Consider the following 140105-nt stretch of genomic DNA (forward strand, 5'->3'; position numbering starts at 1 on the left):
TGTCTTCACTTGCAGAACATCAAGTGCTTTCATCTGCTCCCACTGATATCACTGAATGATATATTTTTGTGTTCCCAATGCCTTTTCTGGTGCTTTTTTCATAGAAGTTAACTGAAGAAATGTCTCATCTTTTAAAAAAAACAATTCAGTGCAAGTAAATAAAGTGAGAAAAGGAAAAAAAGTAGGGATAAATAAGATGGAGCCAGGGATAGGACAGGATTAGAACTTACCCACTGTACACTCCTGTATACTCACAAAAGATAGCTCATAGTTCTGCTTTGAGAAACCTCAGCAGCCAATTCAAGAAGAAAACAAGATCAGTTACATGAGCGAACTATTATAATGGCTTAGGAGAAATCCAGCTATTCTTAGTATCAAGAGGGAAGAGAAATTTATAGTCATAAGGGTCGCAGAGTCGGACACGACTGAAGCAACTTAGTACTCAAGCACGCCTCCACCCTATATAAGATGCTTTAAAACAATATACCTCTGACCCTCTTTCCACGTTTTGCTTTGAGTGCTCCCGGTTTGCTAACTTTTTAGTATGTACACAATAAACTTTCACTAATTACTACTTCAGCGATTCAATGGTTTCACGTCTTTGTTTGTTTGTTTTTTTGGCCGAAACTTTTGACGATTCTAAATATAAAAAGTGAAACCATAAAAATACATTGCACAAACCGCAGTGTCAATTTAAGCCTCTCCAGCTATAGATCTCTTTGACGATAGTAGGAATTTTTTGCATTTTTTCATTCATAAGGTAGACCACGGCACGAGCAAGCCATTCTCAAAATCCCATCTCTGATTTGAGTGAAAATTCACAACGTACTATATAAAAATAAAACTCCTGAGAGTATCGAAGGATTTGCTGTTGTTCAGTCGCTTAAGTCGTATCCGGTTCTTTGCGACCCCATGGACTGCAAGTCAGGTTTCCTTGTCCTTCACATCTCCTGGAGTTTGCTCAAACTCACGTCCGTTGAGTCCGTGATGCCATCCAACCATCTCGTCCTCTGTCGTCCCCTTCTCCTGCCTTCGGGAGGATATATGCCTTCTAATTCAGAGTGGAGTCCGTGAGCCTCATTCACTTCGTGACTTGTAAGACAAAGACTCTTGTCCTGTCTGTCGAGTAACTTCGCAAATGGATACAAAATGAGACTAAAGATGGGACCCCTCTTGGCTAGAGAAGCCCTGAAAACACCGCTCAGGAATTTCTCAAGAACGCGGACCTTCCGCCTTCTCTCCGCAGCCAGGAGGCTAGTCTCCCGACACACTCAGGCCTCCCCTGGGGCCTCTGAAGAAACGCCTCCCAGCTTTCCCGCACCGTGAGACTGAGGCTGCGAAGAGAGCCCCTGCCTTATTGGCTAGAGGGCGTGGCCCGCGCGGTGCTTCCTGGGAATTGTAGTCCCCGGAGCCGCGGGGGCTCGGGTCTGACGTTGGGTGTTTCCGCCGGCTGAGCTGACCGCTGCTGTAAGGAGGTGGGTGTGTCTGGAGACGGGGTGAGGGGAGTGGCGAGTGGATTCGGGTCCATTAAAGAGAAGTGAAGGTTGCCGGTTCGCACAAAGGTACGGACCTACTTCGAACCGCGGCGAAGAGCGCCGGGGGTGAGGGAGCGCAAGTTCCAGTCAGACACTAGCAACTGTGGCCAAGCAAGGGCTTTGGACACCTAAGTCCCGGCCTCTGCCCCTATTCCAAGGAAAGGGGCGGACTCGGACTGCTTAAACGGCTGTGGCGTTGAGTAGGGGCAGAGAGTGGCTATTTGCCACCCGGCTCTAGCGTTGAAGTATCTGCGTCTGGGTGGGCGGGGAACGGCCGGGTTGCTGGAGGTGGGACTGGGATCCATCTCCCAACCGATTGGCCCACAGCCCTTCCGGGGGCGGGTCTTAGGGCGGAGCCTGGGGCGGGCACTTTCCTCCTGTGGCGAGGCAAGGACCTCCGGGATTCCTAGAGAGGACTCGGAAGTGCTCTCGTGGGGGGCGGGGGTGGGATTTCTGGCTCTACCCCGCTGGTCAGGAACGCTTGGACATGCTTACTTCCGGCGAGGAAGTGTTGCGAAGTGTCGGCTTCGGCTTTTCTCTCCGTCTGTAAGAAGAAACCCGTCTTTCCCCACCCTTGGCTGCGGGCGCTTGGTCTTCCAGGAGAGCTCCCAGGGACGGGGGCCTTAAGCAAAAAGAATGGCCTTTGTGTCCAGTTGAGGGTCCTGTCCCTAACCTTGACCAGGCTGGTTTCCGTGGCTCGGGGGTCAGGGGCGATGTTGCGCAATCCAGGTGCAAAATCTGTACCTAAAACCCTGGTTCTCTTCGGGACCCATGAAATCTCCCGTTGGTCAATCAAGCTCTTATGGCTTGAGGGACGAGACCAACTTTGACCACTGTAACGTTTTTGACATCTGTTCCGACTTAAGTTTGGCTTGTGGTAGAGAGAAGGAGCGGCTGCGTCTGGACTAGTTAGTAAGTCGTCTTACTATTTATATGAATTATAACGTTCTTCACCACTAAAATTGTGTTTGATGAAGCCATAGGTCAGATTTTTATTGCTCTCCTGTACACTTTTTAAATATTAGAAATATTCTGTGTTGATCATTTTGTGGGTGGAGTGATGGCTGTTTTGTAGTACACGTTGTGGTCAGTTACTCTGCTGCATGGTCATCTTTAGGATAGATGACCTCTTTGTCATCTCTTTGATAATAACGATTTCCAATATATCAGTAGGTTGCATAGTAATGAAAGTGTCCTTCAGAAGATCTCAGAGAGCAGAGAAACGGATTCGATTACTGTAACCCAGTTTACCTGGAGCGAGATCCCGCTGAGTTGGAATGATAATGACAGGATCTGGGGAAGTTATAGACCTAGACCCTCCCTCGGAGATTTCACCAGAGCAAGAAGACCTTCTGATAGTGAAGGTGGAAGAAGAAGATTGCACCTGGATGCAGGAGTACAGTCCGCCGGTGTTCGAGACTTTTTATCAGCGCTTCAAGCACTTCCAGTACCACGAGGCGTCAGGCCCCCGGGAGGCCCTCAGCCAGCTCCGGGTGCTCTGCTGTGAGTGGCTGCGGCCGGAGCTACACACCAAGGAGCAGATCCTGGAGCTACTGGTGCTGGAGCAGTTCCTGACCATCCTGCCTGAAGAGTTCCAGACCTGGGTGAGAGAGCATCACCCGGAAAGCGGAGAGGAGGCTGTGGCCGTGGTAGAAAATATACAAAGAGAACTAGAGGAACGTCAGCAACAGGTGAGTGAAAGAGGAGGCCTTAGACCAATGAGGAAGGAGAGGAAGAGAGTTCAGGAGCAGCTGAGCAGGGGTGAGGTCTTGAGCGCCCTGGTGCTTCATTCATATTCTTTTGTTCTCCTGGGATTAGGTCCACTGTGGAGATTTCCTGCCACTCCAGCAAAGAGAAGCAGTATCCATGTGTTAATCTGGAGAAGAGAGTCTGCGATTTTGTTTGTTTTAAATTACCCTGTTTGTTTTTTGAGTGACATGATACAAAATTCAAAAAGTGCATAAGGTTGTAATGAAAAGTAAGTGCCCCTCCCACCCCTAACTCCCCAGCTGCCTGAGTTCTCACCAGAAGCAACCATTGTCCCATGATACTTGTCTGTCCTTACAGAGGTACACTGTATTCTGTATATTGTTAGCGTCTACGTGTATGCTGTTTTAAAAAAAAAACACAAATGTTTTTTACATCACCTTGTACTTCTGCCTCTTGCTTTTTTTTCTCTTTAAAATGTATTTCCTGCTCTTTAAAAACTTTTTTGTTTGACTGTGTTGGGTCTTCACTGGAGCACACGGGATCTTTTAGTTGTGCATGGAGTCTCTAGTTGTGTGATGTGGCCTCCAGATAGTGTGGGCTTAAGTAGTTGTGCCCGGTCTTAGTTGCTCCTTGGCATGTGGGATCTTAGTTCCCGGACAAGGGATTGAACCCATGTCCCTTGCATTGCATGACAGATTCTTTAACCACTGGACCACCAGGGAAGTCCAGCTTTTTTTCTTATAGTGTATCCTGGCTTGTTCTATGTCAGTGCATAGAGTGCTGCCTCACTCTTTGAAACTGCATTGTGTTCCATTGTATGGATGTACAATAATTTAAGGCTATTTAAGTTGTTCCTTTAGACTGTCTCTGAATCTTTAACAAACTTTGCTACCACGAATATCCTTTCCATCCATCATTAGTTGTAGAATCAAAACTGAGAAGTCCGTTGTTGACTCAGAGGCCATACGCATCTGTAGTCTGGATAGTTGTTGACAGATTGCCCTCTGTGGAGGTTATACCAATTTATATCCCCAGCAGCCGTGTATCAGAGAAGTTTTTTGCTCAAAGCCTGGTATCACAGTGTTATCCAGCTTTGAGATTGTTGCCAATCTGAAAGACGCAGTATTCCATTTGCAAGTTTACCATGCATTTTTTTCTTACTATGAGTGAGCTTGATCGCTGTACATATTTTAAAAGGCTGTGCATATACCCTTTTTTGTGAACTCTCTGTTTATATTCACCTATTAGAAAAAGCAAGCACTGGATCTGCCATCTGAGTTGCAAGAGTTATTTCCTCCTTTTGTTGTTTGTCATTGCTTATGGAGATTTTTTTGCTTTGCTGGTTTTTCTTTTTCCTTTTTATGCAGTCAGTTTAAATCTTTTAATTTATGATTTCTGGATTTTGTACCATAGTTAGAAAGGCTGTCTCTGCTACAGTATTATAAGAAACCTTTCTCATTGTTTCTTCTCCATTGTGTGTTATTGTTTTTGTTTGACCCTTTGACATGATTGATCTTTCTGGAATTCATTTTGCAGTGGTGTGTTTGCGGTGTTTATAGCTCGGTTTTTTTTCCCAGATGTCTGTCAAGTTGTCCCAGCAAGCAATCCCTTTTTTTCCTTGATTGATTAAAATGTCATCTTTATTAAATACCAAATTTTTCCATGTATTTGGGTCCATTTCTGTTCTTTTTATTCTATTTTATTGTCTTACTGTCTGTTCACATATCAGTATTTTAATTATTTGAGCTCTGCAAAGTGTTTTGGTATTCAATAGGTCTGCCCTTCTCCCTTCCAAATTTTTTTTCCCAATGTTTTCTTTTTTCCATGTGAACTTTAGAATACTTACCTTCTACCACCCCAAAAATCCTATTGATATTTTTGTTGGGATGGCCTGAAATCAATTGTTCATTTAAGGGAAGATCTGTATCTTTACGTTGTTCTTCTTCTCTTCCTTTGTCATTTCTTACCCTTTCTTACTCATTTATCACCTGACTTTCTACTTCCCGCCTGTTGGTAGGCCCACATTCTCTGAAACATTAATTTTTCTTTTTTGATAGCAAAGAAACAAAAATTATGGGATCCTAGGTCTATGAGTTTGAAGCTAGAGAAGCTGCCTCATTCTTCATAGCCATTGCCCTTCATTGTACAGGACCAGCCTCTTTCTTCTTCTCTTCTGGGTCAGGGTGTTTCAGAACCTTCAGGTGTCAGTGTTCCAGAGCATCCTCAGGTTCTTCAGATCGTGGGCTGGCTCACCCCACGAGGCAAGGGGGCAGCAAAGGGGGCTACAGTAGACCCTCTGCCAGACCCTGCAGCTGAGCTGAATGTCTGTCTTGCAAACAGGAGTGTTTGAATCTTTTTATTGCTTCTGTTAGGACAGGAAGTAAAGATTCTTGGTGCCATTTGGTTATTCCTTTGGTGCCTGAAATGGTAAAGAGTCTGCCTGCAATGCAGGAAACCTGGGTTCAGTCCCTGGGTTGGGAAGATCCCCTGGAGAAGGGAATGGCTACCCACTCCAGTATTCTTGCCTGGAGAATACCATGGACAGAGGATCCTGGTAGGCTACAGTCCATGGGGTCTTTAAGAGTCAGACAAGACTGAGTAAGTAACACTAACTCAAGACTGAGTTAGTAACACTAACATTGACTTGCGGACAAACTTTACCCTACTCTTTTATAGTAATAAATATTCAAAATCCTAGTTTAAAGCAAAAAGCATTTTTATTTATTTTAAAAATACTTATTTGGCTGTGCTGGGTCTTAGCTGCGGCATATGATATCTTTAACTGTGGCATGTGGGGTCTAGTTCCCTGACCCGGGCTCAAACCCGGGCCCTGCATGCTGGGAGTGCAGAATCGTAGCCTCTGGACCACCAGCGAAGTCCCCCAAGAGCGTTTTTAAATGGAGGATTTACAGCAGGTATTACACATCGACCTCTGTCATTGCGACATGCACCCCATCTGTGAAAGGAACACTCAGATCATTTCTGGGTGGGAATCAGGGATTTGAGGCCCAGAGGTGCAGGTTTTCCTAAGAGCCTGCTCAGCTCACTGTGTTTGCCTTTGTCCCTTCCTGCCCTTTGTATCCCTGACATTGCTCCTCATCTTTATCTCCAGGTAGTTCTTGTCTCTGGCAAGCCTTTTCCCAGGCTGTATCCTCTGTCCCTCCTCCTGGGTTTCTCTGTCTGCTTTTCAGGGGACCTCTGGGGCTGCTTCGCTTCTCTGGTCCCCAGGTACCCTTTGACCTACTTGGCATTTTCTTCACTTGCCTGAGCAGGTCCGAAAGGAGACACACACTTCCATGCAGAGTCATATTTGCCACAACTGTGTTGCAGCCGTCTCTTTTTTTTTTTCCCTTTCTTTTTTTTTTAAACTCTGCTTGTCCTCTCTGTCTTGGAGCAGCCTTTTTTTTTTTTTTTTCTGGCTTTGCAGCATGTAGGATTTTAGTTCCCTGACCAGGGGGCGAACCCTCACCCCTGCATCGGAAGTGCAGAATCTTAACCTCTGGACCCCCAGGGAAGTCCCTAGCCACCTCTTAATGTAATTCCTGTGCTGTGTTTTGTCAGGACCAGGAGGGTTAAAATTGAAAGTGCTTTTGAAACATAAGGGAAGGTGAGAGGCGAGGAGAGCAATTCTATCTCAAAACAGGATCTGATTACCTGCTTCGATGCCATTGAGCTAGTACTTTCCAGAAGAGACAGATTGTAGAGAGACTGGCTATGGATATCCTAAGGTTGTGTAAGAGCAGAAAGATACACACCAGTCATGCACTAGCCCCAGTCTTGGCATTTGTCTGTCCCACTTGAACCTGGTCTTCTGGGTCTCTGAGTGTGATTGTTGAGTCCTGTATTGATCTTTCCAAGCTCATTTCTCTTTTTTTTCCCACTTGACTAAACTTGGCCAACTCTGGCTTTCTGCCTGACGGTCTTTGAGTATGTCACTCTGTCTGCCTGGGTCACTCCTCACTTTTCTCCTGGCTGACTCCTTTCATCCTCCAAGTGTTGCCTTCAGTGACCCCTCCTCAGAAAAGCCTTCGTTGGCTACCCAGTCTGACATAGGTCTCATCTGTTCTGCCTCACGGCCTCACATTCTTCTCCTTTCTGACATGTAACACAGCTTATAATTGTGTATTTATTTGTGTGTCAGTGTATTTAATGGAAGTTGTCTTCAACTAGACATAGGCCATGTTTATTCAGCCACTGTGTAATTAGTCCCAGATGGTTGTAGACACACAGGTAATACTTGGGCAAGGAGTGAATGAAAGAAGAACGTGAACTTGCTGGGCTCTTTCTTCAGTTCAGTTCACTTTAGTCGCTTAGTTGTGTGCGACTCTTTGCGACCCCCTGGACTACAGCACGCCAGCCCTCCCTGTCTATCACCAACTCTCGGAGTTTACTCAGACTCACATCCGTTGAGTCAGTGATGCCATCCAACCATCTCATCCTCTGTCATCCCCTTCTCCTCCCGCCTTCAGTCTTTCCTAGCATCAGGGTCTTTTCAAATGAATCAGTTCTTCACATCAGGTGGCCAAAGTATTGGAGTTTCAGCTTCAACATTAGCCCTTCCAGTGAATATTCAGGACTGATTTCCTTTAGGATGGACTGGTTGGATCTCCTTGCAGTCCAAGGGACTCTCAAGAGTCTGCTCCAACACCACAGTTCAAAAGCATCGATTCTTAGGCACTCAGCTTTCTTTATATGTATGGATATAGTTATATCCATACATGACTACTGGAAAAATAGCCTTCACTAGACAGACCTTTGTTGGCAAAGTAATGTCTCTGCTTTTGAATATGCTGTCTAAGTTGGTCATAACTTTTCTTCCAAGGAGTAAGTGTCTTTTAATTTCATGGCTACAGTCACCATCTGCAGTGATTTTGGAAACCAAGAAAATAAAGTCTGTCACTGTTTCCACTGTTTCCCCATCTATATCTCATGAAGTGATGGGACCAGATGCCCTGATCTTCGTTTTCTGAATGTTGAGCTTTAAGCCAACTTTTTCACTCTCCTCTTTCACTTTCATCAAGAGGCTCTTTAGTTCTTCGCTTTCTGCCATAAGGGTGATGTCATCTGTATATCTGACTCTTAGCCCTTCCTGTAACATGCTGATTAATGTGGTTGTGATTGGCAGATTGTGGCGTGTCCTGAAGGGCTTCCTCCAAAGAGCGTGCCACCTGGAGCCGGGCCCGAGTCCTTCAGTCACCAGCTTCTGCCTGTGGATCCCCAGGCCGAACATGAGCCACAGGAGCCTCGTCTTCTGGAGGAAGACGGTTAGAATCTGGGCTTCCGTGGGATGGGTGTGGGCATCCCGGCTGTGTGGGTAAGCTGTTTTGTAGCGAGAGACCTAGGTCTGGGCAGCCTCTCCGCAGTTAGCATCATCTGGAGGTTGGGAAGGGTGGGGGCGGGGAATCGAGTCCTTGGTCAGCTTGGAGGCCGGCTAGGAGCTGTACTAATATCCAGGGCCATGTGAAACCTATATTGCGGCTGAAGACAAGTCTAAGTACAGGTACTGTTAAAAGATCTAGAAGTCTTTTATGAAAGTATCATTGTGGTTTTGCAATGGTTTTCCAGCTCTCCCTCATTCATTTTGTTGTCCTAAGGCTCATGTTGACAAAGCCCTCCGGTTCCTAACTGCACTTCTGGCTGTTTGGCCGTTCATGTGAAAACTGATTTTAAGCTGTGTTTCACAAGGACCTTTAGAGCATCTGACCTCTCTTTCTCTCCTTCAATCCCTCTCACCCTCACCTCATTGTTACTAACCTCTATGAGACACGTCAAGGAGGAAAAGTGCATACCTAGTATCTCATTTATGAGGATATATGTCCACAAGTCTGTCATCTCTAATCAGAATCTCTTGATATGGGATATAGTTTCTTTCTTTTTTTATTTGGCCAAGCCCTGTTGCCTATGGGATCCTTGTACTCCAACCAGGGATCGAACCCATGTTCCCTGCATTGGAAACACAGAGTTTTAACCACTGGACCATCAAGGAAGTCCCTGGATATATTTTAGAATTTAGAATTTTTAAGATTTAGTAAGATGATCTGATTTATGTACCATCCGGATTGGAGGTGGGACCCCATATTGGTTGTGTTGTTTAGTTGCTAAGTCATGTCCAACTCTTTTGTGTTGCTTCTCTTTTCTGCCCTATTGGCCAGACCCAGCCAGTTTGCTTATTCCAACAGAAAATACTGGATTGGGTGGTTGGTTTGACATTCTGGGGCAGGCTGCACCCTCATGCCTTTGATAGCACTGAGGGCTAGTTTTCTGTCCCTGGGACTCATTTGAGCTTGAGAGGGCCAAGGTCATTTTCTTAAAAGCTAGAAACAGTGGGTTTCACAGGAACTTCAAAAAATATTAGTGGACTTATTTAGGATGTAGTTATTCTAATTATTCCAGTTATATTGGAAAGTAGTCTATATTCATAATTACTGCTTCAGTATAGACTATGTTTATCCCTTTCTTTCACGTCTCATTTTGACTCTAGCCACACTGCTGGGTTCAGATCCAACTCTGTTTCTGGCTTTCATCCCTAACCATTGTCTCCTCTTTTTGAGTCTTTGCTCATCTTCCTAGTCCTTGGACACAAGTAGGCTCCATATGCATATGTTAATACATCTCTAGGACCTGGGACACCACAGGAAGGTCTGAGTCAACAGGTGAAAGGTTGATAGCAGGTGGATCTGTCCAGGTCAGGGTGCACGAGGCAGGTCCGGATGCACCATGAATCTCAGACAAAGGAGCAGCAGAGGTGACCGCAGAGGGTCAGATGGTCACCAGGATCTAGAAACCAGACCCTCCAGGCGTTGCATGTGTGGGTCACTGTACTGGGAAGGCACCTCTATCCCACCTCGGTCCATCCCACCCCTCCTTCCAGAGTCACTTCCTGCTGAAAGGCTTTCCTGCTGCTCCCACCTCCTGCTGTCCACTCGGCAGATGCCCCCACTCTGTTCCTGCTGGAACTTGGGTGAACCTTGAGGATAATGCTCTCTGCCCTGTGCTGGCAGTAAGGCTTCCAGTCAGCCCTGCCCATCAGACAGTGAGGTTTCAAAAGGCAAGATTTACTTTATCTGCCTGTTCTCATAACACACAGAGTAGACTTACTTGTAGACCAACTAGGACGCAAACTAGTCGGCTGTCTATAAACCAACCACAGTCATGTTTTGAAGGGAGTGTGGACTAAGGCCTTGCTGATGATCCAAGTGTGGTCCCAAGAGCGGCAGTGCCAGCATCACCTTCTGGCTAGTTAGAAATGCACAATATGGGGAACACCCTGTTACCCTTGAGGCAGAATCTGCCCTGTGCCAAGACCCCCAGGTGATGTGTTTGCACCTTAAAGCTCAAGAAGCCCTGGGCTCTTGGCGGTGCTTCAGCTTCATGGCAGATGTGGGCCTGTGGAGATTCTTCGAGGTGACGAGGTCTGACCTTGGCAGGGCAGAGAGCATCCTTTCTAGGGGAATGGTCCCATCCCCAGTCAGCAGCAGGACTATCTACACTCTATCCAGAGTGTAGAACGTCTTGACGGCCAAGCAGAAGAATGTGGCCTCAGTGCCACAGGGCACCATGGTGGTTTCTTGAGAAAAAGCAGAACATCATGGCAGTCGGAACTGGGCAGAGATTCTCACAGACTCCTCTTTTTCTCCCCTCTCAGTGCTTCCTGCTCTCCAAGTTTCCTCCCTTCCCCTGAAGGACAGCCAGGAGCTGACAGCCTCTCTCCTCTCCACTGGGTCCCAGGTGAGCCGGCGTCCCTGTGCCTATGTCAAGGGACCATGTCGGTTCTTGGGCATGTAGCTGCCTTAAGCCTGACTGTATCAGGGTTCTATCTCTTTAACCAGAGACGGGGCTCGTCTGGGTTTGTGGTCACTGTGTTTTCCTGTTCTGCTCCCCCCACCCTCCGTGAAGCACAGTCCCTCCCCTCTGAGCCTAGGGAATAGAGATTTATGGTGATCTCGTGTTTCAGAAGTTGGTGAAAATTGAAGATGTGGCTGACGTGGCTGTGTCCTTCATCCTGGAAGAATGGGGACATTTGGACCAGTCTCAGAAGTCCCTCTATAGGAATGACCGGAAGGAGAATTACGGGAGTATGACTTCCATGGGTAAGAATGATTTCGTTTGTGTGGTGTAGGACATCTTCATTTTGTTATCCATAAAGAGTATTTCTAGCATGTCCAGTAAAAGCATGCCTGTTATATTTATTTATTTAAATTTTATTTTATATCGGATATAGTTGGTTAACAGTGTCGTGTTAGTTTCAGGTGTACAGCACAGTGGTGGTTATACACGTACGCATGTAATTGCTATGACTTTGGTTATTTTGTTTTTCTGTGAGAGTAAATCAGCTTTATCCGTCTCTCTCTCTCTTTTTTTTTCTTATTCAGCTTATTCTGATTAATTCCATCATAGTAAGAGTATGATTGGAGTAGGAAATGGCAACCCACTCCAGTATTCTTGTCTGGAAGATTCCATGGACAGAGGAGCCTGGCGGGCTACAGTCCATGGAGTTGTAAAGAATTGGACATGACGGAGCATGCCAGGAGAACAATGGAGAACTGATAGTGCTTTGGGGATAGTATTTGCAATTGGGCAAATATTATGTTTAGCTTAAAACTACAAAATCAGATCTTAATAGATTTGTAGTAGTGATCATTCTCTGTTCCTTGACAAATTGAGTCCTTGTTAACTGAGTAATTCACATTTGAGGAGCATCTCAGACTTTGCTGAATAACCGTTTGGTGAAGTAGTTATTAGAATTTTTCAGTAGCATTCTTCTTTTTCTTGCCCCTCATGTATGGTTGGCTAGTTCACTCCATTGGGCTTCCCTGATGGCTCAGACGGTACAGAATCTGCCTGCAGTGCCAGAGACCTGGGTTCAATCCCTGGGTTGGGAAGATGCCCTGGAGGAGGGTGTGGCAACCCACTCCAGTATTCTTGCCTGGAGAATCCCCGTGGACAGAGGAGCCTGGCGGGCTACAGTCCACAGGGTCGCAAAGAGTTGGACATGACTGAGCAACTAAGCACAGCACAGCACATGCGTGGATGGCTCACTCACTCATTGCTATTCTCAGATCACTCCTACCTGTGTTACATTCGCCTTGGCATCTGCATTTCACATGTCTTATTCCTTCTTGAATTTTGTGCCCCAGGTGAGATTTTCAACCTATTTCTAAGTTAATGATCTTGGAAACTAATATTTGGCTGTGCTGCCTGGAGCAATTATAGAATACCTCAGCACTATGGTAAATATTTTGAAGCTTATGGCTTGTAGCCTCTTTTGAATGAATTCTTTTGGAAGAGTACTGTCAGGCACGCTGGTGGACTTTAGATGGAATCCATCCACTATAAGCCCAAATTTCTTTTGAAAAGCATTATCCCAGTTTACATTGTCTGAGGGTTTAGTGCACTCACAGGCTTTTATTTAAAAAGGAACATTTCCTACTGCTCTTTCAGATTTTCTATTTCCTTTATTACTATTGATACATATTTGTATTTTCTTTGAGTTATTTGCACATGCCCTCTGCTTACTTGTCTATTGGGATCTTAGTGGTAGTCTCAAGGAATTGGTTATGTAGTATAAATATTATATTCAATGCAAATTTCTTTCGTTCCCTACTTATAAAATTAATTTCTTGGTCTAATTTGAGTCAGTATTGTTTTATCTTTTTCAATCACTTTATAGGTATTTAATGGGTTTCAGAGTTGCAGAACTTGGCACACTTCTTCTGCATATTATTTTCCAAGCTGTTTTGAATTCCTTTTTTTTTTTAGTTAGTTAATTCATTCATTGTTTGGCTGTGCTGGGTCTTCATTGCCTCGTAGGCTTTTCTCTAGTTGCTGCTCTCCAGTTGTGGTGTGTGGGCTTCTCACTGCAGTAGCTTCTCTCATTGCAGAGCACGGGCTCGAGGGCACAGGCTCGAGGGCACAGGCTCAGTAGCCTGTGGGATGTGGGATCTTCCTGGACCAGGATCAAACATTTTGATATAGCTGTTGAGAAGAATGAGTAGGAAACTAGCCAACCTTAGAAACACAGGATGCCAGACAGGGTGCCAGGAAGGTTTTATATAATGTTTGAAAACAATTTTTCTCTTTACAAAAAATCTTTTTAGAAAGTTCTCAATGGGCTATGATCTATCTCTCTAGCCTTTAAAGAAACATTCCTATTTTTGTTAACCACTGAAAGTTTATCTTTGCAGACTCTATTAAATTCCCATGTTTTGAGTGAAATACGTGTTGCTGATCCAGTTACACAGGGAATGGACTGCAGCCTTTTAAGTGTCTCTTTCATCAACGACCACCTAATGGTGACCTAGCTCTCAACAATCGTAAGGCCTCTCCGGGTGTAGAAAGAATGCTTTTTTCCCTTGAGACTGATTCACACCAAACTGAGATTCTTTGGGGACTGAAAAAGCTAGAGAGATCCTTTTTCTTCTCCAGGCTGTGAATGAATAGGAAGGGGAAGGTGAGGACTGGGTTAGCAACATCACCCAGCATCAGATTTTACTGAGAATAGTTAACACAGCACAGGTGTTCACAAACAGCTACTGGACGGAAGTCCTGTACCAAGAGGAAGTCATTGTCTGACTGCTTTTCCAATCTCATCCCATTGATCCATTCCTGCTGGCTCTGTCTTCCCTTTCCTACCTCAGTTTCCAACTTCATTGATCCCCATCCCATGTCTGTATTGTGAAGTCATTTTGCAGATGGCTTTACAAAGTTGTGCCTTGCTTGCACTTGTTGGTTTCATGTAGTTTTCTTCTATTCCTGAATGCAGGGAGTAAGCTAACGTTTTCATTTTCCCTCTGTCATCTCAGATTATGAGTCCAGAAACGACAACGTGGAACTCACAGTAAAGCAGATTTCTGATGAAGCTGAGTCATCCTGGATGACTTCAGGAGGCCCTGAGAGAATTATTCCCCCGAGTCAAGAGTTTGGAGAAGTTAGCGACCTTCACAGCATGGTAGAAAGGTGGCAGGTCCACCCGCCAGTGGGGAGATCAAGGCAGACCCCTCCCCAGAAGAGAGAGCTCAGGGCTATCACCGACGTGACCCGGAAGCCACCCACCAGCGGCGAGAGGGGGCACAGGTGTAATGACTGCGGGAAGTTCTTCCTGCAGGCCTCCAACTTCATCCAGCACCGGCGAATCCACACGGGTGAGAAGCCCTTCAAGTGTGGCGAGTGTGGGAAGAGCTACAACCAGCGAGTGCACCTCACCCAGCACCAGCGTGTCCACACTGGCGAGAAGCCCTACACGTGCCAGGTGTGCGGCAAGGCCTTCCGCGTCAGCTCCCACCTGGTCCAGCATCACAGCGTGCACAGCGGTGAGCGGCCCTACAGCTGCCCTGAGTGCGGGAAGAGCTTCGGGCGCCACTCGCACCTGATCGAGCACCTCAAGCGCCACTTCAGAGAGAAATCCCAAAGATGTAGGTGTGAGCAGTTGGTCTTCAGAGCGTAAACAATGCAGGAATTGTTTTATCAGCTTAGAACCATCGGACAGACGGTGTGGGGATGGTGGCAGCTGTAGTAGGCAGGGACGGAGAGTTACCCTCTGTTTTATTATCACTTGTACTGTATGGTTTTTTTTTTTAAATATTTATTTGGCTGCTCTGGGTCTTAGTTGTGCGTTTGAACTCTCAGTCTCAGCATGGGGGGTTTAGTTCCATGGCCAGGGACTGAATCTGGCCCCCTGCATTGGGAGTGCAGAGTCTTAGCCACTGGACCACCAGGGAACTCCCGACAACATTTCTTCTGGCTCATTTCTCTTTTTTCCTGGCTCCTAATTGGATATTCTTCCAACTCCATGTCCCCCTCATATACCTTTGCTTCCCATTCTTCAGGTCTTCGTCAGTTCTCACCATCTAGTTGTGTATCTTTGTTCTGTCTCATTCTCTCTCCATGACTCATATTGGGGTGAGGATCCCTTCCACATTTCCTACCGCCTCTCCTATGTCAGAATTCCTTTCTCTCCTCTCTGTGTAATAACGTGTTTGGCTTTTCCCTATGACTATCTGTCCTCAGTCTTTCTCATCACCCTCCAAAGTAAGCTCTCTATCTTGTTCACTGAACAGACACCAACACACACACATGCTCCCCTCCTCCTATTACATTACTCCTCCATTACTTCTATTACATCATAGTTTCATTTGATTATCCTCCTTATCCTTTTCTTCTGTAAAAGGACCGATAACATTTTCATTTCCTCTTGACTTTTGCAGGTGGCAATAGAAGAAGTAAGAATACAAAACTGAATGTTAAGAAGAAAATTTCAGAGTTTTCAGAAGCGGACATGGAACCCACAGGTAGACTCCAAAGAAATGTGTCTCCAGTTCAAGATTTTGGAGAAGGCCACGAGCACCAGGGCAAGTTGGAGAGAAAGCAGGGAATGCCCATGAAAGAGATACTAGGACAGCCCTCTTCAAAGAGGATGAATTTCAGCGAAGTCACCTATGCCCACAAAAAGCCCTCCACCGGAGAGAGACCCCATAAATGTAACGAATGCGGGAAGAGCTTTATTCAGAGCGCACATCTTATCCAGCATCAGCGAATACACACTGGGGAGAAACCATTTAGGTGCGACGAGTGTGGGAAAAGCTACAATCAACGTGTGCACCTGACTCAGCATCAGCGGGTCCACACTGGGGAGAAGCCCTACACCTGCCCCTTGTGTGGGAAAGCCTTTAGAGTGAGGTCCCACCTGGTTCAACATCAGAGTGTGCACAGCGGGGAGAGGCCCTTCAAGTGTAATGAGTGTGGGAAAGGCTTTGGGAGACGTTCACACCTTGCTGGGCATCTGAGGCTCCACTCAAGAGAGAAGTCCCACCAGTGTCATGAATGCGGAGAAGTCTTTTTTCAGTACGTTAGCCTCATTGAACATCAGGTGCTCCACATGGGCCAGAAAAATGAACAGAATGGTGTTTGCGAGGAAGCATACAGCTGGAACTTAACAGTGATCGAAGATAAGAAGATTGAGTTGCAAGAGCAGCCTTATAAGTGTGACGTGTGTGGCAAAGCCTTTCATTATAGTTCAGACCTCATTCAGCATTACAGAACTCATACCGCAGAGAAAACCTATAAATGTGATCTGTGTGGAGAAAGCATTGGCCAGTGTCCCCACATCAAACAACATCCTAAAAGCTATTCCAGCCTGAAAGCCCATCAGTGTAATGAATGTGGCAGAGGCTTTGCTCTGCAGTCACATCTCAATCAACATCAGAGGATCCACACTGGTGAGAAACCCTTTCAGTGTAAAGAATGCGGCATGAGTTTCAGTTGGAGTTGTAGCCTCTTTAAACATCTGAGAAGTCACGAGAGGACAGATCCCATAAAGACCTGAAGTGTCTAGAGGTTCCTATCATAGAACAGCTCTTACACAATTTTAGAGACGCCTTTCTGAAGAGTAACCCTATTCCTATAACTAATGTAGTCACAACCTCAAGCATCTTCTTCAGCGTAGCCATCAAACGTACCACATATGTTGAGATCCTTCAGTTAGAACTTAGGACACTGGAGCATCCACAGCAAGTACAGATCTGCTTTCCCACTGGGAAATGCTTTCATTTACATCTTCATGTGCGAGAGTCTAGATGAAAGAGAACGATACAGTGGGTGGGGGGAAGCCTTCAGAAGGCACTCATTCTTCACGTGAATCTAAGAACATTGACACTGGGAGAAGCCTCATGAACTCAGAAATAAACTTCATTTGTAGTTTCTGCATTGACAGCTAATCTATTCAGGGAAGAGCACACTGAAAGAGAGAAATTTCAGCATGATCTTGGTGTTGGTATCTCAGCAACGAACCTTAGCGGTAATGCCAGCCACTGGAATGCTCCAGGTGTCATTCCCATCTTGAGTATTTTAAAACCTTTGGAAATAAATTGATTTTTAAAGTATTTATATCTGGGCAAAAACGAGGTTCAGAGGCTGGATGGTATGTGTTCTTACTGCCTTATTCAGTCAACAAATTCTCCATGAAACACACTCTACCTTTTTGTTTTGTCTTTGATTCTCCTGGCACCACAGTTAGCTAGTAGAAGAGAAGTTATGTTTGTAAATTCAAGAGAAACTGTTGGTCTGTCACGTCTTAGGGAGAGGGGAATGGGACCTTTGGGTAATAGAGCTGACAGGCCAGGCTGTGGACTGGTTTTTACTCTGTTACCAAACAAATGAGGGTGGCTTTATCCACAGAAGGAGTTGGACCAAATCGAATTGAGAATTGAGTTGTGGTCCAAGCAGTATGTGTGCCAACTCCCAGTTGCCCTGAGATGGATCTCCCCCATAAGATAGTGGATAAAGAATGAGTTTCAACTTGGGTTGCCACTAGATTTGAAAGTAAACATTCATAGAAGCAGGGAGGTCCTGGTCTGGTGTGCCCTGCCTTTCGGAAAGCTCTCAGAAGGAGTGGTGGGGAAAAGATGATGACATGGAAGAGGGTTAACCAGAACATGTTTGCTAGAGAGATGGTGAGAGGCTTTGGGGCACCGCTGAAGTCCTGCTTCTGCTGATGGCCTGAATTACAATAAACACCTAATGAATACCTGTTCATTGTGTGTGTGTGCACTCGTGCCCAGGCCAGGTCCCCTTTACCAGGCTGCCATACCTGTCTCCCAGCTGCTCTTGAGTTTTGGCCGCCAGGTGCTCACAGCTCGCCCGGTTCTCTGGAGGCTCAGGTGAAGAGAGCTGCCCCACCTAGGAGTCAGCTGCCCGCCCCTCCCAGCCAATGACTGGCTGATACAGGGTTCAGTTCAGTTGAGTTCAGTCGCTCAGTCGTGTCTGACTCTTTGCGACCCCATGAATCACAGCACTCCAGGCCTCCCTGTCCATCACCAACTCCCGGAGTTCACCCAGACTCACGTCCATCGAGTCAGTGATGCCATCCAGCCATCTCATCCTCTGTCGTCCCCTTCTCCTCCTGCCCCCAATCCCTCCCAGCATCAGAGTCTTTTCCAATGAGTCAACTCTTCGCATCAGGTGGCCAAAGGACTGGAGTTTCAGTTTTAGCATCATTTCTTCCAAAGAAATCCCAGGGCTGATCTCCTTCAGAATGGACTGGTTGGATCTCCTTGCAGTCCAAGGGGACTCTCAAGAGTCTTCTCCAACACCACAGTTCAAAAGCATCAATTCTTCGGCGCTCAGCCTTCTTCACAGTCCAACTCTCACATCCATACATGACCACAGGAAAAACCATAGCCTTGACTAGACGGACCTTTGTTGGCAAAGTAATGTCTCTGCTTTTGAATATGCAATCTAGGTTGGTCATAACGTTCCTTCCAAGGAGTAAGCGTCTTTTAATTTCATGGCTGCAGTCACTAACTGCAGTGATTTTGGAGCCCAGAAAAATAAAGTCTGACACTGTTTCCACTGTTTGCCCATCTATTTCCCATGAAGTGATGGGACCAGATGCCATGATCTTCGTTTTCTGAATGTTCAGCTTTAAGCCAACTTGTTCACTCTCCACTTTGACTTTCATCAAGAGGCTTTTGAGTTCCTCTTCACTTTCTGCCATAAGAGTGGTGTCATCTGCATATCTGAGGTTATTGATATTTCTCCTGGCAATCCTGATTCCAGCTTGTGTTTCTTCCAGTCCAGCGTTTCTCATGATGTACTCTGCATAGAAGTTAAATAAGCAGGGTGACAATATACAGCCTTGATGTACTCCTTTTCCTATTTGGAACCAGTCTGTTGTTCCATGTCCAGTTCTAACTGTTGCTTCCTGACCTGCATACAGATTTCTCAAGAGATAGATCAGGTGGTCTGGTATTCCCATCTCTTTCAGAATTGTCCACAGTTGATTATGATCCACACAGTCAAAGGCTTTGGCATCATCAATAAAGCAGAAATAGATGTTTTTCTGGAACTCTCTTGCTTTTTCCATGATCCAGCGGATGTTGGCAATTTGACCTCTGGTTCCTCTGCCTTTTCTAAAACCAGCTTGAACATCACAAAGCTCACGGTTCACATATGGCTGAAGACTGGCTTGGAGAATTTTGAGCATTACTTTACTAGCGTGTGAGATGAGTGCAATTGTGCAGTAGTTTGAGCATTCTTTGGCATTGCCTTTCTTGGGGATTGGAATGAAAACTGACCTTTTCCAGTCCTGTGGCCACTGCTGAGTTTTCCAAATTTGCTGGCATATTGAGTGCAGTATTTTCACAGCATCATCTTTCAGGATTTGAAATAGCTCAACTGGAATTCCATCATCTCCACTAGCTTTGTTCATAGTGATGCTTTCTAAGGCCCACTTGACTTCACATTCCAGGATGTCTGGCTCTAGGTGAGTGATCACACCATCGTGATTATCTGGGTCGTGAAGATCTTTGTTGTACAGTTCTTCTGTGTATTCTTGCCACCTCTTCTTAATATCTTCTGCTTCTGTTAGGTCCATACCATTTCTGTCCTTTATCGAGCCCATCTTTGCATGAAATGTTCCCTTGGTATCTCTAATCTTCTTGAAGAGATCTCTAGTCTTTCCCATTCTGTTGTTTTCCTCTATTTCTTTGCAATGATTGCTTAAGAAAGCTTTCTTATCTCTTGCTATTCTTTGGAACTCTGCATTCAGATGCTTATATCTTTCCTTTTCTCCTTTGCTTTTCTCTTCTCTTCTTTTCACAGCTATTTGTAAGGCCTCCCCAGACAGCCATTTTGCTTTTTTGCATTTCTTTTCCATGGGGATCGTCTTGATCCCTGTCTCCTGTACAATGTCACAAACCTCATTTCATAGTTCATCAGGTACTCTATCTATCAGATCTAGGCCCATAAATCTATTTCTCACTTCCACTGTGTAATCATAAGGGATTTGATTTAGGTCATATGTGAATGGTCTAGTGGTTTCCCCTACTTTCTTCAATTTAAGTCTGAATTTGGTAATAAGGAGTTCATGATCTGAGCCAGTCAGCTCCTGGTCTTGTTTTTGTTGACTGTATAGAGCTTCTCCATCTTTGGCTGCAAAGAACATAATCAATCTGATTTTGGTGTTGACCATCTGGTGTCCATCTGATGTCCATGTGTAGAGTCTTCTCTAGTGTTGCTGGAAGAGGGTGTTTGCTATGACCAGTGCGTCCTCTTGGCAAAACTCTATTAGTATTTGCCCTGCTTCATTCCGTATTCCAAGGCTAAATTTGACTGTTACTCCAGGTGTTTCTTGACTTCCTACTTTTGCATTCCAGTCCCCTGTAATGAAAAGGACATCTTTTTTGGGTGTTAGTTCTAAAAGGTCTTGTAGGTCTTCATAGAACCGTTCAACTTCAGCTTCTTCAGCGCTACTGGTTGGGGCATAGACTTGGATTACTGTGATATTGAATGGTTTGCCTTGGAAATGAACAGAGATCATTCTGTCATTTTTGAGATTGCATCCAAGTACTGCATTTCGGACTCTTTTGTTGATCATGATGGCTACTCCATTTCTTCTGAGGGATTCCTGCCCGCAGTAGTAGATATAATGGTCATCTGAGTTAAATTCATCCATTCCAGTCCATTTGAGTTCCCTGATTTCGCTGATTCCTAGAATGTTGACATTCACTCTTGCCATCTCTTGTTTGACCACTTCTAATTTGCCTTGATTCATGGACCTGACATTCCAGGTTCCTATGCAATATTGCTCTTTACAGCATCGGACCTTGCTTCTATCACCAGTCACACCCACAGCTGGGTATTGTGTTTGCTTTGGCTCCATCCCTTCATTCTTTCTGGAGTTATTTCTCCACTGATCTCCAGAAGCATATTGGGCACCTACTGACCTGGGGAGTTCCTCTTTCAGTATCCTATCATTTTGCCTTTTCATACTGTTCATGGGGTTCTCAAGGCAAGAATACTGAAGTTGTTTGCCATTCCCTTCTCCAGTGGACCACATTCTGTCAGATCTCTCCACCATTACCTGTCCATCTTGGGTTGTCCCACAGGCATGGCTTGGTTTCATTGAGTTAGACAAGGCTGTGGTCCTAGTGTGATTGCTGCTGCTAAGTCGCTTCAGTCGTGTCCGACTCTGTGCAACCCCAGAGATGGCAGCCCACCAGGCTCCCCCGTCCCTGGGATTCTCCAGGCAAGAACACTGGAGTGGGTTGCCATTTCCTTCTCCAATGCATGAAAGTGAAAAGTGAAAGTGAAGTCACTCAGTCGTGTCTGACTCTTAGTGACCCCATGGACTGCAGCCTACCAGGCTCCTCCGTCCATGGGATTTTCCAGGTGAGAGGACTGGAGTGGGGTGCCATTGCCTGATTAGATTGACTAGTTCCCTGTGATTATGGTTTCAGTGTGTCTGTCCTCTGATGCCCTCTTGCAACACCTACCGTTTTACTTGGGTTTCTCTTACCTTGGGCGTGGGGTATCTCTTGATGGCTGCTCCAGCAAAGTGCAGCCGCTGCTCCTTACCTTGGATGAGGGGTATCTCCTCACCGCTTCCCTTCCTGACCTTCAACGTGGGATAGCTCCTCTAGGCCCTCCTGCACCCACGCAGCCACTGCTCCTTGGACGTGGGGTTGGTCCTCCTGGTTGTCGCCCCTGACCTTGGACGAGGGACAGCTCCTCTCGGCTGCTGCCCCTGACCTCGGATGCGGGCGGCTGCGACCAGCGCACTTAAGTGCGGCCGAGAGGAGCTACCCCACATCTGAGGTCAGGGGCAGAAGCCGGGAGATACAGGGTTACAAAGGCTGATTCACTTGCCTCCGGGTGGGAAGCAGGTGCAGTATGCTCCAGACCCACCCTTTGTGGATCGGGCAGAGGCAAGACTTTGGTTGTCAGACTCCATCCATTTTTTTGTCCTCTGTGCTCCCATCCCCTCCTCCCCTTCCTGTCCTCAACAAATCACGTGGGTCTGAATGCTTGTCTCAGGCTCTGCTTTAGGCAACCTGATCTGAGATGTATGGTGCCATGAATTGTCCTGAAAGAATGGACTGGCCACTCACCATGAGGCAACAAGGACCCATCACCAATGGTGGGCGGAACACTAGTAGTCCCAGGCATGTGGTGGCCATTCAGTTGGGAGACACTCACTTTGGTGAACTGGGATGGAATACAGATAAGAAGGGATACACCAATTTGGGTAAGTTTTGAGGAACAAAATGAAAATGTGGAATTGAGTGGCTCTGGCTGAAAGCCACTGATTGCTTAAAGAGAGAAAATGACACTCGGGGCAAATATCCACCAACTTAATGTAATGTATGAGTGTCAGAGGGCCTCCTTGGAAGCATTTAAGGAGACTTGTCACCTACAAACGATCACACAGCTAAAGGTGATTAAGACTTAAAGGTGATTTAAGACAATTGAGAATGACAACTTCAGTAAAGCCTGGTGTTAATGTCCACCGTGCTTTAAACATCATGCTAAGTGCTTTATGTGGATCACCTCATTTAATCCTCACATTATGCAATGGTTTCACTTAATAGCACCCTCATTTTACAGTTGAGAAAAACTTGACATTCAGAGCAGTTAATTCATTTGCCCAAAGTCACACAGCCAACAAGTGGCAGAGTGAGTATTTGAACCACGGTCACTTTGCCTCCAAAAGCTAAGCTCTTAAGCACCAAACTATACTGTCTTAGATGATTAAACATTACGAAGTGATGAAACTTCTTGTCAGTTTATGTGAAAAAGATTTTGATCCAAATGGTAAAAACATTAATAGAATCTTGTAAAGGATTTGATGGGACTGTCAAACTCAACCTCCCACTCAATGGAGGAATCACCATTCAGTTGTAGACATGTGCATGCAGCAAGTGCTTAATAACTGTGTTGAACTGGAGAGAACACTTCCTGGCAGCTTCTTTTCTACATGAAACCCTTCCACCGATGGGTTCATTGCATCCCGAGGCAGCCTCTTCCCTTTAAAAACACCTCTGATTGCCAGAAACCCCTTAGTGAGCTGAAAACTGTGCCAACCTGGAGTCTTACATCTCTTAGTTGCAGAAAAAACTTAAAAAAGAGTTTTATGACCTGAACATTTGTTAAGTTTTTTTTGCTGCTACTCAATCATCACATCCATCATCATCTTACCTTGCAAACCTCCAAAAGTGAAGGGAAACAGACCACTGGGGTCATATATTTTGTCTGGTCAGTTTGACGCAAGTTAGAGCAATCTGGATCAGGACAGTAGAACCTGCATCCATTTACAGCAGTAAATTGGTGCATGGAGCACACAGGTTGAATTCTACAGAAATGTTTGCCACAGTACTGGGGCAGGGAGGAAGACTGTGATTGATTCAGTCAAAGGTTTTTTGTTTTCTTTCCCACAAAAGTATCAGAGCCATCTGAGTGTGACCAGGTCCAGGTCACCAGCTTGCGGTCCTTTCCCTGCAGAAAGAGCCGTTAGAAACAGGTACCATGTGCTATTAATAGTTCTCAAAACTTATGAGCTGCACCTTCCGCCCCATCAATTCCTCAGTTCTTTCTCAGTAGTGAGGACCTGCTTCTAGGTATTTCTTAGACTGAGGAAGAGGTTTAAATTCCCTCAATTTATAGAGGAACCACGGAGACCGAAAGACCTCCTAGATTCCTAGAGAACGCCTATGGGGGTAGAGCTCCCGGTAGTTGGGGGGCGGGATCGTGACGCGCTTCCGGTCATCTTTCTGGAACCAGTTCTGTTTGTCCTACAGGCGTGTGGCGTCTGCTGCCCTTCGGTTCCCTGAGGAGCTGTGTGGTTAGTACCCCCGGCAGGTTGTGTTTCTCTTCCACTTTTCCCTCCCCAATTTCCAGCCCAACTTACTGATTTGACTTACCCTGAATTTTTAGTTCTATTAGGAAAGGCGTTGAAGACAAGACGTCCTGAGGTGTCCATAGGGTGGGTTTCTCAGAGCTCTCAGGGCTTGCCTAAGGCTGACTTCTCACTGTGGTCTTTCCTGTCTCCATGCCCCTGCACTCCCGGTGTCTCTCTCCTCTTCTTAAAAGGGTACTAATGGCACCCCACTCCAGTACTCTTGCCTGGAAAATCCCATGGATGGAGGAGCCTGGAAGGCTGTAGTCCATGGGGTCGCTAAGAGTCGGACACGACTGAGCGACTTCACTTTCACTTTTCACTTTCATGCACTGGAGAAGGAAATGGCAACCCACTCCAGTGTTCTTGCCTGGAGAATCCCAGGGACCGGGGAGTCTGGTGGGCTGCCGTCTCTGGCGTCGCACAGAGTCGGACACGACTGAAGCGACTAAGCAGCAGCAGCAGCAGCAGTCTTAACCTTGAGGAACCCAACCTCATGACCTCATTTAACCTTAATCACCACCTTAAGGGCTCTGTTGCCATAAACGGTCACACTGGGGGGTAGGGCGTACAGTGCATGAATTTTGTGAGGGGCACACAGTTCAGGACAGTTGGGATCTTGTTACTCTTTGTATTTTCCCGTAGGCCCTAGCACAGCATCCGGCAAGATGGTAAATCTAGATTTTTGTTAACAAAGTGATAGAAGACCTGATCGGAGCTGGAAGAGGAGTTATAAAGTCATTTACATCTAGTGTCTTAGCTCATCTTTGTTTATAAATTTCTGAGCCCTATTCTGGAAGATCCGAAAGCCTGCTTAGAACTTCAGGGTCTAAAAGGCAAAGGCACAGAGGTACAAGGGAAGCTCCTGGGGGCCTCGGGGGTGGGGACTGAAGGGACAGGGTTTGTGCCCTCCCATTAACCTCCTATCACTGCAGATGGTGACTGCAGCCATGAAATTAAAAGATGCTTACTCCTTGGAAGGAAAGTTATGACCAACCTAGATAGCATATTGAAAAGCAGAGACATTACTTTGCCAACAAAGGTCCGTCTAGTCAAGGCTATGGTTTTTCCTGTGGTCATGTATGGATGTGAGAGTTGGACTGTGAAGAAGGCTGAGCGCCGAAGAATTGATGCTTTTGAACTGTGGTGTTGGAGAAGACGCTTGAGAGTTCCTTGGACTGCAAGGAGATCCAACGAGTCCATTCTGAAGGAGATCAGCCCTGGGATTTCTTTGGAAGGAATGATGCTAAAGCTGAAACTCCAGTCCTTTGGCCACCTGATGCGAAGAGTTGACTCATTGGAAAAGACTCTGATGCTGGGAGGGATTGGGGGCAGGAGGAGAAGGGGACGACAGAGGATGAGATGGTTGGATGGCATCACTGACTCGATGGACGTGAGTCTCAGTGAACTCCGGGAGTTGGAGACGGACAGGGAGGCTTCGCGTGCTGCGATTCATGGGGTCGCAAAGAGTCGGACAGGACTGAGCGACTGATCTAATCTGATCTGATCTGATTAACCTCCTAACTACATCCTTGCTTCCAACCCGGGCTGTCTACCAGGCAGTGCAGTGGGGTTGGGGAGGTGGAGTCTGTGAGCCCTTGCTTCTCACAAGCTTAACTTCTGGCAAGATTCTGAACAGTCTGTGGTAATCATTATTGCCCCATCAGGTGTCACAGTGGATGTGGCATCATTGGCACATGATGACAGCATGGCTTAGGGGCCTCTGTGGCCATTCATCTTGGTGAGCAGAGATCACATTGCCACTTCGAATGATCAGACTAAAGCATCTATCTTGGCACCCTGTCTCCTTCAGGACCCACACTGGATTCATTTTGGTGAGCAAAGGGTTTATTTTAATAATTTTAAATTGTCCGAGGCCCACGTGCCAGACTGTATGGCTTAGCTTTTGGTCACAGCCTAAGGAAAGCCTTTACGGCAGGTAGCTAGTCTCCTATAGTGAAGCCTGTTGCCTGTAATTGGCTCTTCCTCAGGGTAGATTCCCATAGAGACAGGAATACGAGACTACCTTACCTGCCTCTTGAGAAATCAGTGTGCATGTCAAGAAGCAACAGTTAGAATCGGACATGGAACAACAGACTGGTTCCAAATTGGGAAAGGAGTACGTCAAGGCTGTATGTTGTCACCCTGCTTATTTAACTTACATGCTGAGTACATCATGCGAAGTGCCAGGCTGGATGAAGCACAAGCTGGAATCAAGATTGCCGGGAGAAATACCAATGACCTCAGACACGCAGATGACACCACGCTTTTGGCAGAAAATGAAGAGGAACTGAAGAGCCTCTTGATGAAAGTGAAAGAGTGAAAAAGCTGGCTTAAAACTCAACATTCAAAAAAGGAAGATCATGGCATCTGGTCCCATCACTTCATGGCAAATAGATGGGGAAATAATGGAAACAGTAACAGACTTTATTTTCTTGGGCTCCAAAATCACTGCAGATGGTGATTGCAGCCATGAGATTAAAAGACACTTGCTCCTTGGAAGAGAAGCTATGACCAACCTAGTCAGCATATTAAAAAGCAGAGACATTACTTGGCCAGCAAAGGTCCGTCTAGTCAAAGTTATCATTTTTCCAGCAGTCATGCATGCATCTGAGTTGGACATCCATACTGATGGAGCTGAAGAATTGATGCTTTTGAATTGTGGTATTGGAGAAGACCCTTGAGAGTCCCTTGGACTGCAAGGAGATCCAACCAATCCATCCTAAAGGAAATCAGTCCTGAATATTCATTGCACGGACTGATGCTGAAGCTGAAACTCCAATACTTTGGCCACCAGATGTGAAGAACTTACTCCTTGGAAAAGACCCTGATGCTGGGAAAGATTGAAGGTAGGAGGAGAAGGGGACAACAGAGGATGATATGGCTGGATGGCATCACTGACTTGATGAGTCATGAGTTTGAGCAAGCTCTGGGAGTTGGTGATGGACAGGGAAGCTGGGTGTGCTGCAGTCCCAAAGAACTGGACAAGAATGGGGTCACAAAGAATTGGACAAGACTGAGTGACTGAACTGAACAGGTGTGGATTGCTGATTTCCAGATTGGTTCTTACCTGTATAGAGAGTTGCCATCAGGAAACCAAGCTGCCTTTTACTTTTTGTCTTATCAGGGCTTCTGCTTGGCATTTGGAAAGTTCTTAAAGTGGGGATGTTATTTATTGTCAATCCAATAGTTGTACTGTTACTCTTCACTGATGTGACATGTGCCTCTCTCAAAGCCCCAGATCCTTGATCCTTGGGGCATAAATGTTTCAAAAATCAGAATTTTTCAGTTTGTAGATAGGTATTTTACATAAAACCGCTTAGGGGTTTGCACTAATACTCCATGTGCCGTGCTGTGGTTAGTTGCTCAGTTGTGTCTGACTTTTTGCAACTCCATGGACTGTAGCCCACCATGCTCCTCTGTCCATGGGGAATTCTCCAGAGTCCTGGAGTGGGTTGCCATGCCCTCCTCCAAGTGATCTTCCCAACTCAGGGTCTTCAACATTGCAGGTGGATTCTTTACAGTCTGAGCCATCAGGGAAGCCCAAGAATACTGGAGTGGGTAGCCTAACCCTTCTCCAGGGGATCTTCCCGATCAAGGAATTGAACCGGGGTCTTCTGCATTGCAGGTGAATTCTTTACCAGATGAACTACCAGGGAAGCCAGCACTCCATTACTGAACACATTGGAACAAAATGTGTGAATATGTACACTAGTGGGGATAAACAGTCTTTACTTCACCAGCAAATAAATTCAGGTCATCTCAGGTTTGGTAGTCAAACGGATCATAAGAAAACATGTTTGCTCTCACATTTTTTAAATTGAAAAATTAAAAAAAAAAGGAATTGTGGACATATATATATACATAGTCCTTAGAAATTTATATATAAGGATAAATGTGTAAATAGATATCTTTGTTCTTGTTTAGTCACTAAGTTGTGTCTAACTTTGCGACCCCGTGGACTACAGCCTGCTAGACTCCTCTGTCTATGGGATTTCCCAGGCAAGAATATTGGAGTGGGTTGCCATTTCCTTCTCCAGGGGATCTTTCCCACCCAGGGATCAAACCTGCATTTCCTGCATTGGCAGGTGGATTCTTTACTGCTGAGCCACCTAGGAAGCACCGTGTGGTATGTGGAACTTTCCTGACCAGGGGGACCAGGGATCAAATCCGTACCTCCTGCAGTGAAAGCACGGAGTATTAACCCCTGGACCACCAAGGAAGTCCTCTATTAATTACTGCAGCCAGAAGGTTGGCTACAAGGAGAGGGTCCCCCCAGAAAAACCAGTTCTTGTTTATTAATTTTCATGAAACAATCAGGTTATACATACTTGCCATAGCGGTTAAGTTCTGGACTTTAAATGATAGCTTTTCCAGTTAATATCATGCAGATACCTGCTCTCTGTGGGTACCCTGATGCTTAATAAAGCTTGTGCGCCAACTGAAAGACTTTCCACATTTGTCACATCTGTAGGGTCTCTCTCCAGTATGAATAACCTCATGTCGATGAAGATTTGCCTTAAAGCTAAAGGTTTTCCCACATTCTCTACACTCAAAGAATTCCTCCTTTGTGTGGATCCTTTGATGCTGAATGAGATCGACATTGCGACCAAAGGATTCTCCACATTCACTGCATTTGTGGGCATTCTGTTTACTGTGAATCTGTTGATGGCTCATAAGGGTTGAGTGCCGGCCAAAGGCTTTTCCACATTTAGTGCACTTGTGGGGTTTCTCTCCACTGTGGATTAACTGATGTCGAATAAGCGTTGAATTCTGACTAAACGTTCTTTCACATTTGCTGCACTTATAGGGTTTTTCTTTGGTATGGATCCTCTTATGTTCAACGAGATATGCCATCTGACGGAAACACTTTCCACAGTCGTGACATTTATATGGCTTTTTTTGTGAGTGACACTGTTTGTGGATGATCAGAGTGGACTTCTGTTTGAAGGCCTGCCCACATATGTCACACTCAAAAGGATTCTCTGAACTGTGAAGTCTTTGATGTCGAACAAAATTTGCCTGCCGCTGGAAGGCTCTTCCACATTCGTGGCATTCATAAGATTTTGCGTTTGTCAGAGTTCTCTTATGCCTCAAAAGCTGTGATCTCTGATGGCAGGGTTTTCCGTACTCATCGTATTTGCCCTGCTGTGTCCATGTCTGAGCTCTCCGACTGTGAATAAGGTTAAGGCTTTGAAGGAAGTCCTTACAGCACTCATCACCAGTAGCAGGGAGTGAAAATCCGTAAATGTCCACAAGTTCATTATATTCACATAACTCTTCTGAAGGCTCCTTGGCTGTTTTCTGCTTTAGTGCTGACATCTTCCATAACATTAAATCTTCAGAAGTGTTCTCCATTGGGGTGAGCTCTTTCGTCTGGAATCTGGCTTCCGAATCTAGCCAAATAAAAAGAATATGCAAATTACCTGACTGCTACAGAAGAAAAGGAAAGAAGCAACTGTTTGTGATATGAGAGACTCAAACGAGGCTAAGAAGTGCTCACCTGGTTCCATCGCCATATTAAAGAGCCAGTATTCTGATTTTTGTAGGACCCTCAGCTTTCATATCAGAAAGAGCTCTTGACATCACGAACTAACCAACTAACATATGCACAAGTGTGTCAGAGAATGTGAGAACTGAACACACCCTTCTCCACTAGTGGGGGAAAACAGCTTCCTGTTGGTACCCAGCAGAGTCACATAGCTCTAGGAGAGAGGGAGCATCTTGTACTTTCTAGAGAAGCATGTTTTTCACAATTCTGGGAGAAATGACTGCTTTAAAATGGAGGCAGTGTGTCAGAGAGAAAAGAAAAGGAACCTGAGAAACAGCACAAAAGCCAATGGAACAGAGCAGTGACTCTCAACCAGGGATGGTCCTGCCAGAATGTAGTAGGCGGAGGCCAATGATGCTGCTTGACATCCTGTGAGGCCCAGGATCAAACAGCCCAAAACGTCAACAGAGCTGAGGCTGAGAATCCAAGGAGCGGAGGGATGTGGTAAAGGGTAGAAAGCAGCAGCCATCAGGACACAGTAAGTAGGAAAAGGCAGGAACATCAAGAAACACCAAGGGGATGTGGAAAACAGAATGAAAGCAAGGGAACAAGAGAAAGTACAGAAAAAGGGTAAGTGATGAGGGTAGAAAAAAGGAGTATCTAGAATGGCCTGAGAGCTGTCAGAAAGCACCAGCCTGCCTCTAGTAGAAATAGAATGAGCTTTATTGCAGGAGAAAGAGGATGAGCTTTGCAGACTTGAAATCCAGCTGGGGATTATCTCTGGGGAACAGGGGCAACGATCATACCCACCACCATCAGGGGACAGTAGGGATGAACAAGCAGGAGAACACAAGCCAAACTCCCGGCTTGGTATCCGGGTGCAGGCGGGGTCTCCTGGATGGTGTCACCAACTCTACATGACCCCCAGGGGCCAGGTCTGCTCCTCACCCACCTGGGCAGGCACTACCGGAAGCCTTCCTAGTCCCCGCTCTCGGCAGATCCAGGATCCACGGCTCTTCCCACTGTTCCAGCTGACAGATCACCTCAGGTTTGGGAAACTGAAATCCTACTCGTGGGGAAGTAAATGGGATGTGGTGGTTAGCAAGTGGTAGGAGAGGTCCCAGAGCTCAGTCTACCCCTGGGGGTCTGGGTGGCAGGGCTGCAGCAACAAGCAGAGATCAGGACAATAATCAGAAGGATTATCTGAGGAGAGGAATCAGCACCATCTTTGCGAAAGCTCGGCATCTTGATTGAAAGCCTGAACAATATTCACACTCGTGGACATGGTCATTTCACTCTTAAGAATAGAGCCTAAGGGAAATGAGGGCAAAGGTTAATGGGCAAAGGTTAATGCACCCCAGATGTTCAGCAGAATCCTAACAGTGCAAACTGGAAATAAACCAAATATCAACAGGGGAAGGATTAAAGTGTAGCCAGATACAATGAAGGCAGAATATTAGGCTAATATTGAAAATCCATGAATTCAAAGGACATTTCTTAAAACAGGAAAAGGCTCCCCAGGTATTTTAAAGCAGAATACAAAACTCACATGTAGCATGATTCAAAGTTCATGTAAATTATGATATGAATTTGTTTCTAAAAACTACGTGTGTTGGGGTGTTCCCTGGTGGTCCAGTGGTTAAGAATCTGCCTTGCAATTCAGGGCTCACAGGTTTCCATTCCTGGTCAGGGAACTAAGACCCCACATGGCTGCAGAGCAGCTAAGCCTGTGAACCATAACTAGAGAGTCTGTGTGCTGCAATGAAAGATCTTTCATGCCGCAACTAAGACCTAGAGCACCTCCCTCCCAAAAAACTACATGTGTGAGTGTGTATATACACACATCATCCTCTTCTTAGGACAGGGTAAGTGAAAGTCAGTCGTGTCTGACTCTTTGCGACCCCATGGACTGTGCAGTCCATGGAATTCTCCAGGCCAGAATACTGGAGTGGGTAGCCTTTCCCTTCTCCAGGGGATCTTCCCAACCCAGGGATCGAACCCAGGTCTCCCACATTGCAGGAGGATTCTTTACCAGCTGAGCCACAAGGGAAGTCCAAGAATACTGGAGTGGGTAGCCTATCCCTTCTCCAGCGGATCTTCCCAACCCAGCAATCAAACCTGGGTCTCCTGCATTGCAGGCGGATTCTTTACCAACTGAGCTATGAGGGAAGCCCATTTACAGGATAAGTGAAGTCGCTCAGTCATGTCCAACTCTTTGCGATCCCATGGACTGTAGCCTACCAGGTTCCTCTGTCCATGGGATTTTACAGGCAATAGTACTGGAGTGGATTGCCATTTCCTTTTCCAGGGGATCTTCCCGACCCAGGGATCGAACCCGGGTCTTCCTCATTGTAGACAGACGCTTTACCGTCTAAGCCACCAGGGAAGCTCCCATAAATCCATCGAAAATATTGTAAGTTAGAAGTGCATTTAATATAAACAGTGCTGCGATGAACATTGGGGTACACGTGTCTCTTTCCCTTCTGGTTTCCTCAGTGTGTATGCCCAGCAGTGGGATTGCTGGATCATAAGGCAGTTCTATTTCCAGTTTTTTAAGGAATCTCCACACTGTACCCCAATGTTCATCGCAGCACTGTTTATAATAGCCAGGACATGGAAGCAACCTAGATGTCCATCAGCAGATGAATGGATAAGAAAGCTGTGGTACATATACACAATGGAGTATTACTCAGCCATTAAAAAGAATACATTTGAATCAGTTCTAATGAGGTGGATGAAACTGGAGCCTATTATACAGAGTGAAGTAAGCCAGAAGGACAAACACCAATACAGTATACTAACGCATATATATGGAATTTAGAAAGATGGTAACGATAACCCTGTATATGAGACAGCAAAAGAGACACTGATGTATAGAACAGGCTTATGGACTCTGTGGGAGAGGGAGAGGGTGGGAAGATTTGGGAGAATGGCATTGAAACATGTGAAATGTCATGTATGAAACGAGATGCCAGTCCAGGTTCAAAAAAAAAAAAAAAAGAATGCATTTACATTAATTTTCTGATAGATGAAAAATAGATAGGATTTCATTAGGTTGAATGATGCGAAAGGGCTGTTTCTGTAGGCCAAAGCAATAAAATATTGGCAATTTCAAAAAAAAAAAAAGAAGTGCATTTAATACACCTAAACTACTGAATATCATAGCTTAGTCTTACCTACCTTAAACATGCCAAGAATAGTTGAATTAGCCTGCAGTTGGGCAAAATTGTCTAACACACAGCCTATTTCATAATAAGAATGATGAATATCTCATGTAACTTACTCAATACTGTACTAGTGAAGAACAGAATGGTTTTAAGTGGACTGGTTGGCGACCCTTGTGATTACACAGCTGTCTGGGAGCCCCTGAATGCTTTCCAAACAAAAATAAACATTAAAGCATCCAGTGGTGGGTGGACAATCCCACAAAGGTGGTCAAGAATCTGCCGAGAGTGTCAGCATGGGGTCAAACATGCTCCACAAAGAAAAATCCGTCGAGGAGCCTCCCTCTGTAGGAGACTCTGCATTGAATGAGACAAGGGTGGGCTCCCAGGAAGGTGGAAGCTGAGGAGGTACAGAAGTGAAGTCAGTGAAGAATCATCTCCTGGGCACCCGGTGATGGTATAAGCAAAGAAGGAAACCATTTTCAGACAGAAGAAAGAAAGACTTTTCAAGAGAGGAAGAAGGTAGACTTTGGAATCTGCATGGACCACAATCTTTTCAACTCCTAGAAGTCTTACAGATGTGGAGGATTCAGGCTGGGGGATGAATGTCTTCAAACTCTAAAACAAAAGGAAACTACTCATTATCCACAATCCCTTACTTGAAAACTTTAAGGCCTGATTTGTTTCAGGACTCAAAATTTTTCCAGATTTCAGAAAGGTGACTTGAGTGTGGGTATAGTTTCTATTATGTACCACCCTCAACAGGGGTTGAGCTGAAACCTTAGAAAAACTTTCTGATATTTATTATGCTATACATATATATGGAGACCAAATGAGAAAAAGGATGATAAATAGCTTCCTACAGGATAAAATCAGGTTTAACCACCTGATGACTTCAGGTTAGGCCTTATAGCCAAATGAGTTATGATAAAACTGGTTTTCAGAGCTTTTTCTGCTTTGGGCATTGCACGGAAGAAACCAAGGACTTGCGTAGACACTCAAATCTTAAGCCAGCTCATTACCCAAGGAGACGACGTCTCTGTAGTTGTCCAGCATCACGTCCCTGTAGAGGGCCTTCTGAGCCCAGTCCAGCATGTCCCACTCTTCCCTAGTGAAGTACAGAGCCACATCCTCAAAGGACAGCAACCCCTGGAAATACAGAGACTCATTACAGCTGCAGCTCTTATCACAGCTCTGTGGGCCACAGTATTATTGTTGTCCTACAGGCAAGGCTCATCCAGTTAATTAGCAGACTCAGGGCTCAACTCAAGCTCTGACCCTCAGGCCATGCATGTTCTTTCTTCTGCACTAGAGTCACACATGTTCTCTCTAGAGGGACACGTGGTCAGTGTGTGAGGCTTCTCTGGCTGTTTGGTCTCTGCTGTGGTCATTCAGATAATCAGAACTGAGTCAAATCATGGGGCACCCAGCTGGTGTCAGAACTGCTCCATGTGTAGAGACACCCCATATGCCTGAGGGCAAAGGTGAAGTGAGGAAGCAGAGAAACAGCCGTGTCCTCCCTAGGCACGTGCTCTTCCTCTGCCTCCCTCCCCGAGGCTGGCAAGGATGCACACTCTGTTCCTGTCTTTACAGAGATGCTCCCATGCCTGCCTTCCTCTTGTTTCCACTCTCTCCACCCCTAACTGGACCAGTTCTGTAAAGAAAACCTACACACACATCTGCAGTCACCCCACAAACCCCCCTCTGACTTCAGTCTTCATAGCTCCCCTGGAGTGTCCTTCTGAGCCTCGCGCCAGCCCTCTGCCCACGTGTGAATACAGGGGAGAGCAATACAGTTACCGCAGGAAATCAGAGATTTCACAGAAACGATGATCTTTGAGCTGAGTGTTAACATATGCAGAGGTGAGTTTGCTTGTAGGCGGGGAGAACAGGATACACAGTGGTGGGGAGGTTGTGGGGTGGGGAAGAGCGTTCACATCCCCACGTGCAGGTCCTCTGTTTCAGGGAAGGCGGGAGATGACACCAGAAAGGCAGGCAGAGCTCTGTGTTCCCTCAGCAAATGTGGACATGCTGGGCCAGTGGGGTCAAATTGTTCCCTTTGAACTCCCTCCTGTCCACGACTAGTCTTTACAAATTGTCACAATGGCTTCCTCATGTGTCTCCTGACTTTTCACTGACTTTTCAACTTGACTTCTTAAAATCACCCTCCCTCTTGTTACCATCAGTACCTAAACTTCTACTGTACCTTTTAATCCAAGGGATCAGAATTATATGAGCTTGTTTCCATATCTCCTTCCCTAAACGGCTTGTAAAGTCCTTAGGGTAAGAGTCTCTCTCCCAGCACAAAGGACATATCTATCTTGCACACAGTAGGTACTCAAGAATGCTCACTGACACAAACACAGAGCAACTGTGGTGACGGCAGCTAAAACTTACAGGGCGCTCGAAACATCACTAGATCCTCTGCCAAGCACTCCAAGAGCCTCACTTCACTGAATCCTCATGACAGCTACTGTCATGACCCATTTTACAGATAAGGAAACTGTGCCCCAGAGAGATTAGGTGACATGTCTAAAACAGAGCCTGGATTTGATCCTGTCTGACCCCAGAGTTCAAGCTCTGTGCATCATATCATCCACGAAGGAAACACCCCCCAGCTGATAAAGATGGCTCAACCCCAATGGCCATGTGAAAACCACTGCCTGGCTGCTGAGACTACACTGAGGAGGTGGAGGCAGGGGGAACCAGCTCACCTTCCATGGGACTGGCAGGAACATGGCTTCCATGGCCTGGTCTCCAAAATGGGGCTGGATCCTGGCCATCAGGCTAAGCTGGAGAAAAAAAGAAAACAAGGTCAGCCCTGAATCAAAGCTCTCTCACTAGACAGACTTTAGATGGGGAATGCCAATGGGGCCAACAAAGCTCGAGTAGTACAAAGTCACAGTGTTTGGTGTTGGAATGTGGGATTACAATGAAAGCAGCCGCTAGAATGGTCTTAGGAATTTCTGATGCTAGATCAATTTCTAATTTTTATCCTAGGAAACCTGTGCCTCTGCCCTCGCCCTCTCTCTAGAATATATTCTTCAGCACCTCAGTGAGAGACTCAATATATCAAGGGACCAGACTATAGGAAAAAACAGAACTCTAACCTGCAACCTGTAGCTCTGGCCTGGAACCCAAACCAGAAGCAACGTGGCAACAGGCGCCCAATCAGGACTTAGGTGGCAAGTGTGAACTTGTCCCTAACATGTGTCCCCCTCCTCCATCCAGGACCAGTAGAGAAAGTCGGGTGTGCTCCCCTACCAAATCACATAGGATGTCCTGCCCCTTTTTTTTTTCCCCCCAAGCAAGGTTTTATTGGGGCCGATACTGCAGGAGCGGGGAGCAAGAACAAAGAATAGGTTCCCCTGCTTGCTTGCTCCCTGAGGCCGGGTGGAAGGGAGTCCTGCTTCTTTTACTTAACCTGCCTCCAGGTTTTCCAAGTCGATCTCCTCAAAACTCAGCATAGTTGAGTTTTCCCTTTTTTCCACTCTAAAGTTTCTCCTGCTTGCTTTTGAGTCTCTGCCAAACGTGATAGTGGCCAGTTCACTTAGTATAGCAAGCTCTGCCTGAAGAACCTTTGCCTGCTCTCATTTGGGCGGTCTTAGTTTATTTCTTGGAGAAGGCAATGGCACCCCACTCCAGCACTCTTGCCTGGAAAATCCCCTGTACGGAGGAGCCTGGTAGGCTGCAGTCCATGGGGTCGCTAAGAGTCGGACACGACTGAGGGACTTCACTTTCACTTTTCACTTTCATGCATTGGAGAAGGAAATGGCAACCCACTCCAGTGTTCTTGCCTGGAGAATCCCAGGGACGGGGGAGCCTGGTGGGCTGCCATCTCTGGGGTCGCACAGAGTCAGACACGACTGACGTGACTTAGCAGCAGTAGCAGCAGTTTGTTTCTACGTCACACAGAATCAGCTCAGAGAGTATAACAATGATTTTAGGGAAGTTATCAGAGATTTTAGGCTACATATGATATATAAAGAGCTAACTGTTGTCAAAGGGGCTTCCCAGGCTGCTCAAGTGATAAAGAATCCACTTGCAATGCCAGAGATGCAGGAGACTCCGGTTCGATCCCTGGGTTGGGAGATCCCCTGGAGGAGGAAAAGGAAACACACTCCAGTATTCTTGTCTGGAATATTCCATGGACAGAGAAGCCTGGCAGGGTCCATGGGGTCTCAAAGAGTTGGACACCAACTGAGCGACTGAGCAGGCACAGCTGTTGTCAAAAGAAAATTCAGAGGACTTTACTTGATATGAACAGTTTATGGAGTGAAAACCAAACTGCTAACAAGGGGGCTTCAAAATGGAAAGTCTTAAGAAGTTAGTTCCTCCGCACTTACCCTTCAGTTTATAAAACATGTAAATGGGCGGCAGAATAACCCACTCCCTAATATACCACTTTGGAAAACTGATTATTTTGAGCTGCAGGCACTTAAAAAAAACAGCTGTTTTTTAAAAAAGGTTGGGGGGGGGGGGGCAAAAGGAGAATTCCCTGGTGGTCTGGTGGTTAGGACTCAGTGCTTTCCTTGTTGGGGATCAGGTTCAATCCCTGGTTGGGGGAACTAAGATCTCACAAGCCATGTGGACTCACTTGTGCTAAGCCCCATGTCAGCAAACCGACACCTAATACTTAGCCTAACTGCAGTTTCAGCCTCTTCCAGGTATAGAACCTCCCTCCCCTTGCCCTAGGACTTCCCCAGTGGCTCAGTGGTAAAGAATCCACCTGCAATGAAGGAGACGTGGGTTCAATCCTTGAGTTAAGAACATCCCTTGGAGAAGGAAGCGGCAACCCACTCCAGTATTGTTGCCAGAGAAATCTCATGGACAGAGGAGCCTAGTGGGCTATAGTCCATGGGGTCTCAAAAGAGTCATGAACTTTCAAGAGTCTTAAGAGATACAACTTAGCAACTAAACAACTCCCTTCCCTATGAAGACTGCATTTACAATAGACCTGAATTCTAAGCCATCTCAGGGGTTAATCATTTTTCCTTGGGAATCTCCATGTTTATACAAGGTAAGCGTGTGTGCATGTGCAGGCGTGTCCAACTCTGCGACCCCGTGGACTGCAGCCTGTCAGGCTCCTCTGTCCATGTAATTTTCCAAGCAAGAATATTGACCCAAGGTTTGAACCCATGTTTCTTACATTTCCTGCACTGGCACGTGGATTCTTTACCACTGTGCCACCTGGGAAGCCTCTTACCTGAGGTATACATGTTAAGAAACTTGTTTGTCTTCATTTTTTATTGCAGGAATCTCAGCTAAGTACTCAGAAGGGTAGAGAGAAAATTATTTTCCTCCTGTGCACAGGAATGAGGAAGTACATTGTTTTCTCTTGGGACTGGTTACTAGACCTGAGGGTCCTTTCAGAAGAGTACCACGGTACAAGTTTACTTGTTTGTAGCTGCTAGGAAGCTGCAAGGTTACCCAGACGTGAAGAAAGCTTGTTTCCTTTAAGGACAGAGCCAGCTCTTCATGGGAAATTAGGACAGTTAAAGTTTTGGTTCTGCAGCTCTGGGTAGCTGGCCTGGGAGTATACTTAAACTGTGGCCTCCACTTTGGTTCTTCTTTAATATAATAAATTTAATGTTTCTCTCAGGGAATACACAAATGATGAGATACAGAGGATTTCCACTTTTTTCTGGTGCCTTTCTGGGCACTGGCAAACCTTGTTTCATGTAACTGCATTTTTAAGAAAGTCTGTTACATTCTGGTCTCCTTCTTTAAAAACACTGTTTGTAAGCCCTCTTGCCTCTTAACCAAGGAGGCACTTGTGATCAATAGCTCCATGGCTGGGGAAGGGACATCGACCCTTTCACTATCTAAAGTAGATTACCTGCTGTGAGCACTGTGCATTTGGAAGTCAGAATCCATAATTCAATTTATAACAAAATCTGCAATGCAGGAGACTTGGGTTGGATCCCTGGGTGCAGATGATTCCCCTAGAGAAGGGAATAGCTACCCATTCTTTTTTTTTTTAATGTGCATTTATTTGGCTGTACAGGATCTTAGTTGCAGCATGTGTGATCTGGGATCAAGCCCTGACCTGGGATCCCTGACCCAAGGATCAAGCCCAGGCCCCCTGCATTGGGAGCGCAGGGTCTTAGCCACTGGACCACCAGGGAAGTGCCACACTCCAGTATTCTTGCCTGGAGAATTCCACGGACAGAGAAGCCTGGTGGGCCACAGTCCATGGGGGTCGCGAAGAGTCGGACAGGACTGAGCGACTAACAAACAAAGCCAAAGCAAACAATAGTATTAACCAGCCATTCATTCATCGGACTCTGAACTTCTCTAAAGCCAAAGGACCTGACATGATACTCAGAGGCTGGCCTCTTCAGGAAGTTTCTCGGTAAATGCCCTGAAGACCGGGGGTTTGGAGGGACGTGGTGGGGGGCACGGGATTCGAGGGAAAGGGGGTTGTCTCTCCAGCTCTCACACCTGTGGCGGGGCCACCGTGGCTTCCCCTGGCACCCCACTCCGCCCATCACACTAGCTCTTTTCTCCCCAAACCTCCGCGCCTCCGACCCCCGCCGTGCCTCCTCCTCCAGGAAGTCCTCAGGATGCACCTGCGGCTGCCTTGGAGCTGGCCTCCATTATGGAGGCGCCAGGCCAGACTCGGAATTAGGTCGGGACCTCGGCTAACCTCCACCTGAGGTGTCCATGCGGAAGATCTTTGTGCCTGTCGCCCGATCACTAGCGCAGGCCGAGCAGAGCGTCCCCACCCGAGGACCTTCTAGGAAGCTCGGAGGATTCACAACTCTCTGATCGGGGTAAGCGCTGTGGCCGGTCGCGGGGAGTTTGCGAGTCAGGGGGCGGGGCACTCACGTCTCTTCGCAACTGCCGTTCTGGTCGGAGCCAATCAGCCGCCGCAGATGGAGTGGTCTAGGCCACGTGATTTCCAGGTTGGTTACCCCAAGCACTTTCTTTTCCCACAGATTGTAGCAAGATCTCCACGGGTGAACCTTTGTGTAGCTGGGTATTTTTAAACCCTCCTTTTGGGAGTCCAGAATGACTTTTTAGAGAGCCGACCCTGGACTAGGCAAAAAAATTAAACAAAAAATTAAATATAATGAATAATACACACATATGCTATTAGCATAAAAATATTCATCTGATATGATGTTATCCGGAATTTACTTTTCTACTTAATGCTGTTGTTTAAAGAAAGAGAAGACTTAGTGGTAATTAATTGTAATTGATAGTACGACTAATTAATCTTTGATTCCATATGTTCAAAGAATGTTCAAACTACAGCACAATTGCATTCATCTCATACGCTCAGTATGCTAATGCTCATACAGTAAAGTAATGCTCAAAATTCTCCAAGCCAGGCTTCAACGGTACCTAAACCATGAACTTCCAGATGTTCAAGCTGAATTTAGAAAAGGCAGAAGAACCAGAGATCAAATTGCCAACATCCGTTGGATCATAGAAAAAGCAAGAGAATTACAGAAAAACATCTACTTCTTTTATTGATTACGTCAAAGCCTTTGACTGTGTAGATCACAACAAATTGGAAAATTCTTCAAGAGATGAGAATACCAGACCACTTTATGTGCCTCTGGAGAAATCTATATGTAGGTCAAGAAGCAACAGTTAGAACCCTACATGGAACAACAAACTGGTTCCAAATTTGAAAAGCAGTATGTCAAGGCTGTATACTGTCACCCTGCTTATTTAACTTACATGCAGAGAACATCATGTGAAGTGCCGGGCTGGATGAAGCACAAAGTGGAATCAAGATTGCTAGGAGAAATATCAATAACCTCGGATACGCAGATGACACCACCCTTACAGCAGAAAATGAAGAACTAAAGAGCCTCTTGATGAAAGTGAAAGAGGAGAGTGATAAAGCTGGCTTAAAACTCAACATTCAAAAAAGGAAGATCATGGCATCCAGTCCCATAACTTCGTGGCAAATAGATGGGGAAACAATGGAAACAGTGACAGACTTTATTTTCTTGGGTTCCAAAATCACTGCAGATGGTGACTGCAGCCATGAGATTAAAAGACACTTGCTCCTTGGAAGAAAAGCTATGAACAACCTAGACAGCATATTAAAAAGCAGAGACATTACTTTGCTGACAAAGGTCCGTCTAGTCAAAGCTGTCATTTTTCCAGCAGTCATGTATGCATCTGAGTTGGACATCCATACTGATGGAGCTGAAGATCTTCAATCTTTCCCAGCATCAGGGTCTTTTCCAATGAGTCAGCTCTTTGCATCAGGTGGCCAAAGTATTGGAGTTTCAGCTTCAGCATCAGTCCTTCCAATGAACACCCAGGACTGATCTCCTTTAGGATGGACTGGTTGGATCTCCTTGCAGTCCAAGTGACTCTCAAGAGTCTTCTCCAACACCACAGTTCAAAAGCATCAATTCTTTGGCACTCAGCTGTCTTTATAGTCCAACTCTCACATTCATACATGACCACTGTAAAAACCATAGCCTTGACTAGACAGACCTTTGTTGGCAAAGTCACACCTTAGTTTTAGACATAAGTGGCCCACAGAATTGTATGCTTTTATCTTAAACCTGTTCAAGCCAGGAGCTTAAATGAGCACTTTAGATGTACAGGAAAGAACCCTCCCCTGTCCCGGCCCAGAGCTCCCAGTTCAGACCAGGGCTTTCCTTGCCCCACCCCTCCCTGGAAGAACCTGCTCCAACTCCATGGGAATGCGCAGTTTCTTTAGGGACCTGAAACAAAGTGCTCAGAGTTAGGATCACATGCCCTTCTAGTGTAAATCTGTGCTGCACTGTCCACCTTCTTCCCTCCACCATCCTGGTGTGGGAATCACTGCGGACCTAAAATCTCAGCATCTGGCCCCCTGCCCCAAGTAAATCCAGACACCCCTGTTACAGGTCAGATAGCTTTTCCTTTGAAATAGCTCAGAAACTTCAAAGTTCCCTTGGAATTTTCTGACTTCATTCCGGGGAAAACACTGCCTTTCTCATTTTCCTGCTTTAAATTCTTTACTACCTCTGCCTCTCCCTGTAAAGTCCTCTTGCAAGGGGTGGATTTGAGGCAGTAGGTAGATGGGTACCCCCCCACCCCAGGGTGAGCAGTTGAGAATTCATTTCCCGTGCACCAGTACTGCAAGATGAGAATCGCAGGACAATTGAGAGAGGAGGCTGGGACCTGCCCAGACAGAAGGTAAGCGACCACATATATCTCATTCTCTTTGTCAAGGAGACTTTCTGACTAGAAAGTTCCTTGGAGGTTAAAAGGGGAGTGATGCCAAGCTACCAATAGGCCTCTTTGCTGGAATCCATCTTGGCTGAGAGATGCCTGTAAACATGAGGGAAGACCCTGAGATACACCAAATAAGGACTCTGAACCAGGCAAATGAAAATGATTGGCCAAAGAAAAACTGGAAGAAATGTCCCATAAAAGTGATTTAAACTACACAAGGGTGTGACTGTCTCTGAGCCCACTGTGAGTCTACCCGCATGTACTGTACTCTTTCCTCCTAATAAACACTACTTGTTTCACTGCTTTCCCTCTTTGTGGCCATTCTTTTCTGCAAAGCCAATGGCCCAGGGCCTTGTCACCAGCCACTGGTCTAGTGGCCAGGATTCAGCTCTGTCATTCCATGACCTCAGGAGCTGAAACCCTGCTCCAAGCCTCTGCAGGCTGAGGCCACCTGAGATCAGATTCACCCCCTCAGCCTCGCTATCTTGGCCCCTGGAGGGCAGTGCCAGCTGCCCAGATCCCAGGGAGGCTGCATCCTCTCCCCGGTCCTGGGATTCTAAAGAGCCCACTCCTCACCTTCGACCCTCACCCCCGGCCCTGTGTCCTCCTGTCCTCCTCTGGCGGGTCCTTCTGCTCCACAGGCCCCCTCTTCGTAGTCAGCCCTTCCCCTCACCCCTTGTAGGGCGGTGTAGTTTCTTATGACCAAGGTAATCTAATTGTACAGGTTTTTTCCTTGTTGAACCATTCTGGAGCTGTGAGTTTTCTGGTATCTCAGGTAAAAGACCAAACCTCTTCTATGCCTGACGCTGAAGAGTTTCCTCCCCCAGGTAGGTTCTGTAGTGTAAAAGTAAGCTGGTGCCATACATCCAGGATTTGCAGGGTTTCTTTCCTGTGCAGCCAAAAGTTATCCTGAGGTTGGAAGCTGCGTCACACACGCTGCACTCTAGGGTCTGTCTCTCCTATGATTGGTTCCTCTGGTGCTCATCCAGGTGTGAGCTTTACCTGAAGCTTTTCCCACATTCTCCGCAAGAACTGGGCTTTCTCCTCAGTGCCGTCACTGGTGGTGATGAGAATACTGAGCTCTGTATGAAGCTTTTGCCACTGCCACTACGTTTTGTGCTTTTTTTTTAGTGTGGATTTTCTGATGCACCTTCTGGGTGGTGCATGAAAGGTTTTCTGATAGTCAAGGCAGTGATGTGGCCTCTCCCTCATGTGGGGCATGATGAGGCATGATCACGATGAAAGCTATTCTTGCACTCACCACCCACTTGGAGTGTCTCCTGGCTGTGGACTCCCAGGTCTGCTCTGGCTAGAGCTTTCCTCACATCCCTTACACTGGTAGGGCTTCTCTCTGGCTTGTGTCTTCTGATGGCACAGGGACTCTGCCAGAACCCTTCCCATTCTCCCCTGTGTTGTTTATGAAGACAACAGAAATATTGTTTCTGGGTTATTTTCCCAGGTGTCTCTCTAAGCATTTCTTCATTGCCTGAATTTTCACAGCCTTGCCATTATCACTGGCATGCTGTTTGGTTTCTCCTAGTAATGTCCTGGAAGTTTCACTCCCCGCACCCCGCCCCCCCCACCATTTTCTGTCTTGAAGCCTTTTCATTCTTTTTTTCTTTCATCTTAGAATCTAAAGGAAAAAGTAAGAAGTAAAGGTGTTAGTCTTGAAATGGGATTTGCCACTGGAGCAGGGGATGGTTGGAACAATTACATTAGGCTAGGCTGAAGCACAAGTATGTCTGAATACAGGACTTTAGAGAGGTCAAAGGCAAAGACAGCAGAAGGGATGCTTGAGTGACTGTGTCTAAACAACCCATAAGTAAAGTCTTTTCATAGGCCATGTTCATATGGTCGGTTCTGAATGTTCACTTTATAGTCTTGTGTTCAGCTCTTCTGTTAAGCCTTATTTGGTTACTTCTGCCTCCCTCTGCTCTACAACCCCTCATTTAGTTGAAATCACTCATTTATAATCCTTCCTTCTCTTTCTTCCTTTCCTACTTCTTTCACAGACATGTGTGTAGCACTTCCTATATGTGAGGCACTCTTCAAGGTGCATTTCACAGATACATGTGAAATATATATGAAGGTCCATTAGACGTTCTGCCATCACTCACCTGTAATCCATCTCTCATGTCAAAAATCCTCAATTTCAGGACCTCCAAGCCAGGGCCAGGCACCTCACCACCACTTCTGTGTGAGTCCAGGTTGGGTGCATGTGAGGTAGGTCCGGCCGCGCTTTGGGCAGCCCTTAGCCGTGATTCCTGCCTTGAGGCCAGGGGAGGGGGCGCAGGCAGAGGGCAGTGGGAGGGAGGAGCGCCAGGCCTGTGTGTTTACTGGATGCCCCGCCCCTATTTGCGTTTACCAGACTTGACTGGGATCTTGATGTAAAGCCAGCAGACCTCTGTTAGGTCCCTGGGGGTGGGCGTCCATTTTGACAATGGACTTAATTATGTCCTTTATAGCTTTTTTTTTTTCCTAGTGAAAGATTCAAGCCAAAGTAATACATTGCATTTGTCATGTCTCTTTAATCTCCTTTAGCCATTTACAAAGATCATCTCAAAATGCATTATAGACCTAAACGTAAAATCTAAAACTTCTATAAAACAGTTGGATGAAAACAGAAATTTGTGACCGTGGATTAGGCAAAGATTTCTTAGGCAGAACACACAAAGAATGAACCATATAAGAAAAAAACTTGATAACTGAAGTTGATCAAAATTTTAAAATTTTGCTCTTCAAACACTGTTAAGAAAATGAAAAGAGAAGCCACAGACTGGGAGAAAACATTTGTAAAACACGGGTGTGATCATTTGAAAACAATATATAAAAATAATTCTTATTCATAAGACACTTGAATTTTTAAAATGTGCAACAGATTTGAACTTCACCAAAGGAAGACATGCACAGCCATAAATATGTGAAAAGATGCTCAAATGATTGTCCATTAGGGAAATGGAAATTAATGCTATAATGAGATACTATTAAACTTAATACAATAGCTAAAATAGAAACCTGACAATACAAAATGCTGACTCAGATATAGAGGAACTATAAATTTCACACACTGCTGGAGAAAATGCATAAAATTAAATGTATATTTACCATATGAGCCAATAATCCCACTGCTAGCTGTTACCAAAGAAATATGTCCACACAAATTCCTGTATACAAATATTTATAGCAGCTTTGTTCATAAAAAACAAATAAAAAATTTGAAAAAACTAAATGTCTATCAACTGAAGAATTGATAAGCTAATTGATACACATACATACAATGGTACATTAGTCACTATTAAACTACCAATGCATACGATAATATGGATAGATTGCAAAAGCATTATGCTAAGAGAAAAAAGCCAAATACATGACGTTCTGGAAAAGACAAAACCATCAGTAGTACAAGAGAAGGACTGACAACAAAGCCATGAAAGATCTTTTGGGGATGAAGGATATGTTTTATATCTTGATTGTAGGGGTGGTTCCACAATTGTATACCTCTGTCAAGACTCAACAAACCATATACCAAAAGGGGTGAATTTTACTAGAAGTAAATCATATCTCAATAAAGCTGAATTTTTTAAAACAGAAAATAATAGCAAAAACGAACTGTGACTTCCCTGGTCATTCAGTGGTTAAGAATCTGCCTTGTAAGGCAGGAGACCTGAGTTTGATCCCTGGTTAGGGAACTACAATCTCACAATCTCTGTGGCACTACCCAAAAAAACACCCCAATGCAGCCAATAAACAAAAATCAGACAAGGAAGAGCACATAGGCACATAGATGGTGAGAAACTGAACCTGAAAGGGGCTTTGCCTACAAGAAGCAAGGCAGCAGCAGTAGACAAGGTGACAGATTTGAGTGTAAAACTAAGAGTGTTAAGAGCACTATTTTAAAAAATTGATGGTAATTCGTAGAAATATATTTTACATCATTATCCTGCATACACATACATTCATGTAACAAACAATGTCAAAGAGCAATACTTACTATATAGGAAAATGAAACCTAGTAAATCCCAATCACAATCTTATTAATACTTAAATACAATACACGAAGGATACCTATGAAAGTACAGAAACCTGAGTTCATAAAGATAGTATTTAATGTGATGGGTGTGCTTGCCTGTTCATCAGTTCGCTCCAGTCAGGCACACACGAGGATAAGGCCACACGCATGTCAGGTGCGCTATTAAGCCTATTTCTTTTTTTTGTTTTTAATCGTGTCAATATCGAAAATCCTAGTTCACACAAATAGGTAGATGTGAATGGTAATAATAGCAATATACTCTTTCTACTTAGCAGTGGAAATTCCTCTTTAATCTTAATCCAGAATGCTGATAAACTTAATGTCTTGTAATAATTCCTCAGCGTGAATGACGAACTGAGCTGCAATAATTCATTCTCTTCTTCAGGCACCAAATTTAACTCAATGATTGATTCTGGGGTTTGAAAAGCAAATGGATCTTTTATCCTGATATTTTCCTTTAATGATGCAAATTTCTCTTCTGGAAAGTAATGATGAAAGGTTTGAGACAAAGAAGTGAGGTGTATTAATATCTCTGATTTTATTACCTTTAAGCATTCTTCATTAATAATGTTCTCTTCGATGTGTTGCAACAATGTAGGGAACATATAGTAGCTAGGACGATTACTTTTAAGTCTAGTTTGCCATAACAATAACATCTTTTGGAATCCTCGAATGTGTTCAAGATACTGAAATATATGATTGTTTTTCCCTTGTAGTTTCAAACTTAATTCATTTAAAATGCCAAAAATATCACTTAAGTATGCCAATTTTGATACCCAAACATCATCTTCAAAAATATTTGCCAAATGAGATTGCTTTTCAATGAGAAAAATGTAAATCTCATGCCTGAGTTCATATACTCTGCTCAATACTTTTCCTTGAGACAACCAACGAACTTCTGTATGAAATAGTAAGTGGGTATGGTTCTCTCCGATCTCTGAACAAAATATTTCAAGAAGTCGGCTATTCAATGAGCTTCCTTTACTAAAATTAACAATTTTCACTGCATTTTTCAACACGTCCATTAGGCTCGGCGGAATTTCTTTGGATACCAAAGCTTCTCTGTGAATAAAACAATGATTCCAAAGAGCGTTGTTGTGGGTGGCTTCTAACAAGTTTTCAAGAAGTCTGCTATGTTTCCCAGTCATATTTGCTGCTCCATCACTTGAGATTCCTTTACAGTTTCTCCAGTTTAATTTATATCGACCAACAACACACTTATCTAATTCAGTGAATACATCTAATCCGGTTACCTGTGAATTTAAATTTAAACAACACAACAGATCTTCTATAAAATCATCTTGCCACATATATCTGACATATACCAAGAGTGTGGGACCACTAGCCGTATCAGTGCTCTCATCGAGTTGGATTGCAAAATCGATACCAGACTGTAGCCGTGTCATAAGCATTGCTTCTAAATGTTTTGCAATAGTACAGATTCGACGAGATATTGTATTATCACTAAGAGGTATAGTTCTTAATTTGTCAGCTGATTTATCGTCAAAGATGGTACGTACCATATCCATACATGCTGGGAGAATAATTTTTTCAGCAGCTGTATGAGCCATTTTTTCTTTTGCCACTCGATATGCCACTAAATATGATGATAACAAGGCTCTCTCGTTCATAGTTGTGGAACGACTAAGAAATTGGGGTGATAACTCTGTGTTACTTCTTTCTGTTGGAAAACGGTCTTCTTCATCATCTGTCCCTTCCTCCTCCACTTTTACTATCACTATGCCTTCCATCTCTCGGGTATCCTTAGGAGACAAATCTGCAGCATTCCTGGATTCAGCAGTCATTGTTCAGGTTCAAAGAACTGGGTCACTTAATCCAAATAGGGTCTGTCTGCAGGACTTTCCTTTTTGTCCTACATGTTTTATGAGCTCCATTTTTGCTATCCTGCAGGGTTGAAAAATTTAATAGCAGTATTAAAAGGTAATATTGTATTGCTATGGGGCTAACACCTCATCCGTGAAGACAATTCATGAAATCCAGTGGTGTGACATGTCAATGCTGAATAACTGTTATTCATGTTAGCTGTGTACCAGGCAGTTTTGGTACCTTGCATACACAGCTCATTTAATTCTCATGGAAACCTAATGAAGCACAGTTATTATTCCTATTTTAAAAGCTGAGAAAGATTAAATAATGTGTCTAACAACATAGTGTGGTGGATCCAGTACTCAAACCCAAGTCTGAAGCTCAGGGTCCTAACTATGCCGCTACACTGCCATCTAGTCAGTCTTACAAAGTGATCACCAAAGTTTGGTGTTCAAGACCACCACTGGAGCACAGAGGAAAAAAATTAAAATGTTTATTTATTTAAAAAGAAGTATTGAAACCCATTAAACTTTCCTGATAGTCATTTTATAGCATTTATATTTTCTGTCATCATTTGTGTTGCTGCTTTTCATCCTCCAACTATTATATTTTCTTTGTTCACTTTCTTTCAGTTTTAGTGATCTATTATCTGAAAAATCTTATTTCCAGTATTTTAAGATCAAGGAAAAGAAATCTTGGTTTTTGAGATAGGATCAAAGATTTAAAAGTGGGGTATGTGGAATAACACATTCCTAGAGGCCTTCCCTCCCAGTGAATCAAAATGAAGACTACAAGCAAGGGAAACTCAAAAGATACAGGGCCGAGATCAGGACCTGGTCAGGCCTTCCTGGAGTGTTTCCCTGCTCGTATTCTAGGCAAGAAGCAGCAGAAAGACTGGGCTTTATTTTGCATTTCTTGAAGTTGCCCTTAACATAGTTACTTGCAACCAGGAGATATTTTTTAAAATATTTGTTTAAGTGAATATAATGTCAACATTTTTTGCCTATTTGTAGAATGTTCAACAAATTCATTATAGGCATGGCATTTCAATACTTGGAAGGGTTTGTCATTTAGAAATTAAAGAGATTCCATTATATTGTCAGGTTATTTAGAAAATATCTGAGTAAGAATAGGAGGAATGTTACAGAAGCACAGGTTTAAAATAGAAAAATAAATTATGTGTCCATGGTAAGTTATTTATATGTCTCCCACCACAGTGTGTAACCAACCTATTTCTCCAGCAAATATTAAGGTTTCATTGATTTGCTTACAATGCATTCTCCATAACTTATTGATTGCAAATGATCTGTTTAGCACAGGCCTGTACAAGTGTTTTCTTTGGTCCTCTGCCACTTAAGTGTCTCTCATTAGTAACAGTGCTTTTGTGCATACTGGTGGTGCTTCAGGAAATGGAGATGGGGCATTAGGTTTGGTCAAGCTGGATTTTTCAGTTAACTTCCCTTTATCAATGAATGTCCTAGTTGGGTGGGCCCTTGGAGACAGTTTATTTTATTTAGGATCAATACCAGAATTCGTGTTTGTCTAAGCTGCTGCTGCTGCTGCTAAGTCGCTTCAGTCGTGTCCGACTCTGTGCGACCCCATAGAAGGCAGCCCACCAGGCTCCGCCGTCCCTGGGATTCTCCAGGCAAGAACACTGGAGTGGGTTGCCATTTCCTTCTCCAGTGCCTAAAAGTGAAGAGTGAAAGTGAAGTCCCTCAGTCGTGTCCGACTCCTAGCGACCCCATGGACTGCAGCATACCAGGCTCCTCCGTCCATGGGATTGTCCAGGCAAGAGTACTGGAGTGGGTTGCCATTGCCTTCTCCAAGCATCCTGCAAATCGGTGGCAGAGAAAGGCTGGTGGTGACCAGTCTTCAAGTGACCCAACGCATTTTCCACTGCACCACCACAAACTCCCTTCATTACTCAGCCCTCCAAGTCAAGCACATTTTCCTCCCACAACTGAAAAATTCACCTGGTGTTCTATCAGAAATCACTCCTTTTAAAAAGCCTTCAGAAACTTCAGAAACTGAAAGGAAGAGGGTGAAGTGTATGTATGATCTGTAAACACGAGGCTTAACAAACTTGTCCGCTAAACAACAAAACAAAACGTGGATCTTGGTAGCCTCTGGGGTCTTCCTCATTTTACACCTCGAGATCACCAGGGAAAAAAACCCTCGCCAGAAGGAAAGGAAATGGGGTAAGCCCGGGAGCACAGAAATTAGACTAGAGTCATTGGTCCCCGACCCCTTGGGGGTGAAAACCAGGGACGAGGACGGGGCACGCAGGCTGCCGCCTCTCGGACCCATAGGTATCTCATCCCAATGCAGAAACCAAGGATCCGCGGCTGTCTCTGCAGGGAGACGGCACTTCCTACGGCGGAGGCTGGGACCAAGGACAGGGACACGACCCTCCACCCCGTTCGGAGACTCGCGTGGTGAGCGGGATCACGGAACACGGTTTTACACGTCCACCTACGTCCCCGCCCCTCCGCCCCGGCCGGACCCGCCTCTCACCGTGAACCCCGGAGAAGCCCGGGGTGCTGGGATAGAAAAGGGAGGTGACTCTGGGGATCAAAGGGCAGTGGACCCGTTCCCAGTCCCTCCGTTCGCCAGAACCCAGAGTGTCACAAAAGCCGGAAGTGCGTCAACACCTGCCTTCCGGGTCTGCGCTGCGCTTTGCGGGGGGTACGGGGGGTGGTCCTCGCTAGGAAAAACGGAGGACTTTGGTCCTTGTTCCCCAATTCATGGTTCGGGCTTTGGGGATGTCTTTTCTAAGCTCAGTTTTTCCCGGCGGGGAGAACAGGGGTTAAGTTTCACTCAGTACTTCCTGTTCAGAAACTTACACAGTTCTTTTTCTTATTGATGGCAGGTATCGTAATAATTCTAGATATTATCAAACAGTAATAGTGATCGTGTGTCTGTATCTATGGCAGAGGAACTGAAGCAAAAATGTAGACAGATCAAAGTGAAGTTGAGGATGAGTGGTTTCTCAAAACCAAAGTGGTTGCTTCTCTGGGTACCGTGATTGGGTATTGCTGCTTGAATGGTCGTGGCGCAAAAGGTTGCTTGCCAGAGCAGTGAACAAAAGAAGGTGTGGCCAGCAAACCTGCCGCCACAGCAGCCACCCCCAACTGTGCACCCTGAGGGGATTTGGGATGGACAAAAATTAAGGTGGCCTTGGAAAGTTAAGGTGCATATCAAAGTAATGATTTCAGAGTCCAGACTCCTGCATCTTCTCACATATAGAAAGGCACTAAAATCATTAATGTGAGATATCTGGTTTTAATTAACAGTATTTTGATGTTCTGGCTATCTGGTTTTTGTTGCAAAGTCCTACATAATCTGGCTTCTTCCTAACATCTTTAGAGCAGTCCCTCAGAGTCACCTGAGAGGCTGTTTTCCAGGCTTTAAGTCCCCAGTTTTGTCCATCAAATGAAACATAAATCCCAACTTTTAAGTTGTGCATTTTTTTCAGTCGATGGTATTTTCAAATATTTGTTCATTGGGGAGCAATTATTCTTTCCAATACTAAATAGTTATAAGATTCTGAGCTTGGCTAATGTATCCAGGGAGTTTTCTGAGTGATAATAGTGGAATTACAATTTGAGGCATTTTGGCTGTCAAATGCAATCACAGAAATTACATCTTTTACTATTCACCTAAAAAAACTTTTTTATTTGTCTGCTCCAAATCGTAGTTGCAGCTTTTGGGATCTTTAGTTGTGCCATTTGAACTCTTGGCTGTGGTATGTGAGATCTAGTTCTCTGACCAGGAATCGAACCCAGGCTCCCTGCATTGGGAGCAAGGAGTCTTAACCACGGGACCACTAGGGAAGTCCCTAAGTGCTTGTATTTGGTAACATGCATCCCATTATGAACCCTGTAACTGATAGGCCTGTGTAGAACACTGATTACCTCACTTTTCCCCACACCTAAGACCTCTGCTTCTTTATCCCATAAAAATCTCATGCCCTTCACCTACAGGGAGGTAGATCTGAGATTTGTTCTCCTATGTCCTCACTCGGCTGTCTTGTGGATAAACTCTCAGCTGCAAACCTCACTTTCTCAGTGTTTGACTTGTTGCCCATTGGGCAAACGACCTAATTCTTACTAAGTTGTTAATGACAAGCAGGAAGTAATGTGTCTCAGAGATCTCAATAGGAACAACAGACATCAACAGGAGGTATAGTTTTGTTCAACACACAAAAAGTTTTCAACTGGAGCTGTCCAACAAGCAATTGACTAAGCAGTGCTTTATTTTTTAAAAAACAATGAATTTCCTATCTATGATGCTGACTCCATTGTGACAAATACTGTAGGCTAGAAAGACTATGTCATAGAAAGTTGTTTTAGATCCCTGAAATACTCAAGGAAGAAAGGGAAGGCATATAAGAGTATTCCAGAGGCTCATGTAGTTTGAAAAAGCACGGAGACTGTCACACTTGATTTTTCTTATTTTTAATTGGAAATGCCAAACATCATTAAAGGGTAATACCTGATTTGTGAGCCTAAACAAAGGAAAAGTATCTAAAGTCCCTTTCAAATCACTGTTTATATTCTCTAGGAAACTTGCCAGTTCCTGGTGGACCTAGCTCAACCACAGGACATCACATTCCCTAAGGATCCAGGAGATTACAATGCCCCAGGGGCTTTTGTGCCAGCCCTGGGACTGCCTGTTCACATGCTCCTGCTCTATCCATCCTTGCTGCACAGCCCTTTCCATCAGGAACACAACACTTTCCCAGTCTCTCTCTCCCACTCCAGCTTGCTCAGTGCCCCTACCTCCCCCCAAGAACCGTGTTATGTGTCAGTCCTAGGATTTTCTGAGGTCCTCATATCACCAAGGCGCCTTCAACACTGGCTTTAATCAGCGTGGTTTGTACCCTTGCTAGCTCCCTACCGGCTGATTCATGGAAGTCGGACCACTAGGTGGGCCATTCGTCCTCATTCCTCATACCCACCCACCCCCAAGCGCAAGGGCCACCATCCTGCGATGAGTCTTGAGGGTTGGCTGGAGCCAGGGATGGGCCAGCGGGGGCGCCTTCCCAAATCCGGGTCGGCTGCGGTCACTATTGTGTACTGGCTAGAGTGGCCAGTCAGGGTCAGCAGGAGGGTGAGACCGGCAGCAGGACATGTAAAAGCCTAGGAAATGAGCCGGGGCCCTCATCCGGGGCCCTCATCCGGGGCCCTCATCCGGGGCCCTCATCCGGGGCCCTCATCCGGGGCCCTCATCCGGGGCCCGCCCTGTCCTCGCTGGCGGACTCCGCCTCCGGAAGTGCCAGAGAGAAGCGCAGCCTCCGAGCAGTCTAGAGCGCTCCTCCTCTGCGCGCGCCCCCCCCCCCGCCAAACCCTGGGCCGGCTTCTAGAGCACGGGTGTCCGCGACGCGATAGCTGCCCGGCCCTTCCCTCCACCCTGGTGAGTCCCCGGAAGCCGTCCCGAGGTCGCGTTGGGTCGGAGCCTTGTTTAGCCTTCTGGGGCGGAGCAGGAGTCTCCTGGCTCCGGCTGACGGCGGTTCCCGTCTCCAGGAGCGCGCAGGGCCGGGGTGCGACAACCAGTTTCTCTTCAGTCAGGGTTCGCCCCGACGCCCGGCGGACGGAGGGCCCGGCCATCAGGACCCAGTGACCGTGGCCTGCTGTGAGATGGGTTTCCGGGGCCCGCTTCTCTCTTTTGGGACCTTTCCTTGACAGAGCAGAGAAGTGGGAGGACGGTACCGCCGGGCGAGGCCTTCTGAGGGCCCTTTCTGAGGGTGTGGAAGGGGGACGGGGCCCTGCCGCGTCCTTGGGTGTGAAGGACAACGAGTCCGACCTGTTTGAGTCGCAGCCCTTCCCTGTTCCTGTCAGGGTCATGGGAAGAGGCCTGCCCACCTAGTCTGAGTTATCGAAGGGTCTGACCCCCAAAGTGGAATTTAGTCGTCAGTCACGGCTTCCCTTGTGGCTCAGCTGGTAAAGAATCCGCCTGCAATGCGGGAGACCTGGGTTCAATCCCTGGGTTGGGAAGATCCCCTGGAGAAGGGAAAGGCTACCCACTCCAGTATTCTGGAGTGGAGAATCCCATGGACTGTAGTTCATGGGGTCAGAAAAAGTCGGACTCGACTGAGTGACTTTCACTCACTCATTCACTCAGGGTTACTCAGTAATTCAGAATGGGCTGACAGTGTTTACCAAATAATTCCTCAGGGTCTTGCTTTAAAAAATAACGAGTAATAATGTATTTCTCAAGAATTAATGTATTTCTCTCGGTACACACTTGATCCTTGAAAGAAGTTTGTAAATTTCAGGTATTTTGAATTTCAACAGATATCTCTGTACTATTAAATTGTCTTGTCTTTATTTTAAAAAATTTCACAAGTTCAGAATTAGTGGAGTTCAAATAAACCTGCAAACTTGGACCATATGACATGGTTCTTAACTGTCTGAAAGTGAATGATGTCCATTTTTCTTTCTGCTCTATATTTAGGTGGTTAATTGTTATTAAGTATTTTCACTGTGTCTGCAGTGTGTAAGATACTTGGTTAAGTCATGAGGGTGTCAAATAATGGGCTATTTTAACTTGTTACAATAATTTCTCATCTCACTCCGCAGTGATGGTCATTGTCCTCCAGAACAGGGATGGAGGAGGTATCAGCCCAGGAAGCAGCAGAATCTCCAGTGGTCCAGTTTCAGTCCTTGGAGACCCACTCTGAGGGTCTGTCCCCAGAGCCTCAGTTCGTGCAGGACACCGACATGGAACAGGGACTCACTGGGGGTAAGGCAGAGAGAACACTTCCATCCAGGAGAATGGGAATGTAGAGGGGCTCCTGGGCCTGGGATGAGAGAGACCAGGGGCTTCAATGAGAGGATGGCCCCTAGAGGGAGGTCTGGAAGGGAGGGACAGATGTGGCTCAATTCAGTCCTGATCGGGGCCCCTCTGTGGAGGTCAGCCTGTCCTTTAATAGGCAGAGTGGTCTTCACTCACTCTATTCAGGCTTTTTTCTTTCATGTAATTTTCACTTCATGCCAGTTACCACATAAGTTAGAAGAAATGCTGCTTTTGCCACCCCTCACAGTCCTTGCCTCGCTTTCACTTCCTCTTAGATTTAGGACCTGTCCCTACCCTCTGTTTCTTTAACTTAGTTTCTTCCCTCCTTGACCTTTTGGGCTTTACCAGCTGCCATTATGTTGCAACTGCAGTGTTTTTGACTGCTCTAATTTTGATCAAGAAAGCAACCATTTAATTCCTTGGTTGAGCCCAGGGCTTGGAGCAATGTATACATATCACATACAGACTGTAAAATAACATTTTTATGTGTTATAGAGATAGGTTGATCTGTCTTGTACTCCCTTTGTTTTGTATGAAGTTTGTCTGAGATTTACTTGTGGCCAACTGCAGTGCCTGAAATAACCTGTGTGTCATGAACACCGACCGAATGCCTTTTAAGTGCTGTGGGGCATTGTGCTAGTGTAGAAAGGATTATGAGGAAACATGACCATTCCTTATTCTTGGGGGCTTTACACACTGGTTGCAGAGACAGTGCTCATTCTCAAAAGTTTACAGAGCAGTGTCTGAGAGAGGGTCAGAAGTCTACTAAATAACCATGGCCTTGGATGAGTCACTGCGAACCTTTATGCTTGGCTTTGCCATCTGCAAAACAGGTAATGGTGCTCACTTTTTTGACATGACATTCATGTCATGACATGGGGGTATAGTGCAATATGAGATTTCATAATAAAATCCTGAATCATGGGTCTAAACACGTGGAAGGAGGGCATGCAGGTGTTGAGATGGTGCAGGACAAACTCAGTATCTGATAAACATTCATTGGTTTTGCTGTAATGTCGATGTGAAGAAGGGTCCCACTGACTCTCTTTTGTGAGGGCACCCTGGGAAGGGCTGCTCTCACTCTTGGCTCCTTTCTCCTCCCTCAGCTCCACCTGTTCCCCAGGTGTCTTCTCTTCCCCACGAGGGAAGCCCAGGAGACCAGGCAGCTGCGCTCCTGACAGCCAGGTACCAGGTGAGCTGAGGAACCCTCTGCTTTTCCTCAGGGACTATTGCTGCTGATTGAGCGTGGCCCTTTTCCTCATCCCATCCATGAGCCTTGCCTGGAGATCTTTTTTTAATAGCAGATCCCGGCTTGGGTGCCTGTCTTCCTCAGAGACCCGGACTTCACAGAAACACCTTTCCATCTCCCCAATACCACCAGTAAACACTGTTCCTTTATCCTTGGTGCTATCATGGGTGCTTATTAGATGTTAAAAGGTTGTGGAACCTATTCCCAAGATGCTCCTCTGTTCTCCCTCCTTTCCAACGTAAATGCACACTGCAGACCCTCTGTGTCATCTTTGTCCTCTGGCCGTGATGCTGTGGTGGCCGCCTTCACCAGAGCAGCCAGGCTGTGTTATTTCAGGAATTTGTGACATTCGAGGATGTGGCTGTGCACCTTACTCGAGAGGAATGGGGATGCCTGGACCCTGTTCAGAGGGCTCTCTACAGAGAAGTGATGTTAGAGAATTATGGGAACCTGGTCTCACTGGGTAAGGATTGCCTTTCCTATTATTCAGTTTACCTATTAGGGTTTCTTTACTTCCTTGTTTTTGAGTAGGTATGAGGTCTCTGAGTGGGGCTCAAATTCCAGGTCTTAGAACCTCTTGAGACCTCAGTCTTTAAGGTCATCTCCTCTGGGAGTGGGTTTCCTTTGGGGATGTCAAGAGGAGACATTCTACTCCTTATCCTCAGTTAACGTTTACTGCTTTTGTGGGACATCTGTTCCCTGTTACTAAAGGGAAACTTGCTGGTGCTTTGCGAGTTCTCAATTTCCGTATCTTTCCCTTTTTTATGAGAGGGACTCTAGGGCCTCCCAACCCACAACCAGACACTTTTCTTCCTGGTAATTCAGTGCCCCTGTATCTGAGAGTTTCCCATTTTTCTTGGAAGAAGAAATGCCTTTTTTTTTTTTTCAAGATAGGCTAAAATCTTCATTGAGTAATCCCTCACCTCTTAAGACCCCTTAATTCATCTGCAAGCAGGCAGAATTTCAGAGGCTTGATCTCAAGGCATGACTTACTGCCAGTACATTTCAGTGAGTCATCCAGACAGTAATCCCTGCTTCACCCGAGCAGTAGTGTCTCACACTTAGACCAAGTCTCTCCTTTGTCATTTGGATGGTGCAGTTGGCAGCTGAGATGAGGCAACTTGTAGTGCTCTAGAGAAGCATCAGGGGGAGCTGCCAGCACCCGCCTTGGTGTGAACATTGCTCCTTTTCCTCTTTCTTTTTTGGCCTGTCTCTGCTACTCTTTTCTTTGTTATGTAAGTACTTAATCACACTCTTTCTTTTCTTTCTCTTTTTTTTTCTTTTTTGCTTTGCCTGTGCTGGTGGCATCCAGGGTGGTGTTTTGTCTCCTTGATTAATTCTTGTCTGTGGGGAGGCAGCCTGCCCGCTGGGAAGGTTTGTAGTGTGTTTTCCATTCCTGGCTCTTTGATCTTTGTAGGCATACTTCTCCGCCTTCCCACCACCCGGATTCATAGTGTGAATTCCTGCCCGGCCCTGAGTCATACCCAGGCAAGTGCTTTCTCTGGAGAAACACTTGCCATCCTTTCAGCAGGAATCTCCAGGAGATGGCCCAGGTGTCGGCTTCCCATCGATAGTGCTCGTCCCCGCTCGGAAGCTCCTTTTCCACGATTGTGAGATCTTACACTTGATTGATGGAGTAGATGTTTCCCAGGAGGCTACCACTGTGTAAAATTGCAGCTCCTCAAATCACCTTTGATAAATTTCCAAGGGCCAAGGATGCCCTCCGTTGCAACCAGAATTTTGAACCTTGAATTTTGAGTTCATTCAGAAGCCATGGTTGGTGGTCATCGACTTGTGTTCTCAGAAACCACAGAGTTCGACTCCAGCTCTTCAGTTATGACCTTTCCATGTTATTCTAGACTGTGGAACACATGCTATGTGCCCCTCCTTTTCCATAGTGAACACAAACTGCCCCATCTGTTGCGTGAATCTCCTGAGACCCCTGGGCCTTCCTCATGTTTAACATTCTAGTCTTTTCCTTCCTTTAAATCCCTGTGACCCCCTCCAGGGTCCTGTCTTTGTCTCCTTTATTCTTTACAGTATTGTATAGATTGATGCATTTATATAATCCTCCTGGATCAAGTGTTCCTTAAAGGCTCTTTGATGGAGGGCAAATGGGAGGGCAAAAGAATTCAGGTTATTTCAGGCTATTAAATCCAATGTATATTTAACAACTTGTAAATTACAAAGTGATATGTAATTGTAAATTACTGTTAATTTTACCTAATAATTACATAATTTCCAACAGTTTACCTGTCTACTTTTTGAAGTAAAGCATCTTCTAAGTACTTCATTCAGCCTAATAACACAGCTTACTATTAGGCTGAATTTGATCCCATTTCCTCTGTCATCTCTGCACATGCACAGGACACGTTTGTACACTCGCACATGCTGGGCACAATTACATTCAAGAAACCCTACTACTCAACTTGCTCTTTGACCAAGTGCTCAGCCTCTCCTTGAGGCTGTCTTTTTTTTGACTGTCTATTTTTGACAGTCTTTGGGAAGTCATTTTCATATTTGGGGATTCAGCAAACTCCACCTGTAGTTAGCTTAATGTTTGGCATTGTAAAATAAGCACTTTATAACTCAGCCTCTGACTTAGCAGCTGTGGGTTCCAATTCATATCTTTTTCCCATGACAGTACCTCTGAGCTGTATTTGTCACGGATATCAGAGCCTTGGTCTTTTGGTTAAGTGCTTCCACTACATAGTGTAAATATACAGAGTAGGAACAGAGTAATAAAATACTAGGCAAAAATTTTCGTTACTTAATCTTAAAAAGAAGCATATACTATTGACAGTGAGTGAAATACTGGCTTGGGGGTCATGCCCAAAGGGAAATTATCTGTGACTTAGTGCTGGAGATTAAGATCAGGAAAAAGACATGGATTGTATTTCACATGGGGCAGTGTGGCAGATGCCCTCTTAGACGACAGCATTAGAAACCTGCTTAACAGAACTGCTGGGTGATGAGGGAGTTGGTAAATCAGGAATGTTTGGCACATAGCCCTTCCTTTTTGAAGTCAATGTCATGAGGAGAGAAATGATTTTGTGTAGAATGTTTCTCACTGCCACAGCTATTCACTGATACTAGGTACTTTATGTATCTCTCACTTAATCCTTACTGTAACTCTTTCAGCAGATGTTATTCTGTTTTTTACCTGAGGTGGTTGAGGCTAAGAGAAGTTAAGTGATCCACTCAGGGTGAAAGCTAGGTTAGGGGCTCAGATCTGACTCTGAAGCCCATGCTTTTTCACTGTTTTATACTTTAGGACAGTCAGTTCAACCACATGTGGTGTTTTGTATATTTTTATGGCTCAGTATTCTGATGATAATTTAAAATAGGCACAATAAATTGGACAGACAAGCGTGAGTTTATACAGTTTGGGAGCAGAAAGGGCATGGATTCAAGAAAAAGTAAAATTGTTAAAGGATACATTCCATCGTAAATAGATATCTATACAAGAATGTATTCCTAAGGAGAGATTTTGTGTGTTAACCATCAGGAAGAGAAGCATGAAGCTTTCAGATGGCTAAAATCTTAGCACAACACTGGTACAGGCAACAAACAATGAGGTGAATTTTAAATGTTGTTTTTAAAGATCAGGTGAAGTTAAAAATTAGAACACTATCAAGGTTGCAGTTTAAAAAATCAAAATGTTTTAATTAATTTTAGATAGGAAAAACTTAAAGCAAATGCATATTTTGAAAGCATAGATTTTTGACTTAAATCTAGGAAAAAAGCATTCAGGCCAGTAGTAAGAAAACCTGCTTTAGTGCTCTCTGTGACTCTTATAGATTGGAAAGAATATTAACTGTGAGATCCATTTGCCTGTGATTGAGGAGATTATTTATAAATGGATTATAATGGTTTTTTTCATCTATAAAACATGAAAAATAATGTCTGCTTTCTGAGTTATGCCAAGGATTAAATTAGTTTATATATGTAAGTACGGGGCTAGTGGTAGTTACTTAAATTTTTTTTTTTTTTGGAAAGGACAGTAAGAGAGAATGAGCTATGGATCAGATTTCTTAATACAAACAAATTTCAGGAGAGTGTTCAATTATTTCTTTATAATGCTATTTTCTCAAATTGAATATTGCTCAGACTGTGCCCAGTGGTTTGGGTTTTTATTATAAAGAGATTTTCATTTCTTTGACACTAAATGTTCTCTTACATCCCTTTTAATTAAGAGTCATGATTCTCAATCTGTTGGATCCTGACTCTCTATGTATTGTTCTAATTACAGGTTCTCTGTTCTTTTTACTGTTTTCACCTTTTGCTTCATTGTCACTATGTTGGTCTTCTGTTCTCTTTCTGTACATATTTAGAGGAAGGGATAGATATCATTCACAATCATTATTTATTTTACTAGCAGATTATTTAAAGGCCAGTTTCTGAAATAAAAGTGTCTGAGCCCTAGCTTCACTGGTTATCATGACCTTGGGTGAGTTACTTAACCTCTCTGAATCTTAGTTTTCCAAATCTTTGTTTGTAAAATTGGCACAGTAATAATTCCTATCTCATGAAGGTGTGGTGAGTATTGAGTAAGTGAAAGTTTATAAGATTCTTGGAATGACACTTTGCACCTACCAAAGCTTAGTGAATCTTAGCTTAATATTTTGATAATACAAGTGACTTTTAAATTTAAGCCTGTATATTGGATCCTGTTTTCTTTTCTAAATTGCAGTCTTGTATCTCTCACTGCTAGGCATTCTCTTTTATACCTTCCTGCATATTACCTTAAACACATGTCTAAAATCAAACTCCTAATCCCACACGAAGATGATCTTTTTTATTCTGTGTATGTGATTTAAGTGTACATATAGAGTAAAGAGGGGCTACCCTGGTGGTTCTAATGGTAAAGAATCTGCCTGCAATGCAGGAGACCTGGATTTGATCCCTGGGTCAGGAAGATCCTATGGAGAAGGAAATGGCAACCCACTCCAGTATTCTTGCCTGTAGAATTCCATGGACAGAGGAGCCCTGGTGGGCTACAGTCCATGGGGTCGCAAAGAGTCAAACACAACTAAGCGACTAAAGCTTTCACTTTTCACTTCAAAGAGTAACGAAAATTAATTTTGATTATCAAATACTTAGAAATATCTTTTTTTTTTTTAGAAATATCTTAATAAATATCTATTAAAAATTGCAAATTGTGTTACCAGAATTTTGAGTAGGGTAGTTGCTGCTTCATGCCCTTTTTTTTTCCTTAAACTTGAAAAAACTATTTGATTTGACATAGATGATCTTAACTAAATTAATAAATGTCCAGAAAGAGAATTGACTCTATTTATGCCCAAGAGAATTCAGAAACACAGTAAATGCCTTTCTTACATCTATTCTGGTCTCCCTGCTCATAGACTCTCACGTGGAATCTCATAGGACAGCTATTGGTTTATCATAGTTTTCTTGATTACCTGTTGACACTTAGGCACAAAATTAGCAGTCAATGAGTAGCTCTTAAGTAAATGAGTCGAAAGAAGTGCACGATACAATGTATATAGTCTCTGTCATCAAAGTTTATAAATCAAATAGGAATGATAATACCAAGAAACAGTTTTTAAACGTCTATAAAACTCCATTATGTAGAGATATGTCAGGATAGAAGGGGGCTTCCCAGGTAGCTCAGCTGGTAAAGAATCTGCCTGTAATGCAGGAGACCCCGGCTCGATTCCTGGGTTGGGAAGTTCCCTGGAGAAGGGATAGGCTACCCACTCCAGTGTTCTTGCCTGGAGAATCCCCATGGACAGAGGAGCCTGGTGGGCTATAGCACGTGGAGTCTCAAAGGGTCGGACACAACTGAACAACTAAGCACAGCACAGGATAGGAACAAATAATACGCTCTGTAGACATTCAGTACGTGAAGAGAAAGGCTTTTGGAGATGAGGGGCTTGAGTGAGACCTTGCATGTGTGCTACTAGAAGCTTTGTGGGCTGAGGACATGTAAAAACTGCCCCTTTGATACTGTAATAGTTCTCCCCTCAGAAGCAGACTGCCTCTTGCTTTTGCTTTAAAAGAGATTAGATCTTAGCAGTCCATTAGGCAAGCCAGAGAGACCATTTTATATGAAAATGAACTTTTATTGCACTTTCCTCACTACATAATATTACAGTAAGTTGTTTCTGTCTCTGCAATTAGAGTGTAAGGTCCTTGAGGGGATGGACTGTATCTGCCTGGGCTCTTATTTCCTACATACTTTGCATATAGTGGGCACCCCATAAACATTTGTTCAACAAGAGTATAGCTCCTAAGGGGTAAGGATGTGTCATATTATTACTTGTTTCCTCATATGCCCTAAAATGAATTATTTCCTGAAATTGGTCCTTGCAGTATTTATTCAGTCTTCACTGATTTTATTGCTACAGTTTAGCTCACCATACAACAGGTGCCTGAGAATTGACCTTCCTGTAGTCCAGCAGAGTCATATTTTGACACCCTCCATTTTGACCAGGTCTAATACTTATAGATTGGGTCTGATACAAAGATTGATCTATAAGCAATAGGTAAAGAGTAAGAGTGATAATTTCTGTGAAGATAGGTACACACTTACTTATGCACAAATTCCCTGGTCTGAGTATGTTTAAATGAATATTTTTAACTGAGTATGTTTAAATGCTCCTTAGCTTGCCCCTTAGCATACCTCTTTCTAGAGCACAAACATGAATTCTGTGTTGAAGGTCTTTGGCTTTCTCACTCTCCAGGCCTTCCTAATGTCTTCTAAGAATTTACTTTCTCTCTCCATTAACCACTAATTAAGAGAAAAATGTAGTATCTGGGGGTAAAATGCCACATCCCATTTCCTTCTCTGTGAGCAGGATTTCCAATTTTCAAGCCTGATGGGATCTCCCAGCTGGAACAAGATCTACAAGTCTTTGATCTGGAAACTAAGAATAGAGAAGTCTTAAGAGATGACTGCTCAGGTAAGTAAGGCAGAATCAATCAGATGAACTAGTTGGGAAGTAGAGTCTAGTTGTTAAGCCAAGCTGTAGCTGCTTTGGAAGTCAGTGAAGAGCTCTGTCTGTATCCCTGAATAAAGAGCTCTTTCCTCCCCCCCCCCCCCCCTTTTTTTTGATGAACTCTTTCCAGTTATTTTGTCCCTTATCCATAAGATGTAGTAGGTCCCTATTCAAGTTACTTATCTATAATTCTGTTGAACTAGTTCCCTGTTATCTCTGTTGAAACACCTTAATTGGTTATCTCCTTACTCTGCTGAACCTGCCCTCTGTTTCTGTCACACCCTGAACCACTTGGATCCTGCCTCACTGCTCCTATTCATGCCCGTACATCTGCTGTTGAGATTTTGTGCCTGTGTTTCAAAGTAAATAAACTTCTCTTACCCTGGTAGACTGTAGATTATTTAGTTTTCTCCTCTAAGTTTTCTTTTTCTAAGCACAGGGTACAGATTATATTTGCATTTTCTATTTATATATTGAATCAGATGGAGATACCAGAGACGAGAACAAGCTGTTGATTCCTAAGCAGAAAATTCCAGAAGAAGTACATTCATACAAAGTGAGAGTAGGAAGATTCAAAAAGGATATTGCCCAAGTTCCTGAGACTAGAGAAGTGTATAAGCCTGAGGACAGATTAGAAAGGCTTCAGGAAATCCTAAGAAAATTTCTCTTCCTGGAGAGAGAGTTTAGGCAAATAACAATCAGTAAGAAAACCTTCACCAGTGAGAAGAACAATGAATGTAACGAACTTGAAAAAAGCTTCAGTCTGGACTCTACTCTTGATACAGATCAGAGAGTTCTTAGAATACAGAATGTTGATGACATTGATAAGTACGATGTGAGCCTCAACCAGAATTCAGTGGGTAAACAGGAACAAATAAATCTAACGCAGGATTTTCACAGTAATGATTATAAGGACAGTTTAATGGAACTCTCCCACCTTAGTAACTGTGAGAGCATTCCTACCACTGAGAAATCTTATAAATGTGATGCATGTGAGAAAATCTTCCATCAGAGCTCAGCCCTTTCTAGACATCAGAGAATTCATACTAGAGAGAAACCCTACAAATGTAAAGAATGTGAAAAATCTTTCAGTCAGAGTTCAAGTCTTAGTCGACATAAAAGAATACACACTAGAGAAAAACCCTATAAATGTGAAGCATCTGATAAATCCTGTGAGGCGTCTGACAAATCTTGTAATCAGAGCTCAGACATACTTCAGCATAAGAGGGTTCACACTAGAGCAAAATCTTATAAATGTAGCAGTTGTGAAAGGGTCTTCAGTCGTAGTGTACACCTCACTCAACATCAGAGAGTTCATAGAGAGATGCCTTGTAAGTGTACTGTGTGTGGCAGTGATTTCTGTCACACCTCACATCAAGCTGAACATCAGAAGGTCCATGATGAAGAGAAGTCCTATGAATACAATAACTGCGGGTTGACCTTTATTAAACATCAAGGAATTCGTCCCAGAGAAAAGCCCTATACGTGTAATGAATGTGGAAAAGACTTCAGGTTGAATTCTCATCTTATTCAGCATCAAAGAATTCACACAGAGAAACCGCATGAATCTAGTGAAAGTGGAAAAGCTTTTAGTCAAACCGCATGCCTTATTCAGCATCACAAAGTTCATAGGAAAGAGAAATCCTATGAGTGTAATGATTATGAGGATAATTTCAGCCATAGCTCAGATCTTGTCCTGCAACAGGAAGTCCTCACCAGAGAAAAAGCCTTTGATTGTGATGCGTGGGAAAAGAGCCTCAGTCAGAGAGCCCACCTTGTCCACCATCAAGGAATTCATACCAAAGAGAAACCTTATGAATGTAATGAACATGGGGAGACATTTAATCAAGTTCAGGCCTCATTCAACATATGATATGTCACACCAGGGAGCCATCACGTGTGTCCTGACTGTGGTAAAGCCTTCAGTCCCAGCTCAACCTTCATTCAGCATCGAGGAATTCATACCAGAGGGAAACCTGAATGTGACAAACATTGGAAAGTTGTCAGTGTTGCACTCTTGACACCTGCAAACCCATACCAATGAGAAAACCTACAAATACATTGAATGTGATAGATGCTTCACACTATTTTCCTACCTTAGTATCATTGGAGAATTGATACTGGAATAAAATTCCATTGCTGTAATGAATGTGAAAAAGCCTTCAGTCAAAGAAACTACCTTGTTGAGCATCAAATTCATTTCATGCCGAATACCTATGAATGTAATGTGTATGTGTGGGAGGATTCAGCCATATTTCCAGCCCTCATTCAGCAGTAAAGAATCCATACCCAAGGGAAGTCCTTTGGGTATAGGAAATGTGACAAGTCTTTCAGTAGGAGTTCAAGTCTTTTTTCATCATCAGAATGTCCACACCAGACTGGAGTCTGATACAATGCAAGTGGAAAAATTTAGCACCATATTTCAGGCTTCAGTTAATATCAAAATATTGAAGGGAAAATTATTATTTGTGTATAAAATAGTTAATGCATAGTCCCAGTCTTTTTCACTGCGGAAGAGTCTAGTCAGAGGAGTGACTTGGTGAATGCAGTGCTGTTTTCTCATGGCATTCTTTTATTTAATAGGTGTTATAAGTAGGTATGTATACTTTATTTATGGAACTCCAGCTTTTTTATTTTAATGTGGCCTATAAACATTTTTATTTTTCCTGAAATTGGTTTTTATTGTCCAATAAATGCTTCCCTGATACATTAATACACCAACGTTAAAACAATAACTTCTGGAAAGTTTCTCTCATTTAGCTTTTTCTACTGTTCTCAGCCAGAGTTCTCTCCAAAACAGACTCTTGGGCCTGCTCTTTGCTGAGGATCCTATTCCTTTCCAGCCACAGCATTTGGGTTCATGTTGGTTTCTCCATTCTCTTAAGCACCTTCAATGATGGTTTCCTAGTTTTAAGCTTTAAGCCAGTGGTATGCCATCCCTACTTACTTTTTGGGTGTCTTCTTTCCTAACCAAAATATCTTTAGAAGAAATGGATTTTCACACTCTTGTCTGTTCATGAGTATGAAGGATTCTGTTTCCCCTGAGTCTGGCAAGAAGCTAAACGTTTTCAAGTGACGCCCAAGTTCTTAGCTGTGTTAGCATTCACAGCCTTCTAAGAGAGATGAGAAAGACATTAGAAGCTGACAATACTGGTGGTAGCCTAGCTATATTTGGTGTCTATTCTGCATGTCTAAGTTCAGGATGATTTATGTCCATTAAAGGCCAGCAGAACACTCAAGTCTGCCTTTGATAGGGCAAAACATAAAGAACGTACGTTAAGAGATCAGAGATCTTCATAAAGGAATACTGCCTTCCATCTGATATTGCGGGTTTTGTGTAGTATCTCAAGATAGTATTTCAAGAATGGCAGAAAAGTCTGTAAACATTTAACTGTTACAGTTGCTTCATTGTTTGGAATTGTTTACATATCATATATATATATATATATTTTTTTGTGTGTGTGTATTTTACAAGCGTCTACAGGCCATATAAAAACTTTTTTTTTTTGATTGATGAAACTGATCACAGACGTTGGCTCCACAGATCAGGGTCACTGTCATAACACCTAGCAAGAGTTCATGATTCTGCAGATGATGTCAAAATATTTGATTGTATTTTCCCATCTTAAGCATCATAACATTTTGTGAATAAAGCAAGTGTTATTTAAAACTCTAGTAGTTGTCCCAGCGATTGAGTTCACCTGTTAAAATACTAGGGATCCTTACCAACTAATACAAAAATGCATTGCTTACTTTGTAAGCCTCTTCTGCCTAATAAGCTTTAGGGTAGTTCTACTGCCGTATTTTACCTTTTAGCCATCAGCAAGCATAGGATCTCATCTGGACAAGGTAGGGACCTAAATGAATTGATCTAAATGTAAAAGCATATGAAAAAAAATGCATGTTTTTTTTTTCTTTCCTATCTATGAACATGTATATCCTACTAATAGAGACCACCAGTAGTTACCTCTGGTGATTATGAAACAGCAGGTTGAGTAATCTCTAAATATCAGGAAATGTAAAAATCACATGTTATGCGTTTGGCTTAGGAATGTGCTTTTTGTACTTCCACTTGAATAAAGGTGTGTTTGATACTTTGAGAATCTGTTTCAAATAAAATCTGAAGTCCTCAGCCCAAAGTACTTGGGGATCTTAGAATCACCTTCCTGTCTGCAACTCAATTCTTTCCAGAAAGCTGACTCACAGCAGGAGTAGGTCACTCCTTCCTGCAGGTATAGTGCTTGGTCCTCCACAGAACTCTGGAATAAAGCCTAAATGTTTACAACTTTAAAGGGTTACTTGACTGGGATGCTGTTGGCATATGAAGTAAATGGGTTGAGTAGAGCTAGGTAGAATGTGTTTTTTCAATAAAACATTTCAAAAAATGAGAAACCAGATCAGCATAACATTGTAAATCAACTATACTTCAATCAAAAAATTCTTTTAAAATGAGAAATCAAAATAATCCTTGAGGACAAGTAACTTGTCCATTTAAGCTTGCTGATATTTAATTGATCCAATATAATATGTGTTCTTAGTCTTTTTAGTCTTGAAGACGGGGAAGGAAGAGAAGAAATCTAATAGTTGGGACACCTAAGTTTGTCTCTTCACCTGCTTGTGTACACATCTATGTATATATGCACATATTTGAACAATCCTCATAGCTCTTTAAGGGAACAAACTGTAACAGAGACACTGAGGTGTAGAGAGGTTGAAGAACCTATAGGATCACACAGCAAGTTAATGGCTCAAAGTCAGGGATATTTGACTCTAAAGCTTTCCGTCATCTTGATGTTGGTGTCTAACGTATCTCAGAACTCAGAGAAGAGACATTTTCTTTGATAGCTCTTCATTCCCTATTACATACTTGATTCACCATCAGTTTTCAGCTGATCCTAAATGCTCCCAGAGCTCCAGGAAGCTGGGAGAAAATACCCCAGTATCTTCTGAAAGCTAGGTAGAACCATCCCCCTCCCACAGACGGTTTTGACAATGTTAGGCCACGGGTTAGATCTCCCAAATTCCCATCTCCTGCTAAGAGATCCCCACTGCCATCAGTAGGTTTATATTTACACTTCTTTGTGCCCCAAATGCACTTTTTTCTGCTAACTAGAACTTACTGATGGGTACATATCCTTATCAAAGTTTGTTTACCGCCTCTGGTTATATTCAGCGGTGGAGCAAAGTGGGTGGGCAATGGGAACATCAAGTTTGAGTCCTAGGTTTTCAGCTTGAGCAAGAGTAGATAGAGGGAGACTAGAAAGATGGAGAGCATGGAGTGTTTTAAGGCAAAAGTATGTCAGAAGTCCCGCAGAAGAATGAATGTGGCATTTTCAAGGCAGTAATGAGGTCTTCGGAGAATGCCTCATCCTAGGACATACCACATGGGTAACTGAGAATTTAAGAAGTTCAAAGGAAGCCCCTAGCGGGTTATCTCAGAAACTGGAATTTCTCACATTCAAAAGTTTAACCTGGTATGTCCTTTCATTCATTCAGTCATATAGTTGCCAGACAGTATGTTTAGTGCCAGCCAATGGATACAGTTAACCTAATCAAATGAATTAATCCATTGAGTAAAAAAGACTAGTCAAAGCAATGAGTTTGGAATTAGGCCTACCTATGTTTGAACTTTATTAGCTATGACTTTGGACATTTTCCCTAGCCTTCCTAGTTTTGGCTATACAATGTGGTGAATAATAGCATGAATATTAAATGAGATAATGTAAAAGCTACTGGTCATATAGTAAGTGCCCAAAAGTTATTAGTGTAAATAATAATATCAAAACCACCATATTAGAGTAGAGATACTTAGCATAAAATCTAAAAATGAGGGAATGAATGAGCAAGTATTTACCAGTGCAGGACTAGCATTGTCCAGGGAGGGACACCCTGAGTTTCATTTCAGTTCAGCTCAGTCGCTGAGTCTTGGACTGTAGCACGCCAGGCTTTCCTGTCCATCACCAACTCCTGGAGCTTACTCAAACTCATGTCCGTTCAATCGGTGATGCCATCCAACCATCTCATCCTCTATTGTCCCCTTCTCCCACCTTCAATCTTTTCCAGCATCAGGGTCTTTTCTAGTGTCACTTCTTCTCATCAGGTGGCCAAAGTATTGGAGTTTCAGCTTCAGCATCAGTCCTTCCAATGACTATTCAGGACTGATTTCCTTTAGGATGGACTGTTGGATCTCCTTGCTGTCCAAGGGACTTTCAAGAGTCTTCTCCAACACCACAGTTCAAAAGCATCAATTCTTCGGCGCTCAGCTTCAGAGAACTTAAATATAACTAGAGGAATCATTAGGCACTGTGGGGGGTGTGTGGTAGGACATGCCTTCTAACGGGCAATTCCTGCTGGAGTCTGCAAACTGATGTGTTTAACATCTGTATCATATGGCATTATGTCTTACACTCCTTTCAAGATTTGAGTGCATGAAGGAGCCAGTGTTAAATCTGTCGATTAAAAAGATGTACAACATGAGCATTGCGAGTTAAGTTTTATTTGGGGCAAAATGCTGATTGTAGCCTGGGAGACAGCACCTCAGATAGCTCTGAGAGACTGCTCCAAAGCAGCAGTGGGGGTAAGTCAACATACAAGATTTCAGTGAAGGGTGTATGTGTATGTGTTAGTTGCTCAGTCGTGTCCAACTCTTTGTGACTCCACAGATTGGGGTCCGCCAGGCTCCTCTGTCCATGGCGTTTTCCAGGCAAGAAGACTGGAGTGAGTTGCCATTCCCTTCTCCAGGGGGGTTTCAATGCAATGGTGAAGGGGGAGTTCAATGCAAAGCAGCACTCTTTTTTTTTTTTTTTGGCTTAGATTCTGTGTTGTTTGCTAAGTTGCTTCAGTCGTGTCTGATTCTGTGTGACCCCATGGACTGCAGCCTACCAGGCTTCTCTGTCCATGGGATTCTCCAGGCAAGAACACTGGAGTGGGTTGCCATTTCCTTCTCCAATGCATGCAAGTGAAAAGTGAAAGTGAAGTTGCTCAGTCGTGTCTGACTCTTAGCGACCCCATGGACTGCAGCCTACCAGGCTCCTCTGTCCATGGGATTTTCCAGGCAACAGTACTGGAGGGGGATGCCATTGCCTGTGTTGTTTATTACTGTCCAAATACATGAAGTTCTGATGAAATAAAATCATATGGTACAGATAAAAACAGGCCATGAGAGCCCAGAGTTGTTTTAGGGCCAAATGGCAGACCACTTAACAGTTCACATTTTAGGAATTCAAAATGCTTAGAAATTGATAAGGTGGTTTCTGAAAAAGAAAGGGAAGGAAAAAAAGATGAAAAGGAGGGAGGGAGGGAGGAGACGGAAACCATTGAGGAAATGTTAGCTCTCGAGAAAGCCTGACTTAGAAGTGACAAACGCATAAAAAAAAATGCATAAACTTTGGAAGCACTCATTTTATAAAAGGGTTTCTGCTAGTCACGAGGAGCTGATATTATCATGAAAGGATTTAGTGCTTTTCTAGATATGAGGAGATGCAAGGATTGGGATCATGAAATCAGTTCTAAAAATATGTCTAAAGACCTGTTATACCAGTAGGGTGCCTCACTCTCCACCCTGAATTCCCTTCAGGGAACATCGAAGGTCAGCAACTGCAGCAGCACTGGCAGATGGTGAATGCCCTTGCTGTTCAGTCGCTGGCAAATGCTCTTGACAAGTGCCAATTTGTAGTTGAAAAATCCAAGAATGGTTTCAAATAGATGGTGCTCTGTACAAATCAAAGAGAAAATATTTATTTTAGAATTATTTTGCTGCCTCATCCCATTCACTTCACTTTAAGAAAATGGTTACTCTCTTATGTTTGTATGTCATCCATGCTATAAATTTTACAACTCGGGCATAATTACAAGTTTTTCTTTCTAGCAGTTTCTCATGTTACAATACTCCCCCCAGTCTTCCTTCATTTTTCTTTGCTGATTGTGGTTAGCCTCCAGGCTCTGGTTTGAACAGGCCAGGGTTTGAATCCTGCTTCTAGTTCACTCACTAACTGCCGCTTCTGGCACATGGTAAAAAATACCAACTTACGGGACTGTTGTGAGGGTTAATGGGATGTCAGTTTTCAGTGCTCCACAACTGGTAGCTGTCGTTTTTGACTTTACCAGGAGAATCCTTGATCATGAACAACTCATTGCCTTAACCCTTTTTCCTGCTTCAGCATATGAGATAATGCCTCTGCAAACCAGTACTCCAGGTGCAGTAGGCGTTTGGATCTTGACCCTGTATCTAAGGCTTTTCTTCCTCTTTCACCCGTTTGGTGTGTTCCTCCTCTTCGTGTGCGCCAGGCAAAACAGGGAGGCTGTGTTGAAGCCACAACGGGCTGCACGGAGGGAGTAGATAACCGGTCTAGGCCCGCAGGGTCATCGTGGCCTGTGATCTGAAAGAAACGGGGGTGTAGAGATGGGTGGAGCAGAGCGGAGGAGGGTGCACACCGGAATGATAAAGAAAAAACAACCAATTTAGGTCCTAAGTCCACCTAGGCAATGAGGGTCAAAAAGAGAAATCTCTTCCATCCTCCTTCAATCTCTCCTCGGGAAGGAGGACAAACGCCTAAGGAAGCCCCCACACGACGCCTCTGAGCCCAACCCCGCAGGGGATCCTCAGGGAACTCGCGATCGAGATTAGACCTCCGAGCTGCCTAGATGGCCCCGGAAGTGCGCGCCGAGGAACCCGCGTTTCCGGTCTCCCTGGAGGCCGTGGTGGCGGACGCTGCCGCTATCGGCCAGCGGAGGGCGTGAGTGTCCGGGCCGGGCCGGGCCGGCTGTCCGCGGGGCGGCGAAGAGAGTCGGGCCGGGGGGACCCCAGTGGGACCGGGGTGGGGCGTGCTGCCGGCCGGGCGCTCCCCGCGGCTGGGCCCAGCCTGCCTGCTGGGAGGACAGGGCTCCTCCGTCCGACCCCCGGCAGGGAGCCTTTTGGGAAGCGGCACCTACTGTTTCCCCTACATCTGTCCCCTCTCGCTCTCTGTCCTGAAGTGGCTGCCCCTCCCCTGTGTCGGATTCTGAAGACTTGTAGAGAAGACTTTGGCCTTGGAGCGGCACCGGGGTTTGGACCCAGTCCATGGAGAAACCGCCCGAGCAGATGTCCCTGGATTCCCCGTGTCCATCCCCCGAGCAGGAGCCTCGAAAGACCAAGGGTGAGGAGCTGACCTAGCTGCTTTCTGTTTCTAAAGTTTGTCCTTTCCATTGAGGCCTCAGATCAGATGGACATGCTTAACCGTGCACTTAGAAATACCCTGGTTCGAGACACTTACTTTTTTTTTTTTAACCTAAAGCTCTGTTACATGTAAATGAAGCCTATCACTAATATTTTCTCTCTTACTGTGGAGCAGACCTGCAGCAGCACTGTCCATGTCACTAAGTCTTTCGGATCTGTCATTCCAGCACCTGTTAACTTGCTTGGCCTTTGAGAGGCTAAGTAAACTGAATAAGTGAATGAACCCAGCCAAGTGTGTCCTATATCCCAAGTACCAGGAAAAGACTGGGCTTCTCTTGGCAAGCTGTCTTTCATCATTAGGAAAGATACATTTTCCACCCAGGATATAAACTTCAAGAGAGTGCCCTGCCTGTGGAGTACAGTAGACAGGCCAGCCACCCGCTGATGGAAAATGAGATTGAACTGTAGACATCAGCATTGAAATTTCAGTGTACTATCCCCCCATTATCTGGTGTGTGTGTGTGTGTAGTGCTCGCATGTGCACGCTGTCATGTCTGACTCTTTGTGACCTCATGGACTAGCCTGCCAGGCTCCTGCCCATGGAATTTTCCAGGCAAGAGTACTGGAATGGGTTGCCATTTCCTTCTCCAGGGGATCTTCCTCACCCAGGGATCAAACCCATGTTTCTTGTGTCTCTTGCATTGGCAGGCGGGTTCTTTACCAACTGTGCCACCTGGGAAGCTGTACCTGGGAAGCTGTATCTTGGCCTTTAAAAAAAAGTGGATTGGATTATTTAATTGAGGGACAAGGGCTTAGATAATCCACATCAAGGATTTTGAGAAGGTTTATGTTTGGGAGACTATTTTACATGTTTAGCCTCTAATTCTGTTTTAGGCTAATTTTTAACTCAAGTATTTATTGAATTGTTATTACAAGGTACTGAGACTAAGTTGGAAGAAAATCTAGCCCCTGCCACCAGCTTAGAGTTGAGTTGGAATAGTTATCTATGAGAGATTATGGGATAATAAACAGTGTGAAAGTTCACAAGAGGAGAGCCTTGTCAACTGGATATTGGCCCTGGAGGCCTTAGAAAGTCATATGTTTGGCCTTGAAAGAATTTAGAGTAAGAAAAGAATCAGGTTTTAGGTCAGAAGGGATAGACTCTTACACAGGCTCCTCAGTGGTCATCTTTCTAAGGCCAAGTGTCTTATTTACCTTCCTAAAATACTCATTTATTTATGTTAGTTCACAGTGCCTACTGTATACAGTCTATTCTCTATAACCTGGCATTCGGGTCCCGGCATTCAGGGTCCTCTGCAGCGTGATCTGAACCCAGCTTTAAACGTTGTCTCCATGTTTCCCCATACAGGCTCTGCCAGACTGGTGTGTCTGCACGAGGAGATGCCAAAAACACTCTGCTTTACCTGCTGTTGTGCCTTTGTGTCCTTTTTCTGCGTCACTGTTGCCTACACCCTCTATCTCCCCAAATCACACACATCCCAGTGTCCCATGCATGTCACCTCAGTGCAGGGCAGGCTCCTCCCTCAAGCTCCTGAAATAGACTGGTGGCTGCCCAGAAGGAAATAAATACACACACGCTAGAGACGTTTACATGGAAGCCTGTGGGACTTGGTGGTTGACTCAGCAGTAGAGGTGTAATCACCTTTGTTCCCTTTGCTCTCATACCTCTTAAAAAAAACCTTCACCACTTGCTGTTAGCTTTGTAACTGCCATTCACTTAGCTCAGGGCACCGCTTTTACTCCATCGAAACTGATTATATCCAGGTTGCCAGTAGCTTAACGAATGAATCCATTGGACACTTTTTTTTCCTTCAGCCCTAATTTTTTTTGACCCCTTAGTATTTTTATTGACATGATTGCTCTTCTTTGAAACTCTTGTTCTTTGGTATAGGCAGCACCATTTTCTCCTGATTCTGTCTCTTGCCTTCTCAGGGTCTTTCCCACTCCTGTTTGTCCACCTGTTTCTTTCTTGTTTTGGGTCACACCATGCAGCTTGTGGGATCTTAGTTCCCCGACCAGGGATTGAATCTGGGCCCTTGGCAGTGAAACCACCTGTAGCAGGTGGAGGTAGAAAGTTGAATGGAGAAGGAATTGTGTGGGGAGATAAATGTTCGGGGAACAGTTCAGAGTAATTGGACCACAGAGTAGACTGATAGAGGATGACTGTAAAGGCAGAGTGGTGTAAGATCGTGGAAGATGGACACCGGGCCAGCCAAAGAGTTTAGATTTTGTTTGTTAGAAATTGAAGCACATAAACTTTGCTTCACAGGAGGCTAGCAGATGAGCTTGCAGATCAAGGAAGAGATTCTGGTCTGTTTAGTGTGAGAGGTGATTAGAATCTGACTTGAGCATATTAGCAGTGATAATAGGAAAGCAGGGGCAAAAAATCAAGAAGTACATCATAGGTAGAAGCAACAGTATTTGTTTACTGAGTGAATGTGGAGCAGAGAAGAGAGTCACTGGTCACTGTTGCCTCCTTCCGTGTTTTTTTTTTTTCCGAAAAATGTTAAAGCTGCAGGAGAGTTGAAGAATATACCAAATACTCGCACACTGGAAGTGTATGTGCCAGTTTGGGACAAGTCGATCTCAAGAGACTGGTATGACAGCTGCCACTTGGAAATCTTGTTTTTAATTATTGGAGATGCTGTAGCTGGTTGATGAATACTGCACATCTCACCACCCATCTCAGGAGATGGTAACACCATCCCTCCAGCTACTCAATCTAGAGGGAAACCCCTGTTTCTTTCATATCCGTATCCATCAGTCAGGAATCCCACCCATGTGACTGTCAGCATTTCTCTCCAGAGTCCAATTACTTCTTACCGCCTCCTCTGCCGCCATCTTGGTTCATGTCACCATCGTCTCTCACCTGGATTGTTGCCACAGCCTGGTTGCTTGTCCTGTCTCTGCACTTGCCTCCCCATGGTCTCTCCTCAGCATGGCAGCCAGCATGATCCTGTTGAAGTGTCAGATATTGTCTTCCTCTGGTCAGAACCCTTCAGTGGCTTCCCATCTCGCTCAGTGTAAAACCTCTTTACAAACCTGTGGCCACAGTGGCCTGTGTTCTCTGATCCTCTTTTATGTCTCTGACCTCATTTCTTACTCCTCTCTCTCTTGCTCATTCTGCTCCAGTCACACTTGCCTTCAGGAATACCCAGTGCCTTTGCAGTTGCTGTTTCTTCTATTTGTAATCCTCTTTCTCAGAAATCCTTATCTCCTTCAAGTCTTTGCTTAAATGCCGTTTTCTTAGTCTTCCTTTGATCATGGTATTTAAAACTGCATCTCCTTTGCCCACTCTCCCAGGCACTCTAATCCTTGTTCCTTGCTTTTTTGCTTTTATAGCATCTTTATAATCTTTTAACAGTATGTAATTTACATAGTCTGTTGTCCATCTCCTTTAGTAAAATGGAAGAGGATTTTTTTTGTTTTGCTTATTGACAGATCTCAGAGTCTGGAACTGTACCTGGCATGTTGTTGGTGCTCAATAAAATGTTCTGAGTGACTGTTATGTGACTTGAGGAATATTTCAAGGATCACCTTCAGCTTCATGGAGGAGGTGATGTTGAACAGGGCTTGAGCGCAGTGAGGTTGACAGTCTCAACCATGTTGGGCAGTGGGCCAAGTAAAAGGCACCTTATCTAGAATGTCACAGCCATCACATGTGACGAGAGTGGTTCAACAGGTAGTAAAGAGGCTTCGTGTGGGGAGAAGATCAGAATGAGGCTGGAGAAACAGGCAGAGGCCAGATCAGGAAGATGGAGAAGAAACCTAAGTCTCTCTCTGCTCCCTCAGAGCTTGCAGTCTAACAGGTAAGTAAACACTTGTGCAAGGGGACGTACAAACAGTAAACCAGCAATCCACTCCCACCTGTTAGAATAACTGTTATCAAAAAGACAAGAAATAACAAGTGTTGATGAAGATGTGGTGAAAAAGGAACCCTCCTGTACTGTTGGTGGGAATGTAAATTGGTGTAGCCATTATGGAAAATGGTACAGAGGTTTCTCATAAAGTTAAATATAGAACTACCATATGATCCAGTGATTCTACTTCTGGGTATTTATTCAGAGGAAATGAAATCCAAGTTCATTGCAGCATTATTTACAGTAGCCAAGACATGGAACAACCGAAGTGTCCACCAGCAGACAAATATTATCCAGCCATAAGAAAGATGCAAATAATGCCCTTGTAACAGCATGGATGGACCTGGAGGGCATTATGCTAAGTGAAATAAGTCAGAGAAGGACAAACATTGTATTACCTCACATGTGTGTGGAATCTGAAAAATCCAAGCTCATGCATACAGAGAACACGTTGGTGTTGCCAAAAGTGGGGTGTGGGGAGTGGGAGAACTGGATGAAGGGCGTCAAAAGTATAAACTTACAGCTCTAAGGTAAGTCAGTCCCAGGAAGCTGAGGTATAACATGGTGACTACAGTTAGCAATACCATGTTGTATATTTGAGAGTTGCTTATAGAGTAGATCTTAAAGGTTCCCATCACACGCACAAAAAATTAAAACCAATATCCCAATGGAATGTATAGAAGACATATCTGGAGGTGGAGAACAAATGTAAAATGGTTCTCTGATACCAGATAATTTGTGGAGAACAAATATAAATATGGTTCTCTGATATCAGATAATTACTAAATTCCTTAAAGACAATGACCATTCCCTACTAAAATCTGGGCTGCATGTGTTTTACTTTGATTGCTAATGGAAATGATACTACATTGGATATTCCTCAGCGTCCCCTTCTTCCAGAAATATTACTCTAAGCCGAGGCCTTCTTTCTGTAACATACTGCACTTCAGTAAGTCATATTTAATAAGTAAAACTTAGGAGGAGAAATGTATTAATAGTAAACGGATTTTTTCCATTGTCTCCCTTAGATACAACTAGGGTGCAGAGTTGGTTTTTGTTGGTTCTCTTAGAAATAGACATGAAAGATATGGAATAGAGCTGAAATAGATAACGGAAGTATTTCTTGCTACCCCATGCTTCATACTTTAAGCATTTCCTCCTCTTCTCCCCCTCTCTTTATCAAATCCTCTCAGTTGGCACCATTTCTAAAACGGTTCCTCTAAGGTCTGAGTATGTCATGTGAGTGAGCATGTGAGCGTCTGTCTGTGGAGAGAGACAGCAGGAATGAGGAAGGTGCTGCGTCTGGTTATGGGGAGTATTTCCTGTTACCACAGTGACAACCCATGTGGCCAGGGTACCATGTGGACAGAACCTTTGCGTGAAGTTCTCTTTGGTTTATCTGCTCAGTCCCTGCCTCTCTCCATTCAGAATCCCCAGCATCACCCTTCCTGTGTTCTGAGAAGATCTCACTTTCCTCAAACTCTGTTTTCCTATTCTGCTAATTCCAGTGTACTTGTCTGATTAGGTACTTCATTTATAAATCCTCACTTTAGTTTACTCACTACTTTCTCCAGATCTGCTCAGCTTGTATCCATTTTTTCCCCCTGTACTTCAAGGCCATTTTTCATACTTTTTTGAACCAAATAACCTGGAATACTTTAATCATCCTGTTTCCCACCAGGAGTTTTTACTGTTACATATACCTTTTTTGTATTTTCTGTCAGATGGTGAGACCTGGACTGAGGATCAATTAATTATAAAGCAGAAAACTCTTGAAGTAGGGACACGACCACATGAAGGAGATGAATGTGAACAAAACAAACATGAGGGACCCTATGAATATGGGCGAAACTTCAGTAACATGTCAGACTTCATCCAGCAGTCATATGTTCTTATTGAAGAGAAATCTCAAATGTGCAATGTTTGTGGGAAATTATTCAGGCGGAATGCATACCTTATTCAGCATAAGAAAATCCACACGCAAGAGAAGCCTTACAAGTGTCATGTATGTGGAAAAGCCTTTGGCCATAGTTCAAATCTGTCTCAGCATCAAAGAATTCATACTGAGGAGAAACCCTATGAATGTGATGAGTGTGGGAGGGCCTTCCGGCGCAGCTCACACCTCATCCAGCATCAGGTCACCCACACGGGAGAGATGCCTTACCTGTGTAACGAGTGTGGAAAAGCCTTCGGCCGGAGCTCAAGTCTCCTCCGACATCAGAGAATCCACTCTAGGGAGAAACCCTATGAATGTACCAAATGTGGAAAGGCCTTCAGCCAGAGCTCACATCTAACAGAACATCAGCGAGTTCACACCAAAGAGAGACCCTACGAGTGCAGTGACTGTGGGAAAGCTTACAGTCGGAACTCACACCTTGTTGAACATCAGAGGGTCCATACAGGAGAGACTCCTTATGGCTGTAATGAGTGTGGGAAATCTTTCAGTAGGAGTTCACTCTTTTTCAAACATCACAGAATTCACACTGGAGAAAGACCTTATGAGTGCAGTGAATGTGGGAAGGCATTTAGTTGCAACTCCTACCTCATTCAGCACCAGAAGACTCACAGTGGAGTAAAATCTTCCAAATGTAAAGAATGTGGGAAAACCTTCAAGCACAGTTCATACCTTATTCATCACCTGGGAACCCATACAAGAGAGAAACCATAAATGAAGTGAAGGTGGTAAAGCCTTTGGTCGGAGTTCAGCTCTGACATCAGAGAACTTGCACTGGGGAGAAAACCTTTGCCTGTAGAGAATGTGGACTGTCTTCAGTCATAGTTCACCTCTTACTAAGACCTGAGAATCCACACAGTAGACAAATCTCTTATGCATTCAGTGCATGAGAACCTTTAGATAGAGTTCCTGCCTTACTCAGCATTGGCCAGTTCACGTTGGGGGAATGGTGGGTATGGGGAGAGCCTTGCTGTGTGTCAGAAAGGGGCGCAGAAGGGGTAGAGTGACGCCATGGAGGGGGTGACTGAAATGGAACTTTTAGTTTGCACTACTTTTTATTTGATCTTGAGGATCTACATCAGAGAGAGATTCTATGGTTGGTTTTTCAAATCTCTACAGTCATCTTCTGAAAACAGGATGAGTTAGGTCCATTCCAGGGAAGAACAAATCAGGGGGATTCAGACTCATGGATCAGGAAAGCAGCAGGATGACCCTTGAAACCAATAGTTTCCTTCTATCTCACCTGTCCTGTTGGTTGTCACTGTACATGGAAGTGGCTCTTGGGTTTTCTAGGGCCACCATTTTTGCTCCTCAGTATCCTGCAGACTACTGAATCTCTCTTTGTTTTATATGTTATAGAAGCTTTAAATAAATGGGCCAATTTTCTAAGCCAAATAATTTCTCAGTATCACATCATGGGCTTTGCTATGTGTAGAATCCAGTAGACTGAACTGCATGTGTCAGACTTCTCCTTTCTTCTGTTTTTCAGTCTGTCTGGGCTCTCAGGGAGATTCTTGGGAGAGTTAGAGGGCAGAAGAGAGGCAGCAGTGATTTTGTAGCTCACATGTGGTATTGTTGCTGATCTGTTGACTCCCCTGACTGGGGCTGGGCCTGAAACTAGTCTGCCTTCCCCTGGATTCTTCTTTGCCTTTATCGGGCCAGGTGTGTGTGTGTGTCTGTCTGTCGCATCATGATTTTCCTTCTCTGACTGAATTCTAGTCATACACATGCTTTGCTCTCATATCCTTAAATTTTTTTTTCACCAGTTGCTGTTATCTTTGTAACTGCCATTCACTTAGCACAGGGCACTGCTTCTGCTCCATTGAAACTGATTATATCCAGGTTGCCAGTGGCTTAGCTAATTAATCCACTGGACACTTTTCTTTAGCCCTAAGTTTTTTGACCCAGGCTAGATGGAAGGAGTGGTGGGAGGGACCTTTGCACTGGGAGTGGAACCAGCTATTGGGTGGGGGCCCTACGAGCCTGCTTATTGATAGGTTCTGGTTGTGTTATATGCAGTAAAACTTCAATTTGGGTAACTTGGGTTTTCCCTTTAGAGCATGGGACCAGGAAAGCACAGAACCCAGGGGAATCAGAACTCTAAAGGTTCTAGCTCCAGCTCACAGGCTCTCCACCGACTTTTCGAACAGACAGTTCTCTCCTCCCTTGTCTGTCCCTCTACTCTAGACCTGGGAAAGCACGAAAATGCTTCCTGAGGAGACGATAACTTGAATACACTTTCTAAATTTCTGATACTTACATACACTTTCTCAATTTCTTATCCTGGGAGGGGCTGGCTTGGCAGTTCCTAGCCATACCTTGAATACAGCCTTGGGCCCCCCGAGAGAGAGGCATTTCCTATGCTGTGGTTGAAGAGGTAAGAGTCTTCGGGCAAAGGGAGATAGGAGGAAGAAGAAGACAAATTTCCACAGTGGCATCCAGAAGTGACTGTTTTCATCCCCACAAAAGCCCATCACAGCCCTCATGTTGAAATCAACAAGACCGTTCTCATCCCAGCTCTGCCCACTGACTTCTCCAGCCCTCTGTGGCCACCCCTTCTGCCAGACATTCTGAAATTCATTGCTGCTGCTGCTAAGTCGCTTCAGTCGTGTCCGACTCTGTGTGACCCCATAGATGGCAGCCCACCAGGCCTCCCCGTCCCTGGGATTCTCCTGGCAAGAACACTGGAGTGGGTTGCCATTTCCTTCTCCAATGCATGAAAGTGAAAAGTGAAAGTGAAGTCGCTCAGTCGTGTCCGACTCTTAGCGACCCCATGGACTGCAGCCCATCAGGCTCCTCCGTCCATGGGATTTTCCAGGCAAGAGTACTGGAGTGGGGTGCCATTGTATTTTTCAAATGTAGGTTAAGAGCCACTCGGGGCGGGGGGGGGGGGGGGGGGCACAAAATTAATTTACTGTAATGAGTTGCGACCAGCAAAGGGTAAAAAGAAAAAAGTAGGCAGAACTAGAATTGACTAGAAAACACCCATCATAAAGGTAAGTCAGACTTTTGTCCTGTTTGTGCACACTGGTGCATATACACAAAGTACAATGTACAATAGTTCTTGCTGGAGAGCAGGTAAAAATCTTTGCACATTGCAATCCCTGTTTGGGCATAAGATTCTGTCTAGAAGGGCCTCCTTGGCATGTCTTCCCTTGGACTGAATTGTTCTCACTCTACAGTTCCCACAGCATGCTCTACTTCTTTGTGCACTGATCACACTTTAAAAAAATGATTTATCTGTTTGTGCTAGTTGCAAGCTTGGTGAGGGCAGGGACTGTGTGCACCTCACCTGACATCTGTCATTAGAGAAGGCACTTGTGTTGAGTGGCTGAATGATAAACCCAGGTCAGGTTCTGGCTGTGTGTGTTCTCAGGCAAGGTCTCTTTGTTTTTTCTGACTTTTAATCTGATTTACATACAGAAAACTTCAAAGAGTAGACTAATGAACACCCTATATATCCTCCACTTAGATAAACAGTATTACCATATTTCCATATTTGCTTTCTATTTATGTGCTTTCCCCCGCCCTGAATCATTTGAAAGTAAGCTTTACCCTGAGTATTGGGTTGGCCAAAAGTTTGTTCAAATTTTCCTGTAACAGTAAAATCTGAACGAACTTTGTGGCAAACCCAATACTATGGCATGCTTTTTCTAAGAGATCATTCTTGTACGTAATCACAAGACAATTAACATATCTAAGAAAAAATTAAATTCCATAATACCATCTAAAATGTAGTCTGTATTTAGATTTTCCTTGGTTGTCCCAAGAATGTGTTTTATAGCTAGCTTATTTCAAATCAGAAAAAAAAAAAAATCAAGAGTCACATTACATTTGGCTTTATATCTCTTTAGATTCTTTTAATCTAGAAGAGTCCCACCTTTTTTTTTTTAATGACTGACTTCTGGAGGAGTCAAGAACAGTTACCTTTTATAACTTTCCATGAAATTGATTTCCTTGTTTTCCTGAGGTGGCGTTTAGCTTCCTCCTTACCCTCTGTATTTTCTCTCAACTGGAACGAGGTCTAGAGGCCTGATGATCTACTTCTGGAAAGAGCACCTCACAGGCGACGCTTCCTTCATACTGCTGTCACCTCAAGGGGCACGTGACATGAGATGACTCTACCCCAAGTAATACTGTTGGTTTACCGGCTTAAGGGAGTGACCGCCTGATCTCTTCTGTATAAAGATAGGTGTTTCTTTTGCAATTAGTAATTTGTGAGAAGGATAAGCTCCAGCACCATGTGAAGAATCTATTCCTCCACAGCCTAATGTTTTTAGTAATCGCCCATGATTTTTTAGCAACCATTCATGTGATAGTTTGGACATGTTCTTAACCAGGGGCTCAGTTTTTCCATCTGTGAGTGAGTGAAGTCGCTCAGTCATGTCTGACTCTTTGCGACCCTGTGGACTGTAGCCCACCAGGCTCCTCCGTCCATGGGATTCTCCAGGCAAGAATACTGGAGTGGGTTGCCATTTCCTTCTCCAGGGAATCTTCCCGACCCAGGGATCGAACCCAGGTCTCCCGCATTGCAGGCAGACGCTTTAACCTCTGAACCACCTGAGAAGCCCAGGTAGCTTGGGCATATTCATACCAGTGATTTAGATTTGCTGTATAACAACATTTAAGTGTGACAGGGTGCGTATGAAGATGCTGTTACAGTCTGCCATAATTTCTCCTTCTTCTGAGAACACCATCCCTCTTCCTTTTTAGAACGTTCTTTGGCTGCTCCAGATAAGTGGTCTGATATGATCTCTAGTGGCCTTGGCCTGCAACTGCTTGGAGCAAGGCTTCGGTTCCCAGCCAGAGATTGCGGTAGTACCAGATCCTAGCCACTAGACCAGTGGTCAGTGACAAGGGCCCTGACCCTTTGGCTTTGCAGAAAAGAATTCCCACAAAGACAGAAAATAGTGAAAGTATTAAAGACGGGACAAAAATACAGTTTGTGTTGATAGACTCAGGGAGAGAGAGAGAGAGAGTCGATGAGTGGCCCCCTTGTGGCAGTTTGAATTACTTTTATGGGGCATTTCTTCTGGTTTTCCTTTGGCCAATCATTTTGATTTGCCTGGTCCATATTTGGTACATCTCAGGATCCTCCTGTGTGTGTGCACGCATCTCTTAGCCAAGATGGATTTTACTGAAAAGGCACATGGGTAGGGAACATCCCTTGGCATCACTTCCCTTTGGCCTCCAAGGAGCCTTTTCTATGCATGTGTGGTCGGGGAGATCTGACTTCAAGAAAAGAAATGTGTCATCTGAGCAGGGCCCAGCCTCCTCCCTTACATATCCTGCTATTCTTGTCTTGGAAATCGCGATTCCCTGGGGGTCTCATCTGCCTCCTTCCTCAAAACCTTCAACTTTGATGATTCTACCTGCTTGGCTTCTGTGGGGCACAGCTGATGCATCTTCTTCGGTGGAGTGGAATGAGCTTGTGACCAGAGCTGAGCCAGTCAGAATCCCTGGGGAACTGGGAACCAAGTAGGGGTGGGAATAGGGTGAAGAAAACATTCTTTTTCCTGAGGGTGACTAAAAGTGAAGCTGTGAGTCTAGAAGTTGACTATTTCCCCTCCCACCTGGAGAACGACAGCCTCTGGGATGGAGTGATCAAACACCATCTCTGAGAGCAGGGCAGAGAGGTCTCCCGGGCCTGGCTCCAGGCCTTCCCAACTGTACTCTGCCTTGCCCCAACTAAGCCAAGAAAGACCTGTCTTGCCTGAGGCCTTACAAATTGGGGTCTGAACCTTATGACAGGTAGAATACTGACTATACAATGAGCCTCTCACATGATGTATGTCAGTCGCTTCAGTCATGCCTGACTGCGACCCCATGGACTGTAGCCCACCAGGCTTGTCTGTCCATGGCGTTCCCCAGACAAGAATACTAGAGTGCCATTTCCTTCGAGGGATCTTCCCCACTCAAGGATCAAACCTGGGTCTCCTGCTTTGCAGGCAGATTCTTTACCATATGAACCACCAGGGAAGCCCTCTTTCACATGGTAGATAATCACGTCTCACATGTTAGGTGATTCAATAAATTAATGGTTCATCAGCTCTCATCCTTTCCTGTTGTCTTTGAATATGTGCCTGCTAGTGGAGAGGTGTGTGGAGGTGCCAGACATGGTCCTGGTTCTTGAAAATCTTAAAGAATTATAAATGCCTTTCCTTGATGAGCTTAGTCTCAAATCACGGGGAGCTGGTGACTCATCCAGCTCCAAGTGTGGCCCCTCTTGCCACACAAACTAGCCCCCCAGCTCAACCACCAGGGCTAGGAGCTAGAGTGCCTCTCTTCGAAGAGCCTAAGTTTAAAACCAGCCCGCCTTGGGAGAGGTGTACACAGCCTTTTTAGTGGAGGGCAGAGGACTGCCGGCCAGGGCGGGGTTTGTGGGATGTGCCTGAGTGCATGCGCAGGGCAAGGCCGAGGGAAAGACTGGGAATGCGGGGGATGGGGGTGAGCGCGAGGTCCGGCAGCGCGTCTCCCAGGCCCTCCCAGCCAGCCCGCTGGAGAAGTCACTATGATCATGCCTTTTTCACAGATGAGGAAACTGACGCCCAGGAAGAAGAAATAACTTCCCCAAGGGCACCCTGCTGGTGATGGCAGAGCTGGCATTCGAATCCGGTGGACTTCAGGGTGCACCCACCCCCACCCCATTCTGCGTACCGGTGAGCAAGGCCTGGACCGCAACCGTCTGGGAGGCCAGGTTTCCCCAGTCGTAGGGCCCCGAGGGCTCCGGCTCGGTGGGCTCCGTGGGGAGACTGAGCATCCCCTCGCTGGCCTGAGGCGGGCGGAGAGCAAAGGAGGGTCTTGACCACCGGCCAAAGGGCTGTGCCAGCAGCCGGGGCAGGTGTAGGGACTGGAGACCGGTGGGGAGGGGCGAGCGGAGGTGGAACCTCGGGTTGGGAGGGGGAGGGCGTGAAGGAGGCCCCCCAGGCCAAATATTACCCTTCTGTTGGGAGCCGTCGGGCTGGATCTGGGGCCCAATGGCCAGGTCAGGACCCATCTATGGGTCTGGATAATGTCACTGGGGCTTTGGGACCACTAAGGACCGAGGAGGGTCGTCAGTGGAAGGAACCCCTCACCCAGCCTAAGGCACTTTCAGCCCAAGTGACCTCAGATTACTGGCTGGTGGGACACGTGGGGAGTGAGGCTCCGGGGGGCCCAGACAGTTCCCTTCCCGGTTCCAGCCCGGGATACACTTATCTGGGCTGCACTGCACCTGGGCTGCTGACAGGGCTGCTCCAGGGCTGGGCGCTGGAGCGCAGGGAGAGACTCTGCCAGCGGGAACCAGGCCCAGCGGGCACGCAGCTCTTCCAGTCATTGGCCCTTGTCAAAATAATTGAAACGTCAGTGAGAGTAGATGATAGTAAGTCCGTTTTGTTTTGAATGTTCTTGGCAAAGTAAAAAGTTGGCAACCCTCTTCCCCTCACCCCATTCTGTCTCCTTCTCCTCTACTTTTGGGAATCCCAAACCCAACTGCCGGCCAGTGGTGAGGTGAGGAGATGGGGTGGCTGTTCAGGGTTGTGGTCCCTGTGTCCACTCTGACTGACTGTGGCATCCTGGACCAGTCTGTTCTCCTTTCCAGATATTTCTTCATCAGTACAAAAGGATCTGCAAATCCCCCTTTATGGTAACATGTCCGTGGTCCTTTGAGTCTGGCTTATGTCCCTGGTGCCCAGTTGTCCAGAGCCAGCACTGAGGGCAGCTCCATGCAGAGGCTGGCTTATCCCTGGAGAAAGGCCTGCAGGGTCCTCCTCTCTGGAGAGCAGCTGGGGCAGGCCAGGGGACAGCTCGGAGTCACCTCAGGTGAGGAGGGGAAAGCACTGTACTGCCTGACGAGTTTATGTGTCTCTTCTCCCCAGTAGTTACCCAGAGCCTGAGAGTTCCTGTCTTTTTTCATCCCTGATTCTCCCCGTTGGCCTAAGCTGGGCATGGGGCGCCCAGTAAGTACACAGTTCGTTTTTGTGGAGTGAATGGATAAAGACTGGTGGCTGGGAGAGTCCAGGGAGTAGAAAGGGCCAAGCTGAGGTTTGCAGAAGATGTGGGATTTAAAAGGCTTAAAGGGGAAGAGACCTGCCCTCAGGGAAGAAACCCAGACTGGAGATGCTTGGGGTGACTGTGGTGTTCCAGGAATGGAGAGAGTCATGGGGGGTGTGGGGTCAGGAGGGTGGGTGCTTTAAAGACTTTATGAAAGAAAACTTGAGAAGGTGAGGACGGTTGATGAGGTTCAAGTGTGGGAGAAACAGAGAAGGCAGCACGAACTCCAGACTAGAGTGTGGGTGATGGAGCCGGTGATTGAAATGTGGGGACACTGAGGTCAGTTTAGACAAGTTGAAGTTCAGAGGGGTGGGGGTTGGGGACAGGAAGGGACTCAGAGCATCAGTTGAAAATGTCCAGGGTACGCCATTCCCTGAAGAGGATGGGGTCAAGATGCGGCCATGACTCCTACCTGGAGAGCTTTAGAGCCAGGACTCAACTCTCTCTGGTCCAGTGACTTCATCTTCTTAGAGTGAAGGAAACCAAGGCCTTGAAGTTCGGGTGACTCATCAGTACTGCCCGGAGGGTGGAGAGATCTCAAAGGGTAGCTTTGCAGAGAGGGCAGGATAAATTTTTTCAGGTGGGAAGAAGAAAAACTGGGGAATGACAGAAAGAGAGAGTGCTTTAGAAATTTCCCAATCGCTCTGACAGCAGTCAAAGAGGAACAGTTGTTAACTCTTCTATAAGCAGTGGATTTCCTCTGCCCTCTGGCTAGTTCTTCTGTTGTGATCAGACGATCTCAAAGCCTCAGAGATGCTCCTTGCGCCCGGCTGCAGTGAGGGGTCCGTATGAGGGCCTTGGAGGGGCCCCAGTGCCTGGGCACACACGGGGGCTGAGAGGAAAGGGAAGCCCCTCACTTGCTATGTGCAGCTTGGAAGCTTGGCGCTGCCAGGCACAGTCTGCTGAGGCAGCAGAAACAAGGGCTGTTGTCTCGGGGTGTCCCCATCTCCCTTGTCCTGTCCCTCTGACCTCCGGATGCCACCTTCCTGCACTGCCATGTGGCTATGGTCATCGGGGGCCATCTGGACAGGGCCCACCCTCGCTGCTGCACCCAGGCTTCCAACGACCCTCCTCTCCTCCCCCTCCTTGGCCCTCTCCACCTCGTTCCTCAGGGCTGCCAGGCTGGGTGAAGGCAGAGGAGGCTGACCAGGTGAATCCTTCACCAAGCACCTGGGCCCTGAGCACTGTGCTTGACGCTTTGTTTGCAGCATGTTACTTGGTCCGCCCAAGAACCTCAATGGGCAAGTGTTATCTCCTCCCTTTTCCAAATGAGGAACCCAAGGTCCTGAGAGTTTTAGTAAGTTCCCCGAGGTTACCCAGCCGGCAAGTGATAAAACTGGGACACAGTCACGGCTTCTACAGCCAATTCCAGCCAGTGCTTACCTTCCATATCACAGGTGTTCCTTCTAGGAAGACTTCTTGATACAGCTGGCGGTGATGGAGAAGTTTTGAGGGATCCTTAACTGAGGGGCTCAACCTCCAGGCCTAGAGGGAGCCTAGGGCTTCAGGAGGGTCTATGAAACTCTAAAACTATTTTTAAAAGTTTCTGTGTGTATATTTTCTGCTCATTTTTCAGCAGAGGACCAGGTGGACCCCTGTCCATCTAAACCCCAGGTCCTGAGGCAAGAGGGCCAGTCCCTGAGTAAAGGCACTCCAGGCCCTGGTTTTAAAGGCACTCCACTCCCTGCCTGGTCGTCATTCTGAAATCTCCAAGGGCAGACAGTAGCTAACAGCTGACTGGAGAGGCTCTGTGGCCAGTTGCGGTGGGGTGAGGGAGGGGGTGGGGCGGTGGGGAGGTGGGGCGGGGGCTGTTAAACAGAACTGAAAAGTTAGAACTTTAGAGCTGGGAGGGTGGAAATTTTACCAAGGTGGAAATCGAGGCTCAAAGAAGGGACTACACACACTCAAGATCACCCAGTGAGTTAGTGAGAGAAAAGGTTTTCTGTGTTGGCTAGGCCAGCTGAAGAGGTCTGGAAGGTTAATTAAAGCAAAGCAAACATTTCCTGAGCCCCACGTCCGCTGACGTGTCCACGGGCACCATCTCCATCACCTGGTGCCGCGTGGGGCTTCCTCACTGTTCCTCCCCCAGGTGATGCTGACGATAGAGGACAGAGATGTGAAGGGCTTCACCTGGGCCATAGCCCCTGCCTTGACTTCCCTGGGCTACCTGCTTATCCTGCTGGTCTCCATCTTCCCCTTCTGGGTGCGGCTGGTGAACGAGGAGTCCCAGGAAGTGTTCTTCAGTGGCCTGTTTGAGAACTGCTTCCATATCAAGTGCTGGAAGCCTCGACCCTTATCCAGTATGGAGGGCTGAAGGCGGGGATCGGGGGGAGGGAAGCAGGGCCAGCTTGGGGTTTGGGGGGTGACAGAGGACTGGTGGGGGCAGATAGAACAGAATGAACATGCCTGAAAGGACATTTTCTCTGTCTCTTGGGGTTAGACGAAAGTAGGCAGCTGGGAAGGTGTTAATGATGTGCGGTCTACCCATGGGGGGGTTGGAACTTTGGCCCCAGGCCACGGTTGGGGACCTGAGGCTGGCCGGGCTCCGTCCTCTGGGCTGAGTGCCGGGGCCCAGCCTGCTCTCCCTCCTGCCCTCCCCTGCAGTTTACGTCATCCTCGGCCGAGTCTCCCTGCTGTCCGCCGTTGTCTTGTCTTTCCTCACCACTTTCATCATGGTGTCCTTTGCGTCTCAGCTCTTTCCGAGGACCCGGAAGCACAATTTTGTGTCAGCCTTCATCAGTTTCCTCACAGGTGGGGAGCAGCAGGTGGGCCCCAGCCTTGGGGAGGGGTCCAAAGATGGGGGGATGGTCTCTGTCTGCGGTCAGGAGAGGGACTTTCTAGGGCCCCTCTCCTCTGTTTCCATCTCTGTGAAGTTGCCCAGGGCACAGCCACCCCCTCCTTGGGGCTCCTCCTAACTGCACTTCCAGAGGGCACAGCCCTCATCACCTTGGCTTGGCAACATCTCTCTGGGGGTCTTTCCCATCATCTCTATCCTAGCAGCTGTCCTGGAACCTGGTATAGAGTTATAATATAATTGAAATATAGACTATAAACCAAATACAAATGTTTCTTGGATGAACGAATGGAAGAGACCATCTCTGCCCTCTAGAACCTTCTAACTTTAATAGGCTGACCAAGGCCCTGCCCTGGGAAGCTCCCATCAGATGGAGGACGTGGAACGCTCACAGTGGGAGCGTCACACCCGGGGCCCATCTGGAGTCGGCCCAGGGCACAGGCACAGAGGGTACCTGGGAAAGAGGTTTCTGAGAGGCAAGGCACACGGGCTTTGCAAAGAGTTAGGAAGGAGGGTGAGACAGGTGTGTGGGTGAAGGTTGTTGGTTCTGAAAGCAAAAGGGGCCCGGGCAGGAGAAGGGAGCCTCACGCAGGTGCTGGAAGGCTGGAGCAGGGGCAGGAGGAGACCAAGGGAGCCTGCCTGTGATCCCGCAGGGGCTTGTGCCTTCCTGGCCTTGTTGCTGCATGCCCTGGAGATCCAGAGTCTGCGGATGAAGCCCAGCCCCCCGCAGTTCTCCATACAGTGGCCTTACTACGTCCTGGGTTTCAGCATCCTTCTGTTCATGGTGGCTGGTGAGTGATTTGGGGCTGGTGCCCTCTCCCCACCCTCTGTCTGGATTCAGGAGCTGTGGGTGCTTTAGAGCTGTGCTGCTCAAAACCCTAGTCACATGTGGCTGTTGCTGTTGTTTAGTCACTCAGTCGTGTCTGACTCTTTGCAACCCCATGGACCATAGCCCGCCAGGCTCCTCTGTCCATGGGATTTGCCAGGCAAGGATACTGGTGCGGGTTGCCATTTCCTTTGCCAGGAGATCTTCCCCACCCAGGGATTGAACCTGGGTCTCCTGCATTGCAGGTGGTTTCTTTACCAGGGAAGCCTTCACATGTGCCTAGGTAACTTTAATTAATTAACACGAAATAAGGTTAGAAATTGAGTTCCTCGGTCACACCAGCTACACCTCACATATTCAAAAACCACATTGTTACGTGCTCAGTGGCTTCCACATTGGGCAGTGCGGATGCAGAAGGTTCTGTTGGACAGCACCGCTCTAGGGCCTACCTCAACTCTGTCCCCCACCCTCACCCTCCCCATTCCCGTCTTCCTTGACTTTAGAACCAAACTTGCACATTTCATGTGCTCCCTTACACCATCCTGGTTCCTAAGGCTTTCTATCCCTATCTCTCTAGCTTGAAATCTGTGATCTTATTTCTCACTTGAATCCCTTTTTCTTTATTTATCATCATCATCTAAGTTCTTCATCCCATCTGATCCTGTCTAATTGTCCCTACTCCTCATCCTCTTCCCACAATATTAACCTGACCCATGATCATAACCTATTTAGACTCAATTTTATTATATGTTGAACATATAACAAAGGATATATCTGTAAGATATAAGTAATTATAAACTGTACACCCATATTTCCACCATATATTTAAGAACTAGCCATATTTTGTCAAATCCATTGTTTAGAATTTACACCCTTATTTTATGTACCACTGAGAAAGAAAAGACTGATGCCAAATATAATTCTAAGGTGCTCATAGCTTGTAAGGCACATCTTTATTTCAAGATGTTAACATGTGGAAAAAAATGGGCTTGTTAAAATTAATGAAATATGTTAGAATATTAAGTATCTTTGAAGTTTTTCCCCCCACCATGTGGCTCTTCCTTCTCTCACCTTCTTCTCTATCCCGAGGAATCAATTATTGTGAAATTTATGCCAGTTATGTTTACTACATGGTTGTATATCCTTAAACAATGTATTATTTAGTTTTGCATACTTTAAAATGTTATATGAGTATTATGATACTGCAGAGAAGGCGATGGCACCCCACTCCAGTACTCTTGCCTGGAAAATCCCACGGACCCAGGAGCCTGGTAGGCTGAAGTCCATGGGGTCGCTAAGAGTCGGACACGACTGAGCGACTTCACCTTCACTTTTCACTTTCATGCATTGGAGAAGGAAATGGCAACCCACTCCAGTGTTCTTGCCTGGAGAATCCCAGGGACGGGGGAGCCTGGTGGGCTGCCGTCTATGGGGTCGCACAGAGTCGGACACGACTGAAGTGACTTAGCAGCAGCAGCAGCAGCATTATGATACTGTATTTTTTCTTTTGGAATTTGCTATGTTTGATTGATATTATAATCTCGAGATTCCTCCATATTAATATGAGGAACTAAGCTTCATTTATTTTTACTACCTTGAGTATTTAATTGTGTAACTAAGCTTTCCAGTAGAAGGAGCATGGTATTTTTCTATGGGAGAATTTTTAAGTTAATGATTCAGTTTCTTTAATGATTACATGACTATTCAGGTATTTTGTTTCTTCTTGAGTCAGTTTTGCCAAGTTATATATTTCTTTATACATTTTATCTAAGTTTTAAATTTTATTGACAAAATATTTTTTAAATTTTGTTCTGCATCTGTAGTTGTATGCTTTTTCATACCTGATTTTTCTGTTTTTTCGTTACTAAGTTTGTCAAGGGTTTATCAGTTGTTTTAGTCTTTTCAAAGAATCAACTTTTTAGTTTTCTTGAAACAAACCTTCTTGTTTGTTTTCTACAAAATTGCTTTTTGCCTCTTATTTTGAACTTCCCTCCCCACTACTTAATTTTTTTGTGTGTTTATTCTTCTGTTCCTTTTTCAACTTCCTAAATCAGGATCTAAGCTCATGGATTATTTCTTCTTTTCTAAGTAGGCATTTAAAGCTTTACTCCTCATCTAAGAATTGCATCTTTATTTGAAGCTCTCATTTTGATGTGTAATATTTTTTGTTGTTCAATTTCAAATATTTTCTTGTTCCCTTATTACTTCTTTCATCCATGCATTATTTTTAAAGTGTACAATTTGGTGCATGAACTGAAGCTGAGGAGTGGTATTTCTAGAACATTTTTTGCTCCTCCCTAATATCTTTTTTTTTCTTTTTGTCTTTTGTGGAACCCCAGGAGGACTTCTGTTAGACCTTAATACTCTATCCTGCATGTCTGTCCGTTTCTCTTTCATATTTTCCGTCTTTGTCTTTCTGGGCTGCATTCTGAATAATGTATCTAGCTATATCTTCAGTTTTATCCATTCACTTTTTAGCTGTGTCTGATCTATTTAACCTAGCCTTTAAATTTTTATTTCAATGAATCTACGTTATAACTAAACATTGTATTTTCCTGTAAATCTCATTTTATACTTTTTCCTTATGTTTTAAATCTCTGCTCTAAATATATTTTTATTATACATGTTAAACATACTCACTTTATATTCTGTATCTTATAAGTTTTGAAGTTGAATTACTTGCCCTTGTTTCTACAAGCCCTGGCTTGTGGTGCCTTGTTCCTTCCTATGTTCTGTGGGTTTTGACTGTGAACTCATTTTCCTTGAAAAAAAATTTTTTTTGGCAGATCTTTGAGGCCTGTATTTAAAGTGTTTCCTTAAAAAAGGATTTGCATTTGCTTCTGCCTGGTGCCTGGGTGCACAACAACTACCCTAGGATCCCAATCAAAATATTTAGGTACTATGAGTCTAGCTGCAGACCCACATAATAGCTAGCCTGTGCTTGTGAATTCTGAATCCGTGCAGGCAACTTTGAAGTTCCAGTTTCATGTGGTTGACTCTTACTAGATCCCCTCATTGCACACAGGACCTGGGCTTTCCTTTTATTTTCTGTGTCCTAAATAGCCAACTGAATGGAAACTCAGGGTCACCTGGGTTGAATAGATGTCTCCAAGGTGAAGGCTAATTGTGTGTTTGCTTAACCTTCTAGATTCCTAAGATCATTATGGTTTGGCTTCTGAAAATGTCTTACTCTGATGCCAACTTGATGATGTATTTATAAATAGGTTTTTGAAGAAATATTTAGAAGTTTTATTTAGTGGGGGAGTATCTTGTTGACTGTAAAGCTGAAAATAGAAGTTGTTTTATCTCAGTCTTAGCCATAATGCAGCATTTCTTATCCAGTCAGGTATCTCCATTTGTTCCTTAATATTCACTCTCCCTTCCTTCCAGTAAGATTCAAAACTTACTGAGAATTTTGAATGGGTTGGGCATGAAGAGGCCTGGACTTTGTGTTTGACCTTCCTCTCTGAAACCTGGTTTTCTTACCAATTAATGGTTAGACAATTGCTCAGATGACTTCCAGCACTGGCCATGGTTCCTTGAGTTTATACATCTATTTGTATGCTTTGTCTGTCAATGTACTGTTTTGCCTTCTATTTCTGTAAAACTCTAAATTGGAGGGCAGGTGCAGACCAGAGGAATCAGGTCAGAGGAGGGAATTTCCAACCTCCAGGGCACTGAGCTTGATACACTTTCTCTCTCCTGACTCAAACTTTTGCTGTGACCCAGGTGCCATCTGCCTCATCCAAGAAATAGCCTGCCCTAGATGCCATTTGTTGCCCATTTCCCAGAGTACTGAGGACACCCAAGAGATCTCGTACCTGGAAAACCTGGATAGTCTGGGAGGAGAACTGAGCTCCATGCAGAAGGAGACGCTGCTGAAGGAAGAAACCATTATCTAGACCCAGACAGTCTGTGCCCTGCCCTTCGTCCAGTGCACATGTGTCAGTGTGTGTGGCTCTTCAATCTCCCCCAGTCTCTGCCGTTTCTGATGAGGCTTTTGAGTGTCAAGTCAACCCCTCCCTTCCCCCTCCTCACAGTGATTCTATCCTGCGTGTGTTTGATATTTGTTAAACGTTTTTTTTAATTCTTCCTGAGCTTTCTGAGTGATTTTTTTGGACATGTGTTTTCAATAAAAAGAGGACTACCGTCTGTTAATCCATACCTCCGAAAACAGACAAGGGAATTCCCTGGTGGCCCAGTGGTTAAAACTCCACACTTCCACTGCAAGGGTCACAGGTTCCATCCCTCGTCGGGGAACTAAGATCTTGAGTGCTGTTCAGTGTGACCGAAAAACAAACAAAACACCAGCTTGCAGCCTAGAGGGCAGGAGGGGAGGGAGGAGTATCAGGAAATGACCAAGTGATACGAGGTTTTGGAAAATAAAAACTGAACAGAATATAACCACAGCAGAAGGTGTTTGAGATAGTGACATTAAAAAGGGTTCCCAGACAAAAAAAAAAAAAAAAAAAAAATGGGTTCCCAGACAAAAACTGTGACTCAGTACAGGGAACTTTTCTCATGTCTGTGTTGTGGGGAAGGGCTGGGAGTGGTAATAGGTGGAAGCTTCCCTGACACTGAGCTCCCAGGTCTGGGAGTCTGAGCCTAACAAGTCTATGCCTTGGGAAAGAATAGCCAGGTTAGCCAATCCACACATGGGCACTGAGCCTCTCACTAGAGCCAGAGGCCTCCTGCAGGCACCTCTAAAGTTGCCTCTTAATAGTCTTGAGGTGCTTTTATACTGGGGAGCACTCTGCCTCCCAGCTAGGCTGGTTATAACTGGGGAGAACACATGCTTTGGCCTTCCCAGATGGTGCTAATGGTAAAGAATCCATCCCTGGGTCGGGACTATCCCTAGGAGGAGGAAATGGCAACCCATTCCAGTATTCTTGCTTGGAGAACTCCATGGACAGAGGAGCCTGGAGGGTCCATGGGATCGCAAAAAGACCGACAGGACTGAGCAACTAACACTTTCACTGGCTTCCCATTGCCTCCAGGTCATCCATCACCCTAAGTAGTTAGCTCAGCCACCTGCTCTAGTGGTTGTGAGGGTGCGGGGAAGCACTAATGCCCACCACTCACTGGGTTCTTCGTCGTGCTCCTTATGCTGGGGCTACCCGGCCTCACTTTTGGGTCCACCCAGGAAATCTGAGAAACCTGTGTGCAGGTCAGGAAACAACAGTTAGAACTGGACATGGAACAACAGACTGGTTCCAAATAGGAAAAGGAGTAGATCAAGGCTGTATATTGTCACCATGCTTATTTAACTTATACATAGAGTACATCATGAGAAACGCTGGGCTGGACTGGAATCAAGATTGCCAGGAGAAATATCAATAACCTCAGATATGCAGATGACACCACCCTTATGGCAGAAAGTGAAGAGGAACTAAAAAGCCTCTTGGTGAAAGTGAAAGAGTGAAAAGGTTGGCTTAAAGCTCGACATTCAGAAAACTAAGATCATGGCTCCTGGTCCCATCACTTCATGGCAAATAGATGGGGAAACAGGGGCTGACTTTATTTTTGGGGGCTCCAAAATCACTGCAGATGGTGATTGCAGGCATGACATTTAAAAATGCTTATTCCTTGGAAGGAAAGTTATGACCAACCTGGACAGCATATTAAAAAGCAGAGACATTACTTTGCCAAAAAAGGTCTGTCTAGTAAAAGCTATGGTTTTTCCAGTAGTCATGTATGGATGTGAGAGTTGGACTATAAAGAAAGCTGAGCGCTTAAGAATTGATGCTTTTGAACTGTGGTGTTGGGGAAGCTCTTGAGAGTCCCTTGGACTGCAAGGAGATCCAACCAGTCCATCCTAAAGGAGATCAGTCCTGGGTGTTCATTGGAACGACTGATGTTGAAGCTGAAACTCCAGTACTTTGGCCACCTGATGCGAAGAGCTGACTCATTTGAAAAGACGCTGATGCTGGGAAAGATTGAGGGCAGGAGGAGAAGGGGGTGACAGAGAATGAGATGGTTGGATGGCATCACTGACTCAGTGGACAAGAGTTTGGGTGAACTCCGGGAGTTGGTGATGGACAGGGAGGCCTGGCGTGCTGCGGTTCATGGGGTCGGCAAGTCGGACAGGACTGAGCGACTTTAGTGAACTGAACTGAACTGAAGCAAATCTGAGCTCAGGTGCCGGCTCCTCCGGGAAACCTTCCCTGACTAGCCCCTACCCAACGCCCCCACACAGTACCCAGGGTAGAAGCCTCTTATGCGTACCAATACCCGGGTGCTTCCCTCCGTCACCCTCTGACCCTAAGCCTCGCACAAAGCACCGGAGGATACAGTAAACATGTGTTGACAGACTGGGCTCTAATCTAAAGTGCCATGAGGGAGGCGCTTTATCTCGCGGTGTGTCTGGAGAAACGTCCTTCCCATAACGGAGCCCAGATGCAAATGCACGGAGGCGCTAAGGGCCCGCAGACGGTGAGCAAGAACGGAGGCAGGTGGGTGGAGCCTCTGGTGGTCTGGCGCGCTCTCTCGAACGGTCCCCAGGGAAGGGGGATCAACGAGACGCACCGGCCTCCGAGAGTCCTAGAGAGGAAACGGAAGGGGCCCCTCCTTAACGCACCTGTCTGACCGCGTCCGTCGCCCACTTCCGGCTCGCCGCTGGCTGGGGCGAGCCTTCCTCAGGTGTGGGGCTGTGAGGGGAGGCGAGTTTGAGTAGCGGGGCCGAGGTGGCTGGGGCCCGGGTTCCGTGCTGTGGGGCTGCTGCGGGTGTCGGCGGTGGCGGCGAGGCTGACGCTGAGGCGCGCGTCTCCCCGGAGCTGCCTTCCGCAGCACCGAGGCCTTGCGGGTCGGGATCCCGGGGGCGCCGCACGGCGCTCGGCTCAGGTAGGAGGGAGGTTGGTCGCGCCCGGCCAGGGTTGGCTTAACGGGGGAGGTCTCCAGAACCCGGATATCTTGAGCCGAAGCAGAACACTCTGAAGAGTGAAAAGTGGTCATTTTAGAACGAGAAGCTCATTCAAAGAACAATAAAGTGGCGCCTTCTATTTGTGCAGTGCTAGAAATAAAAGATGAGTGAGTGAGGGCTTCCCCCACCCCCCGGCCCACTCTGGGCCGGTCAGTAGGGCATCTTAGTTCCCAGACCAGGGATAGAACTCATGCTTCCTGCAGTGGAAGCTCAGAGTACTAACCGCTGGACCGCCAGGGAATTCCCCAGAATGAGGACATTTCTTTACCAAAGGGAATCTTGTAGATGGAGACACATGGATAAGCATTCGCACTATAATGTGGTAAATGCAATCGTGGGATGAACAAATTCAATAGCTAAAAAGTCAGGAAAGAGAAATCTCGATGCAGCAGAGAAAACAAATAGGGTTAAAATGTAAATACATTTGAAAAGGATAGATAGATACACGAACACAATAGAATATTAAGCAGACACTTTGATAATATTAATGCCTACTGCCATTCGCTTATTCTCTGCTACATGTAAGGCGATTCTCCCCGCTTTCTCCTACCCCAAGTCTACAGGTCTCTTCTTTCTCATGAGTACTTGAACTTGTGTAAACCTTTCTTTTTTTTTATGGCTTCCCATGTTTCTTATCTACACTTTTGTGTTTTGGGAGGCTGACCTCAATCATCTGTCTAACCTTTTACATACTCAGTTTCTTCAGTACACTCACTAGGATGGTTGTCCGTATTAAATGAGAGCGTGTGCTCACATGCTTTCTAAATGGTAAAGCATAAGTTGGAATTCTTTTGATCAATTATAGTAATGGTATGTATATCATTCTGTTGTTTTCTTTAGGCTGAGCACACTGTCACATTCTAGCCACCAACAAGGCTATTGGTTTTGCCTGCAAAATGCCTTAACTGTCTGCTTCTTTGCCACCTCCCTGATCTAAGTCTCTATCTCCTGCTTGGACTACGGTAAGTGCAGCTTTCCTTCTTGACCCTTCATATCTATACTCTGCTGACACTTTGCAGGCAGAGTGACCTTTGAAGAACATATATCTCCCCACTAAAATAAGGAGTAAGAGTGAAGTCCATAATCCTTACTGCATGCTCAGGCCCTGGATAATCTGTTTTCCTCCTTCCCCTGTGTTCTGTCCCTCTGTCACTCTACTGAAGCCACTTTGCTCTTTGGTTTGTTTGCAGACTGCCCTCCTAATGTCTAGCCCCCAGGCTTTTGCCTGGAAAGTTCTTTGAATGACTGGCTCATTCTCATTCATTTGTTGGGTCTCATCTTAAGTGTCATTTCTTTAGAAAAGCCTTCTCCAAGTTGATTGTCCCCATTAACACCCTCTTATTTCCTTTTTAGAACTAATTCTCATTTATAATTTAAATATATTTGTTTACATTTTTTTTCCATCTGCTGCACCAGTTTGTGAGTTTCAAAGGGCAAGCACTTTTGTTCCCTCTTGTGTTTCTAGCTTCTGTGGGCCAGTCATAGATATATGTTTAATGTATATTTTCTTTGATTTTGGAAGAGTGGGCCCTGGTGACTGACCTAGTTATAATACATCTCCATTTAATGATTATCCTCTTCATGAAATTCTTCAGTATTATCCTCTTCATGAAAGTCTAAGCTATTTGTGGGTATAAGCTAAGTCTTGTATGTTTTCTATTTATCCTCCACACATAAGTGGTTAGCAAATACTGAGTTGAATTGACATGACTCAGAATATATGTCTCGTCTTTTGAAAATGTCTCATTATCCTGTTTTCCAGTGGAATGTTTATTGATGTAGAGGCAGAACTGGGATACCCCGAGCTTCCTGGAGTCTTATTTATGCTGTCCTGTTGTCTGTCTGTTCTTCCCTACAGACCTTCAGTCTTTTGGGAGGTGGTGTGAAGATGCTTGTAGAGCGTCCAGGGATGGCAGAAGAGCCTCAGCAGCAAATGGGTGGCCATGTGGTAAAACTAGAGAAAGAGCTGCCGTGGGGCAGGACGAGGGAGGACCCCAGCCCGGAGACTTTTCGCCTGCGGTTTCGGCAGTTCCGCTACCAGGAGGCGGCCGGGCCTCAGGAAGCCCTCAGGGAGCTCCAGGAGCTCTGTCGCCAGTGGCTGCGGCCCGAGCTGCATACCAAGGAGCAGATCCTGGAGCTGCTAGTGCTGGAGCAGTTCCTGACCATCCTGCCACGGGAGTTCTACGCCTGGATTTGGGAGCACGGCCCCGAGAGCGGCAAGGCCCTAGTGGCCATGGTGGAGGACTTCACGCAGAGAGCCCTGGAAGCCAAGGCGGTGGGTGAGAAGGGGGTTCTGGGTCATGCTTTGTTGATTGGAACGGAAGCGGTAAAGAATCTAGAGGTTTGATGAAGCAGTGGGAGTGGGTGATGTGCATGCAGAGTCTCCTTTCTCTGCTTCCGGGCCACTAGAAGTACTTTTTGGAGGGTAGAGGAGTTTTCAGCAAGGAAAGCCATTTCCACGGAAGACGCAGGGCCAGTGGAAGGGCCGGTGGCTGCTTTTCTGGTCATCAGGGCAGGGCCTTGGCCATATTTCCTTTGTGAGCCTTGCGTCCAGGAAGGCAGTGGTGGACCTCCCAGTGGTTAGCACTGGCTTCTAATGCAGGGGGCACTGGATTCAAGCCCTGGTTAGGGAGCTAAGATCCCACATGCTGTGTGGTATGGTCAAAAATGAAAGAAAAGGAAGGCAGTTAGGATGGATTTCAAAGGCCCAGGGGTCTCCTTCCTCTTTGGGTGGAGACGTATGTGGGCTTGCAGGGAATTCTTCTTGGTGAACAGTTTTTCTCAGGAGCGCTGTCTGTAGCAGTGCCATTTCCACATTTGGGATGTTGGCTCAGATGATCACATAATGAGTGACTTGCACCTCAGAGGCTTCCCTGGGACTCTGGTCATGTCTCTGTCCCTCTCTGGTACAGTTTCCTGCTGGCTGTCTAGGAAAGAGAGGACAGGACCGAACATTACTGTTTTGCTTGCAGGTAACAACCTTCCTTCAGTTTATCCTCCCCTTTCCCACAGCAGTCACCCTGACTTCTTGTGTTGTCTAAGAGAGTTGTTTTGTTTTGTCTTTAGTAGGAGCTTAAAAGTGGACCAGGAAGGGCCTGTTTTTGTGGGTTTTGGTTTTCCTTGCTATTTGTAGAACAATTTTTTTCCTCACTAATTCACTGTACACTTTAGGCCTTATATTTTTTGTTTTCAGCATCTTTAACTGAGGAATGTTTTTTCCTAATGCGTGTTTTGGGCTAAAGTTCTCAATGAAATGATACTATCTCTCTATGATGTTGTTCATGGTGGAATGTGATCAATACTGAGGTGAGCTGAAGGGACTCCTGTCAAATGGCATGGATACAGACAAGTATCTGATCTCAGAGCCTGATGAAGGCAGTTTAGCTTCCTTTTCACCTTTTCACTGCTGTGCTCAGGAAGAGCTGAGCCAGCTTGTCCATGCCCCAGCAGCTGGAATGGCTTTCATGACAGCCTTACACAGGCCTCGTTCTAACAGGTGTTGGGGACTCTTCTTAGGTTCCGTGCCACGTGCAGGGACAGCGGGAGGAGACAACGCTTTGCAGAGACCCCTGGGAACCAAGTGTCCACCTGGGGCCCGTGGAGGTCAAGCCCGAGTGGGGGATGCCCCATGGGGAAGGCATCCAAGACCTTGACCGAGGCACTGAGGAGCAGCTCAGCCAGGACCCTGGAGAGGGGACGCAGGCCTTCCAGGAGCAGGGTAAGATGCAAGCAGTAAGAAGATAGGGTGCAGAAAACTGCTTTGTACCCCACGTTTCCCTTTCCTTATAGACCCCTCAGCTGAGGGGTCAAACCAAGGCACCTGTGGGCGCAGTTTTGCGTTTCCCTGACTTCCTCTTTGACTTTAGTAGGAAACAGATGCAGTGGAGTTGTTCTCTATAGCTCGATCTCTCAATTTCTGCTATCTGGGATCACTCTGTCTTGTCATTTCTTCTCCTTCCCCTCACATCCTTAATATGGAGAGCGCCAGGGCATATGTAGCTGATATGTAGGGATTTTTTTTTTTTTTTAAGTGGGTGGATAAACCAAATTCCTGAAAGTAACAGGTGACTTTACTGTGTTGCAGAATCTCAAAGGGGATTATTGTGAGCCTGTGACTCGGGAGCATGAACCGTCCTGAAGGGCCATGTGTAGTGGGTTGGGCCCTTCTTCCCAGCTGAGAACAGAATTGGGTACACCCATGCCCGGCCTGTCTGGAGGCTCCTTATGGTTCCTGGGGTTCTGTGTGTCGGGCAGCAGAGCCTGTGGCTGAGCTGCTGCAGGACAGTGCTAATCCTGCTCCTGTTTTCCTTTCCTGTTCAGCTCTGCCAGTCCTTCAGGCTGGTGCTGGCCTCCCTGCAGTGAGCACCAGAGACCAGGAGGTGGCAGCCAGCTTCCTGACGGCTGGATCCCAGGTGAGCTGTGCCTGCCCTTGAGGGATCACGAGGTTGCTTTGAATGAGGCGCACCTTCCTCAAGAGTTCTCCTCACAGCAGAGCACTGTGCACAGAGTTGAGTGATTCTTCCTTTCTCATCCTGATGGATGTGACAGCTTCGTTTTCTCCACTTGACTATCAATCATCAGTTATTAATTTGGATTGAGCCTATTATGCCTTAGGGTCTAGGCATGAGGCTCAGTTCACTCATTTGTATTACTCTTTGATTTCTTCTTTTTTTCCTCAGTCAACTCAGTATTACTCTTGTAATTGTAGTGTTATTCAGTCACTCAGTCATGTCCGACTCTTTTGCAGCCCCATGAGCTGTAGCTCACCAGGCTCCTCTGTCCATGGAATTTTCCAGACAAGACTACTGAATACTGGAGTGGGTTGCCACACCCTCCTCCAGGGGATCTTCCCAACCCAGGGATCGAACTCACGTCTCCTGCATTGGCAGGCAGATTCTTTACCTCTCAGCCACAAGGGAAGCCCAGTTGTGAGGAGGAAGCCATTATTGGTGGAAACCCCACAGGCATGATTTAGGCTGTGGTGGGCGGCCAGGAGATCAGTAGCCCTCTGTGGATAGCTTTTATGGATCTGTCTGTGGCTGCTCTTCCTGTGGACCCCTTCCTCCCCACCGAGTCAGCAGGAGTGTTGCTGACTCAGAGGTGGGGGTGCCCAGCAGTGCCAAGTGGAATGGTCTCTCTGGCCCCTCCAAAGGCTGCACCAGGAGTTTTGGCCTTGTTAGCACTTCTTAGCCTGCCACAGATGGGGGTCCCTAGAGCACAGGTGGGCAGTCCTGTCATGGTGTGAGTGTCTCCCATGGCATGCCCAGTGTTCCCAGGGAGGTGGGGGGTTTCTAGTGTGACAGCTTTCTGAAAGGGACATCAAGTCTTAAAGTGAAGAGTTCCTTGTAGAAGGAAAGTTATCATTTGGCAGAAAAAAAAGAAGTGACTCAAGTTTGATCTCATTAAAGCAGTATTTAGGCAAGGTTTGGTGCCTGTGCTGTTTCCTGCTTCTGTTGACCAAGGACATTTAGGGGAGAGGAAGAAAGACATCAGCACTTTTTTTTTCAGTTAAGTTAGACTCTCTCCTCCTGCCACAAATGTTCTTTACTGTGTCATGACAGCAGCACATTCATTTTAACGTGGCGCTGTTCTTAAGACAGGGCCTGCCCAAGTGTTTGCTTATCTCTGAGGGAAAATTGATTCTACATGAGGGGATAAATAGCAGCCCCCATCTCCCTCCAATATGAGGATGTAGTGGAGGTGATTGAGTAGTGGAAGTTGGAGGCTGTGGTTATTGGGTACCAGCAAAATCGCTGCAGCAAAGACTCAAAACAGTGCCTCCGACAAGTCCATCACTTCTCTGTCATTAAACTGTCTAGAGGGAGGCACTTCCAGTCCCCTTTTGGAGCCATCTGGGACCCTGGTTCCTGTGCTGTTTCCTGCTTCTGTTTTCCAAGGACATTTAGAGTAGAGGAAGAAAGACATCAGCTTTTTTTTTTTTTTTTCAGTTAAGTTAGACTCTCTCCTCCTGCCACAAGTGTTCTTCTTTGGGGAGAAGTGATCTTCTCTCTCTGTTCTCCCCTGGAGTGTGGCTCCCTGTGTGTCTGCTCTTTAGCTGTTCCTGCCTTGGGATTATTTCTTTATCCTTAGCCATCTCCTGTGCTGTTTCAGGGGTTGGGCCCATTTAAAGACATGGCCCTGGCTTTCCCTGAGGAGGAGTGGAGGCACGTAACCCCAGCCCAGATAGACTGCTTTGGGGAGTATGTGGAACCCCAGGACTGCGGGGTCTCACCTCCAGGTAAGACATCAGAAATGCTGGCTGTCTCCTCTGTATTTTGTCAAATCAGGAAGCATTAAGTGTCCTTTTTCCTTTTCTCTTTTAATGGCCTTGCCTGAAAGGACTTTCCCGTTGAAGCGTGACTTGTCATTTTCCTCTTTTCTTGGCTTCTTTGCTCCCTAGTATCTCTCTCCTCTCTTCTTTTCCTTTTCTTCTTGATCTTATGTAACCAATTATTCTGTTAATTTAGAGAGAGTAAAAGAGGAAACAAAGGAAGGACCTGTGGAAGAGCGTTTCATTCCTAGTAAATGTGCTGATGTCGAGGTGGCTTGGTACAGACAGCTGCGTTCACTGGCCCATCCAGCAGTCATGAAGCATCTGTCCTGAGTCAGTCCCTGTGCCAGGCTCCCAGAGACCCAGGGCAATAAACCAGGCTGAGGTGGAGGGCACAGTGTGAGCAGGGACAGTGACCTGAGGGAGGATGTGGAAACATTGCTGGAACAGGTTCATGATCCTAGGGAAGCTGAACATCTCGACGACTGTAGAATAGCATGTGTAACAAGGTCATGTGTAAGTAAGTGTGGAATAAACAGTGCTAATTGAATGCATGTGCTGTAGAGACCCACAGCGGGGGAGAAATCAAGGTGTGTTCCTTAGAGGATGGCATTGAGTCAGATTTTGAAGGAAAGCACAGGGTGACTTAGTAGGAAATTAAGAGGGAAGGCATTGTAATTTAGCAGATGGTTCCGTGAGAAGGCAGGAAGATGGTCTGAGCTTGGGCTGCTGTCACAAAATACCACCAAGTGGGTGGCTTTAACAACAGACACTTAATATCTCCCAGTTCCGGAGACTGGGAAGTCCCGGATCCAGTTGCTGGCACATTTGTTGTCTGGTGAGGGCCTCTCTTCCTGGTTCACGGGCAGTTGCCTTCTTGCCAGTCCTCATGTGGCAGAGGGAGGGAGAGAGAGATCTCATGTTTCTTCCTCCTTTTTTGTAAGGCCGTTAATCCATCACGAGGGCTCCCACTCACATGACCCCTGTGTGCAGAGAGCCAGCCCTGGCTTCTGCTCTTCTGGGACGTGGTCCCATCCTGGGGGCTCCACCCCCAGACCCTCACCTAATTAGGGTCCAAAGGCCCCACCTCCTAACAGCAGCCCCAGGGGCCTGAGAGCTTCAGCCTGTGAATTTTGGAGGGAACCCAAACATTCAGTCCATAACAGGTGGAAAGAAGTAAAGGAATGTCTGGTTTTAGAGTCAGAGCAAGTGAAATGCACAGAGGTCATTGGTAGTTGTTAATGGGACACGTTAGAAGCCAGGTTCTGGCTAGAAGTTTCCCTTCAGATCTCTTCAGCGTTGGTCTGTATTTCCTTTGTCCTGTAGGCCTGGGGAGCAAGGACAAGGAGGCAAAGACCCAGCTGGCAGACCCCAAGGGGCAGCTCGCTTGCGGGCGGGCAGAGAGGTGTGGGGAGGCCGCTCTCCAGGGCCCGGAGTCGGGAAGACCAAGCGAGCAGCAGGCCGGGAGCTCGGTGGGAAACGCGCCCGGGCCGCTCCTGCCCCAGCACAGCGTTGCCCCGCTGCCCGATGACCTCCAGACCCACAGCTCCTTCTGGAAGCCTTTCCAGTGCCCTGAGTGTGGGAAAGGCTTCAGTCGGAGCTCCAACCTGGTCCGACACCAGCGGACGCACGAGGAGGAGAAGTCGTACAGCTGCGGGGAGTGCGGCAAGGGCTTTGCGCTGCGCGAGTACCTGCTGAAGCACCAGCGGACGCACCTGGGCCGGCGGCCGCACGTGTGCAGTGAGTGCTGGAAGACCTTCAGCCAGCGCCACCACCTCGCGGTCCACCAGCGCAGCCACACAGGCGAGAAGCCCTTCCAGTGCGCGGACTGCTGGAGGAGCTTCAGCCGCCGGCAGCACCTGCAGGTGCACCGCCGGACACACACCGGTGAGAAGCCGTACACCTGCGAGTGTGGCAAGCGCTTCAGCAGGAACGCCAACCTGGCGGTGCACCGGCGGACCCACACGGGCGAGAAGCCCTATGGCTGCCAGGTGTGCGGGAAGCGCTTCAGCAAGGGGGAGCGGCTGGTCCGGCACCAGAGGATCCACACCGGGGAGAAGCCGTATCGCTGCCCGGCCTGCGGCCGCAGCTTCAACCAGCGCTCCATCCTCAACCGGCACCAGAAGACGCAGCACCGCCAGGAGCCCCCGGGTCAGTGAGGGTGCCTGGCCTGGATGCACCTGTTTGGCTCACGGGACCTTCCGGGAGCACCAGTGGAGGGAGACCTCGTGGGAGGAAGTACCTACTGTTACTTCCTGAAGGGCTGCCGGTGTCAGGAGTGTTGCGTGTGGAGAGGCGCTTTGACCCCTTTTATTTCCCCTCGTTTCAGACGCTGGGTAAGGGAGAGGCCTGCTTTAGTTGAGGTGCCACGTCTCTCACCCAACTGGTGCTAGCACTTCATAACCTTTCCAGGAATTGATGGTCCAAGTTTCAGTTCATGTCAACATTTTTCTCCTTCCATGTATGTTCACATCCACCTCCTGAGCAAATCTGGGCCTCCTAGTGAAATCTTCTCACCTGTCAGCAGTTGGAACCTCATTTTCCTGAGGGCTGTGTCCCTGCAAGATCATTAGCTCAGACTCTGATTCCCTCTCTCTCCCCAGTTCTCTTCCATTTAACAAATATTTATTGAACACCTACTGCCCCAGTGACCAGACAGCTGAGACCTCATTGCCCCAGAGTGTGGGATCAGGCTCTGGAAGCAGATTTGTTAATAAAGCAGAGCGTCCTGAGTTACATTCCTGGTGAGTGCTGAGTGAGAGGAAGTTCTCTGCTCCAACTGCCCAGTTCCTGATCTTTCCCTCCCCAGCTGGGTCGCTTAGGCATCCGCCTTTATTTTACTCTCTCTATGGCCCCTTCCTCTCTGTGACCTACTCTCAGTAGTAGTTTCTCCCATTCCATTGTTCCTTGAACAAAAACAGCTGTCCACACATCTGTTAGGAAATTAATATTTTGCTTTTGGTCACTGTCTAAACATGAGAGTATTTTTTTTTAAAAATCCAGTTTGGAATGAAGTTCTAATTAAATGAGTCTGAAAGATGAACTGGTATTAATACATTTGATGGCACTTTACAGCATATAAAATGCACTTCCCTGTTTTCTCACTTGACTCATTCCACAAATATTTATTGAGGCCTGACAGTGTGCCAGGGACTCTTCTGGGTGCTTGAGGTAGGTTAGTAAATAAAATGGGGGGAGTCCCTGTCCTTGGGGAGCTTACCTGTTAGTGAATGTGTTTGATCTTCAGAATCACCCGAGGTGGAACCTGTGGATACTCCCAGATACTGTCCGGACCTGGGCATCTGGGCCTGTGCCTCCGTCCTGTCTGCTCTGGCCCCGCAGTGCATTCGCGACCACCTGCCTCTTGTTTCTGAATCATCTCTGTCCTCGGTGCATCTCGGTCCTTGTCATCTGAGAGGTGCTTGGAATCCTCAGGCCACCTGGAGATGATGAGACGGTAGCTGGCTGTTTTTATATGAATGCTAATTTAGGAAAAACAAAGATGTTTTTAGGAATTAAATACATTTTTTTAAAAATGAGAAGATGCATTATCTGTAACTGTGTTTAAGCTCTCATATTATTTTGCCATCATTAAAGGGTTTCCTTTTTCTTGGACTTTCTGGAAACTGCCTAACTAGCCCAGACCATGCTGCAGTGCCTTTGGATGCCGCTGCTGAGTGAGTTAGTCTTCTGATGGGACTGTAAGTTAGTTGTCTTTGGACTGTGTCCTGTGTTTGCAAGATGTGATTTGTTTCATGGTGCCTCTTAATACTATCTTCTTTCACTGGGGTTTCCCCCCCCATTTTCCATTGTAAATGGGATATTGATAAATGGTAATGACTTTAATACAGAGAGTTGCATTACTCACTCCGATTTGAAACACATTATTTTATCACTTATTTGGCAGGTAACCATGGTGTTTACATTTGACTCAGCAGAAGACGTCCTGGCCCTTCAGTTGTCCCCGTGAGGCTGTGAGTACTGTGAGACGTCCACTTTCTGAGATGCTGGACTGCCATTTCCCAGCACTGTTGAGTCCAGGTGCAGAGTCAGCTCTTTTCTGCCTCACGCCTCAGACAAGCCAGGCAAGGCTCATAGCCACCTGAAGTCCAAACCCAATGACAGGCTTCCCTCAGCCTCTGGCTCTAGTCTGTAGGACATAGGGGCTGACCTGACCCGAGTTTGGTCTTTTCTGAGAGGTGTGTAGGGGGCATGGGCCAGCATGGGTTTGGCGTTGCTCATCAGTGGCCTTCTGTTTACCTGAATTAAATGGCAGATTCTCTGAGCATACACTGGGTTTTCAGCCAGTTGGGATCTCAGAAGGGAGCTTCTGTAAGAGTAAGAACTTGCTGTCTTCCCGTGTGGACTCCCTTGTTTGCTTTGAGACCAAAGCTTACTGACGGTTCCTCCAAAGAGTCCCAAAAGGAACATTTTCCCATAGAGCTGTAGTAACCTTATTTTTGATAGCTATTCAAATGCCAAATATTGTTTTCTGTATTTTTCTATTTAGGAATTTTTTTAGAATAGAGAATTTCAAACATACATAAATGAATCCTCATGTATTCATCATTTAGCTTTAACCATTTGTTTATGCATAGCCAATCTTGTTTCATTTCTGCCCCGTCCTCCTCTTCATCTTCCTCCCCAGCTGAAGTATTTTGAAGCAAATCTCAAATGTTTATAGATATTTCAGTGTATACTGCTAAATGTTAAGGATTCTTAAAAAAATTATAATAATAACTACATTGCTATTATCATACCTAAAAAATTAAATAGTTCCTTAATTCCCAATTAATGTACTTAAAAAAGAAACCACATGATTTTTAAAAAGCTCCTTTAAGATCAAAGTAAGATCCATAAATTGTAATTTGTTGCTTGTCTTCTAAGTCTGATATATCTTTTCCCCCTTGATATATGCTTTTCTTTTTTATTTGGCCATGCTGCATGGCTTGTGCGATCTTAATTCCCCAACTAGAGATTGAACCCATGCCCCCTACAGTGGAAGCACAGAGCCCTCACCACTGGACCACCAGGGAAGTCCCTTCCCTTGAAAATTTATTTGTTAAAACAACTGGATTATTTTTCCTGTGGACTTTCTCACATTCTGAATTTTATTGCTTGCATACTCATGGCATAGTTAAATATAGTTCTCTGCCATCTGATTAACTAAAAACTGCAGGTGTAGAGGGCTAGTCAGGTTCATGTTTCACATTTTGGCAAGAACATACTACAGATGGTGGCTTGTCTGGGTTGTTTCTCATTATATAATGTTAAGAGCCTAAATGTGAAGTCAAGTGGGCCTTAGGAAGCATCACTATGAACAAAGCTAGTGGAGGTAATAGAATTTCAGTTAAGCTATTTCAAATCCTAAAACACGATGCTGTGAAAGTGCAACACTCAGTATGCCAGCAAATTTGGAAAAAGCAGCAGTGGCCATAGGACTGGAAAAGGTCAGTTTTCATTCCAATCCCAAAGAAAGGCAATGCCAAAGAATGCTCAAACTACCGCACAGTTGCACTCATCTCACATGCTGGTAAAGTAATATTCAAAATTCTCCAAGCCAGGCTTCAGCAATACGTGAACCGTGAACTTCCAGATGTTCAAGCTGGTTTTAGAAAAGGCAGAGGAACCAGAGATCAAATTGCCAACATCCACTGGATCATGGAAGAAGCAAGAGAGTTCCAGAAAAACATCTATTTCTGCTTTATTAACTATGCCAAAGCCTTTGACTGTGTGGATCACCATGAACTGTGGAAAATTCTGAAAGAGATGGGAATACAAGACCACCTGACCTGCCTCTTGATAAAATTGTATGCAGGTCAGGAAGCAACAGTTAGAACTGGACATGGAACAACAGACTGGTTCCAAATAGGAAAAGGAGTATGTCAAGGCTGTATATTGTCACCCTGCTTATTTAACTTCTATGCAGAGTACATCATGAGAAACGCTGGGCTGGAGGAAGCACAAGCTGGAATCAAGATTGCCAGGAGAAATATCAATAACCTCAGATATGCAGATGATATCACCCTTATGGCAGAAAGTGAAAGAAGAACTAAAGAGCCTCTTGATGAAAGTGACAGAGGAGAGTGAAAAAGTTGGCTTAAAGCTCAACATTCAGAAAACTAAAATCAAGGCATCTGGTTCCATCACTTCATGGCAAATAGATGGAGAAACAGTGGCTGACTTTATTTTTTTGGGCTCCAAAATCACTGCAGATGGTGACTGCAGCCATGAAATTAAAAGACGCTTACTCCTTGGAAGAAAAGTTATGACCAACCTAGACAGCCTATTAAAAAGCAGAGACATTACCAACAAAGGTCCGTCTAGTCAAGGCTATGGTTTTTCCAGTAGTCTTGTATGGATGTGAGAGTTGGACTATAAAGAAAGCTGAGCGCCGAAGAATTGATGCTTTTGAACTGTGGTGTTGGAGAAGATTCTTGAGAGTCCCTTGGAGAGCAGAGAGATCCAACCAGTCAATCCTAAAGGAAATCAGTCCTGAATATTCATTGGAAGGACTGATGTTGAAGTTGAAACTCCAATACTTTGGCCACCTGATTCGAAGAGCTGACTCATTTGCAAAGACCCTGATGCTGGGAAATATTAAAGGCAGGAGGAGAAGGGGAGGATGAGGTGGTTGGATGGCGTCACCAACTCAATGGACATGGGTTTGGGTAAACTCCGGGAGTTGGTGATGGACAGGGAGGCCTGGTGTGCTGCAGTCCATGGAGTCACAAAGAGTTGGACATGGCTGACTGACTGAACTGAACTGAAGAGCCTAAATGCATTTATTTCACTAATTCTATAAAAGAATCTTCATTTATTAGCTGGGATGCCTCACAGCTGTATCTGTGCACTCATACAGTTCACAGAGGAAAGGAAATACTGGATTCTTCGTTCCCTTATTTACCCATCTTCACAATAATGATCTCGTGGCTTTTCTCCTAAACTAATCACCATGAAAGTGGTCAGTGATTATTATTTTTTAATAAAAAATGGATTCTTGAATTTAACCAATCCATCACAGTTGTTGATGCTCAAATAATTTCAGTTCTGACCAGTGGGAGCCTCTTCACATTGGCTCCTGATTCTGTATAACCCTAATCACCTTTGATGGCTTCTTTGCTCTCATGTGACAGGGTATTATAAGCTCATCTTGTTCATTTCAAGCCCCCCTTGAGAGTAAAGGGAAGTGCTGTTATGTTAGGACAGTGGTGTAAACTGGGACTCCAGGGCAAACAGGGACAGTTGGTCACTTTATATTTAGCCCTCACTGTGTGTGACAGGGTGTCTGCAGTTCCCTCACGCTGGGCTAAGGCTGTGCACTTTCAGGGCCTAGCTGTGTGTGCCATGCCGGCTGTGGTGGTGAGAAAGGCTGCTGCTCCCAAGGGGTATGACCTTTGGAAGAGAAACCCCTTTTTATTTCTTGGGCATTAACAGACCAGATAACTTTCTGCCTAAGGTCTGTCCTGGGGAGCAAATGGATTAAAAAAAATGCTTCTCAAAATGTATGCCAGGGTGAATGTTGTCTGCAGACTGATTAAGTATGCTAGGGAGAAGTAGGAATACCTTTGTTGCTTAAAAAATAAGCTGGTTTCTTATCCCATCACCTTCACCCTGCAACACAAGTTGTCTGGATCCACTTTTGAGATGGGGAAAGGAGCTGTCAAAACATGTCTCCTTGCTCTTGTAAACTTTGCCTGAGTTTCTCAACCTTGACACTGTTCTCACTGTGTGCCAGGCACTTCTTTGTCTTGGAGGCTGCCCTGGCTTTTTTGTGGGTCATAGGCTGTTGAGCAGGATCCTTGTTCTCAGTCTATTTGATGACAGTTGTGACAACTAAAGTTGTTTCCAGGCCTTCCCAAATGTCCCCTGGGGCAAAATTGATCTTGGCTGAGAACCTCTGCCCTTAGGGTTCAGGGTAAGTGCTGGGGCGAATTAGATAGCTTAGCTATTAGAAGAAAAGACTGGGTTTCTAAGGCCTGGACCTTAAAGACCCCTGGCCTAATTTCTAGAAAACAAAGGAGCTACTAGAGCTCATGGGTGTTAAGTGCAGTGTTGCCAGGCAGAGCCAAGAGCTACTGAAGCTGAGTCTCAGGGTGGGTGCTGGGATCTGTCACAGGCAGCCTGGCATGTGGCTTTGGGTTCTCTTCAGGCAGGCACTTGCTGTGAAGCCTCCACACAGCAGTGAGCTGGGCCTGGACTCACCATCCCCAGTGAAAGCAGGTGCATGTTGGGGGCCATGCAAGCATGGTGCAGCCACTGCCAACATTTTTGCCTCCATAATAAGGTCTTCAGGGCCCACAGTAGACATAAATATTTGAATGGATGAAAGCCCTGGATTTCTACCTTTTTCATGGCTAGAAGTCTCTCAAGTGTGCCTTAGGAAGGAAGAGCACTGAAGCACGGTGCCCCTTGGTGGCCCCCCAACCTGGCAGTCATCTGTAACTGCTGCACGCCATCTGCAGGGACATCAGTTCACTTAGCAGTTCTACAAGTCAGAGCAGCTCACTTGGGCTTCTTAAAATTTCATATCCCTTTCTTGCCTTTTTTTTTTTTTTTCTTTATTGTCTCAGTGAAGGGCATATTTCTAGAGACTGGTCTTGTGCAACCCATTCCCAGGGTTGATACCTTTCAATAAAAAACTACATAAACATTTGTAATGAAGTGGGGAGGGTAGGCTGTCATCTTCTTTGTGTTTGTCTCCGGGAACTTAAACTGCTGGGAGAGTGAGGGTGGAAGGGGTGGGTGATGCTGGTGTTGCACCCTGAGAAGCAGAGGGACTGAGGAGATGGAAGAGCACAGAGGGGCCAGTAAAAGGGCTGTCTTCACTGCTGTGTGCACTAGTCACAGCTCATGGTTTCCATGGCCAGAGACCAGGAAACACAGCAAATGCAAGAGCTGGCTTCATATTTCCCCTTCCTACTTAAAAAATGTATTTATTGAGAAGGTGGTGTATGAGCTTTTAGACAAAGACTGGGAAAAGGGATGGTAGAAGTCTATATTTGTCTTCTTGAGTCCCACCCCTGGGAGCTATTTGAGTCTTAGACCATCTCCATGTCTGTGAAAAATTTGAGAAAACCCAATCTCTATCATCTGGATGTATCATGGACTTCTGTGGAAGGGCTTAGCAGATTCTCTGAACAGGAAGAAGTAGAATGGATGATGAACAGTTAATTGTTGAGAACCAGTCTTCCTGTAGGTTTTCCCAGCTTTCAGTTTTAGGAATTCCAGCCACCTGGACTAAGGTGCTGATGAAAAGAATGGAAAATAAGAGATGGAAAAACCAAGAGTTAAAACAGTGTGGTGGTAGCACAGATACACCAATGGAGTGGAATACAGGTTCAGAAACAGACCCATCTTTGTATGGAAATCTAGCATATAATAAAGATGATATTGCATGGAAAAATTAACAAATTTGAATTCACAAAAAAGATAAAAGTGACTCTTGAACATATGAAAAGATGTTCACCTTCACTCATGAAATAAATGCCAAGTAAAGCTACACTGAGATATTATTTCTTATCCTATAGATTGGTCATACTTCAAAAGCCTGACTACATGTGTTTGATGGGTTTGTGGGGAAAAAAGGAATTCTTAGGCACCTCTGACAGAACGCAAAATGGTACAACTTTATGTGAGGGGAATTTAGCAGTGCTATATCTAACAAAATTACATGTGAATTTAGTCTAAAGACACGCCTCTAACAATAAGAAGAGACATGCACTAGACAATTCATTGCAGCGTTCTTTGTAGCTCCCTGGTAAATCCCACCGGGTGCTGGTCACATCTCTGTTGAAGTGCTTTATATTTCAGGAAGTTCCTGGAGCAGTGGGGCAGGTAACTTGATCATGTGGTATTTGACTGTAGAAGATCACTTTCTCATGGAATAATGGCATCTGATTAAAAAAATTCAATGTAGGGGATCTAGAGGTGACCAGGTCCACTGTCTTAGAACATCCCTTGCCTTCCATGGTCCCACAGGGGATACTGCTCCCCTAGGAGGCACTCAGCTCTCAATCAGATTAGCTTGCTCAGCTTGCTATTTTCAGCTTGGGTAGTGGAAGGGTGGGCATGTTCCTGCCACACTCAGTGCTCAAGGTGAAAGCTATCCTAGGATATTCAGGATAGAGATTTTTATCCTTCATGGTCTTAAACTAGTTAAACAAGGAGGCAGTTAGAGGTAATTCTAATGCCTTGGCAGCCTATATGAGCAAACCCAAACCTTGAGCCTGTGAATGCCTCAAGGTTAAAAGAAATTGAAAAGGATGACCAATCACAAACAGCCAGCTTGACTTCCTGTATAAGGCAGCCTTAAACTACAGCCTTTCAGTTTATTCACTTCTCTTCCTTCTCTGTAGACGTCTTGCTCCTGCCTCCTGTGTGCGGAATGAGTTTTGCTCAAATAAACTGAAAACTTTTACTATGCCTCCTTTTTTATTGTTTAACAATGCTTTTCAGCAGAGACTCTCCAAATGTCCTCTGAAAATCCCTGACATCAAAGACACCAGGGAACTTGTTTGAAATGTACTTGGGGATGGAGGAATTTTCCACTGGTACCTTCCTTTTACCCGACTCCTCAGGTGGTAACATGCATGTCTTTTGAGAGCGCTTGCTCCATCATCATGTGGGACACTGGTCGCACCAGAGCACTTGTTGAAACATTTGAATAAATCCCAAAGTTTCCCCCCACCAGCCCAAAGCAGATACAAGATGGTCATACAAATGAACAGTAAGTCATGATCTTAGCAAAGTGCTGTTATGACTCTCAGCTCGTAGCCATAATGCAGGAACCTCTTAAACAACAAGGATAGTTACATCCTAATTTCACACTAGAAGATTTTGGTGGGGAGGAGGGAATCAGAAATTCATTTATTGCTATGTCTCAGCACAGTGCCCAGCTTAATAAAAGTGCTTCACAAAGATGTCTTCAATGCATCCATTTCTCTTGGTGCAGTCACCTAGTATCTGCTTCTCTGCCTGCTGCTGCTTCTCTCGTTTTCTCAGTTGCCATCACTCTCCTTCACTTTCACCTCCCACGATGGGGGAGGCAGGTGAAGCACTTTGCATAGGGCATCTTGGGAGCGCAGCTCTACAGGAAATGCTTGAGTTCTGTTATAATAGAAGGAGGTTGTGCTCATCTGTAACCACGTGCTGGGTTGGGTGTGGAGAGTCCAGCAAAGCCGGTGTGGTTCTGGGAGAGGTGAGTGTTGCAGAGGATCCACCAGGAACTCTGACAAAACCCTATCTGTACATTATTCTGAGGGCCCAGTCACCACCAGAAATATGAGAGAACAAATAAATGAGTATTTTAAGCCACTGAATTGGGGTTGTTGTTTATGAAACAACAGTAACTGAAGCACAGCCTGCCCACAGGAGCACTCCTGGTTAACGCCTGGTGCCTGAACCGCGTTTATTTTTCTTACAGCGCTCACAACTGTGGCATGTTGAATGCTTTTCTTCTTAATTTTTTTTCTGCCTCCCTAATCCCTGGAACATCAGCTGCTGCAAGAAAGAGGAAACTTTGTTTGCTGGTACCTCTCTGGGATAAGGTATCTGGGACATAATTTCCCTTGAGCTCAAATTACCTTTGTTGAACAGATGCAGTACCTGTGGCCCCTGGTGTGGGGAAGGCACCCACTGTGAGCAGAGGGAGTGTTGTATGACTTGGAAAATGATGTAAGAGATATTTTTTATTCTAATTATTCTTGGAGATGCTTCCACTTTCCCTCATAACACTTTTAAAAATGTAGATAACAACTCTTTTTTTTCCCCTTAAATATTTTATTTTAAAAATATAAACGGACATTCTGGTATCTTCACAGGATTGAGTTTATGCTACCAAGTCTGTAAGGGTGGCTGAGCTTCTGAACATCTTATAGTTGACCTGTGTGCAGGTGGTTCCTTCCCATTTCCCCCTCAGCAAGCAGCCTCCTGGCCAGGACGTGAGCCAGGCTGACAAGGTGACAAGGAGAGGCCTCAGGGCAGGAAGCATCCTCACGGCCCACTGATGAGCAAGGTCAGTTTAAGGTCTTTCAAAGGTATTCACTGCCTGCCCCCTTTTAAAATCTTTTTCTTATTCCTTTTTTTTTTTTTTAACTTTGAGACCAAACCATTGTATTATTCACCATTATAGCAATGCACACGAAGACCTCTTCTCCATGCTGACGTCAGCTTTTCATGACGTCACAAAGTGATGGTGAGATTTTGTTGCCGTTATTGTGGTTCTATGATCAGAGACCCAGGAAAGCTGAAATCCAATCATCCCAACTCCTAAGGCTCAGGATCCCATGGAAACTGTTCAAGGAACAATAGCAAACTTTGAGCCAAAGTTCAACTGTTGGTATGTGAGTTATACCCAGTAACCTCTGTCGTGGGCTCAGTGGTTAAAGGTGAGCTGGGAAGTAGCTTTGGCCTACTTTGCTTTCCCACTCAGCCCCAGATCAGAATTAAGGACCTATGTGCTCAGTCATGGTGTTGGGGGCAGGGAGAGGGAGGGAGGGAGGAAGAGGTGACTGGACCCAAGTGAGGACTCCAGCCAGACACGGATAGAAGAGGACTAATCAAGGGGCCAGGCTGGGAGGAAGGGAGCTTCACCCCTAAATGATGACCCATAAGGGCACACTGCCCCTCATAAAATATGCACCAGTGAACTCCTTGGACTCTGGCCAACCAGGTTGCTAACTTTTTCCTTGTCTGGGGTTGGGGAAATGTATTGGTTAAGGCAAAATCATGGGGAGAAAGGCCATAAGTGTTCTTTCTGTATATCTGCTGTCAATTTAAAACGTTGAGATTTAAGAAAATAAGACTTCAACAATTCTGTTTGTAGTAGAGTTGAGGTGAGCCCTGCGAAGTTGAAGTATGCAAAACAGAGCATGAAAGAAGCTGTAGTAGAATTCAAATTATATTGCGATTCAGAGGAGAAAAAAGTTTCCTTTTGACTGGGGAGACTTGAGGTGGCTTCATGAAGGGCATGGTATTTTATCTGAGCCTTGAGGGACAACTGGAATTGTGATGGATAGAAATGGGCAAATGGCAGCTGGAGAAGAATGAGGAGGGACAAAAAGAGCATGGTGTGTTGGCTGGAATGATGCTTGTCAGATGAACCAGAGTCAAATAGCTGGTAATCAGAGGGCCCAGGACCAGATGCCAGTTGTGATTACTTTCCGTGTAATGCTCTCCCCAGCTCTGCCACACCCGTCGCAGCCTAGGATATTATCCTACTGGACAGAAAGCCATATACACCTTCTTCAGCCATGAACTAATTACATGAGGCTTTTTCCCTTTGTCTCTTTGTCCAGTTCAGCTTGTAGAGAAGCATCTTCAGAAGGATTATCTTGGCCCCTTCCTTTTACATGCTTCACACCCAGAGAACCAACTCTAAGTCCAGCCTCCTCTCTTTCCTAAGAGACAAGAAAGCACATAAGTAGGACAGTATAGGGCCTTCATAGGTGTTCAGCTGAGACAGTCACTCTAGGCATTCCCAATACAAGTAGGTAGAGCTATGGAGCTCCAGCCAGCAGGACCTAGCCTAAGAGTGGACAGACTGAAGCCTGTCTCCAAAGCCAGGTTCAGCCCAGAGTGTGGGGGTGGTTGTTGGGAAGTGGGGGGTCCAGCAGAGGAGTTTGGAAGCTGGGATGGTTGAGGATTAAAGATCTGAGCCTCTGTAGGGGTGCATGGGGGCTCTCAAAGGGCATCTCCTTGGCACAGGCTGTCAGCACAGGTTGTGTGTGTGTGTGTGTGTGTGTGTGTGTGTGTGTGAGTGAGTCACTCAGTTGTGTCCGATTCTTTGCGACCCCATGGACTGTAACCCTCCAGCAGAGGAGGGTTATAGTCTATAAGATTCTCCAGACAAGAAAACTGGGAGTGGGTTGCCATTCCCTTCTTCAGGGGATCTTCCCAACCCAGGGATTGAACCTGGATTTTCCACATCACTGGCAGATTCCTTACTGACTGAGCCACCAGGGAAGCCCACCAGCACAGGTCATAGACTCCTATGAACTCACCGTTCTCACATGAACCCTCTCCAGAAGGTCTGCGGATAGAGCTACTTTATACCTGTTTATATGGTTTTGTCTTTATGGGAGAGTTTATTCCCCTCTTGGTAGTCTAGGCAGTCAGCACAGGGGTCAAGATATTTTGGACCTGCAGATTACTTATGGAGCAATGAAAGGCTTTGCTGGCCACAGTGACAACACAGGACAGTGAGGTCTGCTCCTCCCGCCTTCTGTGTGTTGAGCCTGTCCCTGGGGTTCATCCTCTTTCCAGCACAGAGGCCCCGAAGGGGAGCTCTGCTATCATAGCCCATGGAATGCAACCTTCACACCGACCAGTTTCCGCAGAGCTCCCTGCATGTCCTTATTCCTCAGGCAGTAGATAAAGGGATTCAGCGTGGGGGTGACCACCATGTACATTACTGAAGCTAGTGAATCCTTGTCAGCTGAGTGGGAGGGTGAGGGACTCAGGTAGACCCCTGTGATGGTCCCATAGAAGAGGATGACCACAGCAAGGTGGGAGCCACAGGTAGAGAAGGCCTTCTGTTTTCCCCGGGCAGATGGGACCTTGAGCACAGCAGACACAATGTGGACGTAGGAGATGAGGATGCTGAGGAAGGGGATGAGGACGATCAGGCCCCCCACCAGCAGAATCATGAGTTGATTGGGCAGGGTGTTGGAGCAGGAGAGCTGAAGCAGGGGAATGAGGTCACAGAAGAAGTAAGGGATGACGTTGCTGGCACAGAAGTCCAGCCAGGCCATGAGGAGGCTGTGCAGCAGGGAGTGGAAATTGGCAAGGAGCCAGGCGCTCCCAAGCATCAGGGCACAGGCTGCTAAACTCATCGTCGTGGAGTAGTGCAGGGGCCGGCAGATCGCCACGTAGCGGTCGTAAGCCATGGCCATCAGGAGGAAGTTGTCCATGTTCGCAAGCAAAATGCAGAAGTAGATCTGGGCTAGGCAGCCACTGTAGGAAATGGACCGGGTCTGTGTCTGGATGTTCGTGAGCATCTTGGGGACTGTGGTGGAGATGAAGCAGAAATCCACCAGGGAGAGGTTGCTGAGAAAGAAGTACATGGGAGTGTGGAGATGGGAGTCTGAGCCAATAGCCAGAATGATGAGCAGGTTCCCGGCTGCCCCAACCAGGTACATGAGAAGGAAGAGCCCAAAGATCAGCTCCTGCTTCTCGGGTTGGCTGGAGAGACCGAGGAGGATGAACTGGGAGGTGCTCGTGCGGTTTCCCGTCGCCATGGTCGACTGGTCCTGCTGGGAGATCCAGACCAGGCGTGGGCTTTAGAGGATGGTGGTGTCTCCCTCCTTCCCCCACACACCCCCTCAGCTCACATCTTTGTGTTCATCTGGTAGAAACCTAAAAGAAGGCGGTCTACCCATCAAAGGAGAAGCTTCAACCAGGAAGTCCTATGGCCCCGGCAGATCACAAAGTCAGGGTTTTAATTATTTTGCCACCAAAATGCTACTGCCCTTGAGCCCCACAAAGCTCCATATGCCATCTCTCCAAGAAGAAGCCTTGTGTGGTGGCAACAACAATGGGGATACTTTAGGTGTGTTAGCCCCCCAAATTTCCATCATACTCTAGTTCTTTGTTGTGATGATGTCTCAGTATTAAGTAAAGAGCTATAGAAATGTAATTTCCTCCTAATCCCAATAGGAGTGCCACCTGAAGGCCCTTTCTATGCAGAATTCTAGAACCGCAATGGCACATACATGGAACTTCAGGATATTTGTAAACATTCTCCTTCCCCATAAACCTTCTTCCCCACCAGTAGTTTATCTTCCCTTGCTCCTCCACCCACATGGAGCCCAGGACTCGGGTGCCCTGGCTGCCACTCATCACTGGCTCTGGGCCACCTTGGTCCTGGTGATGATGCTGGGGATGGAGTTGGCCAGGGCACGCCTGGACAGAAGAGCCTGCTGACTGAGACAGCTCAGCCCGCCCTTCTGTCAGGGCTGACCCAGGAAGGGCCTTGCCTCTGGAGGGTGAGAGCCGCCCCTGCAGATAACAAAGAGGAACTGCGAGTGTGATGTTGCCCAAAGTAACAGAGTGGGCAGCAGGGCAGCAACTCAGAGTTGGAGTTCTTTGCAAGCATAGCTGAAGTTTCATTAGTTACAAATGAATTTTCAGTGCTTCACAAGACATAGTTGGGATTTGTGTCCTATAGAAGGTACGGCCTAAAGAGGGAGGGTGGGAAAGAAGCAACCGAAGTTACTGCGCTGCTTGGGGATGAATAGCCGACAGGGGAAATCAGTCTGGAAAAGCTATGGGAATGGGTATGGCCCACCTGGGACCTGGGCAGGGAATGAAAAGGGGCTCACGGTCTTGGGAGGCTTTTTCTGTGCCACCATTTTGTTGGAGCAAAGGGGCTTCCCCGCTCCACTGGGCAGCATCCAGCGAGGATGGAGATTTCAGCTCACGCAGGACCCAGCCCACAGATTCTTGGCCTGTGTTGAGAGCTATGCCTTAGTATAGAAAAGAAATGGCTCCTTTGGAAGTAATATTTTACTGATGCATTTTTTTTTTAAGGATTCAAGTATTTGACAACCCACAGGCAAGAATCTTTGGTAAAGGACAGCCATAAGATAGAGGCCTAAGAGGCTAAGAGAAAAATCTGTTCAGTGAAAAGTAAAAATGAAAGGAAGCATGTATTTCATATGGTTTAGATCTTCATTTGACCAGTGCTGATTAAAACAGCTCTTTACTGGGCAATGTGAACAATGTGAAAACAATGAAGGACATTGTTCTTGCTCCCAAGAAGCTTCTAGTCAAATGGAAAGGTGACAGCCCTTAGACTAGGGAGCTGACACTTATTGAGCACCTACTGTGTGTCATACACAGGACTAGGCATGTATGTAGGTGCATGTATTTAATCCTCACAATGTGTATAAAGGAGGCATTATTATTCTTATTTTACAGATGAGTAAACTGAGACTGAGAGGGCTTGAGTAATTTCCCCCAAAGACATCAGGATTTGATTCCAGGTCAGTCTGATTTCAAATTAGTGCTTTGATTTTCTCAAAAAGACTGAAGAAGTGCTACCGGGTAACCTTAAACTTGGAGCATTCTTATCAGTGGATCAGGGAATCCTGCAGTGGCCAGCCCGGGGACAGGAGAAGGGAGTGTGGGGCAGGATGGACAGAATAGGGACATGGGAAAGAAGGTCGTCTGTACTGGGAAGAGGCGGCTTGTTCATATAGCTGCAACAGAGGTGCCAAGACACGCTTGAGTGTGAACGGGAGCTGTGGCGCAGGGACCAATGCTCTGTCCTTTCCTGACTAACATTCTTTTCAAACCAAGGAGTCTCCATCCTGTCTTTTCCTTCCCATCCTCCCACTGCCCAAGAGATATGGGAGAAGAACATTTTCCTGTTACTGTTTCCCACTGGTTGGGAACATGGTCTTTCCAAGTGCTCCTATTTTAAGAATTGTTTTCGCTGTTTAGTTGCTAAGCGTGTCCGACTCTTCTGTGACCCTGTGGACTGTGTAGTCCACTAGACTCCTCAGTCCATGAGACTTTTCCAGAGTACTGGAAAAGACTACTGGAGTGGGTTGCCATTTCCTGCTCCAGGGGATCTTCCCAACCCAGGGACCAAACCCACATCCCCTGCATTGGCAGGCGGGTTCTTTACCACTGGGCCACCAGGGGAGTCATTTTAAGAATACCAAAACTCAAAAAGTCTAACTCAAAACAGAAAAGATTCCTCCCTTCCCCTCGTTGCTTCTGGACCATTCCTGCAGACATCCCCCAGTTTGAAAATCCACGCTGACCTCACATTCCCCCCCAGCCATCAACTCATTTCTCTATCCATCCTTTTCCACAAAAGTTCTCAGAATGTGATCAGTACTCATTCTCCAGTTCCCCCTTCCCGTTCTCTCGCAAAGCCCCCATCCAAGGCCTCCCCACCAATCCCTGAAGTGTCTCTTGTCAAGGCCGCCATCGCTCCGTCTGTGGTTAGCTCTCAGGCTCTGTCTCCTGAGACCCAACAAGCTGGAGCTGGCACTGTTGGTCACGTCCTCCTCTGGGAAGCACGTTTTTCACTTGGCTTTGAAGCGGTTTCATCTGGGCATCCCTCCTCCCTCACTGGCTGCGCACTTGCTCCTCCTTTTCTGACCTCCAGCTGGCCTCCTTCAATCTGTGGTCTCATTAGCCCCAAAGCTTTACATACCAGCCAGATTTCTCTCCAGTTTGGGATTTTCCTCTTGAACTTACTTAGGTTCAACTTCTTGCATTCCATATTCATTTAGATCTGTCAGGTGTCTCAGACTTGACTTGTCTAAAACCGTGTTGCTGATCTTCTCCTCAAAACTGCTGCTTCCTCGGTTGCATCTTATTCTTCTAACTGCTCAAGCCAAAACCTTAGTACCATCCTTAACTCCTCTTATTAAGTAATCAGTTACTGTCCTCATCCCGTAGAGTATATTGTCATCTCTACCTTTGAACTGTAACCAGGTGGGACCACTTTTTTTCTGTGACCACTGCTGCCTTTGTGGCCCAAACTGTCTTTTTTTTCAATCCAGTTTATTCCCAAACTGTCTTTTTTTTCAATCCAGTTTATTCAGTAGTCTCTTAACCAGGCTCACTGTTTCTATCCTCATCCGATCCTCAGCAGTCTGTTTCTACATGGCATCGGGGGTGAATGGTAAGAAATATAAGTCAGATGTTACTCCTCTGCTCAAAGTCCTCCAGTGGCTCTGCATCTCGTTTAAAACTCAAAGTTCTTGCCACGTCCTTTTCAACTGTGGGCTAATACATCTTGTATAGAAGGCTACTTACATATGTTTGAAATATCCCCAAAGGTGCAAAATGAATTAGAGAACATGAATATGAGGCTAATAGAGAAAGAAACATAAAGTTATTAAATAGTTTCTAAGGGGGCACCTGATTCCAGTGTCTTCAAAATCTTCTAAGCACCAATAATTAATGCAGTAGTAAAAAATTTAAAAATAGAGAAAATTGTAGCATGTTAATAATCTGAAATATTTGCTAAAAGAGGTTATTGTGAGGATTAAATGAGAAAATACCTATAATTTGTTGAGAATAGTGCACTGTACATGTAAGCAGTTAACCTGGCTATTACTATTATCGTTATTATTATTCAGTTCACTTTTAGAGGCAAGTATTTTAAATTCAAGATAAATAATGACAATGAAAGAAATATTTTAGACCAATTTTGTTCATGTGTTAGTTGCTCAGTCGTGTCCGATTCTTTGCGACCCCATGGATTGTAGCCCACCAGGCTCCTCTGTCCATGGGATTCTCCAGGCAAGAATACTAGAGTGGATTGCCATTCCCTTCTCCAGAGGATCTTCCCAACTCGGGGATCGAACCCTGATCTCCTTCATTGCAGGCAGATTCTTTACCATTTGAGCTACAGGGAAGTCCTTAATTTTTTGTTCATAGATATAAATACCCCAAATAAAATATCTGAGAATTACGAAAATGACACATTGAGTTAACTGTTAAACTCAAGGAAATCCATTAACCTAATTCATCATGAACCAAATATCAAAATAATGTAATTAGACTTCAATAAAGTATTTATCATTATCATTGCTTTATAGATTAAAACTCTGAAAACATTAGGAGTGTTTGTCTTAATATGTAAACTGCCTGTTCAACATCTTGTTTATGGAAGACTTAAACCTTTTCCCTCAAAAGAACAAGATATGAATGTTCTCTGTTATCATTCCTTATGTAATATTTCACTAGAAATGCTGGTATTGGTTATTTTAGAAGAAAAAAAGATTAAAAACATAACTTTTTTGCATATCATCTCATAACTAAAGTCTTAAAAATAAAACACACCAAAAAAAAAAAAAAAAAAAAAACGCAATGAAAAAGGTGATTTCATTCCCACCAATGATAAAATTGATATTTTAGGTTTTTAATTCAACTTGAAAAATAAAATATTTGCTCAAAGAAAGTTGTAATGGATAAAGTAAAGATATATATATGATACAAATAGGTTTTAGTGGAAAAGTTTAGGTATATTTAGGTGATCATGCTTTCCAAGTAAGTATATAGATATATTATTATTAGTAATAAATTAATAATAAATATATACTATAGAGCAGGCACTGTACTAACTACTTAAATTTTAGCTTTTAAATTGTACCCCAAACTATAGATTGGTACTATTATCTGTCTTATAGAGGTTTACACAAACTAAGTAAATGTAGTAAATGTAGGCATTTTACATTTGGAACTATATAGCAGGAAACAAATCCTATGGAAAAAGAAGGTAATTTGCTCAGATATTTGTTGAAACATTCCTATATTTAAAAAAAAAGGTTAAGACAATCAAATCCCAATAAGAGAATAGCTTTGCAGCTATGATTTATCAATGCAGTGGAATATTATACAGATATTAAAAGTGGAAGCATGTGTTCATTTCTGGATATTTGTCTATGATATAGACTTTGAAAGCAGAACATAAGATAGCATGTGCATACAGATAACATCTGTGTCAGAATATTTGTACATCTGCCAGCAAAAATAAGATGTTAATTTAGAGGGTTATAGGAATGGTTTGAGATTTAATTTCTACTAGTTTCTTCCTTGCTAAGTTGCCTACATTCAATGTGATGTGAAATAGGTTATCCTGCTCTGCTCCTGAGCCTGTCTTAACGCCAGCAAATGTTTTCAGATGTCTCTGTCAAGGATAAGCTTTAGAAACAGATGGAATTAATAGACAGGCCTCCACAATCGGGAATCAGGGAAGGTGCTGAGTGAGGATGTCTAGGAATCGAATCCTGTGTGGTTTTAGAAATTCTGTACTCTGATTGCTTCTCTGTAAAGTGATGGGGTTGGATTCCTAGATGGTTTCCAAGGCATCCTACAGGTCTCCTGTCCTGCTTATCTTTGAGAAGTGGAAGAGATGTCTTTGGGCTTATACATTTTGGAGCACTGAGAGAGGAGTTTCTCCTCTTGTGCCCACATTGGCACTGACCTGTCCAGTTGTTCTAATTTCTGCCAACCCAACCTGAGGAATGAGCCTCTTCCTGACTTGCTTCTCTTCCTTAAGGAGGGACAGACAGCTCAGAAGCAACCTAAAGCCAGAGACACAACCCTGAGCCCCATGGAAAGCAGGGTGAGGAGTACATCTGTGCCTGGAAGGCACGGTGAGCAAGGAGGCTTCATTCCCTGATTCTTGGGCTTCAAAGAGATGTGTGGGCCTCACACTCAGATTATTTGCCGAGCTACTCTTGGCCTCCAGAGAGCAGTACCCAGTGGGCATTGTTAAAGACAAATGTGCAGTAATTACCTTGGGTCTGGCTGGGCCCAGTTCTCCTGGGCTCCACATCATCTCCTTAGGGCTTTTCTACTGGAAAGTTATTGCTTTAAGTGGTTTAATTTGTAACTTTTGTCTACAGGGGATATCTTAATATTTTCTTACTTTTTGTGTTTAACCCAGGAAATTGATCTTCAGTCAGATCAGAACTCCAGTGTTCATGTAATGGTCAATTTTTTAAAAACTATGATTTAAAAAAATTGAAGTATAGTTAATTGACAATGCTGTTAGTTTCAGGTATACAGTTGTGTTAGTTTCAGGAGTATATAAATTTATATGTATAAACATAATGCTATTGCATACTTCATAGATAATAGTTTAATATAAAATCACTTTTATGTGCACTGGAAAATAAAAAAATTCATGTGACTTGCTTTGTTGTGGTGATCTGATACTGAACACGCAATATTTCTGAGGTATACTTGTGTCTGTGTGTGTGTGTATTTAACAATAGCCATCCTAATGAATGTGAGGTGGCATCTCATTATGGTTTTTATTTGCACTTCCTTAATGATTAGTGCTGTTGAGCATTTTTTTTTCATATTTGAATAAACAAATGGTTTGTTGGCCATTTGTATATCTTTGGAGAAATGCCTATCCAAATCCTTTGCCAATTTTTAAATAAAAATATATATTTTAATTGTTAAGTTGTAGGAGTTCTTTATGTATTCTGGATATTAACCCCTTATAAGATATGATGTGTAAGTATTTTCTCCCATTTCATATGTTGCTTTTTCTCTCTGTTGATTGTGTCCTCTGATGCATAGACATTTTTAATTTTCATGATCAGATTATCTAGTTTTTGTTTTGTTTCCTGTGCTTTTGGTGTCATATCCAAGAAATTATTCCCGAATCCAGTGTTTGAGGTTTTCCTCCAATTTTTTCTTCTAAGTGTTTTATAGTTTTAGGTCTTACATTTTTAGGGCTTACACTTCATGCATTTTTAGGTAATTTTTGTATGTGGTGTAAGATAAGGGCCCCACTCCATTCTTTTGCATGCGGCTATTCACATTTTCCAGCACAGTCCGTTGAAAAGACTGTTCTTTCCCCATTGAATGGTCTTGGCACTCTTGTCAGAAATCACCTAGCTCTCTTTACGAGAGTGTGCCTCTGGGCTGTCTATGCTGCTCCATTAGTGCCTATGTCTGTCTTTATGCCAGTGGCACACTGTCTTGATTACTGTAGCTGTGTGATGTTTCAAAATCAGGAAGTGTGAGACCTTCAGCTGTGTTCTTCAAGATTGTCTTGGCTACTCAGAGTCCTCCGGATTCCATGTAAATTTAAGGATGGATTTTTCTATTTCTAGAAAAAAAAAAACATGCTGTTTGGAATTTGACAGAAATTATATTAAATCTATAGATTCCTTTGAGTAGTATTGACATCTTAACAATATTAATTCTTCCAATCATGACCACAGGGTACCTTTACATTATTGGTATCTTTAATTTCTTTCAGCAAATTGTTATAGCTTTCAGGCCACAAGTCTTTTGCCTCCTTGGTTCAATTTATTTCTAGATATTTTATTATTTTTGATGCTATTGTAAATTGAATTGTTTTAAAGATTTCCTTTTCATACTCTTCCTTGTTAATTTATAGAAACACAGCTAATTCTCGTATGTTGATTTTTATATCCTGCAACTTTGCTGAATTTTATTAAACATTTTTGGGTTTGGAATCTTTAGGATTTACAACATATAAAATCCTTTTATCTGTGAACAGAGATAATTTTACTTTGTTCTTTTCAATTTAAATGCCTTTTTTTTTTTTCTTGACTAATTGCTCTGGCTTGGACTTCTAGTATTATGTTGAACAGAAGTGGTGAAGGCCCTTGTCTTGTTTCTGATCTTAGAGGTAAAGCATTTAGCTTTTGATCATTAAGTATAATGTTAGCTGTGGGCTTTTCAGATGTGGCCTTTATTACGTTGAGTTAGTTTCCTTCTATTTCTACTTTGTTAAGTTTTTTTTTTTTTAATATCATGAATAGGTGTTGAATTTTATAAAAATAATTCTTCTGCATCAATTGAGATGATCAAGTCGTTTTTTCCCTTTTCATCCTGTTTGTGTTTATTGCATCGATTGATGTTTGTATGTTGAACTAGACTTGCATTCCAGGAATAAATCCTACTTGGTCATAGTATATGATCCTTATAATGTTCTTTTGAATTCTGTTTATAAGTATTTTGTTGAGAGTTTTTGCATCATTGTTCATTAGGTACATTGATCTATAGTTTTCTTTTTGCAGTGTCTTTGTCTGGTTTTGGTATCAGGGTAATGCTGACATCATAAAAATGAATTTGAAAGTCTTCTTTCTTCTTTGATTTTTTGGACGAGTTTGAAGACGATTGCCGTTAATTTCTTTAAATGCTCACCAGTGAAGCCATCTGGCTCTGGAGTTATCATTTCTGAGAGATTTTTGATTACTGATTCAATCTCTTTACTAGTTATAGATATATGTTCAGATTTTCAACTTCTTCATGATTCAGGCTTGTTGTATGTTGTACTACTTGTACCTTCAGTAGGTTGTATGTTTCCAGGATTTAAGTCGCCATCCCTATTTTCTTTTGTTTATAATTTACATTGAATATCTTTTTCTAACCTTTCACTTTCAGCCCATGCATGTCATCAGATCTAAAACAAATCTCTTATAGATACAATATCATTGGATTCTATTTGTTTTACCCATTCTGACAATATTTGTCCTTTGATTGGGTAGTTAATCCATTTATATTCATATTTAAAGTAATTACTAATAGGGAAGGACTTGTTATTACCATTTTGTTATTTGTCTTCTGTATGTCTTATATCTGTTTTGCTCCTCATTTCCTCCCTTACTGCCTGCCTTTGTGTTTCATTGATTTTTTTTTTTTTGTAGTGACATGTTTTGATTTCCTTCCCATTTCCTATTGTGTGTATACTGTAGATATTTTCTTTGTGTTTACCATGGGGATTACATAAAGCATCCTAAAGTTATAATGACCTATTTTAAACTTAATTTTACTTGCATAGAAACTCTACTTCTTTACAACTCTACACTCTCCCACTTTGTGTTATAATTGTCATAAATTACGTCTTTATGTACTGTGTACCCATTAATATAGAGGTATAGTTATTTTTATGCATTTGTCTTTTATTATTACTTTTTTATTTTTTTAAATTTATTTTAATTGGAGGCTAATTACTTTACAATATTAAGAAAAACACCAATACAGTATACTAATGTGTTTGTCTTTTAAATTCTATAGTAGAATAAAAAGTGAAGTTAGAAACTGGTTATAGCAATGCAGGTTTTTATATTTGTATATTTACCTTTACTATAGAACTATTTATTTTTGTCTGGTTTTGTATTACTGTATAGGGGAAAAAAAGCGAATTTCCATTTCTACTAACCTATCAGAGACTCAGAGTTCTAGCCTCTCTGCTTTCTCAGTATACATGTTTTCTGCTTTATTTTACTAACTCTGCAGTGTGCCTGTGTGTGTGTGATTGAAAGCCTATGGATGAAGCGTATGGACCAAACTTTCCTTCCTCAGTCAGCTTTTCCTGGTCTCTATGACCATTCCATAACTGCTTGGGGAATTAGAATTACTAACCTAATCTGTCGGATCATAGACTTTAGAGGGACTTGTGATCTACCCACCAGGCTTCCCTGGTGTCTCAGAAGGTAAAGTGTTTGCCTGCAATGTGGGAGACCTGGGTTCGATCCCTGGGTCAGGAAGATCCCCTAGAAGAGGAAATGGCAATCCACTCCAGTATTCTTGCCTGGAGAGTCCCATGGACGGAGGAGCCTGGCAGGGCTACAGTCCATGGGGTTGCAAAGAGTCGGACACGACTGAGCAACTAACACTATCAGAGACTAAGGGTCTCCTTTTCGAGAGGTACTTTAAAATCTCTGGCTTCTGTTACTTCTAAAGTAACTTCATAAGCCCTAAATTGTTGATTAAAGTCCCCCAAATAAATTAATAAGTATGAGCCTATTACATTTTAGTCAATATACAGATTTTGTGTGTGTGTGAATATACTTTCTGGGCAGGCAGGTAACAAACTTTTAGATTGTCTTTCAATGTATATATTCTGAGAGAATTGAAACTGTAAAAGAAGTCTTGACTTCTAGTGTCAGGTACTAGAGTTGTCCCATAATGGTGTGTTCCTGGGGTAAGCTGAGTTCATATTCTCATTTTCCTGAACTGGTCTGATTATCATCTGAACTTTATAAGGTTCATGTGCCACACTGAGTTTGTTGTTTAATATTCAACAAGGATTATGCCATCAAAGTAGTGCTGTAGGGAAATAACAGTTGTCTGTTGTCATTGGTGTGACTTAATTGGTGTTGCAACACATTCCATCTGCCTACTGATCTCGTCCCCACTCCTGCCTTCTATCTTGGTCTTCTAGATCTGCAACCTTGAAAGTTTTGAAATTTAGCTCATGGAACCCTATTACCTGGACACTGAGAGTGTATAGTACCACCTCCATATGTTACAGGAAGTGGATTACAGATTGGAGTGGGACCTTGGGGTCTGGACTCTCATGATGACTTCCTCCCAGCAACACGTTCTAATCATTCCTTCATTTCTTCTGTAATCTCATGTCTGGTCAGATTCAGCTGATTCCTGTTTTCCACTTGTTGCCTTCTCCAGTTCTCCCTTCCATAGGTCACCCTATGCTTCAGAGACCCTCTGTGGCCCTTGACTACATTCTTAGAAGGAATGCTTAGCTTCAGTTTACAAAGTTGTTCTTGGTGAAGCTGATGGAAGGCCTGGGTCTTGTCCACTTGGTATCATCATCCTCTGACATCTGTTTTCCATCTTTATAGGCGGTCCTTGCTTGAAAAGAGCTGATCCAGAAGGTCAGATGATCTTGCAATGCTTACTAAGCTGCTGGCCTGGTTCTTTTCTGCTCCATTTTTTTAATCCCTAAGACATGTCCTCAGTCCCAACCCAGCAATCCTATGTCTTGTCTCCATGCAGAGAATTTGTCTTCCAGGGCTGTGCTGAACTCCATAATGGAAGCTGCAGGCACTTGAGAGTGGCTCGTGGAAGGCTCAAGCAGGAGGTGAGGCCAGCATCAGTGTTTGGAGGGTAGGAGGGAATGGCTGAGCATTAGAAGGCCCTCATTATTGTTCAGTTGGATCAGCATGTCTTCCTAAGGTCTCTTGTCAGGCATGGCACTTGATGATGAAGAAATAAAAACAGACTTACTTCCGTGTGTGGAGCAAATCTGTCAGCACCATTTTTCCAACAGCATTTGCTCACTGTGTGTCTCTGTGTGTCACATCTCGGTAATTCTTGCAATATTTCAAACCCTCCAACAGCAAAAAGATTATAACATGCCAAGAGCTCAGATGGTGGTTAGCAATTTTAGTAATAAAATGTTTAAAAATTAAGGTATGCATACTGTTTTTTAAAGATATAATGCTATTACACACTTAGCTGATTACAGAAGAGTGTAAGCATAACTTATATGCCCTGGGAAGCCAAACCATTTGTGTGACTTGCTTTATTGCAATACCTACTTATGGCAGTGGTCAGACACTGAACCTGTAGTATCTCCGAAGTATGACTATTTTATACTTGCATTCCTACTTTTCTTGAGTCATTCCTTTATCCTCTCAAAATGCTTCTTGGGATCACCCTTTAAATTAACTATTTACATCCAAATATTTACCCCAGGTATGTTTTTTTGGGGGGGGGGAATTAAAACTAAGAGCCTTATTATGTCCCTGAGGTTTTTACATCCATTTGCTTAAAACCTTTCTTACTTTTCACACAAGCTGTGGAATATGCATCGAATCCTTTTTAGAGATGAGGATGCTGAGCAGCTCCCAGCCAGCCCCTCATTCCACTCATTCCATTCCACTCCCTGCATGTTCCAAAGAAAGATCTGATCCTGTCCAGTTCCAGGGGGATAACCTGGTTAAATATGCAAATAAGATTTAGACCAATAAGAATTCTATTGGCCTAGATTCTCCAGGCCCACATAGTTAATAAGGGTAGAACCAGGGTTTGAAACTATGTCTGTGTGACTCCAAAGCCTGTCTCATTGTTACCATTTCTGCTGCTTCAGGGGAACACCCCTGCATCAGGGTCAACAGACCTAAAGACCCAACAGACCTGGGTTCAGTTCTTCCTCCACGTCAGTGTGTGATCTTGGGCAGACCCCTAGATTCTTATTGGTCTAAATCTTATTTGCATATTTAACCAGGTTATCCCCCTGGAACTGGACAGGATCAGACCTTTCTTTGGAATATGCTGCAAGTGGGCAGAGTGGAATAGGGGGCTGGCTGGGAGCTGCCCAAGTATTCAGGCAAAAGATTCAGAAAGTGGAGGTGGTTCAGAGCAGACACAGCACAAATGTATTTTGTGGGAGGATTGGACAGGCCTTGAGGATGGACTGGAGTGGAGATGAGTGAGAGAGAAACCTCAGGTCCTGGCCTGAGCAGCCTGTCTTCACACAGTGGCTTTCCTCCTGGCCTGTGCCGCACATACTTGCTGTATGTTCAGGGACTCAGGTCTGACCTCTTTGGGGCTCCATTTTGAGAGGTAAAAGCTCAGAAAAGCTGAACTAGAGGCTAGCAATGGAAACTGAATTGGCTGCTTCATGCCTTGAAGTGCTTAGTCAGTGGCTTCTCAGTCTTGGTCAGGTGTCTCAAGGTCTTTAAGTTCGGTCTTGGTGATTTTGTCACCCTTTCCAGGATCCTCCAAGATGATATGTGGTGTATAGGGAGTGGTTGGGATTAATAAGAATAAGAAAGTGGGCCTTGCAGGCCTCTGTGGTCAGGGGTGAGGTTTACTCAAGCTCTGCCCTGTGGCTTCCATCCTGGTTGGAGAGCCCTACAGGGAAGGCGGGACATCTCGGTAGGGGAGAAGGCTGCTGTGCAGTGTGAGCCCCAGCTGCATCCAGATGTCTGGAGTGTGACCCTGCACACACAGCCTAATCTGCAGAAAACCCAGGGGACTCCCTCCCTTGCTTGCCACCAGGAACCTTTTGCTCCAAGTGAGTGACAGGGGCCCAGAAATCCTCCTGTGAGGGAAGGAGAAGGGACTGTGTTAGCTCCCCAGGGCTGCCACAATGATTCACGGCAGACTGGGCAGCTTAAACCACTGAAATGTATCCTGTCACAATTCTGGAGGCTGGAAGTGCAAGACTAAGGGGTCAGCAGGGTTGGTTCCTTCAGTCTTCTCGCTGTGTCTTCACATGGTCTCCCCTTTGTGCTCATCTGTCCTGGTTTTCTCATCTTGTAAAGACACCAGTCATATCGAGTTAGTACTCACCTGTATGAGCTGGTTAAGCCTTAATTTCCTCTTTAAAGCTCCCCAGTTCTGAGGTTCTGGGGGTTAGAACCTCAACCTATACATTTGTAGGAGACAGTCAGCCCATAACAGGATCCCAGGAGATATCCCGTAAGCCTGCACATGGCTGTCTCAGGAGGGTGAAGGGGACCTGCAGCAGTGGACAGGCACTGTCATGAAGGCTGAGTGGGTGGAACATGGAGTTGGGATGCAGGTGCCAGTGGAAAGGGCCCAGAGGTCAGCAGAGGTGACTCCCAGACCTGACAGAACCAGACCTGTGACCTTAATCATTAAGCTGTGCTGGTTCCAAGCAACCTCAGTAGGCTCCCTGCTGGGATGGGCCACCCCAGGTCAGGGGGGCTTGGAGGCTAATGTCGGCCCCATTTATGTCCTCTTAGCGCCCAGCTCACTGCTGAACATGTTGCGGGCCCTCTGCTGAAACATCTCCTGGTTGTTTGTGAAACACCCAGTGGGTGCCCATGGGCACTGCTTTGGGGATTTCCCAATGTCTCCTATCAGGAGGTTCATCTGAACCTCAAATATGCCTGGGAGGTCAGCAGAGGGCTCTTGTCTCGGCTTGTTTGGATTTACAAAGATTTCCTGGGCCTGCTCTGGGTCAGACATGAGATGCTCCCAGTCTGGTGGGGAAACCTCAGACCCATAGACAGACTGAATTAATATGGTGGGAGGTTGGACTTGGTGCTGTGGGAGCAAGAGACGAGGTGCTTAGTCCCCAAGGCGTTTGGAAGGAGGTGACACCTGAGCTGAAGCTTTTAAAATTTATTTATTTTTTATTGAAGGATAATTGCTTTACAGAATTTTGCTGTTTTTTGCCAAACCTCAACATGAATCAGCCATAGGTATACCTATATCATCTCCCTTTTGAAACTCCCTCCCATCTCCCTCCCCATCCCACCCCTCTAGGTTGATACAGAGCCCCTGTTTGAGTTTCCTGAGCCATACAGCAAATTCCCGTTGGCTATAGTGGAAACAGTGTCAGACTTTATTTTTCTGGGCTTCAAAATCACTACAGATGGTGACTGCAGCCATGAAATTAAAAGATGCTTACTCCTTGGAAGGAAAGTTATGACCAACCTAGATAGCATATTCAAAAGCAGAGACATTACTTTGCCAACAAAGGTCCGTCTAGTCAAGGCTATGGTTTTTCCTGTGGTCATGTATGGATGTGAGAGTTGGACTGTGAAGAAGGCTGAGCGCCGAAGAATTGATGCTTTTGAACTGTGGTGTTGGAGAAGACTCTTGAGAGTCCCTTGGACTGCAAGGAGATCCAACCAGTCCATTCTGAAGGAGATCAGCCCTGGGATTTCTTTGGAAGGAATGATGCTAAAGCTGAAACTCCAGTACTTTGGCCACCTGATGCGAAGAGTTGACTCATTGGAAAAGACTCTGATGCTGGGAGGGATTGGAGGCAGGAGGAGAAGGGGATGACAGAGGATGAGATGGCTGGATGGCATCGCTGACTCTATGGACGTGAGTCTGAGTGAACTCCGGGAGTTGGTGATGGACAGGGAGGCCTGGCGTGCTGCGATTCATGGGGTCGCAAAGAGTCGGACACGACTGAGTGACTGATCTGATCTGATCTATTTTACAGATGGTAATGTAAGTTTCCATGTTACTCTTTCCATACATCTCACCCTCTCCTCCCCTCTCCCCATGTCCATAAGTCTATTCTCTATGTCTGTTTCTCCACTGTTGCCCTGTAAATAAATTTTTCAGTACCATTTTTCTAGATTCCGTATATATGTGTTAGAATATGGTATTTCTCTTTCTGACTCACTTCACTCTGTATAATAGGTTCTAGGTTCATCCACCTCATTAGAACTGACTCAAATGCGAACGCTTTTAATGGCTGAGTAATATTCCATTGTGTATATGTATCACAGCTTCTTTATCCATTCATCGGTCCATGGATGTCTAGGTTGCTTCCATGTTCTAGCTATTGTTAATAGTGCTTCAATGAACAATGGGATACATGTTTCTCTTTCACTTTTGGTTTCCTCAGGGTATATGTCTAGGAGTGGGATTGCTGGGTCATATGGTGGTTTTATTTCTAGTTTTTTAAGGAATCTCCGTACTGTCTTCCATAGTGGCTGTATCAATTTACATTCCCACCAACAGTGCAAAAGCATTCCCTTTTCTCCACACCCTCTCCAGCATTTATTGTTTGTAGACTTTTTGATGAGGGCCATTCTGACTGGTGTGAGGTGATATCTCATTGTAGTTTTGATTTGCATTTCTGTAATAATGAGTGATGTTGAGCATCTTTTCATGTATTTGTTAGCCATCTGTATGTCTTCTTTGGAGGAATGTCTGTTTAGGTCTTTTCCCCACTTTTTTTTTTTTAATTAGGTAGCTATTGTTTTTTTTTTAATTTATTTTAATTGGAGGCTAATTACTTTATAATATTGTATTGGTTTTGCCATACATGAACATGAATCCGCCACAGGTGTACATGTGTTCCCCATCCTGATCCCCCCTCCCACCTCCTTCCCTGTACCATCCCTCTGGGTCATCCAGTGCACCAGCCCCAAGCATCCTGTATCCTGCATCAAACCTGGACTGGCAATTTGTTTCTTATATGATATTATACATATTTCAATGCCATTCTCCCAAATCATCCCACCCTCTCCCTCTCCCACAGAGTCCAAAAGACTGTTCTATACATCTGTGTCTCTCTTGCTGTCTCATATACAGGGTTATTGTTACTGTCTTTCTAAATTCCATATGTATGCGTTAGTATTCTGTATTGGTGTTTTTCTTTCTGGCTTACTTCACTCTGTATAATAGGCTCCAGTTTCATCCACCTCATTGGAACTGATTCAAATGTATTCTTTTTAATGGCTGAGTAATACTCCTTTCCCCCACTTTTTGATTGGGTTGTTTATTTTTCTGGTATTGAGTTGTATGAGCTGCTTGTATATTTTGGAAATTAATCCTCTGACAGTTGTTTCATTTGCTATTATATTCTCCCATTCTGAGGGTTGTCTTTTCACCTTGCTTATAGTTTCCTTTGTTGTGCAAAAGCTTTTAAGTTTAATCAGGTCTCACTTGTTTACTTTTGTTTTTATTTCTGTTACTCTAAGAGGTGGGTCATAGAGGATCTTGCTTTGATTTATGTCATCGAGTGTTCTGCCTATGTTTTCCTCTAAGAGTTTTGTAGTTTCTGGTCTTACATTTAGGTCTTTAATCCATTTTGAGTTTATCTTTGTGTATGGTGTTGGAAAGTATACTAATTTCTTTCTTTTACATGTAGCTGTTGAGTTTTCCCAGCACCATTTATTGAAGAGGCTGTCTTTGCCCCATTGTATATTCTTGCCTCCTTTGTCAAAAATAAGGTATCCATAGGTGCATGGGTTTATTTCTGTGCTTTCTATCTTGTTCCATTGGTCTGTATTTCTGTTTTTGTGCCGGTACCATGCTGTCAGTACCATACATGACTGTAGCTTTGTAGTACAATCTGAAGTCAGAAAGGTTGATTCCTCCAGCTCCATTTTTCTTTCTCAAGACTGCTTTGGCTATTCGGGGTCTTTTGTGTTTCCATATGAACTGTGAAATTTTTTGTTCTAGTTCTGTGAAAAATCCCATTGGTAATTTGATAGGGATCACATTAAATCTGTAGATTGCATTTGGTAGTATAGTCATTTTCACAGTATTGATTCTTCCTACCCAGGAGCATGGAATATCTCTCCATCTGTTTATGTCATTTTTTGTTTCTTTCATTAGTGTATTATAATTTTCGGTGTACAGTTCTTTTGCCTCCTTCAGTTCAGTTCAGTTCAGTCGCTCAGTCATGTCTGACTCTTTGCAACCCCATGAACCACAGCAAGCCAGGCCTCCCTGTCCATCACCAACTGCTGGAGTTCACTCAAACTCACATCCATCGAGTTGGTGATGCCATCCAGCCATCTCATCCTCTGTCATCCCCTTCTCCTCCTGCCCCCAATCCCTCCCAGCATCAGGGTCTTTTCCAATGAGTCAACTCTTCGCATCAGGTGGCCAAAGTACTGGAGTTTCAGCTTTAGTATCATTCCTTCCAAAGAAATCCCAGGGCTGATCTCCTTCAGAATGGACTGGTTGGATCTCCTTGCAGTCCAAGGGACTCCTAAGAGTCTTCTCCAACACCACAGTTCAAAGGCATCAATTCTTTGGTGCTCAGCTTTCTTTATAGTCCAACTCTCACATCTATACATGACTACTGGAAAAACCATGGCCTTGACTAGATGGACCTTTGTTGGCAAAATAATGTCTCTGCTTTTGAATATGCTATCTAGGTTGGTCATAACTTTCCTTCCAAGGAGTAAGTGTCTTTTAATTCCATGGCTGCAGTCACCATCTGCAGTGATTTTGGAGCCCCCAAAAATAAAGTCAGCCACTGTTTCCACTGTTTCCCCATCTGTTTGCCATGAAGTGGTGGGACCAGATGCCATAATCTTTGTTTTCTGAATGTTGAGCTTTAAGCCAAACTTTTCACTCTCCTCTTTCACTTTCACCAGGAGGCTCTTTAGCTCTTCTTCACTTTCTGCCATAAGGGTGGTGTCATCTTCATATCTGAGGTTATTGATATTTCTCCCGGCAGTCTTGATTCCAGCTTGTGTTTCTTCCAGCCCAGCATTTCTCATGATGTACTCTGCATAGAAGTTAAATAAGCAGGGTGACAATATACTGCCTTGATGTACTCCTTTTCCTATTTGGAACCAGTCTGTTGTTCCATGTCCAGTTCTAACTGTTGCTTCCTGACCTGCATACAGATTTCTCAAGAGGCAGATCAGGTGGTCTGGTATTCCCATCTCTTTCAGAATTTTCCACAGTTTATTGTGATCCACACAGTCAAAGGCTTTGCCATAGTCAACAAAGCAGAAATAGATGTTTTTCTGGAAGTCTCTTGTTTTTTCAATGATCCAGCAGATGTTGGCAGTTTGATCTCTGGTTCCTCTGCCTTTTCTAAAACCAGCTTGAACATCTGGAAGTTCATGGTTCATGTATTGCTGAAGCCTGGCTTGGAGAATTTTGAGCATTACTTTACTAGCATGTGAGATGAGTGCAATTGTGCGGTAGTTTGAGCATTCTTTGGCATTGCCTTTCTTTGGGATTGGAATGAAAACTGACCTTTTCCAGTCCTGTGGCCACTGCTGAGTTTTCCAAATTTTCTGGTATATTGAGTGCAGCACTTTCACAGCATCATCTTTTAGTATTTGAAATAGCTCAACTGAAATTTCATCACCTCCACTAGCTTTGTTCGTAGTGATGCTTTCTAAGGCCCACTTGACTTCACATTCCAGGATGTCTGGCTCTAGGTGAGTGTGAGTGATCACACCATCGTGATTATCTGAAGATAATTACGTGATATCATGAAGATCTTTTTTGTACAGTTCTTCTGTATATTCTTTTTTTTTTCTTCTGTATATTCTTGCCACCTCTTCTTAATATCTTCTGCTTCTGTTAGGTCCATACTATTTCCGTCCTTTATTGAGCCCATCTTTGCATGAAATGTTCCTTGGTATGTCTAATTTTCTTGGAGAGATCTCTAGTATTTCCCATTCTGTTGTTTTCCTCTATTTCTTTGCATTGATTGCTGAGGAAGGCTTTCTTATCTCTCCTGGCTATTCTTTGGAACTCTGCATTCAAATGGGTATATCTTTCCTTTTCTCCTTTGCTTTTCACTTCTCTTCTTTTCATAGCTATTTGTAAAGCCTCGTCCAACAGCCATTTTGTTTTTTTGCATTTCTTTTTCATGGGGATGGTCTTGATTCCTGTCTCCTGTACAATGTCACAAACCTCCGTCATAGTTCATCAGGCACTCTGTCTATCAGAGTGCAATGGTGAATGAGATTGATTCCTAAATTTCTCTTTTTGATTTTTCATTGTTAGTATGTGGAAGTGCAAGTGATTTCTGTGTATTGATTTTGTATCCTGCAACTTTGCTAAGTTTACTAATTAGCTCTAATAATTTTCTGATACTATCTTTAGGGTTTTCTGTGTATAGTATCATGTCATCTGCAAACAGTGAGCGCTTACTTATTCTTTTCTAATCTGGATTCCTTTTATTTCTTTTTCATCTCTGATTGCTGTAGCTTGGACTTCCAGAACTATGTTGAATAATAGTGGTGAAAGTGGACACCCTTGTCTTGTTCGTGATCTTTGGGGGAATGCTTTCAGTTTTTCACCATCAAGAATAATGTTTGCTGTAGGCTTGTCATATATGGCCTTTACTATGCTGAGGTAGGTTCCTTCTATGTCCATTTTTAAAAGAGTTTTAATCATAAATCGGTGCTGAATTTTGTCAAAGGCTTTTTCTGTGTCTATTGAGATTGTCATATGGTTTTTATCTTTCTATTTATTAATATGGTGTATCACATTGATTATTTTCCATATATTGTAGAATCCTTGGATCCCTGGAATAAACCCAAGTTGATCATGGTGTATGAACTTCTTGATGTGTTGCTGAATTCTGTTTGCTAAAATTTTGTTGAAGGTTTTTGCATCTATGTTCATCAGTGATATTGGCCTGTAGTTTTCTTCTTGTGTGTTGTCTTTGTCTGGTTTTGGTATCAGGGTGATTGTGGCCTCATAGAATGAATTTGGAAGTGTTCCTTCCTCTGCAATTTTTTGAAAGAGTTTTAGAGGGATAGGAATTAGCCCTTCTCTACATGATTGATAGAATTCTCCTGGGAAGCCATCTGGTCCTGGGCTTTTGTATTTGAGGAGATTTTTGATCACAGCTTCAATTTCAGTGCTTGTAATTGGGTTTCTATTTCTATCTTCATAATTTCTATTTCTTCCTGGTTCAGTCTTGGAAGACTGAACTTTTCTAAGAATCTGTCCATTTCTTCCAGGGTATCTATTTTATTGCCATATAGTTGTTCATAATAGTCTCATAATCCTTTGTATTTCTGCATTGTTTGTTGTAACCTCTCCTTTTTGATTTCTAATTTTGTTGATTTGATTCTTCTCTCTTTTTTAAAAATTTATTTATTTAAATTAGAAGCTAATTACTTTACAATATTGTATTGGTTTTGCCATACATCAACATGAATCTTGATGAATCTGGCTAAGGGTTTGTCAATTTTATCTTCTCAAAGAATCAGCTTTTAGTTTTATTAATCTTTACTATTGTTTCTTTCACTTTTTCATTTATTTCTGCTCATATCTTTATGATTTCTTTCCTTCTACTAATTTTTTTTTCTTCTTTTTCCAGTTGTTTTAGGTATAAAGTTAGGTTGTCTATTTGATGTTTTTCTTGTTTCTTGAGGTAGGATTGTATTGCTATAAACTTCCCTCTTAGAACTGCTTTTGGTGCATCCCATAGGTTTTGAGTTGTCATGTTTTCATTGTCATTTGTTTCTAGAAATTTTTTGATTTCCCTTTTGATTTCTTCAGTAACCTGTTGGTTATTTAGAAACGTGTTGTTTAATCTCCACATGTTTGTGTTTCTTACAGTTTTTTTCTTGTAATTGATATCTAGTCTTATAGCATTGTGGTCAGAGAAGATGCTTGATACAATTTCAGTTTTCTTAAATTTACTGAGGTTTGATTTGTGACCCAAGATGTTGTCTATACTGGAGAATGTTCCATATGCACTTGAGAAGAAGGTGTATTCTTCTGCATTTGGATGGAATGTCCTGGAGATATCAATGAGATCCATCTCATCTAATGTATCATTTAAGACTTGTGTTTCCTTATTAATTTTTGTTTTGATGAGCTCTCCATTGGTGTGAGTGGGGTGTTAAAGTCTCCTAGTATTATTGTGTTACTGTCAATTTCTCTTTTTATGTCTGTTGGTGTTTGTCTTATGTATTGAGCTCCTACTGTGTTGGGTGCATAGATATTTACAATTGTTATGTCTTCCTCTTGGATTGATCCCTTGATCATTATGTAGTGTCCTTCCTTATCTCTTGTAATTGTCTTTGTTTTAAGATCTATTTTGTCTGATACAAGGATTGCTACTCCAGCTTTCTTTTGCTTCCCATTTTCATGAAATATATTATCCCATCCTCTCACTTTCAGTCTATATGTCTTGAGGTCTGAAGTGGGTTTCTAGTAGACAGCATAGATATGGGTCTTGTTTCTGTATCCATTCAGCCAGTCTGTGTCTTTTGGTTGGAGCATTTAATCCACTTACATTTAAAGTAATTATCGATATATATGTTCCTGTTGCCATTTTCTAATTGTTTGGGGTTGATTTTGTAGATCTTTTTTCTTCTGTTGTATTTCTTGACTATATAAGTCCGTTTAACATTGTTTGTAAAGCTGGTTTGGTGGTACTGAATTCTCTTAACTTTTGCTTGTCTGAAAAGCTTTTTATTTCTCCATCAATTTTGAATGAGATCCTTGCTGGATCAGTAATTAGATTAAGATTAAGATACAATAATCTTGGTTGTAGATTTTTCCCTTTCAGTACTTTAAATATATCCTGCCATCCCCTTCTGGCCTGCAGAGTTTCTGTTGAAAGATAAGCTGTTAAGCATATGGGGTTTTCCTTGTATGTGACTTGTTGCTTCTCCCTTGCTGCTTTTAATATTATTTCTTTGTGTTTAGTCTTTGTTAGTTTGATTAGTATGTGTCTTGGTGTGTTTCTCCTTGGGTTTTTCCTGTATGGGATTCTTTGTGCCTCTTGGACTTGATTGGCTATTTCCTTTCCCATGTTGAGGAAATTTTCAATGATAATCTCTTCAAAAATTTTCTCATACCCTTTCTTTTTCTCTTCTTCTTCTAAGACCCCTATAATTCGAATGTTGGTGCATTTGATATGGTCCCAGAGGTCTCTGAGACTGTCCTCAGCTCTTTTCATTCCTTTTACTTTATTCTGCTCTTCAGAGGTTATTTCCACCATTTTATCTTCCAGCTCACTGATTTGTTCTTCTGCTTCAGATATTATGCTATTGATTCCTTCTAGAGTATTTTTAATTTCAGTAATTGTGGTGTTTGTCTCTGTATGTTTATTCTTTGGTTCTTCTAGGTCTTTGTTAATTGATTCTTGCATTTTCTCCATTTTGTTTTCAAGGTTTTTGGTCATCTTTACTATCATTATTCTGAATTCTTTT

The 140105-nt window shown here is 44.7% G+C and overlaps 8 protein-coding genes and 1 long non-coding RNA gene across 36 annotated transcripts; 5 read left to right on the forward strand and 4 right to left on the reverse strand.

Moving 5' to 3' along the window:
• Window positions 1-1415: 1415 nt before the first annotated feature.
• On the forward strand, window positions 1416-17772 carry ZKSCAN5 (zinc finger with KRAB and SCAN domains 5). Of its 9 annotated transcripts, none has more exons than XM_027527689.1 (8): window positions 1963-2447; window positions 2706-3226; window positions 3354-3513; window positions 8371-8509; window positions 10891-10973; window positions 11203-11335; window positions 14048-14656; window positions 15449-17772. In XM_027527689.1, exons 6-8 carry the CDS (start codon window positions 11323-11325, stop codon window positions 16564-16566), a joined length of 1740 nt encoding a protein of 579 aa, XP_027383490.1. In that variant the 5' UTR covers window positions 1963-2447; window positions 2706-3226; window positions 3354-3513; window positions 8371-8509; window positions 10891-10973; window positions 11203-11322; the 3' UTR covers window positions 16567-17772. The 9 variants fall into 9 exon arrangements, with proteins under 9 accessions (XP_027383488.1, XP_027383485.1, XP_027383483.1 ...); XM_027527688.1 differs by having other exon boundaries at window positions 1992-2447; window positions 11200-11335; XM_027527687.1 differs by lacking the exons at window positions 1963-2447; window positions 3354-3513 and adding an exon at window positions 1416-1475 and having other exon boundaries at window positions 11200-11335.
• A 10393-nt stretch (window positions 17773-28165) lies between these two features.
• On the reverse strand, window positions 28166-39360 carry ZNF789 (zinc finger protein 789). 4 transcript variants are annotated; one of them, XM_027527724.1, is made up of 5 exons: window positions 39218-39359; window positions 35283-35360; window positions 33591-33717; window positions 30357-30470; window positions 28166-29309 (listed from the first exon to the last, which is right to left on the reverse strand). In XM_027527724.1, the coding sequence occupies exons 2-5, from the start codon at window positions 35349-35351 to the stop codon at window positions 28297-28299; spliced, it is 1323 nt and encodes a 440-aa protein (XP_027383525.1). In that variant the 5' UTR covers window positions 35352-35360; window positions 39218-39359; the 3' UTR covers window positions 28166-28296. The 4 variants fall into 4 exon arrangements, with proteins under 4 accessions (XP_027383525.1, XP_027383523.1, XP_027383524.1 ...); XM_027527722.1 differs by having other exon boundaries at window positions 39141-39359; XM_027527723.1 differs by having other exon boundaries at window positions 39085-39359.
• Window positions 39361-45851: 6491 nt separating this feature from the next.
• Window positions 45852-50272, reverse strand: FAM200A (family with sequence similarity 200 member A). Its single transcript, XM_027527708.1, has 2 exons — window positions 50135-50272; window positions 45852-47698 (listed from the first exon to the last, which is right to left on the reverse strand). Exon 2 carries the CDS (start codon window positions 47596-47598, stop codon window positions 45868-45870), a length of 1731 nt encoding a protein of 576 aa, XP_027383509.1. The 5' UTR covers window positions 47599-47698; window positions 50135-50272; the 3' UTR covers window positions 45852-45867.
• A 2615-nt stretch (window positions 50273-52887) lies between these two features.
• On the forward strand, window positions 52888-69106 carry ZNF655 (zinc finger protein 655). 10 transcript variants are annotated; one of them, XM_027527692.1, is made up of 6 exons: window positions 52901-53035; window positions 54202-54364; window positions 55525-55610; window positions 55980-56130; window positions 62489-62593; window positions 63112-66771. In XM_027527692.1, exons 2-6 carry the CDS (start codon window positions 54229-54231, stop codon window positions 64500-64502), a joined length of 1869 nt encoding a protein of 622 aa, XP_027383493.1. In that variant the 5' UTR covers window positions 52901-53035; window positions 54202-54228; the 3' UTR covers window positions 64503-66771. The 10 variants fall into 10 exon arrangements, with proteins under 10 accessions (XP_027383502.1, XP_027383500.1, XP_027383493.1 ...); XM_027527695.1 differs by having other exon boundaries at window positions 56004-56130; XM_027527693.1 differs by lacking the exon at window positions 52901-53035 and adding an exon at window positions 53048-53254.
• On the forward strand, window positions 62567-84238 carry LOC113883755 (zinc finger protein 239-like). 2 transcript variants are annotated; one of them, XR_003508732.1, is made up of 4 exons: window positions 62567-62593; window positions 71603-71763; window positions 77389-78567; window positions 84151-84238. XR_003508732.1 is itself a non-coding variant. In XM_027527726.1 (2 exons), exons 1-2 carry the CDS (start codon window positions 71688-71690, stop codon window positions 78330-78332), a joined length of 1020 nt encoding a protein of 339 aa, XP_027383527.1. In that variant the 5' UTR covers window positions 71380-71687; the 3' UTR covers window positions 78333-79877. The 2 variants fall into 2 exon arrangements, 1 of the variants encoding a protein (XP_027383527.1); XM_027527726.1 differs by lacking the exons at window positions 62567-62593; window positions 84151-84238 and having other exon boundaries at window positions 71380-71763; window positions 77389-79877.
• Window positions 84151-93427, forward strand: TMEM225B (transmembrane protein 225B). The gene is made up of 6 exons (XM_027527733.1): window positions 84151-84277; window positions 85478-85555; window positions 87739-87949; window positions 88254-88400; window positions 89097-89234; window positions 92999-93427. The coding sequence occupies exons 2-6, from the start codon at window positions 85544-85546 to the stop codon at window positions 93169-93171; spliced, it is 681 nt and encodes a 226-aa protein (XP_027383534.1). The 5' UTR covers window positions 84151-84277; window positions 85478-85543; the 3' UTR covers window positions 93172-93427.
• LOC113883762 lies at window positions 84970-87301 on the reverse strand. The gene is made up of 2 exons (XR_003508733.1): window positions 87033-87301; window positions 84970-86245 (listed from the first exon to the last, which is right to left on the reverse strand). It is a non-coding gene; the product is annotated as an uncharacterized LOC113883762 (long non-coding RNA).
• A 2324-nt stretch (window positions 93428-95751) lies between the features above and the next one.
• ZSCAN25 (zinc finger and SCAN domain containing 25) lies at window positions 95752-107447 on the forward strand. Of its 7 annotated transcripts, XR_003508729.1 has the most exons (10): window positions 95853-96109; window positions 97029-97150; window positions 98047-98463; window positions 99705-99906; window positions 100509-100600; window positions 102300-102426; window positions 103786-104610; window positions 105707-105916; window positions 106057-106136; window positions 106367-107447. XR_003508729.1 is itself a non-coding variant. In XM_027527704.1 (9 exons), exons 3-8 carry the CDS (start codon window positions 98077-98079, stop codon window positions 105907-105909), a joined length of 1836 nt encoding a protein of 611 aa, XP_027383505.1. In that variant the 5' UTR covers window positions 95853-96109; window positions 97029-97150; window positions 98047-98076; the 3' UTR covers window positions 105910-105916; window positions 106057-106327. The 7 variants fall into 7 exon arrangements, 5 of the variants coding, with proteins under 5 accessions (XP_027383504.1, XP_027383505.1, XP_027383503.1 ...); XM_027527704.1 differs by lacking the exon at window positions 106367-107447 and having other exon boundaries at window positions 106057-106327; XM_027527703.1 differs by lacking the exon at window positions 106367-107447 and having other exon boundaries at window positions 95752-95908; window positions 105707-106326.
• Window positions 107448-116434: 8987 nt separating this feature from the next.
• LOC113883757 (olfactory receptor 1F12-like) lies at window positions 116435-117699 on the reverse strand. The gene has a single exon (XM_027527728.1). It carries the CDS (start codon window positions 117696-117698, stop codon window positions 116754-116756), a length of 945 nt encoding a protein of 314 aa, XP_027383529.1. The 5' UTR covers window position 117699; the 3' UTR covers window positions 116435-116753.
• Between the last annotated feature and the right edge of the window lie 22406 nt (window positions 117700-140105).

This window comes from Bos indicus x Bos taurus, chromosome 25 (assembly GCF_003369695.1).
Source record: "Bos indicus x Bos taurus breed Angus x Brahman F1 hybrid chromosome 25, Bos_hybrid_MaternalHap_v2.0, whole genome shotgun sequence".
Classification (NCBI taxonomy): domain Eukaryota; kingdom Metazoa; phylum Chordata; class Mammalia; order Artiodactyla; family Bovidae; genus Bos; species Bos indicus x Bos taurus.

Coding starts and splice junctions, on each gene's coding strand:
- ZKSCAN5 (XM_027527687.1), top strand. CDS start 2,813: ATGATAATGACAGGATCTGGGGAAGTTATAGACCTAGACCCTCCCTCG. Junction 8,510..10,890: donor TCGTCTTCTGGAGGAAGACG/GTTAGAATCTGG, acceptor CTCCCCTCTCAG/TGCTTCCTGCTCTCCAAGTT. Junction 10,974..11,199: donor TCCTCTCCACTGGGTCCCAG/GTGAGCCGGCGT, acceptor CTCGTGTTTCAG/AAGTTGGTGAAAATTGAAGA.
- ZNF789 (XM_027527724.1), bottom strand. CDS start 35,351: ATGGCCAGGATCCAGCCCCATTTTGGAGACCAGGCCATGGAAGCCATG. Junction 33,718..35,282: donor TCCTGCCAGTCCCATGGAAG/GTGAGCTGGTTC, acceptor CTGTATTTCCAG/GGGTTGCTGTCCTTTGAGGA. Junction 30,471..33,590: donor CAGAGACGTCGTCTCCTTGG/GTAATGAGCTGG, acceptor CCCCACGAGTAG/GATTTCAGTTTCCCAAACCT.
- FAM200A (XM_027527708.1), bottom strand. CDS start 47,598: ATGACTGCTGAATCCAGGAATGCTGCAGATTTGTCTCCTAAGGATACC.
- ZNF655 (XM_027527692.1), top strand. CDS start 54,229: ATGGAGGAGGTATCAGCCCAGGAAGCAGCAGAATCTCCAGTGGTCCAG. Junction 55,611..55,979: donor TCCTGACAGCCAGGTACCAG/GTGAGCTGAGGA, acceptor CGCCTTCACCAG/AGCAGCCAGGCTGTGTTATT. Junction 62,594..63,111: donor CTTAAGAGATGACTGCTCAG/GTAAGTAAGGCA, acceptor ATATTGAATCAG/ATGGAGATACCAGAGACGAG.
- LOC113883755 (XM_027527726.1), top strand. CDS start 71,688: ATGGAGAAACCGCCCGAGCAGATGTCCCTGGATTCCCCGTGTCCATCC. Junction 71,764..77,388: donor GGAGCCTCGAAAGACCAAGG/GTGAGGAGCTGA, acceptor ATTTTCTGTCAG/ATGGTGAGACCTGGACTGAG.
- TMEM225B (XM_027527733.1), top strand. Junction 87,950..88,253: donor GAAGCCTCGACCCTTATCCA/GTATGGAGGGCT, acceptor CCTCCCCTGCAG/TTTACGTCATCCTCGGCCGA. Junction 89,235..92,998: donor CCTTCTGTTCATGGTGGCTG/GTGAGTGATTTG, acceptor GCTGTGACCCAG/GTGCCATCTGCCTCATCCAA.
- ZSCAN25 (XM_027527703.1), top strand. CDS start 98,077: ATGCTTGTAGAGCGTCCAGGGATGGCAGAAGAGCCTCAGCAGCAAATG. Junction 98,464..99,704: donor GAGCCCTGGAAGCCAAGGCG/GTGGGTGAGAAG, acceptor GACTCTTCTTAG/GTTCCGTGCCACGTGCAGGG. Junction 104,611..105,706: donor GCACCGCCAGGAGCCCCCGG/GTCAGTGAGGGT, acceptor TTTGATCTTCAG/AATCACCCGAGGTGGAACCT.
- LOC113883757 (XM_027527728.1), bottom strand. CDS start 117,698: ATGGCGACGGGAAACCGCACGAGCACCTCCCAGTTCATCCTCCTCGGT.